Source organism: Pimephales promelas, chromosome 15, assembly GCF_988280905.1.
Source record: "Pimephales promelas chromosome 15, fPimPro1.hap1.1, whole genome shotgun sequence".
Lineage (NCBI taxonomy): Eukaryota > Metazoa > Chordata > Actinopteri > Cypriniformes > Leuciscidae > Pimephales > Pimephales promelas.
In genome coordinates, this window is record NC_142783.1 from 20,019,900 (window position 1) to 20,156,154 (window position 136,255).

Genomic DNA, 136,255 nt, shown 5'->3' on the forward strand with positions numbered 1-136,255 from the left:
TAGAATTAAAACATCTTTTGTGTAGCTTTTATTGCATGCATTATTATTATCAAAATCTATAGGTTAGGTTCAAATAAGTCGTTCCCTAGCGCCATCAGGTGTTAGTCAACGATGTTACTCAGGCAATTCCTCTCTTCAAAATACATATTTCAGCAAACAGTTTTAGTTTTAAAAACAAGGCTTATTTATAATACCTTAGATGAATATAATATTCTATATATGTTTTATATGAAAAACTAATGAGATTTAGGCTCAAATACAGGCCTAATTAATTAATTCAGTGTAACCAACAGCAGTTTTTCCCACGAATGATGGACGCTACACTCGAACTATTAGAATCAGTGTTCGGTCGGTGCGTGCCTTTATTGAGGCTTGTGCCATGTAGGCTATGTGTAGATATTTCATATTAGTCTTCATCTCGGCTCGTTGTGTCTCTCTGCCTGGTGGGAAGAAATAATGTTCCCTGACTTTTAGATTATTTATTTCAGAGCGTGGAGTTATTGATTATTTCACCGGTAAAATGACGAATGGCAGGACGGAATGACACGGTCAGCAGGTTCTATTAAAGAAATGATAGTATTGCTCATGGTTTGTTAAAAGGTCCAGTTTAGATACTTTATAGGTTTACATCCATCATCGTCTAACGACCCCGGGAGATGAGAAAAGCGCGCCGCGCTGTGACAATGACCAGACGCCGCTAACTTCGCGCTGTAATTGCCCACGTATTATATATAGATTTTTGTTTTGATATCTTGTGAGTTTCTCTCGTCTGGTCGAAATTGTGATAAAAGACATGAGTATAATATCGAAAAGCACCACACAGTGAAAAATGGGCGAGGAGGTATTCTAAACCTTTAAATCTTGGATTGTACGCCTGGTACGGCAATGGCACTTGGTCGCTAAATCACTAAAAACTATTAAAAGAACAATCACGGGAATTATGATTATTTTTAAGGTACATTTTGTTATTTTATTTGTGTGTAAAATTAGGGAATAAACTCAAAATGTATCATAGATAGATACAGATTTATATATTAGGTAGCCTGAAAAATGATTTCAATCCATTAAGGTGTTGATCCATATGAATAGGCTTCAATAATGCCAGCCTAATAAAGACTAGGCCTTGAATGCACTACAAGTTGCTTTGAATAAAATATATGCCAAATGGACAAATATAAATAGACTAAGCTAAAAAAAAAAAATCTAAGCCCCATGATTAGCACACATATAGTTTAAACCTTCACTTTAAATTATCCTGATCTGTTTAACCGACTTGTACAAAATGACCACTGCATGCTCTTTCTCAGTGCATTAATGTCCGGCACTATTGAAACGAGGCATTAAAAGCTTGAAGGTCAGGCAGCTCGTCCCACTGTAATACACACAATGGATTTAAACATGGCATTTAAGTTGTAAAGGACTGACTGTGGCCTGGCCCTGACCTGGCCCACCTTAATTGGGATGGTGAAGCTATTGATTGGTAGAGAGATAGTTAGAGGCTCTGAGTTACAGCGTGATTAGCCAAGTATCAGTGAGCTGCTTTTATATGCTTATGGAGGAGCAGAGAAAAGAGCAGAATTCAATGTCACTTTGAGGGTGGGAAGAGGCTCTCGCCAAGTGGGTTCAGTCCATGTCCGAATACTGGATTAACATAAAGGCCATCAGGACCAAGGTTGTCCATCTTGGCACATAATACACTCTCTGCAGAAGTTGTTGGAAAGTGGAATGAATTGAGTATAAAGAAACAGTGCTTTTTAAGTCATAAAAATGCAAATGTCATAATTTACTCACGCTTATCTCACTTCAAATCGGTTTGACTTTCTTTCTTCAGTAAGGGCAATAAATGTCCCGGTTTCTTTTTTTTTTTTTTCTCTTTTTCGTCCATACATTGAAAGCTGTTTTGGTCCCGTCTGACTTTCATTGACAAACTTTCTTTAATTAAAGTTTTTGTGAACTAGCCTTTAAAAAAATATATAAAGAATTAATGCATGAATACAGGCATTTAAATAGGGTTAAATATATGCTCAATGATGAAATATTGTCTGTAATCATTCTCATTGTGCTAAAGCTTCAAGAATGTTTTGTATTATGTACCACCTTGGGAACCGTAAATGTTGCTTACAGGTATAGAGATGTTCAACAGGTTCCCTGACCCTCAGTGTCCTACATTGATGCAATGATCTGTGTCTTCCTTGTGCCAACCAAGAACTAAAAGACCCCATTCATTCTTTCTGACATGGCTGAATCTGTGGAATGGCTTTGCAGCACCTGTCCAGGTACACACACACACACACACACACACACACACACATAGGTGATGCCTTCCGTAGAATATAGCCAGGTGTGAGCGTTCTTGGGCCAAGTGTTCTGACCGTGTGTCATTACAGCGCTGTAATCGGGTAGAGGCAGCAGTGGCTTCCTATCAGTGTCCGAAGGGAGATAGAGATATGGAGCCCGTTACAAATGGCCCAAATGCTCAGGCTCTGAGGAAGCCCATCAATAAAGCAATTTCTGGTGTCATAACAGCAGCGCTTTTGCTAAAGCTAACCTTTCAAAAAAACTTTTCCCTCTGCAAAGCACTGCAGCCCCACCATTAGAGTCCTGCCTTGTGAATTTAATGGATTCCGTACAAATAATATTCCACCATAATGGAAAAGGTTGAGGTGGCTGAAGACGGATGAAGTCATAAACACCTATAATTGAGAATCAAAGACCGATAAATTTTAAACTGCTATCCATTTTCCTATTTTTTTTTTTTTACTCCAGATGATGATCTATGTCATTCTGGCTGCAGGAAAATGGAGGAGATTATGGGTGGAAATTATAACAATAAATTTTCTAAACATACACCTTGATTATGCTTCGATTTTTTGGGAAGGAGAGCAGAGAGGGAGAGAGAAAGAGAAGGGAGGGGGGCCTGGTTGGCTGAAAGCTTGCTGGCTAAATGGCGCCATAAAATAGCTTCTGTGTGCTGTTTCGCCCGGAGAGGCCAGGCATGCCTGGAGGTGTCATTTTCTTCCCCTAAATGGGGGGAAATGAATTGTGTAATTTATTGCAAACTGAAGCACAGTGAGATTAGATCAGCATATCCCATCAAAGGCTCAACAATCAATCTGCTCTGCTTTAACAGCTTGAGACGCATAAACCAGGGCACCTAATGGCTTTCCAATCTAACAGATTGATAGACTTATCTGCTCCCAGGGGATGTATTAAGAAAATCGGCTACTTTCACACTCTTCCCCACCACTTCTGACAGAACCCACTTTTTCTCTCCTTTTCTTTCCCCACTCACAAGCCTCGATTGTAGATATAGAGATATAAATACATTTCTATGAGATGCGGTTCAAAGGAGGGAGGGGGGGGGGGCAGAATGGAGAGAGAGCCTGTTATTTGTTATTTAGATGAGCGTGGGGCATGAGGGGAGGAGGGAAGCTCTTTAATGAGCTGATTATTGCTCGTTGTTTGGAGCCGAGATGGTGAGCAGTCACTCAGGGCCACTTATGTACACATATAAATGTGGCCATAGCAACCGACTTTTCCTGACTAAAGGAAACAGAGAGACGAGCTGTAATGGGGTGGATTAATCAAACAAACTGAGTACAGTAATTAATACAGGTCATTTATAGAAGCTTTAATTTCATTGTCATGTCCTCAGATATAAGCTTAAATACTTCAACATTATTCATTTTATACCATTATATAATTTGTATCATTAGCAATTAAATATGCATTTTAATTAAAATGAGAACAAATGCAAATAGCAGATGTCATGATCAGGAAAAGGATGGTACCTGTCAAAAGTTTGGAAACATTTTTTACTGTTTTTTTTTTTTTTTTTTAAGAAGTCTCTTAAATACAGTATGATAATTGTAATACATTTAAAAATCTAATTTATTCCTTTGATGACAAAGCTGAATTTTCAGCATCATTGCTCCAGTTTTCAGTGTCACATGATCCTAATGAGTCTCATTTTTGGTGCTCAAAAAACCTTTATTATTAATGCTGAAAACTTTTTGCTGCTTAAGCTTTTTGAGGAAACAACTAAACCAACAGACAATTGTGGACAGATTAAAAAAAGAGAAAAATCACTATGTATATTCAATATATGAATATGTTATACATATTTTCAAAACAGTTATTTTGTTTTGTAATAATACTTTTTTATAATGTGATAATTTGCATGTATTAATTTAAATATATTAAATATATTATAATTATAATAATTAAATATTTATATACATACATTAATATTTTTATAATTTCTCATTTAAATCTATACATTTATTTTAAATGTACAATAAATGTATACCAGTACAGGTTCCCAGTGCAGGTGTAGGATGACTCCTATTTGTCAGCCAGCCTGTCAAGATAAAAATCTAAACCTCAAACACTGAGAGTGAATGAGATGCTATCAGCATGGACACAGAGAATAAAGATCTCCTACCTCCCTACATAATTAAGCAGCTACTGCCACCGCTCAAAGAGAGCAATGAGAGGGGACTGGCTTAAAGCAGAAAAAAGAGAGAAAGAAAAGACTGAGATAGACTTCTATGAAAAAGTACTCATGACTGACATTCACAGGGATCTTATTCTAAAAATTAAACTGCCTAAATAAAGCCTACCACACTTGTACTCCTTAATAGAAAAATCGAATAGAGAATAGATAATCCAGGAGAGAATAGAATTCATCTTGAATGAAAGATTAAAAGCCCTTGTTAGTGTCACCACACAAATCCATTTGAGATAAGACTCTTTTTATTCGCCTCACATCATCCGTTCTTCATTACGGCCATATTGGATCTCACATCTGATTTGTACCAGAGTCCTGGGGGCAGAGGGGCATTTTCTCCCCATAAATATCAGTAGCCCCACATGGACCACAAATCAATGGCAAACAAATTTAGATGCTGTTCTCTCCCCCTACTACACCTCTCTCTCTCTCTCTCTCTCTCTCTCTCACACACACACACACACACACACACACACACAAGGGTTAACATTTTTACGAAAGACATGACATGGTTATGCAAAGTATGCTAGCTTAAAATTAGCAAAGACTGAGCACAGTGAGTGATTCTGATGCTACAGCCATAGGTGTATTAATCAGACACAGACACTTATTTTAATTATCTTAAAGGGTTAGTTCACCCAAAAATGAAAATTCTGTCAGTATTTACTCACCCTCATGTTGTTCCAACCCCGTAAGACCTTCGTTGATCTTCGGAACACAAATTAAGATATTTAAGATATTAAGATCGCTCCTGCATACAGTCCATAGGCTTCTTGAGGGACTGGCTCTTGCTGTCCTCGAAAAGTCATTAAAGACATCGTTAAAATAGTCCAAGTGACTACAGGGGCTCAATCTTAAATTTATCAAACGACGAGAACACTTTTGTGCGCAAAAAAACAACAAAAATAACGACTTTATTTCAACTGACGATGATAGCCCTGATGGAGGTGTTGATAAAGATGACTCGCTGGATGATGATGATGATGATGATGATGACAATAAAAGCATAGATGACTATGACGATAATGAATCTTTGTAATTGTGTATTTTCTTACAGTAAATTATTTCTGAAACAAAAACAACTCTATAGAAAGCAACATGAATAAAACAAATAAAGTTAATATGGCATATTTTCTCATATTTATCTGTTTGTATGTCAATTTCAAGCTGTTGGTGTCTCTCCAAATGAAAGTGTACTATACGAGGCACGATCTGTTGCAGTCAAAATGAAGCATTGATTATTTGTAAAAACATAAGTGCAAATCAAATCGGTGCTCCTAGGAAGAGATAGATGGCCACACACCTGCACACACATGAACTGAGACAATTATCGACCAATTGATTTTATGCACAGCGCATATTTCCTCCTGGTTTAATTCTTTTTGTTCAATGTTAAGACCCTTTTTTCTTTTCTATTTTCAACAGTGACTGTATCCTATGCTGCCATGAAGCCCTTATTCCCTGGTTACAAATGAAACCTTTTCCTCGACCTCTTATATATTTTGTTCTCTATTTCACTTTAATAGCACTAAAATTGGTTACATATTCTTTTACAGTCCCCAGATGCCATTGCACCCATGTTGTCATTCGATTATTTATAGAAAACTATTACATACATTAGCGGCTTACTTCCCCCATGTGGCCTACAACATTTTTTTTTTTTAGAAGAACACAAAGACGATTCTAAGGTCTACAGGCCTGCTATTGTAATCTTTACTGGACCAAAGATCAAGGTGAATAAAAGTGCATGTCTGTCTAATAGCAGAAAGAAAAGTTGTGAAAGTTTAAGAAGTGATAGGATCTAGAAAGAAAAAAACAGTGTGATAGACTCATGCAAAGAAAAGAAAAGAAGCCTCACAAGATACCAGAATAAAAACAATAAGAGTAAAAAGGAGAAACAGAGAAGAATAGAGAAACAGAAAAAAGATAGATGCTTATAAATTGCCAAAATATCTGTAAAAAATTAAATGACACATATCACACACAGAAGTTTGAAGTCAGTAAGTGTAATTTTTTAAAGAATTTAATATTATTATTCAGCAAGGATGTATTGGATTGATCAAAAGTGACATTAAAGACATTAAAAATATGTTTTCTATTTCAAATAAATGCAGTTATTTTGAACTTTTTATACAGCAAAGAGTCCTGAAACAGAAAATACTGAAAATCCAGAAGAGTATTAAGAAGCACAACTGTTTTCTACATTGATACGAAGAATGTTTCTTGAGCACTACATAAACATTAGACTGATTTCTGAAGGATCATGTGACACTGAAGACTGGAGTAATGATGCTGAAAACCATTCAGCTTTACCATTCAGAACCGCATACTTGCATACCAGTACTCCTCTTACTATAAGAAAATGATGTGGAAAATAGTTAGAGTATTATGCTAGTATGTGGTTCCGAATTCAGCACTGTTCTGTCATGAAACTCTAGGTGGCACAGACTAATGGATCCTTAATGCAATCTGATTTACATCGTTTATGGTTCCTGTCATATCTGTGTTGGGAAAAGTTCACTTTCTACATGAACTATAGTTCAAAGTTCAGTTCATAGTTCATACTCATACAAGTTCATGAAGTTCATAGTTATTTTTTCCATATGTTGCTGCGAGGCCATACATATTTTGCTGCATTGCTTTTTTTTATATATATTTTCCATATGTAGCTGTGCTGCTTTTTTATTATTATTGCCACAAACCATATACAGTCAATCACTATCAATATCAATCACCTACAATTATTTTATCGGCAGGCAAAGATGAGATTGAAATGTACGATTTTTCCCATCCCCACCATCCTTGTCTTAAAACCGATCATACGATGCGTCGCCTCCTTGCTGCTTTGTTGACCTCATGCTGCTTCTTGTCTTGATGTTGCCAGATTGGGTGGTTTTTTTTTTGTTTTTTTTTTCGCTACATTCCTGTTTTCATGAATTTTGGCCGGGTTTTCACCTGGAAGGCTCTATAGAAATCTAGCACCCGAATGAACGAAGTTAAACTGAGAGCGTGCATTTGTTAGAATGTACGTGTTCACTCTAACGTTCATCAGGCAGTAATACAGTAAGTTCAGTTCATGTTCGCCCAAAATATGAACAAGTATGAATATACTACTAAATATGAACTAAACATTTAAATAGATGGTTAGACCCCCCCCCCACCTCCCCCCTCTCCACCTGTATTATAGGTCTGCTAGAGGAAATATCATATATATATATATATATATATACACTCACCTAAAGGATTATTAGGAACACCTGTTCAATTTCTCATTAAAACCAATCACATGTGACATGGCAGTTTCTTCAATGCATTTAGGGGTGTGGTCCTGGTAAAAAAAGGAAAAAGAGTCTACAAAAAAAAATTCGGATCTGATTTGTCTGCTCGATTTCTCTTGAGTCATTCAGATGTTAGAGTCAGAATTTAGCATAAACCGAATGAGAACATGGATGCCTTGTTACCACTGTGCAGGCTGGTGGTGGTGGTGTAATGGTGTGGGGGATGTTTTCTTGGCACACTTTAGGCCCCTTAGTGCCAATTGGGCATCGTTTAAATGCCACGGCCTGATCATTGTTTCTGACCATGTCCATCCCTTAATGGCTACCATGTACCCATCCACTGATGGCTACTTCCAGCAGGATAATGCACCATGTCACAAAGCTCCATCAAATGCAAGATGCTGCATGGCCAACATTTCTAAAGAATGCTTTCAGCACCTTGTTGAATCAGTGCCACGTAGAATTAAGGCAGTTCTGAAGGCGAAAGGGGGTCAAACACAGTGTTAGTATGGTGTTCCTAATAATCCTTTAGGTGAGTGTATATATATAAAATGTTAATATAAGAGGATGGTCAAATATTTGAGCATTTACTCACTCAAAATTAAAGACACAAATAAACCAAACTGCTCCTCTGATTAAGATAAGTTGAGGTTATTCAGTACAATTCATTATCTATTTTTCACTTCATCAGCCCCCCAAAATTTCAAATCCCTGAGAATTCAGACAGACAGAAAACATTGATTTATATGGTTTTGCAGCTCTTTATCCATTCTCTTTCAATTCTTATTTATGTGAGCCCCAAGTTTGTGTTCATAAACTCCCTGCTTCTCTGTGCTCTGGTTGGTTTGTCACTGATGTACAGGTAAAATGCATGTTATTAATGATCTCCCCAATGGCACGCTGGCATGGTACAGTGCGTGTCATGTTTAAATTCCTCCCCCTATATGCATTGGCACATAGACTCACAGAGGCCCAGCTGCACTAGGCCCTGGGATCGATAAGAGGTCAAGGAGGTCAAGGGTCATTCCTCCCTCCCATTATGACCTGCCCACTCACCTCATATGGTGACTAACGAGGCCTACTGGGTACGGAGAAAAATAAAAGCAGTGTTCAGGGAAAGTGAATAATACTTGAGGGCCTGTTCATTTAGAAACAGAATACAGAGGTAATGGAGTACTTCCTTGTTACAGCGTCAACTGTGGAGAATAAAATAAAACATACTAAGCACTGTGAAAGCAAACTGGAACTTTGTTTAAAAATGATAGTAAGGACTGGGCTACAGAAAACACTGGGCGGAGGGTCATTGCTCAATGGCAAAATATCATGTGGTGCTATAGAAAACAGTTTCTAGAAGAGTTACTGAAACCAAGAAGAATGGAAATTAACAGGTTTGGAGGTGCAGAACATCTGCTCTGCAATGAATAGTTATGGTCTGAAAAAGAGATAAGGAGTCAATTAGACATGATTATACCAATGATCAGCTGTTATCAATAATCAATACTATATTGGATCTCTTTAACCTGAGATGTCCTCTGTGTCTGGATATGCCTACAGACAGTCAACCAAACAAACAGCATGTGCAATAATACATTAAGAGAGCATCATTTTAGTTTTACTTCTGTTAAATCTTTTAGAAACTGTTTTTTTTTCTATATGTGATATTCATGACCTTCATGACTGATCCCCATACTCTACCTAATTTTTGAGAATTCAAAAGCCATTTCTAATGAATTTCCCTGGTTCAGTGCCCCAAAGTGGCAGGGAGGCGCATGGGTGGTGCAGTTGGATGCACTCCACTGTATCCGCTGGCTTGTGTAGAGCCATGTGTTTTAAAGATTTGACAGAAGATGCTCTAAATTATCTGCCTTCAGACAGTGCTATCCATTAGTTTCCCTCTCAGCACCGAGCATGAAATGCGAGTATTGGGGCAACTGTGCGTTGGGAGATATCATTCAGGACTATGAGCTATTGCCAAGCGCTGACAGTCAGGATAAATGCCCCCACTTTTCAAGCTGTACAAATGGCATTTGGCCACAATAATTCAGCAAAGGACAGTTCATTCCCCATCCAGAGCGACTGGACCCAGTCAAAAGCTATTACAGCATCTTCTTTATTAGTGCCTATGGTTTTGGTGTAGAGATCCTCAGATAAATACAGCTAAAATGCCACTTCACTCAGAAATATTGGCCCATTCCTCTGTTGCCTGACTGGGCCCGAATGGCAGCCTGTTTCAGACATTATAAACCTTTCTAAAGTCACACATTGCTCCTGCCAGCCATCTGTCATGATGTAAGTACCATCATTTGCAGACCAATAGAAGTGATCAGTAGTTTTTCCCCCAGGCTCCAAGCGAGGCATCATAGTCAAAGGAATTGATTATCACTTTATCATTTAAGTATAGCTTGCTTTAAAGAATAATAACTCACATTTAAGGTGCCAAATGGCTTTGCATATAGCTCAAAACGCCAGCCATTTAAGAATAATTGTGTAATTCATCATTTGTGACGTTGCTTTATAGTTCTTTGCATCTCGGCAGGGCTAAAGAGCTCGACGGAATAGAAGCGTGCTGTCACCTGTGACGTTTGAAAATCTCTCCAGCGAAGCTTTGCCAGAGGGACGCGCGCGCGTTCAGACTTCATGACAGCGGTTTTATCGTGCGTCGCCTCGTAAAGGCACGTCATCTGTAGGACGCGCCCGACACTTTTATTAAACAGCTATTCACCGCGTGCGCGCCGAGAGATGTGCAAAGATAAATCCTCATGAATAACTGAACTGTCTGTTTGAGGTTCGGTGTGTCATACAAAACTTAGAACGTGATCCAAGCAGCACATACAATGAGGTACAATAATAGCTTTTTAGGATATGAATTTGTATTGTGTTATTTAAATGAATACAATGCTATTAATAATAGCCTACCCATATAGATAGATAGATAGATAGATAGATAGATAGATAGATAGATAGATAGATAGATAGATAGATAGATAGATAGATAGATAGATAGATAGATAGATAGATAGATAGATAGATAGATAGATAGATAGATAGATAGACAGATAGATAGATTTCCCTCAGCTTGCATAGGCTATGGCCTAGCTATATAAATTAAGCTATAATAAGCATAATATGAACAGTCTTCTACTAGCACTTTTCTTAAGGGAATAAATAAACTATACTCATTGCTTTTGTATTGGCATTCCTTTTTATTCCCTTTAGGCCCTATTGCTTTGATTTTCAATGCAATATTCCAATCAGCCAGATTGGCCCGGACTTTTAGAAAATGAGATCTGGCATTCGACTAAATGAGAATTTCCTGTACAAAGACATTCATTGGTTCACGCAGGAAATTAATGATAAAAAAACGCCCATCTTTGTGTGTGGCGTGCGTATCGCTGCTAATCTGCGCCTTTGTGCAAATGTAACCAAGGCTGCTCTTTGGCAATCGAGCGCAACGCCACGGCTTTGAGAAAGACCACTTGTTCTGTCACATAATTAGAGATCTTATACCCGCTTTGTGAGGGGGGAGAGAGAGAGGATGGAGGGGGCCTTGTTTGCCCATTTAAAGTGTGATTCAGATAATAGTGTTCTCATCAAAGGTAGCAATTACATTCATTACACAGGCGGCCGCGAGGAAATTAAGTGGCAGGAAAATGAAAAGCTTAATATGTACTTCCTTTATCCTATTTCTTTCCCTTTCTCTGCTTCTACACACGCCCCGTGTCGCACAAGGGTGGGTGGTGTAAGATAGGGTCTCTCCAGAAATAAATAGTCTTGGGGGCGTGAAGAATAAATCCAGCAGTGATCCTCCTTCACCCTTTAGCAGTAATGATTTGGCGTTGGGGCAGCCGTTTCTATAGCTGCGCTCTTCAGGCAGGATTAAAAGCCTTTCTTCGGGGGCTAATGTCCACGGCAGCCTTTAAATGACTCCAGCATATGATTGGAGTCTTAAAAAAGTGCTCAGGGGCCTTCTCCAAATTAATACCCAATTCCTTTTCAGGAGAAAATGAATTGTTTCGCGTTCTATAAAACCACAAACAGCACATAAATCAAGCGCTTTGGAGGGGAGAAGGGGGCCCGCTCATTCAAAGGCTTTTAAATGTGAATTAGGGTGCAACGGGGGAACTTGGTCTGACTTACCCCCGAGCAGGTGTCGATGGAGCGGCTTCAGACACTCTGCAGATGCTAAATTCAAATGGAGAGTGAGAAGAAGGGAGGAAACTAAGTCGGCCCAAAAAATAAAAAAATAAATAATAACTGATTTGTGAACCGAGTAGCCTATCGGTATTTGTGATTTAAGTCATTAAGTCTGTGCGCAGTTCGAATTATAAAGGTGTAATATATGAAGGTGTAGCCTATAGTAGGCTATTTTGGACATGGTTGTCAAAACCAAAAAGAATGTATGGCTACTTGGCATTTATACAACATTGCAACATCGCTATACTGAAACAATATTTTTCTAGATTTTCAGAATCTCTTAATCTGATGACCAATGACAGCTAAGAAACAAATTAACTGTTATCATCACAGCAAAGTTCTATCGCTATAGCCTGTTGCTCCCCGGCTTTGAAAACAATAACGCTTCATGAAAAGAAGCCCACTTGAAACCCCAATTCATCTTTTTCAACTGACAAATTACTGTCACCCTGCTTGAATTATTTAAAGGGAAATGGCTTCACGGGAAACCTGAGCATAATTAAATTGCTATAAAATAACATTAGTGTGGACAGGCCATTAGGAAGTGTTGTAATTGACTGCTTCGGGGGTCGTAGTTCAACCCCACAAGGTCAGGCTGTCTTGCCTACCTTTGGATAAGTTTACGGCGCTTTTCACTGAAACCCACAGACTGTACTGCACCTCAACTGCATAGTCTGCAATTTTCACTCAATAATGCTAAAATAACAGTGCACTTTGAATCAAGACTTCTCAGTTTATTCATATGCAACAATCAAAATACTGACAACTTCCATTATGCTTAAAAAAATGCATATGAAACAAACATGCAGGCCTTCCTTATTTCAATACATGGTCGTCACAACTTGACATCCTGCGCCATCTAGTGTCCTAACTGTGAAAAAAAGAAGAATTAGACATACAACAGCAAATCAGCAATTATGTTTTTGGTAAGAAGAATTGTCTGTTTGAGATGCCGTGTCTGTCGAAAAGTCTAAAGAAAAACAGTGTAGAAAATAAATATTAAAAACTATATATATATATATATATATATATATATATATATATATATTATTCACATACTAAGGCTAAATGACTATAGAGTTTGTTAACTTTTTAGCCTATGGGAGCAAGGTAAGTTGTTCTCTGGTCATCTGAACCATGATCACAGGGAATGAATTGCCCCATGTTACAGAACCCTCTCATTACAACTCTGAAGAGTGTCATAAGAATCCAAAGCTCTCGCTCTAACTGGTAATTTGTCACAGCCTCTTCAATGGTTTTCCTACAACCCTGACACAAATGGGGCAATGCGATCTTCAGCTAACTTCCCCTCTTGTTAAATATTAAACGCTATGAAACATAAATGAGCCAATCCTGCTATTTAAAGTAATGCAATTGGCTCAAGTACTCATCAAATTGCCCATGACATTTGAATATGGAAATTATCCATGTAGCTAATCTGGTAAAAGGTGATGAATCATCAATGCACTTGATGCAGAGCTCTAAATGTTTTTTTTTTTAATTATTATTATTATTATTATTATTATTAAACGGATCAATGCTGTTTTGCAATAGGCTCCCTTTTGGATATGAATATCATTGAATATATTAAGATATAGCCTAATTTAAGAAAGTATTAAAAAGCAAAAATGATACAACACTTTCAGAAATATGCTTTTAAAACATAAAAGATTAAATCAACAGGGTCCCTAACAGGATGGAAATAAAGAGCTAGTCATTGCTCAGTATGTATAGCTAATTAAATATGTATAATATCAAACAGATTTATGTTGCGAATGACAGCATGTTTAACGTGACTGCAAGTTAAACTCCATTGTAAATACTTACACATGCTGTTGTTTTCCACTAAAACAATGTCCTTTCGATGGCACCAGGAACATGGCTATATGTAAAATAAATGAATTTTAGAGCATCGGGAAGCTTGAGTATCAATTAAAACAATATTCAGACGATAACATGATTTGATTAGAGGAAGGGAAAAGCTGAATAACGTTACTTATAATTGTTTTACAGTTTGTTATTTAGGCTACATAAGCTAACAACTAAAAACATGGCAAAATAGCAATAACTCAAATGATGAAATGGAAATGTAATTAAATACTGTATTCGCACATTTTAGGATACTGTGTAAGGATACATTAATTTTGAAAAGTCTGGTTTGCTCTGCAAAAGTCCTGTACTCACAGTGACACACAGGAACTAACGTTAAATGTTAATTTATCGGAGCGAAGTCGGAATCATTTCAGCAGCGCACCTCCTGTTTGAACTTTCACCCCTTCGTTTTCTTTTGTTTTGATGTCGCAGAGCATCATTTAGGCCACCAAACACCGTATTTTACTGTCCGTTTAGTAATGGCACAGTCCTAGTGGATACACTGAGTATGTTTTAAATACGTCGATCTAACTTCTGCTCAAATGTAAAGCTCGTTTAAAATCTGGTTTCAACTGAATCAGTCGTGCTAACTCGCTGGCGTTAGCTGTCCAGCTTCAACATGAAGCTTTATTTACTCCCATTTGTCTAATATCCCCTTAAAGAACGGGTCGACTGTCAAGACATTAAACAACTGAGTGTGGTTTTAATTCCTCTGACGTCTTTGAGAAGGTAACTGTTGTTAATTGTTGTTTTAATGATACCGTAAATGTTGGGAATGCTTAGCAACGTCAACGTTCACTCGCTATCATAGCAACGCATGTTACCCTGTCAACTGGGTAACAGCCAGACTAATATGAATGATTAGTAAAACTGTCACAAGTTCCGCTATAACTTATGAGCTTAAGAAATCTCATATGTTCGCCGCACCCGTTGGCCTGTGGTTGCATGTTATTGTAGAAGAATCGACTGGAACTCACACTTTACATACTGCTTGTAAACTATTGTTTTGTGTCTGTTTAAAGTGGGTATCATGTTAGGTATTTAATACGTTTTTATTAAATAAACATCTGCAAGATCTTCTGGTTGTATTTTATTCACAGCCTGTTGGATCTAGTTTATAACAACAGAGGACGGCAGTGTAGATCTTTCAATGGGCGAGGAGAAGCCAGAACCACTGGATTTTGTGAAGGACTTTCAGGAGTACCTGAGTCAACAGACCCAACATGTCAACATGATATCTGGCTCTGTCATCGGAGGGAAAGACAGTGAGGATCTCCAAGGAGGTAATGCTTAGAGGGCCTTCCAGTGTGTTGTTTTAGACTTGACTAAATATTCTGTCATTTCCCACCCATGTGAATTTTCAAAACTGTAAGACTTTTTTTTCATCTTCAGAATACAAATGAAAATGTTTTTGATGAAATCTGATAGATTTCTGTCCTTCCATTGACAGCTATGCATTTGAAACTTGGCCACTTCATAAAGTTCAAAAGAAATTGTAAAACTAATATGAATTGAACGGGTTATTCCAAATTTCCCAAAAGAGACTCGATCGCTTCATATTCTTCTTCACAGAAAAAACATTTACTAGCTAACATAAACAGAAGCTCAAATGTGCATGAGAAAAAACACGAGAATGAACCTCATTGGTTCTCGCATGTCAAGCAAACAGGTTTTAGCTTCCATTTACCACAACAGTTGATGAATGTTTATGTTTATGTGAAAAAAAAGCCTAAATTTAATCTGTTCATCATATAAGAGCCTCGTCTCTTTTTGGACTAAACTGCTCAATTCATATGGATTAGTTTTATGAACTTTTTGAATCATCAAAGTGTTGCGAGGCTGTCATGGATGGACAGAGAGCTCTCAGATTTTATTAAAAATATCTTCATTTGTGCTCTGAAGATGAACGAAAGTCTTACAAGTTTGGAACGACATGAAGGTGAGTAAATAATGACAGAAATATCGGGTGAACTAACCCTTTAAACTGTCATTAGGTAGGTGCTAGTTTGAGACCAAATGTTGGTTTGAAATTTATGTATAAACTTTATTTATTTTAAGTATTTAAATACTTATTTATTATGTTTATTTAATTATTTATGTCTTATAGTTTTAGCCACGCTGTAGGGATCCCAATGTTGTAACTTTTTTGTTATTTTGGAATGATAAATTAAAGGTACAGAATGATCTTTTTTTTTCAAAATGAACAAAAATGTAATTTTTCTACATAGTCAGTCTTTCCAAACGTGTTTTTGTTAAGCTGATTCACTATTGTAAGCGCAGGATGGTTTTCACGGGAAATTGCATACATCCGTCACTGGCCGTGAGTGTCTAGTCATATCTGTAGACAGAGAAAAGTTTCTTCAGCTACTTTGACGCATGCATGTGTGGGAGAGGCATAAGTTAGTTTTCACAGCGAGCAAAAAAGGATGACATGGTGCAGGCTAAATCTCCCCGTTAAGTCACAGAGCTTTTATTAAAACGAGAATCAACATTGGCTTGGCTTTTTGGAGATGGTGAGAACTGAGGGATTTGAAATGTTGTAAAACTGAAGCGGGGATAGTGGGTTTTTTTTACTCAACAAGTAAGGCATTTTATTGAACAGATAAATTGCCACATGTAGCTCTTTAACAGAGTTCATTGTAAAGCATTATCTATTGTGAGCAATTTATTAAAATAAAAATAAATAATATAGTTACATGGTTTACCTTTAAGTTATTTTATCATAGATTAACACATCCAACAGTTGTCTCAACATTTGGATTTATGCCTCTAATTCTTAAAATAAAGTGTACCTTATTTGTGGAAAGTGTCTGCTGTTTCTAGTGTGCTAAACACAAAACTCTAATATAACTTAATATATCTTGATGTGTCCCATTCCTTGATCATATTATCTTATTTTCTGTTCTTGTTTTCTTACCTTAAAGAACTTGGCCAGAATGGCCTGGAGCACCCAGCAGTGGACATATCCTTAGAGGATAGTTCAGGGATGTTAGTGGATGGCTTTGAGAGAACATATGATGGCAAACTCAAGTGCCGCTATTGCAACTACGCCACTAGAGGCACTGCAAGGTTAATCGAACACATTCGCATCCACACAGGTAAGACTGAAGTCTGATCTTTAACTTTAGTTGCACTCTGACTACTTATATAGATGCTCTTTGGTCTTTTCATCAGCTTACCAAGTAAATAAGATGTTCTCTATCTCTTCCTTCAGGTGAAAAACCCCATAGATGCCACTTGTGTCCTTTCGCCTCAGCCTATGAGCGCCACCTGGAGGCACACATGCGCTCTCACACGGGTGAGAAGCCCTACAAATGTGAGCTGTGCTCTTTCCGCTGCAGCGATCGAAGTAACCTTTCCCATCACCGGCGCCGAAGACACAAACTCCTTCCCATGAAAGGCGCACGCTCTGCTATATCACACCGGAAAATGCTCAGTGTCCTCCAGAAGAGAGGAAACTCTCTGGGTTATGGCCGCCGGCTGCTCATCAACCTCAGCCCGCCATCCATGGTTTTGCAAAAGCCCAACTCAGAGCAGCATCACTTGGGTGACTTCGGCCATGATCTGCCTCCTCACGCCCACCTCCATCAGGAGGCCTTTAACAGTCTAGGAAAGGATGCGCAAGTTGGTGGAGCAATTGGAAGTGGCTCTAGGGAGGACCCGGACATGGTCCTGGACAACCCGCTGAACCAGCTTTCGACTCTCGCCGGTCAGCTTGCCAGCATCCCGTCTGAAGCTCAAGGTGCACCGGTATCTCCTGGAGCAGAATCTCTACCCGACGAAAAGCCCACATTCCTCGTTCAGCAGCCTGTGATGGCACCCGCTGCCGTCTCTGTCAGCGCGGCTCAAGCTTCTTCTCCCATCACCCCCGAGCCCAGACCGGCAGCCCACAGTGGCTGCAGCCCAGGGGTGGGACCCTGCAGCGAGAGAACCAGCACTCCCAGCGGTACCAACAGCCAGCCAGGGACGCCCACACCAGTACAGGACCCGCAGATGCTCCACCACTGCCCACACTGTCACATATATTACCCCGACAACATCCTCTACACCATCCACATGGGTTGCCATGGTTATGAGAACCCTTTTCAGTGTAATATATGTGGACACAGATGCAGGAACAGTTATGACTTTGCCTGTCACTTTGCAAGAGGCCAGCACAAATAAGGACACATGGGTGTTACTTTGCCCCGTTTTACGTAACAATAATACAACTATAGTATCTGGAACATTCCAAAGACAAAATTGGTGGACTATTTTATCGGAACTGTTATTGGTATGTTATGAAGAAGTCAGGAAGCTACATTGAGAGTGTACATTTGTTGGTCTTTGAAAAGGCAAGAAATGTGAATGCTAATGATGTTCTCACATCAAAAACTACCATCCCGTTTTCCCAACTTTACAATAATTCAGAACACAGATTTTGCCTCAACTCTCTTTTATAAGTGCCAGAGTTCAGTAATCAGTGCCTACAGTTATTTTCTGAAAGTTAACACTTTGCATTTTTTTGTATTATTATTATTATTAATATTTTTACATTTAGAATTCACTGACATGAACGACAGTACATGTCACGGCTATTCTTACGCTTTAGTTGAAGTGTTGTAACATGACATTGCCACTTTTAATATTTCTTTCCTCTAATTTATGATAATTTATCACAAATTATTACTTGCTTATTGGTTGAGAGAGCTACATTATTTAGACTTAACTTAAATCAACAAGGTTGAGATTGAAAAGAAAATATATAGCACAGAAAAGTAACCTGGCTGTTTAGCAGTGAGAAATAGTGTCCTGTAGGATTGTTGTTCAAATAGATAATTTTAGTGACCTGAGGTCTTCTTAGCACCATAGCACATGGCTGTATACACTGGTTTTGTAAAGCAGTGTTAATGATTGTGTTTGAGCAGTGTGGGCACACTGTTCTCTCTTTCATTCCCTCATCGCTACCACCTGTGCCATTCTGTAGATGTTATTTGTAATGTTTTTGGAAATGTCTGTGGTGCTACTATTTAAACATTTCATGTTTCTGTCTGCATAATGAACTAAATTATCAGAAAAGTATTGAATAACATGTTTTGGTGGATTTGATGTTGAATGTTAATAAACCTGACTTATGCGAAGAGTACTTCAGTGATTGTTCGTTCTGTCATTTCATTCTCAAAACCAAAACAGTAGGCCTAGCATTTCTGACTGGTCCACATCTGGCATGTTGCCTAAATATCTTCCAGCTAATAAACCTTGAAAAGCCTCTTGACTATCTTAGGTCCACCAGAAAATGTAAAGAAATAGAAATTCTTTAATCATAGATTAAATCTCTCATTTAAAACTGTTTGTGTATAGAGAAACACTGTAAAATTGATGTAAAAGAGTGAAAAACTACGGTGGCCGAGAGAGCTCAGCGCGCTGCAACCTGATGAAGACGAATGCAAATACAAAAAAAAACGTGTGCAACTATAAAAACGCGTGCAAATACAAAAAAAAACATCCGCAAATTAAGAAAAACATCTTCATCAGTTCCACAACACACGTGTGCTCCAAGTACTCACAACACAACCAAATACAGAAACGCGCTGCAAACGTTCACAACCAAATACAGAAACGCGCTGCAAATAACACGGTCCACAACGGAAATGTTTCCGGGGAACCAAATAAGTGACGGACCCAACTGGGACTTGCTTGTTGCTCGTGAGCTTCCCTATGCCCTACTCCCTTCAAAGGGCAGACGGCAAAGCTCTTCAAGTGGGAATTTGGTGTGAGCATGACACCTAGTGTGTCATTTATGTAGCCGCTTGGAACTTGATGAAGGGAGCAACAACAGACAGACAAGGTAATGTAATTATTTTTACCTTGGATGTTCCTATGACAACACAGCACTTTGTCCATCAGCTGTATAGCTGTTCTGACGACAGAAATATAATGATTAACATAACGGTTGCAAATAAATTATTTATTATTTATTTTTACTTTCTAAAAATCTGTTAAAATATCCGTTTTATATCTGTATGTGCCACATTACCTAACATTTTTAGGAAACTTTTCTTATGAAAATTTAAACATAAAATGAAACTATTTGTATAGTGTAACTGATGTATAGATTAATATCTTGCCTTCATGTTGTTCTAGATCTTTTTTTATTTATTTAGTTTAGTTTTCAGATCATTGTTCTTTTCTCATTTGTATTGTGATGACATTGAACATATTGAACATACGAACTATAAAAAAATATAATAGTATAATATTATTTATATATTCAATATTATTTTAATAGTATAGTTTATTTATGAAAAAAAATATAGGCTTTGACTTCTTGTCAATAAAGGTTTTTTGCTGTAAGCACGTCCTGTGGTTCCAGTCGGGTCCGTCACTTATTTGGTTCCCCGGAAACATTTCCGTTGTGGACCGTGTTATTTGCAGCGCGTTTCTGTATTTGGTGGTGTTGTGAACGTTTGCAGCGCGTTTCTGTATTTGGTTGTGTTGTGAGTACTTGGAGCACACGTGTGTTGTGGAACTGATGAAGATGTTTTTCTTAATTTGCGGATGTTTTTTTGTATTTGTACGCGTTTTTATAGTTGCACACGTTTTTTGTATTTGCATTCGTCTTCATCAGGTTGCAGCGCGGTGAGCTCTCTCGGCCACCGTAAAAAAACTGTTAATTGTTTAACAGAACCTTTCCGTACTATATATGGTAAATAACTGTGATGGATCTAATGGTAAATTTCATGTAATTTTACTGTAAAATACATTTTAAGTTAAGTCTGTAAAACCTTGTTACCGTAAAGTCTTGCTACCGTATTTTATATGGTAAATTTCTGGCAACCACAGCTGCCGGTATTTTACCGTAAATTGAACACATTTTTTTTTACAGTGAAGACTTCAATTATAAAAACCTACATGTCTACAGTAAGGATGAAACAAGTTTCTCGTTCACATCCCAGTTCTGTGAATTATGACTGATTAGCTGAACGGTCCATTACATTGTCATCAGCCACCTGTATAATTTGAGTTAATGCCTGTAAAATTAGAACGCCCATGTCATCATTGTTTTCAATTTCCCCGTGGTAGTTTTTCATTGGAAAGATGTGACACATTGGAACACCCACTTTAATAGTGCACCATTTCATCTAAGAACAAATGATTTAGAAGGTCAAACTCAAATTTAAACTCAATGTGCAAGTCAGCAGCAGGATATGGAGCCTGGGGCTTATTTAAATATCATAATTTACCTTTCCACTGATATTATTGCTGTAGAAGATTCTCTGTAAATTTGTTTTCACCAATGAACTTGCTTGATCCGCATTTTTCATGACAATGCAGGGGCAATACTGCAAAATGCAGAAAAGCAGGTTTGTATGTTCTGATTTATTCTATGTATTTGTATTATGCCTTAGTTCAATTAGGACATTTAAATATCTTTTTTATAAACATGATTAAGTCATTTTCCTCATTCATCAAACAGCATGCACATTTCGTTTTGCTTTGTAAAATGTTTAACTGTAATTTCTTTATCCTTGATTTAGAGCAGTGGTTCTCAAACTTTTTGGTTAGCTTGGGATATGTATATGAGGATCTATGTCGGGCTTGTTCATAATACAGTATATCAAGTCAACAGTCTGAAGAAGAAATTCAGAGGAATTGGCAGTAAATTAAATTCAAATTCAATAACCGAACGAAAGAAGAAATGATCTTGTTGCTATTTTGCAATGTGTTGTGTCCTATTGGAAATTCCAGTTCTTGTTATCCACAAATCCTTTAGGTCTGAGTTAAATAATTTGACTGATTCCTTGTCTAAATTACAAGAAAACTATTACATTTAGTTAGTACATGGCGCCCTGCTTTGTTTGTGTTCTTGTTATTGCATTGTAAATAAAAGTTATATAAAATGTATAGACTCATATATATATATATATATATATATATATATATATATATATATATATATATATATGAGTCTGCTTTGCCCACCTTCTTCATCTCTGGGATAAAACATGACACAAACTAAAAAAATAAATAAATAAATAAAATGAATCCATTAAATTTGAGATACGATTATGCTGTTCATTATGAATATAGTCCAGTGTTTTGGTTTAGTTTCTCTCTCTCTCTCTCTCTCTCTCTCTCTCTCTCTCTCTCTCTCTCTCTGTACCTTCATGTCATCCCTGCATCAATTTCACCATATTATTTTCCATATTATTTTTTAATGCAATGCAAAATGTTTTGTGTTGATTAATAGTTATATACTGTATATCAATGCATTATCTTGACAAGTGACTTGCTTGGTTAAATGACAGCAAAAAAAATCTGTATATTATATTCCACTGATATAGACAAAGACGTGCATCTGAAGAAGGATTGCTTTAATGAATAAAAGAAAATTTCATTCAAATCAATTTGCTTAGGAAGGATAATATGATTTGATTAATGATACAGATGAGAAATAGAAATGCTGATGATGATCAAATCACTCTTCTGCCTCAATCTTCTCACGTTGTCCGAAAAGATGTCTCCGCCCTGCACAGTAAAGTCAGTCATAAGTAGAATACTGATAATTCAAACTTCGACAGCTAGAGATGTACAGGATATTATCCAAATGTACAAGCTCAACATATTAATCGCATTTCAAATACTAAATGGAAACTGTAAATATTAATTTAAACCTATTTTTAAGAAGTTTCTTAAATAGTCAAATGGATAGCTGACAATTCTGACTTTATTCTCCCTTATCCTCATGTTGTAGATTCTTCCGAATTTTCCTTTTGTGCTCCACGGAGAAAGTAACAGAATATGGGTTCAGAACAACATGAGGGTGAGTAAATAATTACAGAATTGTCACTTTTGGGTGAGTTATTGCTTTAAATCTGTGAGACTCAGAGAGAACTCTGACCTTTGAGTTTGATTGGCCCCAGCGTCACAGTGTTGGTGTGGTAGGTGCTGTCAATCTGCAGTGATCTCTTGCGACGGAAGTGGCAACCTTGGCGACAGCGAGAGTTGTAATCGTTACCGGGGCAGATGGTCACTTTACACTGCAGGTACACAGAGGAATGAGTCCGGAGGAACTTGAAAGCCTGGAAACGGAACTGAGCATAATAGTGCTGACCGCTGGTGTAGGAATAATATGTGTTATCTCTGGGACATCTACAACCAAGGAAGGAAAATTGAGATAAAGAATTTGAATTCGGAAAATAAGTACAGTCACACACTGAGTTGGTAGTTCAAATAAAAGGGTGTCACATTTAAGAATTTAAAGGTCTCACCCATTACGCAGCAGGTCATATGAACGATCTTTGAAGTCATTGGGATTTGGAGATGCTACACAAGTGTCCAGGAATAGATCCAGGCTGTTGTCAGGCTTGTTTAGCTTGACTTGAACATATAGAAGCTGGTTCAGGTTCACTTCATATGGAGAGTCATAAATTTGTTGGTAGAAACCGCTGGAGGTGTAGAAGGCTATGCTGGCATTGAAGTGCCCCGTTCCTGTGATGTTGGCATTGATGTTCTCCCTGGCCCTGTACAATATCTGGACCATAGTGTCCGGCTCCATTCGGCAGCCCACATGTAGTAGGAACTGTGACTGACGAGTGATCTCACCCGACTGAGACTGAGATGCCCGCACATTATTGGTGTAGGACACATAACTGTTCATCATCTAGGAGAGAGAAACAGAGAGCAGGTGATCTTGGGTGGTAAACATGCCCCATCAATGATGCTTAGATTTATGGTATCTAACTAATCCGACACAGCATATTCAAGTATTAAAAGCTGACAGCTAAAGGCACAATTATTCAATTTTGAAAACATAAGTAACGGCTTTTATATCAGCAATGAAGCCATGCTGGATCTGACACACATGTAGATCACACCTGTTTGGCGGTTCCACATGTGTCGAGAGAGAAGCTGAACACAACCTCAGTACTGGTAATACTGGGTCTGCAAAGATGATCATCCACATAAAGGTCATTTCCACTGAATCCAAGTGAGTTCAGGTAAGACCGTTGAATGACAATGACCATGTTGTCTGAGGAGCAATCCACACGACCTGCAAAGCAATGTAATTTTGCACTTTTAAAGTATTTTATTTCAATACTTTTTAGAAATTATTCCATTAAGCAAAAATGAAAACCAAATATGGCAACAGAAGGGATCAAATACAAGTTACAGTAGCTGTGTTACAGAATTATTTCAAAAAGAGACTTTGAAATACCTTCATCTGCAGTCAGAGAGCTTGTGAAAAAGGCCTTAAAACCATGGCTGACTCCAGAGTAGTCACTCCTGAAGACAACAGTCAGGTATCGTGAAGAAGAGTGAAACACCTGGTGGGTGGTGTCGTTGAAGCAGACCTTTCCCAGCTGTGAATGACCAGTGGAAGAGCCGTCATGTACAGAGATGTAGTCACAGTTACAGCAGCGCTCCAATCTGAAAGAAACAGAAACAGAAAAACTGTTACCCCAAACAGAAAAGAGGAACCCTATTGAACAATGTCGTTCATCATCTGTACTTCGGAGGACAACACCACCCCTACTCCAGACGCAGAGGCCATTCGCGGACAGTGAGCCATACTCCACCCCGGAGCCAAGCGACACATCTGACCAGGTGCTCGAGTCGCCAACATTGCCTGTCCCAGAGGGAGTACTCGTAGAGTACGAGGGCATGGAATGGAGCCCCTCCACTGATGTGAGCTTCTACTAGCATCTGACTGTGAATTTAAGGTATTTGAGAAGGAGATACCCCTTTTTCTCCTGCCCCCACTGGTCCCTCCCAGCTTAGAACTTCCTGTGTCCCTAGAGTTCCCTTCCAACCTCCCCTTCCTAAGCCAGCCAGTTCCCCAGCCCTGCCACCGCAGGTTCCTGTCAGTCCCTCGGTGCATCCCAAGTTGATTCCATTCAGTGGTGTGAATCTGCCTCAAACCAGCTCTGCCTCGGTGTGAGGACCCCCTGTCTCCGCCTCTTGCCACCAACCCCAAACTCCACCACGACACTTCGACCCATCGGTTGTGCCTCAATGCTCCCTCGTCTCACCATGGCCCATCATACAACCAGCTCTGCCGCTGTTCCCTCCTGCGAATTTGGAGGGAACCCAAGCCCCCCCCCCCCCCCTCCCTTTTTGAGATGTACTTTGGAATCAGTGATCGACTGCAATTTGTAAGTAATTTACCCAGCATAGAGAGAGATAAATAGATAGATATTCCTCACTTACTGCACATCAGCAAATGACAGGAAGATTCTCTGTCCTTGCTGAGCAGAGAGATACCACACACAGTAGGCATTGTCATGATAATAGTTTGGGTAGTTTGGACTGGAAAACAGCCCAGATCCATACAGGTGTCCTCCACAATGTTGAGAAACTGGTAATCATAAAGAAACAAAATTAGTAAAATTTTACAGTTTAGAAACAAGTTTTATAAGAATCAGAAAATAATGTGATCTGAATTTAGCCTCAGGCATTACACAAACTAAAGACAGTAGTACCTGTTGTTAAGTCTCTCTGTGTTGTATACGATGGGCAATACCCTGATTAAAGGAAGGAAGATAAAACTGGGTTAGCACCATAAGTGTAATGTTTGAGTCTTCAAGAAGTGGTTTGGACTAAAATGAAGCCCATGGCCACATAATGCTTTAACTAAAATGCAGTATGTACATTCTTCAAAACATCATTTGTATAACAAGTTATGAATAAGAGCTTCCTTAAAGGGATACTCCACTTTTTTTGGAAATAGGCTCATTTTACAACTCCCCAGTTAAACAGTTGGGTTTTACCGTTTTCGAATCCATTTAGCCGGAATCAGTATCAGTATCAGTAACCAGACAGTTTCTGGTCTCATTGACTTCCATAGTTTCTGGTCTCATTTACTTCCATAAAAAATATACTATGGAAGTCAATGAGACCAGAAACTGTCTGGTTATTGATATTCTTCTAAATATCAGAAAATCGGCTGAATGGATTCGAAAACGGTAAAACTCAACTGTTTAACTCTGGGGGAGTGTTGAAATGAAAAAAAGGGGAGTGTATTTCCAAAAAAGTGCAGTATCCCTTTAAGTATTTCTGTGGTATATGTTATGTGGTGATGATAGAATCATTTAATACCACATTTCTATAAACTTTTTTTATTTTATTTAACTACAACTTTAGACATAAACGTGGTTATTTTTCCTTTCATTTATCTTATTGGAATAAATGCCATTCTGACACATTTGTTTTATTCAGCAATAAATGCTTCAACTCCATGGCAAGTTTTAACAGATTTTTCATCTGTTTTTGAGGAACTTACAGTGAAAGTCAGGGCAACAGTTGCCATCGTACTGACAGTTGTGGGTGCATGAGCAGCTGCTGAAGTTGTGTCCACAGTTATACATGCAGGAGGGAGATTCTGTGTCAGAGGGAGGAACAGATTTTACTCACTGTCATCAATATGTGTGTGATGTACAACTTATTGGGTCACAATCACATGGTGTGTATATTTAGTTAGAAAAGCAAAACTCATTACTGCATTTAAGTAAACTGTTGTTCATTCAACTGATCCATTTCATGTCATTAATCTCATTACTGTTTCCCTTAAATTCAGCTAAATGGCAGCAGCACCTGTTGTATCTTGCCAGTAAGCTGTTGCCGGTCCTGTTGTTGAGCACAAGCCTGTTTAAAGAGAATAGATAAAACTGAAAAGGTAAGAAACAACTTTAGCAAAATCACATTTTTGTCACAGAAAATACACTGACCCATGTGCTCACTACAGGAAAGATTACATTTTTGTTTACAGAATTTTATCTTAAAGTGTCTGTCAGATCAAGGGGAACTCACTGTTGTAGTCAGGGCAACAGTTGCCATAGTACTGACAGTTGTAGGTGCATGAACAGCTGCCAAGGTTGTATCCACAGTTGTACATGCAGGAGGGAGCTATAGAGAGGAACAGAGTTTACTCATGATGTCATCAATGTATGGTTAATCTAACTGAATGGCAGCAGCAGGACCTGTTGTATCAATCCATGTTGTTTCTGTTGTTTCTGCTGTTGTAGTTGAGCAGTATCCTGTGAAAAGAGAAGCGATAAAACTGAATTTCAAATTAAATGAATTTGAATTTCAAACCATTTTTCAAATGAAATGAATTTAAAATAATTTGGTTTACTAAAGTCCATTTCATTATAGCTATTTCAAATGAATTTGTCCTGATCGAGAGGAACTCACTGTTGTAGTCAGGGCAACAGGAGCCATATAGTTGACAGTGGTCGTCACATCCACAGAGAGGAAGACTTTGCCCACAGATATTCTCACAGGAGTATTCATCTGTTATTGAATGTATAGATATGTTTTTGAGAAAGTATTACACTTTTCAGATGATCATATATTGGCAAAATAATGTCTTATAAACTAAAGTAGTTACAGGTAGGCCTTGACTGCATTACAGTTCCATATTACGTCTCCAAACGATATCAGTTATTTCAAAGGTCCTTACAGCCAACAACAGCAAAAGAACCAAAACCCACTACGACACTGACTGACCAAGCAAATAAATATAGTATACAAAAGGATAAAAATTACAAATTATTTCCTTGCTTTTCGCCACAAAATTATGTTTTATTATGTACGGAATGCATATAGCCCACTGTCTTTCTCCCAATCTCTCCCATTCAAACGCACACTTACAGTAGTCACACTCGCACAGAAACGTGTAGTCAACTCCTGCTCTCAGTTGCTCAAGTCTCAATATATGCTCTAAAATTACGTTTTGGAATTAGCAATGGAGGCTTGGGTTTAGATGCATAAGAAAAGTTCAAACCGGAGTCAGACAATTGTGGAGAGACTCAAGAAGAAGTGACATGTAGAATGCAACAGGATATTTCTGAATGGTTAGTTGATGAATTTATGTAGATGATGTGGAGTCAACTATTCTAGTCATTGATTAGCATATTCTGACATGACAATCTATAAATCACGTTCCCGGAGGAGCGGCATTATTTTTCTAATAATTCAACGACTCGTCGTCATTTATTCCTTAGCTACATAATTAGAATTGAGCAAGTAGAGCAGGGTTCCTCAAACTCGGTCCTGGAGGGCCACTGTCCTGCAGAGTTTAGATCAAGGTTGGAGCTAAACACTGCAGGGACAGTGGCCCTCAAGGACTGAGTTTGAGGAACCCTGAAGTAGAGAAAGGAATTATCAAATAAGAGTCATTGGTGTACCTTCTGTAGGTGGCCATTCAGTTGTCGATGTAGTTGACCATGTAGTTGTCAATGTATTTGACCATTCAGTTGTCGCAGAGCAGTAGTCTGTATAAAGGGAAAATATGTAAAAATCAATTTAATATCTGGAAATATACTGCATTAAACCATACACTCAATGCAAGAGATATTTCTGTATAGTACTGTACTGTCTGATCAAGAGGAACTCACTGTCGTAGTCAGGGCAACAGTTGCCATAGTACTGACAGTTGTAGGTGCATGAACAGCTGCCAAGGTTGTATCCACAGTTGTACATGCAGGAGGGAGCTATAGAGAGGAACAGAGTTTACTCATGATGTCATCAATGTATGGTTAATCTAACTGAATGGCAGCAGCAGGACCTGTTGTATCAATCCATGTTGTTTCTGTTGTTTCTGCTGTTGTAGTTGAGCAGTATCCTGTGAAAAGAGAAGCGATAAAACTGAATTTCAAATTAAATGAATTTGAATTTCAAACCATTTTTCAAATGAAATGAATTTAAAATAATTTGGTTTACTAAAGTCCATTTCATTATAGCTATTTCAAATGAATTTGTCCTGATCGAGAGGAACTCACTGTTGTAGTCAGGGCAACAGGAGCCATATAGTTGACAGTGGTCGTCACATCCACAGAGAGGAAGACTTTGCCCACAGATATTCTCACAGGAGTATTCATCTGTTATTGAATGTATAGATATGTTTTTGAGAAAGTATTACACTTTTCAGATGATCATATATTGGCAAAATAATGTCTTATAAACTAAAGTAGTTACAGGTAGGCCTTGACTGCATTACAGTTCCATATTACGTCTCCAAACGATATCAGTTATTTCAAAGGTCCTTACAGCCAACAACAGCAAAAGAACCAAAACCCACTACGACACTGACTGACCAAGCAAATAAATATAGTATACAAAAGGATAAAAATTACAAATTATTTCCTTGCTTTTCGCCACAAAATTATGTTTTATTATGTACGGAATGCATATAGCCCACTGTCTTTCTCCCAATCTCTCCCATTCAAACGCACACTTACAGTAGTCACACTCGCACAGAAACGTGTAGTCAACTCCTGCTCTCAGTTGCTCAAGTCTCAATATATGCTCTAAAATTACGTTTTGGAATTAGCAATGGAGGCTTGGGTTTAGATGCATAAGAAAAGTTCAAACCGGAGTCAGACAATTGTGGAGAGACTCAAGAAGAAGTGACATGTAGAATGCAACAGGATATTTCTGAATGGTTAGTTGATGAATTTATGTAGATGATGTGGAGTCAACTATTCTAGTCATTGATTAGCATATTCTGACATGACAATCTATAAATCACGTTCCCGGAGGAGCGGCATTATTTTTCTAATAATTCAACGACTCGTCGTCATTTATTCCTTAGCTACATAATTAGAATTGAGCAAGTAGAGCAGGGTTCCTCAAACTCGGTCCTGGAGGGCCACTGTCCTGCAGAGTTTAGATCAAGGTTGGAGCTAAACACTGCAGGGACAGTGGCCCTCAAGGACTGAGTTTGAGGAACCCTGAAGTAGAGAAAGGAATTATCAAATAAGAGTCATTGGTGTACCTTCTGTAGGTGGCCATTCAGTTGTCGATGTAGTTGACCATGTAGTTGTCAATGTATTTGACCATTCAGTTGTCGCAGAGCAGTAGTCTGTATAAAGGGAAAATATGTAAAAATCAATTTAATATCTGGAAATATACTGCATTAAACCATACACTCAATGCAAGAGATATTTCTGTATAGTACTGTACTGTCTGATCAAGAGGAACTCACTGTCGTAGTCAGGGCAACAGTTGCCATAGTACTGACAGTTGTAGGTGCATGAACAGCTGCCAAGGTTGTATCCACAGTTGTACATGCAGGAGGGGAAATCTAGCAGAAACAGATATTATCCATGAAGCCCTTAATACATGTATGACTACAATAGCCATTAACATGTGTGTGACGTTTCACTATAGGGAAATCAGTCTATCTAAACCCAGGAAACCCGTAAAAGTTTTGAATCTGATTAGAATAGATGTAGGTTCACCTGTTGTAGTTGCCCAAGTCGCTGTCTGTGAGCAGTAGCCTGTATAAAAGTATAGTAATAGAGTTTTGTTGTACATTATGTATTAAAAATTTAAAGTTACATATATGAATAAGAGAGATTTGTGAATTCTGATTGATCTGATCAGGAACTCACTGTCGTAGTCATAACAACAGTTTCTATTGTACTGACAGGAATCATCACATGAACAACTGCCAAAGGAGTATCCACAGTTGTGCCTGCATGAATTGGAATCTAACAAACAGAGAAGTAGATTTTAGCCATTATATTATGAGTAGGAATGGTAATCATTAATGATTCAAACAATTCTGCTTTCTTAACTGTTACAGTAATGATTCTTTAGTATAAGGAATTTGGAAAGTTGCAAAAGGTGTTTACACAGGCTTTTAATGACTTGAATGATAAAATACTACTGACAAAATTCATATTGAGCCTATACTGTCATATGAAACAGTAAGCACATTGATTTAAGCTTTCAATAAATCTGATTCAATAAACAGAAGCGGTTCATAAAAGTAATTCGTTCCGGAATTCGTCTACACTATTGCGCTGTTTATTTCTGAATCATTGCTCTAAATATTTTTGATTCAGTCTGGCATTGTGTTAAATATGAAATTCGTTCTATTCATTTTATTTAATTGCTTACCTACAAAGACCCAGCTTGCATGAAATCCTCTTCTTGATATACTGTGGTCACTGTAGAAAAGCACAGTCAGGTCATTATTGCTGGAGTTGTAGCTTTTGTTCTTGTACTCTCGTATTTCATCCAGTAAAGGGCTGAGGGTGGAAGGACCATCAAATACTCTGATGTAATCACAGCATGTTTCCAAACTAGCAAACAGAGGAGAGAGAAAACAAATGCAAATTAATAGAATAATTCTCCGAATATTTGAAAACATACATTTTGTGTTCACAAAATACTTCACAAAATCTTTATTTTGCTTGAGAAGATGAAGTTACACACTTCAGGTGTTCTGTTTAATCTCATAAATTCAGAAATTAAATCAAGTGACAAAACGGATAGAGATAGTGGTAGATAACGAATGATTCCTACAAAATATCGGTAAAGGTCAATTGCACAGTTGTCGCCCCTGCGCCATGAATGGTCCATGTGCATCGTGCGTTATCAGGGTAGTTACTAGGGTAACTGGGGCTGAAAAAATCACCCATCCAATCAGTCATAGAGCCACCACACGGTCCTGAATACAGAGGGGGAAACAGAAAATAACAAATTTTACACAATCACAACAACTTAATGAAGTGACTCACTCCTGACAAAAACTATAGACAGACAGACAGATACCTGGAGACCCTTCAGTGGAATACAGCCTGTCATCTATAAAACAAAATAAATGTATCATGCAAATTGAAGTTTCAACATTGTATAAAAAACAGCCATGTCATGCACTAAATTAAGTTAATTGATTTACCTGTTGTCCTGTCATCTATAAAAACAAAATAAATGTATCATGCAAATTGAAGTTTCAACATTGTATAAAAAACAGCCATGTTATGCACTAAATTATGTTAATTGATTTACCTGCTGTCCTGTCATCTATAAAAACAAAATAAATGTATCATGAAAATTGAAGTTTCAACACTGTATAAAAACAGCCTTAAAAAACACATGTTATACACTAAATTATGTTCATTGATTTACCTGTTGTCCATGACCCAATGGGATTTGCTGTAATATGACATATAGACATAATATTTAATGTAATGCTTGTCTTTATAATGTATCAATACATACATGTTTTTATCGATGATTACTGTCAGCATATGAACTAAGAAATTATATATAATTTAAGCAAAACTTATGATGTCAAGCCGATGATTGTCATATATTGTACAATTTTTTCCTGTGAATAATAATCTTACCTTGATAGGCAGTTAGAAGCAGACAGAGAAGGAGAGTCAGGGCTTCCATCTTTCTCTTCTGAACAAGTTTGTCTTCAAACTTTCAATCATGACTTTTATAGTCAAAACCATCCTGAGACGGATTTCCTTATGACACATCAATATCCTGGAGCCTGTGCTGATTAAAAATTATAGAGGCATAATCGTGGAAAAGACACAGCTGAATATTATGCAACTTTCATCTTTACTTTTGACTGTATGATTTTTTTATAGATATTTCTGTTGACACAAAGTTAAGCATTATGGAGTGATCATATTAATGATGTTACTTTGTTCTTAGCCAAAGCTGTCTAAATTACATTACATAAATATGTACAATTTTACAAAAATGTGAAATTAAGAAGCAAAAAAGATGAAGTGGTGTGAGACGAGACGAGAGACATGAAAGTAAAGACTCTCTAAAAAAAAAAACTAAAAAAAAAAACAATGTAGTATAATAATGGGTTCACACTCATCCTGTCTGTTCTCTGATGCAAATGCCAAAGAAAGAAGAACATTATTTCAGAATAAGTAGAGGAAATAAGTAAAGAAGTAGATTTCAAAATATATTTCTTGATTTAAAACAAAAATGTCTTTTGAAGCAAAGTCGCATTGACACAGCACTATTTGAACAAAATAATTAATGTCTTTTTTTTTAACAATAGAGTCATGGTGTGCATTACAGAGGTCATAGCATATAACATATGAATAAAATATCTTTCTTTTTTTCATTTGTTTCTTATGCCTCTTGGGCCTCATGAGGATATTAAGATAGGATAGGCTACAAGTCTGTCTTCTGAGTGACGGTCCACCATCAGGCTAAATGCTACACAAAATTATTGAAATAAACACACAGCCCACTTCCCTATTGTGTGGATTTTGGAAGATAAAAAATTTAAATTGTTGTCGAAATGGCAAGAGCAACACACCGCTAATCCAAATGTAAGATTTTTTTTCTTTAAATGTCTCTTTCTCTCTCACACATATGTAGGCAAGTTATAAACTCTTTAGACTTTTAATGATTAGTGCTTTTTTTAATTTTGAGGGGTGTAAAAACATCCCTTATTTTGGGGATGGATTCCGGGAAATCTCCCTTATTTTCAATGTTCAATGTTGACAGCTATGGTGGACGCATATCAATCGTTATCTTTATAGTTAAGGAACTACTGTATCTTTATCGTTATAGTTGTGGTGTGAACTCTCTTATTCTTTAATATGGTGAACGATTACCAAGGACGTTAACTATAAAGATAACTATAAAGATAATTCCAAAATTTTTTTGGGATTATATCTTTATAGTTATAGTTATCGTGCTTGGTGTGAACGGACCTTAGAAACAGACAGAGAATGAAATTCAGAGCGTCCATCTTTTTCTTCTGAACGAGTTTGTCTTTAAACTTTAAGACGGTACTTATAGTCAAAACCATCCTAAGGAGGATTTCCTTGACACATCAATATCCTGGAGCCTGTGCTGGGAAAAAGCTTTAAAGCGGCTTAATTGTGGAAAAGACACAGCTGGATGTGTTTTATAACACTTTGTGTAAATGTGTGGACTTATTTGTTGACACAGTTGTTTGAGATGATCATAAATTGCAATAGAGCCTAAACATTTCCACATACTTACTCTCATTACCACTCCTCGCTTGCTATGGTATTTAGATTAGGGAATGGAAATATGAAAACTTACTTATTGTATAAGAGATTTTCTTCAACAAACCTGAGACCAGTCCACCTTATTAGGTACTTTGATAGTACTGGGTTGGACCCCCTTTTTGCCTTCAAAACTGCCTTAATTCTTCATATCATATTCAAATGGTGCTGGAAAGATTTTGGTCCATCACTGAAAAATGGCCATCTTTTACCATCTTTTATTAAATTATGAGCGAGAATTAATCCATGGCCCCATACCCAAAGCCAGTCAGGTAGAACAACATTTCAAAATTCTGAAGGACACATAAACGTTTATGCATCTATGCAAAAGACAAGAACATAAATGTAAAAGCGTGGAAAAGACACAGCTGACTGTGTTGTAAAATAAAGGCTCCTGTTAATTGACACATGCAAATTTGCAAATGATGAGGCCAAAATGACACAGCTGCCCTTCCCAGTGTGCACAACAGCATGTTTTCTACATTTTTTTTGTGTTTCATTCAAAATATTCATGTATAGAGTGCAAGAATGTCCAAACAGATTACAAATATTTTAATTTATTAATCATATATATACAGTTTTCAGTTGTAAATGACAAATGACAAATTCTATAAATTAACGTTCAGAATACTTATGCTTATAGTGTTCATAATCTGTCTCCAGCGAATTAATGTTTACCAGTAATTCCTGTTTTTACCTTTAATGCCAAGGCCCTGTTAGCTTGCAAGCACCTGCAAAAATGTATCCAAAATTTTTTTTATACATATAACCTTTTTTCAGGTTTAAAGCCTGTTTTGTCCCATGTTCCATGCAGCACTCACATAACTAGATTAAGCTACATAATTTCAATGCTGAGGACATTTAAAGCCATAATTAAACATCAAAATAAATAGTGTTTTATTCCGGTTTTTCTTACAGTCATTTTGTACCAATGAAATTATTTCAAAGTCAGGAACTTGACAAAAAAGAGAGAGAGAGAGAGAGAGAGAGAGAGAGAGAGAGAGAGAGAGAGAGAGAGAGGGAGAGAGAGAGAGAGCAGACACGTGGTTTTAACCTGACGCAGTGACGTATACAGCCACTTCCGCTCCTGCAGGAAAAACACTCGTGAAGTTTGTGAAGGGGGACACGAGCTGGAGATGGGCTGAACCGAATCACTTCAGCGATAATAAACCGAGTGAGTAGTTTGAGAAATCAGCCTTTTTTGCAAATCTGTCTCTATATGGGTGTGTTTATGGATATGGGTTGTGTTAAAATGTAAACACGGATCCTGCTGTTGGTTAATGGCAGGATTAAATGGAGACAGGGCGAGGTTGGGCTTTTCCGCGCTGTTGCTAACTGACAAACGTGGATTTTACCCTTGTAATAGAATTACAATGTTTATCTAAATAAAGTTAATATACCAAGAGCATCATATAGAGTTCATAACTGTGTGCACGCTTCCATCGCCACAATAACGATATGAGATCATAAACGTAAATCAAGGACACATTTGGTCTCGTAATGTTGTGTGTGAGTTGCGTTCTGTCTTATCTGTCTGATTGTGCTTTTTGTGACTTATCTCATTTAAAATGTATGTTTACGTTCATTTTAACATTTTAATGATGGCAGTTTATGTAAGTATTTGTAAAAATTAAGATATTTTTGTTATGCTTGTGTTGTCTATTTTGTAATATTGGGATACATTATAGGCTAATGTATATTTCATTGTTTGTGTCTATAGTTTCGTTTCTGTTGAATATTTAACAAAAATCCTTATCCAGTAATCACAAACAACTGAAAATATGGTATATATGAACTCAACCACTGTTGCAACTTTGATGTTGTACCGAGTTATGGTTTTGTGGTATTGTAAGCATTCTGTTTTTGACTTTCCCTTACCGCAGACCAGCCAATGGACACCTGACTTAAAATGTGTTGAAATGTTGTGTAACAGCAGGTTATTGTGTTTGAGGACATCACTTTTTGTTGGTGTTTGTAAACAGACATGATGTGTGCATCGGTCAGCAAACATTATATTGACTTTGGTTTACATATGGTGAAGAGTGAAGACATCCAACATTACTTTCCATGATCGTGCCATTTGATAGTTACAGATTATTAAACATGACTTGCAGGCAGATGTATTTGTTTGATGCACATTCATACTGTATCATGTGAGAAGCATTCTTTGATTTCAGTGTATTTTTACCACTTTACTGTAGTCTTCATTTGTTTCCATTCATTAATGTTTGGTTAGTTAACCAAATAAATAAGGGAAAGAAAGAGAGATTGTTTTTCTTGTGCATTTCCTTGAGATATGTTTACTGTACAGATGAAATATGCAGTTTGTATGTTTATGCTTAATATGGTATATAGCCTACTATATTTAAAAAATGTATATTCATAACCTGAAATAAAATTATGAATGGAAGCAAATAGAAAACTAAAATTGAACAAAACTACAAAGAAAATAAAAACTCTCCTTACAAAAAAAAAAAAAAAAATCAATTATACTTTTGCTATTTTTAGCAACTAACTAACCAAGAAACTAACCAGAATTAAATAAAGTCAGTTTCAAAACAGGATTAAAAGGATCGTTGACACATAAATTAAAATTCGGACATCAATTACTCGCCCTCATATCATTCCAATCCAAACCCATAAGATGTCTGTTCATCTTTGAAACACAAATGAAGAAATATTTACTGAAATCTTCCTTCCATCCACTTAAAGCCACACTGTGGAACTTTTGGCCACTAGTGGTGCTCGACCTGTAACTTTCACGTCTAGCGTCCCTAGAGGCCACATGCTCTGCAGCACTGTCGCAAATTAAAGTCAACAAACAGTCAACCGGTCAGCCTCCCGTGTCTTTAGATTGTGTGTGCTTGCAGTGTTTGAGGCGGGCCAGGCAGCCTTGCAGCGCTCGATTCCCTTATAGCAGTCTGCTGAGAGAGAGAGAGTAGGGTGAGTGGGGCTTATCACGTCTGTGAGTGAATGTGGGCACGGGACAGCGGGCACATTCACTGCACTGAAAACACCGTCGGCCTGAGCTGACTGTAATGTTATGTGTGTTGGTTTATTTTTACAGAAACCGTGGGACATGTGGTGTGTTTGTGGGTACTACTGAGTCGTGGGCACGTTCACTACATTTAATGTAACGTTACATTTGACATGAGTCGATTTTATTTGTGTGAGTCCTGCACTGAGACGGGCTGTGTTTTTTTGTCGAATTGAACACTGGGCTGTGGGCATTTTGTTACACTCATAACGCCATCGGCTGTGGCCGGAATACCAGAAAATACTACACTGCTTATATGAATTTATCTGGGTTACCTTGGAAATGGCATTTGTGTTCAGGCAAGCATCAGCATCGGTCGAGCACCCTTCCTCTTTTAGCTCACGTCAGCGAGCGAAGCGAACGCTGGACCAATGTTAATCCTCGTCCTGGCTTTTAATTTGAAACTCTCCCCTTTTCTTTTTTTAGTTTCCTCTGATAAAACCGTTGCCGACCTCCTTTTAGCTGTTGTTCGGCCATCACGAAAACATACAGACAGCAATCAAACGCGAGTTGAGCACTAACGTCAGAATCTGAGGAAGTTATGGGTGTGACGAATGCGGAAGTGATGTATGCCGTAAAGCTGTCGAATTTTGTAGTTCTTTTTGTGCTCGGGTTCCTACCCGAAACCCGAAGTTACAAAGTGCTAGTAAAAGCAATACAGACACCTTCAGGCTACGGCAGACGTGTCTTTCAACCTATTGTAAGTCGATGTACCATCTCAATGGGTTTTGGTAATATATTATAAACTTTGAAGTTCCAAAGTGTGGCTTTAGTTTAATGTCCATTCCATTAAAACTTTGACACTCCAAAAAGTACTAAGTAATTTGAGCGATTTAATCCAAATCATTTCTTTATGTACTTTTTGAAGTGTCAAAGTTTTGCTGGGAAAGGACTTTAAATTGAGGTACAAAGTCTTTCAGGTTTCATTAAAATCTCTTAATTTGTTGTGTTTCAAATGTAAACAAAAGTCTTTACTAAAGGTTTATTACACAAGGGTGAGTAATTCATTTTTGCATGAACTATCTCTTTAAAACAATCCAATTTGAAAATGTAAAACTCTAATAACCTTAGTGTGTATGTGCATGTCTGCATTTGCTGAAACTAGCTCGAGGGCAAGAGCTCGGTACAACCTCTCTGTCAACTTTATCTGCTTCACAACAAATATTAGCTGTGTGTGCTTGTCTTTTTTGCCTGAAGCGCTGCACAAATATACCAACATATAGTTTCTAATAATACGAGACTGAATTGCACGCAAGCACACAGTCCGGGTTAATGTTGAGTTTCGTCTACCTTATGACGTTCGTCTTTGACAGTGAAACAGCAGATTTGTTTTCTAATCAGAGATTCAAAGAAGGATATGTGCATGCAAACCAACCTAAACTTAGTGCAGTAAGTTTGATCCTGTGTGTGTGTGTGTGTCTGCTTGTGTTAAATTGCATAAACAAAATAAGATGGTAATTCTAACCATGTTAGAATTACACGTCTTAAGATCCAGAGATAAGGATTTCTGTGTCATTTTGTGTGTGTGTGTGTTAATGTGGTTGGCCTAGTCTAGAACAAAACGAATCCTGTCTAGAACGTGACCAGACCTGTCTTGAAGATTATCTGCCCAATCTAAAATCAGGAGGAAGAGAGCAAGAATGAAGGATCTGAAGCTGTGTTTGCAGACTCTGCTGCAGATAGAAGCTCAGAATATGATAACTGTGCTTTTGTTCAATCCTAAATGCTGTATAGGTCATGTTTTGCTTCATGACAGTACAGTCCTGCATACTCTAAGACTTGGAAGAACAGGGCTCCTCTAAAACCTATGAGCATTGCAGAACAGAAGGCTGATTCTGTGCTCTGGAACTCAAGGCGGGGCTGAACAGCACTTCATGCTAATTGGTCAAGTGACTCATGGTCATTGTTGCCTCTGCTGGCCGATGACACAGCAGGCCTTGTCTTCCTTCACAGCCTTTGTCTGTTTATGATTTACAATCACGCCGTTAATGCCCCTGTCCTCAGAGTAGAAGAGGAGAATTGTGGATTTATTCTTGGTTGTGCCACTCCGACACATTATGTCCCATATTCACGTGTTGACTCCGAATATTTCTGAATGTTATATAATACTGCTGCTTGCACGTTTCAAAAAAAAATTAAAAACGCTATATGTAGTAGTTATCTACTATCATTCAAAAGTCACTCTCTTATGTTCACTAAGGCTGTATTTATTTGACCAAACACAGTAATATTGTGAATTATTATTATTAATAAAAAAAATCTATTTTCAATTTTTTTTAAATGTATTTTTTTTCCTGTGATGGCAAATCAGAATTTTCAGCATTATTACTCCAGTCTTCAGTGTCACACAATCCTTCAGACATGATTTTAATGATGATTTGCTCAAGTTGGGATGCACCGATATAAAAATGTTGTCCGATACGATAATTCTTTATATTTGAAAGCCGATAACCGATATATTGGCCGATTAATCTATATCCTAATTTTTATATAATTTTTGAGAGCCTGATTACAAAAGCAAGTCTCACTCTTAAATACCATGTCCTAAGTAGACAGTTATTATGTCTCATTATAATTTTATGTAGCTTATATGACAGACTTGTGTTGCACTTAACTGTATTTTCCTTTTTTGAAGTGATTCCAATCATATTTCAAGTAATTCAAACCCATTATGGTGAACAATGTGCATCCGAAGTGTCTCAGCTGAAGGAAATAATCATTATTTATCGGTTGTAATATATTGACTAAATTTTCATATCTGGCTTATAACGGTTACATTAAAAATTAACATATCGACCGATACCAATATGGTGGTCGATATAGGCCTATCCTGCATCCCTATGCTCAAGAAACATTTCTTATTATCATCAATGTTGAAAACAGTTGTGCTGCATAATATTTTTGTGAAAAAAATATGATGCATTTTTTTCTCAGGATTCTTTGATGAACAGACAGTTTATTTGATTGAAATAGTTTTTTTTTTTTTTTTTTTTTTTTTAGAATATAAAGTTTTTTTGATCAGTTTAATGCATCATTGGTGAATAAAATGTCATACCGACCCAGAATGTGTAAAGTGAAGTTGAATAATTAACTAAGGACAAAACTAATTGTTTTAAATATATAATAATTATAATAACAATAAATAACAATTATATATATATTGATTATATTATTATTGAATGTTGCTTGGATTGCTTAGATTTTTTTTTTCATTACAATTTTCCTTTTCTTATTTGTTTAGGAGAATTTACCATAGATAGTTTTGTTTTCTTTGTTTGTTCTTCTTCCTAATAAAAAACGGTAACACTTCGATAATCCACTTTAGACATTCTAATACATAAATATAAGTAACTTTGCAAGTACATGCATTTTAGCATTTTATTTTGATGCCCCACCAGACATTCTGTTGACTATAAGTGCCTTTGCAACTACAGGTCAACTTAGTCTACTAACCCTTGCAATCCCTAACCATCTGTGGGCTGTGGCCCGATTCGAGGCTTTTCGTCCCAAAACTTTTTGTCCCAAAAAAATCCTCAATTGTGTGGTGTCATTATTATTATTTTACTACTCCTGATCGTGTCAGAGCCCACATTATCCCAAATCTTGACTGTGCTGCCTCTGTTGGCATACCCGCGATAGCCAATGAGAGCGAGCAAGCTTCACTAGCCACAAACATACCATGTGCAGTATTGAGAAAGATCATCCCTATTATTATTTTCTCCTATTTTTATACCTCTAAAACAATGCTCATGCCAGGAGACCCAGCTGACAATGTCAATTGTCATCCATTTGTTTTTCTTCTCAAGTCCCGTTTGATACTGTGAGTCTCCGTAAGATCTCTTCTCTCTCTGTAAATGATACTATGGACAGGTGTGTGGTCTTGCGATCCAGACGAATCTTCAAGTGTGTGCATTCGGAGGATTATAATGCTAAAAATCAGTTGAAACTGCCCTTTTGTCTGTGGTCTCCCAGTTTTAAAACTGTTTAAGATTTGAAAATCATCTAGTGTGTCCCAGGCCTTAGTTGACATACAGACCCCGTTTACACCTGGTATTAAAATGCGATCTGTATCCAGATAAGTTATCCGGATAATAAGTACTGATTCCATTTACACCTGGCCACATAAATGTGTTTTTGCAAAACGAATATAAATCCGATCTTCACCTCCTGCGTTATATGCAGATTTATTGGATTGCACGCCACCAAAAGCAACAGATCTGAGCGGCATTTTATTGATCATCAGCTAATTTCCAAATCAGAGACATCAATAAGAGAGAGTGGCAACAGGCCTGGTAAGATAATTTCGTTTCTTTACTTGAAGATGTGTTAACTGCGTCTGTGACTTACTTTCACTTTTATTTGCGATGTTTGCACGTTGAATAGACGCTCAGCTGCTCATCTGCGGTGATGCGTGTCACGTGTCGCATCTGACTAGGCTATAACATGACATAGCCTATATAACACGCTCTCACTCGTTTATTTTTTTAGCATTTTTGGGAGGAGTAAAATATACATATGTGGTTTCAACAACCAGATTGCGTTTACACCTAGTAAAGATCCGGACACAATGCGAGCCAGACTACCTCCAGATGTGGTCAGGCAGATCCGATCACGATCCGATCACAACGCGTTTACACCTTGCATTAACATGCGTTTTTTATTATCCGGATAACTTATCTGGATACAGATCGCATTTTAATACCAGGTGTAAACGGGGTGACAGTTGCAAATTAATGAGAGTTAGTCGACATGTACTGGTAGTTGCAGAGTAAAAAAAAAAGAAAGTCTTGTCAGTTACTATGCAGGGCAGCGCGGTGATTCAGATCCTGTGGAGAAAACTGAGACATCCGAGAAAGAAAAATAGTTTTCAGCTGAAAGAGCACAAGAAAAGAAAAATTGAGGGATCATCAAGGATAGAGGGGGGATTTTTACAACCACAAAACAGCATCAGCTCATTTACTGTTAGTCTGACTAACCCCCCCCCCCCCCCTCTCTCTCTCTCTCTCTCTCTCTCTCTCTTTCTTAAATCTTTGTATCCTATCCCATGCTCCTCCCTTTCTATCTCTGGCTCTGTCTATAGAAGTTTCTGATATCAGAGAGAAGGGGAATGAGTAGTGTGAAGAGAGGGGGACATGCCTTACGTGGACCGGCAGAACCGCATATGCGGTTTCCTGGATATCGAAGATGTGGAGAACAGTGGCAAGTTCCTGCGACGGTATTTCATCCTGGACACGCAACAGGGGAGTCTGGTCTGGTACATGGACAACCCGCAGGTAGAATCTAACTAAAGTGCAAATGCTTTCTGGTTAATGTAGTTCTGATTAGCTATCTGAGTTGATATTGTTTCTTGGTCTCATAGAACCTGCCTGTAGGTGCCAAACATGTGGGCTCCCTCAGTCTCACCTACATATCCAAAGTAAGCTCCCACCTTTTCACGTGTTCTGCTGTTTCTGCATCATTGCCTTTTGAGAAGTTACTACAAAGCCACCACTCTTGTTTTAGGTCAGTGATGCCACCAAACAGAGACCAAAGGCTGAATACTGCTTTGGTAAGACTTTTTCACGTCTACACACACTATCAGTTCACAATCATTTTGATACAAAGTTATCAGATTTCTGATTATAGTATAAATAACTGTCTTTTGGAATGTCATGATGAGTTAGCTGGGGTTTTGCTCCTTTTTTTGTTTATACATAACTAAATGTTTTTCATTTTTTGTAATTTTTTATTTGTTTTCAAATTGCTTAGAATTTGTGAAAAGCTTTCTGAGATGGAAAATAATGAAAATTTTAAAAATGGATAAATGGTTTAATATGTTTTATTTATATAACACTCACTTCATGTTATTTCGTACATATCACATAGTGTAAACAGTACTTAAAGGGATAGTAACCCCAAAGATGAAATTTATGTCATTTACTCACTCCCAAGTTGCTCCAAACCTGTATGAATTTCTTCTGCTGAGCACAAAGATATTTTTAAGAAAAGGAGTAAATTATGACAGAATTCAAGCCTCAATTGTTGACTAAAAGGTTTGTGGTTTGAATCCTGGCTGGGTGCTATATAGAAAGCTTGTAAGTTTGGTTTTAGGTCATGTTTTTGCTTTAAGCACTGCTTTTGTACTTCTGTGAATGGATTGTAATGGTATGTTGATGCAGTGAAAAGCAAAAACGTTTTTGCATTACTTCAAGTACATTTTGAGATTTTTTTTACTCTGTTCTTACAGCTTACACACACACACACACTTCTATGTTGCTTTGCATGTACAGTTACTGCACTGCACATGGTAACCTTCTGCACAACATGAGTGGAAACAGGAAATGGTGGTCTGGTCACTTGATAGATGAGTGTTAGTGAGTTGGTGTGCGTGCTTTTTGCAGGATGCTTCTGTAGAAATCTGAACTTCATTTTGATGTGTTTTTGAAATCCTGTTCATTGTTTTTTCTTCTTCAAAAATAACCACCAGTGCTTCTTGGCAAACGTTTGTTTCATTGCTTTTCATGGTTTTACCCAGATATAGGTTAAATAATAGTTCACACATTATTTACTATTTAGGAGTTATTTATTTACCCTCTTGTTAAAACCCATATAGCTTTATTTCTTCAGTGGCATGAAAAATGAGATAAAGAAAACAAAAGTAAAAACTTCACCTCTGCTCCAAAATGACAAAAATGCCTCATCAGTGAACATAACTTATTTTGGGTCAGGTGAATCAGTTCGTCCTGAACACAAAACCAGTCTGATCTGGTTTTCAGGTTCAACTCAGTTATCCATTGGAAACATTTAACAACTGGAGGTAAAGATTATTAGGGAACAATGACACTCAAACACTAGGGGTGGGCGATATGACCAAAATTGTGTTTCACGATATGACTAATTTTATTTCACGGTAACGATATAGTTATTTATATAGTTATCCTCAAAAAAAAAAAAAAAAAAAAAAAAGACAAAAAGGGCTTTGTATAATAATAAATAAACCCAAATACTTTAGAAATGAAAAGTATGTCACCACCTTGTTTTATTTTATTTTATTTGGTAACTTATTTATTTGGTAAACTATTTTTATATAAAAATATAGTAAACAAAAAACACTCATAAACTTTTAGATGAACTTCCCACAACAGATTGATATTAAATACAACTCATAGGTGCATTTCAACTTTAAATCATTTTTCAATCTCATGCATTGCTTTAGCCTACTTCATCAATCAGTTTATAATATAATTATAATATATATAATATAATTATAATATTTTTTTTTACCACATGTGCTTATTATACTGTGTTTTTTAACGGAGAAGGGTATTCCTGCACAAACGGAGACTGCACACACTTGTTTTAACGGGCTTGTTTTGCTCTTTTTGTTATATCTGGCAACCCGTCAGTTCGGAAGTGACAAGAAGAAGATCAGCAATATGAAAACCAAACCGCGGCGCAGCTACTGTTAGTGTTGACTAAGTAGTTTAAATTATACACACCTTATAACAGTGCGTCGAACACCGCACGCTCCCTCTCAGTGCATGTGCACGCGCGCGTCTTTTACATCAACAAAATGCGATCGATTAATTTGAGAGTGAAGTTGTAATCACGGATCGAATCAAAGGAAGATTTTATCAACTGGTTCAGTAGGCAATTGTTTGGAGTTAAAAAATATATAACTCGCGCTGCATATTTAGTAATTTTGCCTCAGAAACAGGATTATACATTCGTTTTAACAAGCAGGATGTTCATTCATGCTGAATGCGATTTTCATGTTTAATAAGTAACTATACATAAGAGAAGGAAAGATGCGGATAACTATACATTATTTAAGGTTATTTCTCGTAATGATATTGATATTGCCTATGAAATGTTGTTAGTAACTTCATGCTTTCCCCGTTGCTAACGTGCACTCCTCTAAACTGTAGCCTGGGTGCTGCCGCTCTGCTCAAGTTGACGACTGCTTTCCCCCCCGAACATATCACGTTAACAACAATCCTTTAGAAAATGTAATTCCTTTGTGGATCCTCTTGATCTGCTTTCTCCATGTTTCTTTGACAAATCTCAGCATCAGTCTCACGCGCGCTGCACGGGAGTTAACCACGCCCCCTTATTTGCATTTCGCGGTATACACGGAATAAAAAAATCTGTTACGCCTGACGTTTTCTATCGCGGTAACGATATATATCGTCATATCGCCCAGCCCTATCAAACACGCACATAGTAGCCTAATAATTTTCAAATTCTTATCGAAAAAATGAAAAAAATACATAAATGCCCAGAAATATTTGAAATACAGTTTTAGAAATTTAAACCAGAGGAGTTCGGAAACCGGAGTCCGGTTCTGTCCTGCGGAGTTCAGCTCCTATCCCAATTAAACACTACTAGGCATACTAGAAACTTCCAGGCAGGTTTGTTAAGGCAAGTTTAGGCTAAACTCTGTAGGACAGTGGCCCTCCAGGACCCAGACCTCTTGGACACCCCTGTTTTAACCATACGAGGATACAATGCAACTTACTTGAGTGAGAACTATTGGTGGAAGGCAGACCATTTCTGTACATCTACACATAATGAACATTGCACAATGGAGTTGTGATGCAGTGATTTCTAGCATTCAACTGACATTGCAGGAAAAAATGAGTCAAGATCTATGACATGTTGCTGTAGCTTTTTAATCTGAAATTGATTTTGCACTGCCTTATTGACTTCATGAGCTCAGTATGGTAATTCATAAAGTCTACTAGGCTCAAATAAAGGCTCTCTGTTTGCTTTTGGGATTAATGGGTATTTTAAAATACACCGACACGTTCCTTCTGATACACTGATAGTTCTCAGAATTACTCAGCAAAATTGCAATTGAATTATGGGAAATGGGGTTAAGCTGGTTCTCTGTCTGTGTGCAGTCATCAATGCAGGAATGAGAAAATACTTTCTGCAGGCTAATGATCAGCAGGATCTTGTGGAATGGGTCAACGCACTCAACAATGCAACCAAAATCACAGTGAGTATGCACATTCAAAATGCAAGTGTGAATGTACTGTATGCACGCATGTAATATCCATTGAACCCCCATACAAAAATTGACCAATGTAACTCTTTAACGACCATTTGCATTGTAACGACCATTTACAAAATTTTTCAAAAGGTTTTTGAGCTATATATATATATATATATATATATATATATATATATATTTATACACACATATATATTACATTCAAAATATTATTTATCATCATGATTAGAGTATCAAAATGAATAATCAAATTAGGCTTTTTGATATAATTTGCTGCTCTAATTGTAATGAATTTAACTTTTTATATGGTATTGCAGTGTAAATGTAGTGTAAAATAATATTTTAATTATATCAGAATAAATGAGCAGTACAAAAAAATCCTACCATGATGTTTGAATACTAATTCATACTACAGTTTAAGTTCAATATTAGGCTTTATTATTTTTTATGCAACATTTAATTTTCTCCTGTTAATTTTGGGGTGAAAAAGTTTGGTAAGGTTGTTTTTTTTATATATATATATTTTTGAAAGAATTTTCTCATGCTCACCAAGACATCCTTTTTTTTTAGGATCCTGGATTGTTTGCATTTGTTATCTAGCTATTAAACAAGCTCACATGCTAATCTGATATCCCAGACAACTGCATACAGGAACAGTTAAAGAAACAATGAAAGCATTCAATGAGTTCATTTAGTCAGTGTCAGTGGTCAACACTGCAGATTTGTTCACTGGAAGATAAATTATTGTTAGGGTTCTCTGCGAGTTTAAATATTGAAAGTAACCCAAATTACAAGTACAAGCAAATTACCATAAGCAAATACACCCGCACAAAAAAAGCAAGGTTTTTTTTTTTATTGGAGTGGCAGTCTTTTTCCCCTCTCTGAGTACATGTGCAGGCAAACTCATACAAACATACGCACAGGAAGTTGAAAGTTTCTCAAAAAAATCCCTGTCCTGTTTAAGCCGTGTGTTCCTCTTCCTGATGGCTTTTTCCTTGTGCGAGTCACTTGGCTGACTAATGGGAAGTTGTATTGTTTGAACGACCTTCACCTCGGAGTCATCGGCGATTCAGAATGCCCTCACACACATTACATGCACAAGTACACGCACGCACACACACACACACATACCCTACAATGTCTCTGTCTCTCTTCTACTCTTTTTCACTCTCCCTGTATCACTAATATATCACACTTCCACATGCAATGGCAGGAAGTGCTCTGTCTGTAGGCCAGACACTCTTGGAGCGTGGGCTGATGGATTGAAGGGCTACACAATAAGCCGTTGTTGAGTTATACTGTGAGTCTCACAATCGATGGTTAATTCATCTGTGCCTTGTTCACTTTTTTTTTTTTTTAAAGTTGCATTATGTTGCATTTTCAATCTTTTGCTGCTGCACCAATTTTTTTCTCTTAAAACCTCCTCTCAGTCTTTCCTGGTCATTACTTTCTCTCTCTTTTTGTGTCTCTCCCTTTCTCTCTCACAGGTTCCTAAGTCCTCTGATACCGTTCACTCTGAGAGTCAGAGGTTAGCTTCAAATGGCAACAAGAAACAGGTCCCATACAAGACCGAAATCATTGCAGGAGTGGCTGTCGTCACACAGACACAGGTATTAGGTGCTACTTCATGCACCTTCATGCTGCGCATCAACAGATAACCACACACTAAAAGATTTTTGATGCAAGAAACCATATCGTTAACTGATAAAATCGAATAATGAATATTGTAAATCCAGAGCTAGTATCCACACAGCTGACACGTTTAACTGTTGTAGCTTATCCACATTGTGTGCATAAACTAGACTCGGAACATATATATATATATATTAATAAAATGTATTAATTGTTAATATAATAACAACAATAATCGATCTATGTAATGTAATTTTATATAATATATATATATATATATATATATATATGTGTGTGTGTGTGTGTGTGTATATATGTATATGAAGAGTTCAGATGCAAAAGCCTCTAAGTGCCATTTGAAATTTTCTTCTAGAATGATCATTTTTATCAAGCTTGTATATTTAAGTTCAGTGATTTCACTTAAATGGCAATGGTAATTACCTATAATTGTTATTTAAGTGAAATTACTGAACTTAAATATACAAGTTTGATAAAAAATCATCATTAAAGAAGAAAATTTCAAATGGCATTTAGAGGCTTTTGCATCTGAACTCTTCATATATATATAAATAAAATATATATTAATAAAATGTATTAATTGTTAATATAATAACAACAATAATCATAATAGATCTATATAATATAATTTATATATATATATATATATATATTAATAAAGGTTAATCCATATTAACAAATTAAATGAAAACAATGACGTAGTCTCCCAGTATTTCTCAATTAAGAGAAATTTAACTTTGTCTAGTTTTTAATTTGCAGAGCTCATATATTTCTGAATGTTCATGTATGTGTTCATGTACCCCCCTTCTCCTTCATTTAGCAGGATGGAGAGCTGGCACACAGTGTTGGAGGAGAGAAGGTGGCCTTGAGGAAGGCTCAGAACAATCCGCCATATTTGCACACTAGAGCGGGGCTAGATCAGACCCTTATTAAAGCAGGATACTGTGTCAAACAAGGGGCGCTGGTAAGTCTGAGTGGCTGTTTTTAGCGTGGGTCTTTTGTAACCCTGGTGTGTGTTCGAAAATGCCCCAAAAAATATTACATTTAAAATCTCAATTGTAAAAATGTATGAAGCTTTGTGTGACTACTGGAGAGAATTAATAACATGTTAACGTTTTCATCTTATATCAGATGAAGAACTGGAAACGGAGATATTTTGTTCTGGAGCAGAACTCGATGAGTTACTTCAAGTCTGATCTGGTATGTTGTATGTTATTTTGCCACTTATGCAGTAGTGATTTGTATTGAATGCGCACCATTATCCCTCGTCAATGGAGAATTCTGACACAAAGATTCAGGTGCCCAATAACTCAGGTTGAATGGTTGCATTCACTAAATTGTCTAGATTGTACAAGCAGATTTATTTATGGAGGAAAATATGGCTTTTGTAATGCCAGATGACCTTAGACTGATATTTTATAGAAGAAACTACAGTATATGAAATGAAAGGTTAATCTCTTTTGCATTTAATTTTTTCTTTTTTTTTAAATCCGAACAAAACATAAAGCAAATACCAGCGGTCTGTCTCAACATGAACGGCTCTATACCTGTGAAATTCCCGGTGTCTGCTTGTTAGAGAGTGAGGCATTATGTAAATCATTGCTCTTGCAGTGAGAAAAAAAAGCATTTAAGATTCCTGTCCAGTCTAGGCCTGAATAAGATCCAAAGTGGACCGCACTCCATCCCAAAAGATCTGGCTCTGTGAGAATACCAACAGATCTCTCTCTCTCTCTCTCTCTCCTTTCACTTCTCTTTCAGGAGAAGGAGCCTTTAAAGATTATTCTTCTGAAGGAGGTCCATAAGGTGCAGGAGTGCAAACACGGGTACAACAAACAGAATGTCTACCAATCATATGCTTTGAATTCTTGACTGAAAATTCCTATAAATACAAATCATTCTGAACTTTTTTTTTTCAATAAGAAATTATTACATTGTGCATTCACAAATACGTTTTAAAATAAATTTCTTATGCTCACCAAGGCTGGCTTATTTGTTAAAAAATACAGTGAAATATTGCAATTCATATATATTTTCAAATGTAATTTATTCATGTGATTGCAAAGTCTCATGACCCTTCGCTGCTCAAGAAAACATTTTGTTGGTAGAATCGATGTTGAAAACTTTTGTTACTAATTTTTGGTTTTTGATGGAAACTGTAATGCATTTTTCTCAGGATTCTGTAATTAATGAAAAATTTAAACGAACAACATTTATAGCCAACAGCCATAACACCCTGTATCCCAAGACTGGTTGCCCACTGAAGCTAAGCAGGGCTGAGCCTGGTTAGTACCTGGATGGGACACCTCCTGGGAAAACTAGCTTGCTGCTGGAAAAGGCGTTAGTGAGGCCAGCAGGGGGTGCTCACCCTGTTGTCTGTGTGTGTTCTCTTCTTTCAGTGAAATAATGATGCGAGACAACCTCTTTGAAGTCGTCACAACCTCCAGGACATTCTATATCCAGGTGAGAGGTCATGTCATGCATCGACATGTGCTTCTAATGTGGCCCTGCTCCATTATTCACACTAAATCAAACTATTGAAAATAGTGGTTGAAGATATTAGTGTATTATATGTGAGTTCTTAGGCTACAATGTATCTCAGAACCATTTAGACGTCAGTTCGTGTGTATTCATTACCTTTGTAGAATTATCTCTTCTTTAGAATATGTAAAAACTTTCCATTTCTTTTAACCATTCTGCTCCAGGCTGATAGTCCAGAAGAGATGCACAGCTGGATCAAGGCTATTTCAGGAGCCATTGTGGCTCAGAGGGGCCCAGGCCGGTCCGCAGCTTCTGTATGTACACGCATGCACACACACATGCATTCAAAAGCAGGTAGTCACTCCACCTCTGTGCAAAACAGTGGAGCATGAATTCTCAGCCTCAGGAGTTTATCTGCTCACATATATCCAATCATGTGTTTTTCTTTCTCTCACATGTACACAAACAAACAAAAAGAGAAGTGAACAATAATATGACTGCAGTGGTTTGGGTTTAAGATTGGTAATAGTTCAGAAGTGTTAGCACTCTGGAATCAAGTGTGCACTCATTTAAATGTGGGCAGCAGTCTGTTTGTTTCATACGCTTTCTCCCACTCTCAATGAACCTAGTGACTCCAAAAAGTATTTGGACACTTTAGTTGCACTTAATGTATGGATGTCATTGCATTTGATGACAAATATCAAGTTAAGTAGCATTTATTTAAGATGGAAGAAGTCTATATGTAAGGGAAAACAGATTATCGAAGAAGAAGAAAATAGTTCTTGATTAGTGGTTTTTGATTAGATGTGAATGATCTGATTAGATCTGAATTCGAGTTTGCGGTCGACTGTAAGATAGAAGCTGGGTTTAAGTGGACTGAATGATTGAAGAAGTCTATACACATCAACATTTCACTAAAGATGGAGTTATGACAGTGTGATTATCATATACATGAATTAATGATTTACAATAAGATTAATTATATGGATATTTCATGCCTACTTTAAAATAATAAAAAATATATATATTGTGAGATAATTTATGTTGGTGGATTATTTTTATTTATTTATTTTTTTTTACTTCAGCTGTTTGGTTTGATATTTTGTTATATATATATATATATATATATATATATATATATATATATATATGTAAATGAAATGACATTCATATATTAAGTGTCCAAATACTTTTCGGGGCTCCTGTATCCCTCTCTCCCTTTCTTCCTCTAATGTAGCTCTGCACTGTTGTTTCAGATGCGTCAGGCCAGAAGGCATTCAAGCCCCTGTATTCAGAGATATACACCACGTGTCACTCAAGGCAGCACGTATGTGATCTCCGCCCCCTTTGACCCGCCCATTGTTTCCTCTTCCTCGCTTCGCAAACGAGTCGCTATCGCAAATACGCACAAACGTACTTACCTTTTCCATTTCGCTTTTCCAGAATAACTTCACACACAAATGCACACCTAACAGTTCAGATTCAAATAATAAACGGGTTCAACAGCTCATTAACGAGATGCATTCAGTTTTCCGCTGACCTGGTGTTTTCCCGCTAATTCTCTCATGTTTCTTCTCAACACTGTGGCTCCCTCATTTAAACTAACGGTTAATATCGATGCACTTCTCCATTTCTAATGCTTCTGCCTCTCTGCCAGCCCACTGCAGTCTTCTGCTACACACCCAAAAACGCATGTTTCACATGTTTTGATTGCTCATCTGTATATAATTATTCTTTATTGTTGTGTGTAGCATGGTTCATAAAGTTTTTGGACAAAGGTATTTTTGTTTTACCATCCTAAATGACACAAACTAGTTATTTCTGATTTAAAATAAACACAAAACTTTGCCCGTAGTCAGCCCATTTTGCTTGTGTTTAAAAAGGAATTATTGATAAAGAAGTTTAGAATAGAACTTTATCTTACCCTTTGGAGATTGATTGTACATTTAAAAAAAAGATTTTGATTATGTAATAAAGCAATGTTATTTTTCCAGCATGTTAATTGCTTTGTTGTTTACAAATTTTGCGTGCGTGCGTGCATAGTTGTCTTTGCATGGACCAGTTTGAGTTTTAGACCATTGAAGTGAGGACACTTCTTTAACAGACTTGTAGAGGGTTAAGACTTGGTAGCCATACAAACATGTTTGTGTCAGTTCTTTTGATGAGCTTACACATGATTTACTGTTTGAGAGTTGTATTTTTGTGTCTGTGTTTTAAACGTTATCCACATTTCCCAGTACTGACTTGCAGTAAGGTTTTTGTCTTGTGAGGTGAACCCTCGAGTCTCCGACATTAGTTCCTCAATCTCTGCTGTTATTAGATTAGACATGTCTGTGCTTTCTCTTATGATTGTTAGTTAAAATGTTATGGACTTTCTGGAGCAGTGATTAAGATGCTTTTTTTCCCCTTCTGTTTTCTTGCAGTTCTCAAACTAACGATACTATATTTTTTATATTTGTGTAAACAGAATGCCGTTCTAACGGTCACAATATTTGTCGTCTTTCTCTTACATTCATTCTGTCATTCAATATTCTCTCTCCACTCTTTTCTTTCATTATATTGGTGTTTGATTCTGTCTTCCATCTTCTACCTAGGGCTGGGCGATGTAGCTTAAAGGGTTAGTTCACCCAAAAATTTAAATGATATCGTTAATGACATCATTTTCATTTTTGGGTGAACTAACCCTTTAATAATAATGCTTCAGTGTTTTTTCAGGCTTAACTTGGTAATAATATCCATCTTTATTTTTGTATTTCCTCTTAAATAGTTTTTTTTAAATGATTGTTTATTTAAAATCAGAGCAATGATATTCCTGTGATGGCAAAGCTCAATTGTCAATCTTACAGCTTACTTAGAATCTTCCTGACACTAGATTTGTAGTTAAGACCGCCTAAACCGAGACCAAGACACTACCAAGACCAGAGGGTTTCGAGACTGAGACAGAGACCAACACCGAGACCAGAAGAGAAATTAAATATAATGCGGTTTTCATTACAATAACAATTATGTAATAAGTTTTGTCCCCCCTCACTATTTCCCAATGTAAGATTTTGTTTTGAATTGCCTGCCTATTTCTGCCGATAAGTTTTCAAAAGAATCCATTCTGCAACTTTTAAATACATAATTATATTTTTTAAAACAAAATTATAGGCTTAAAGAGCCCCTATCATAGCATTTGAAATGTTCCCCCTTTTTTTGTTTTAGGAGTTCCCAAAAACAGTTTAACATGCATGTAAGGATAAAAAAACACTTTATTTGTCTTATAATATGCATTTATTTTTAACTGATTTGCTCAACGACTCCCAAATGATTCGTTCGACGATTTATTTTCCCAACCACCTCCTTTGAGTGACGTGAATCTGCGGCGATTGGTCAAATGACCCAGTCAGTTGTTATTGATAAACCGTACCCAGAGACTGTCGGCAACGGAACGCCCATAACCAGGATTATAGCTCGTCAAGTGTTGAAAATTGTAAATAGTGTTTGAACAAACGTGTCAGAAAAAGTGCACTTTCCACACGGTCCCTTACTCGCGTCTCAAGAGCGAGCTTTCCTGGCGAAACTCACATTGCGGGGGCTTTTGAGGGGCAGTGCTTATTATATAGAGCGAAGTCATATTTGGCTAAGTCGTTTAGGTAATTGCAATTTTTCAATGAATTTCTGGTGAATATCAAAAACAAAACTAACTTTATCCCGCTTGGAAGCTGCGCGGAGTGTACACAACACAATATAACTATATTGTGCATGCCACAGAAAACATAACAGCAAACATTATTAATATTACTTACAGATTGTGATTCGGAGGAGGACAAACCTGATCCATATACACTGGATACTGAGCCCTCCTTCAGGAACAATCGGCTTGCGAATCCACATTAGAATTCATTTAGGTTTTTGAATTTTGAATGATTCGTCATTAAAATGATGAGAACACAAGGTTCGGGCGTTGCAAATATGAACTCTGACCACTGGTTCTTCACATGCTCGTCCCTGGACAATGGAAACAAGTGGCTGAACTGTCTTTGCAATGTAGAACACCGCGTCTTCTCGACATGATGCGATTCAGCTGAAGTATTTGACGTTCTAGAGGTCACTTTAAGTCTGCGCGCGCAGTTGTTGGGAGCGGCTAATGACCTATCTACGTCACGATGTAACAGCTAATGACTCGTTTCAAAAACAATTCATTTCATAGACTCAGAGTCGACTCTCACTTTTGAAAGACAATAACTTTATATACGGTGCACTTTCAGATATAAATCTTTGTAGGATGTTTTCATTCCCTTAGAGCTATATTCCACACTACATGAACAGTCATTTTCAAAAATCCATGATAGGTGCTCTTTAAGTGTAGGATCTGAAAGTTGGACGTTTTGTTGCTATGGTTACACACACACACACTCTGTTGGCGGTGTGCTCAAAGTCATCTGTCAGTTGTGCAGTTACCCAAAATCTCCTGAATGAAGATAAAACCCATCGTATCACTGATTTTTTTTTTCTAAATATTAATACATCAAAAGCTGCACATGATATGTTTTTTTTATTTTTTATAAGTGATCAAAGTGCTCATTGCCGCTGCGATCAGTGTTGTGGATTCGGTGTTTTCTTGTGTGGCTCGCGTATGGTTGCGGATACTCTATTCGTGTACATAATGCATACAAAAGTGTCCCTGCTTGATATACAACCTCCGATTAACATAATCAGTTGCATTATTAAACATTGTGTCGTCGTGAATTGTATTGCTAAATCGCCTGACCAATGTCGGTCTGAGACAGCGAGACCAAAGACCGTCAAGGCCGTGACAAGACCGAGACCATGTAAATGTGCTACCACCACTATTTTCAATAGTTCGATTTTTGGACTGTGGAGCACGGCCTCATTAGAAGCACCGGTCTCGAGACATACATCACTAACTGACACCAAACCTTACTTTTGACCAGAAGTACAAGTTTACTACAAAATTATATGTAAAATACTGTATTCTTGAATTTATTTTATGATAAATCTTTGATTCATGTTTTTTGAATTGGTTGAACTGATTCATGGAAATTAACAAGTCAAGCAATTCAAATGTTTTTGTTACTGAAGATTCAATTTAAAGATGCTATTAATGAATCTTTAATCATGTTCACATACATGTGGCATGTCTCTTTCAGAAACTTATCAGACAAATGAAAAGCACTTCCTCTGGGATTCTTTTTTTTATTATTATTGTCAGCTAAATATGAAATGATTATTTGATGTATCGTCCTGGCCTGCTTCTACCTCTCTCTCCTTCTCACGTTCTCTCTTATGTTGTGTTTTCCAGTGAGGGGGATATCTGGGCTCTCTGAGTACTAACACTTCTGATCTGGTGCTCTGCTGGCTCTGGTTTCTGGTACTTCTCATCTTCTACTGCTAAGCTCATCCTAAAAAACTGTTTCTCGGATGTTCTTACTCACAGCTGACACTGCTCTCAATCTTTACCGCACTGCATCAGTCTTAACGCTTTTCTGAAAAACAAAAAACAAAAACGCTTCATTCAGACCAGAACTTTAAGCATCTTTAAACATTCTCTCTCTTCCACCCCCCCCCCCCCCCATTTAGGAGCACATTGTTGGCAGCTCCTGTTTCTACCGCCAGCTCACGAGTCACGCCATCCCCTGGACGCCCAGCCCTGCCGTGTCAGCCCACCCAGAATGCCGTGGTCCCACGAGGTCTGGCTTGGGACAGCGAGCACTTCATGAGCCTGCTGCCCCTGCCCCGCCCACATGCCCGCCTGTCACTGCAAGAGACCCGCCTCTCCAAGTGACTCACGAATCGCCTTGGCGGCGACGCAGCAGCTTTGGAATGTGCGACGCTCCTTTGCCCCAACTTGATCTGGATGGTGCAGATATTCCTGTTAGTGAAGTCTGACTGTTTTACATTAAACTTTTACCTCTGACCCAGAAATATTAAGATGGGTTTGCAGAGTTTAGAGGATGGAAGGATCTTTGGATGAAAGATAACCTCGTCGTTTGGATCCAAACTAATTTGACCCGACATGTCAAATAAATTTTGAACTTTAAAAGAGCTTCAGTCATGTTCATCTTGATCAGAAACTCTACTATGATTCCAAAGAATCTCCTTACCTCCTAACCTTTGAGCTTTTACTGAAAACTGCAGAAAGAAACTCATGGAATATGGATTCAGGATACGGACTGTGTTGGAGGATGCAAAGTTTCGCACTAACTCACGGACTGGAGTTGGAAAGGCTGTTTGAGTGCTTGTGAGAAGTGATTCCTTTTTTAATATCCAAAGATCCCCCTACACTGATCATTATAGAACATACTTCATTTGTGTTTCTTTCTGTACAGTTTCCTATTTTTAAAAGATTTCTATGTGCTGTTAATGTGACTAACTGATCCTGTGGACTAAGCTGGGGTTATTTTGACTGACAGTTCATCTTTTATCCGCATATCCGTATACATATGGGTGAATTATTGTTGCTGTAACATTGTTTTTTGTCTGTTGCTCCACTAAATGACTGATCAAATCCACAGCTTAACTGAAAGCTTTGGATACAGTAAAACTGAGCAGAGTGTTGCCGTATAATCTGCCTACATCCCTGTAAGTTTCTGGCATTCTGGGTATTACTGTATATGTTTGACCAGATAAGTGAGAGTTTGTTGTTGAATCGTTCCTTTTTTTCTTTTCTTTTTTTTTTTTTTTAGCTGTTGAGATTTGTGAATGACTACTATGCGACGCTTTTCAGTGTGTTTGTTTTTACATGGATTCATTTTTGCTCTCTAAAAAAGTGCCTGCATCTTTTTCTTTTAAAGGTCCGGCGGTTTTAACCCTCAGTTGTTGTTTTTTTTTTTTTTTTTTTTGGTGTCATTTTGTGCTGTAACCATTTTAATCTTGTTTGTTTATATTATTTATTATAAGAAAAAGCAATAAACCAAGTCTAAATTTATGCTGTTGATTGAACATCAAATTTTGGCTTTCTCATACTAGAAAAATTAGAAAATTATTTGGTATATATGAAATGTTTTTGTATTGTTTTTTTTTTTTGTTTTGTTTTTTTTGCTAGACCATCAGTTACCATCAGAAATCAGAGGCTTTATTGCCCTCTGTTGGACATTTAAAGCTACTGGCGAACTGCCCAATATTTGTTTTGCTCATTGTGACTTTGAAAACACCAGCTAAATATAAATATCTTAACACATGACTTGCAAATTGTAACACTGCTTGAACACATAGGTAATTCTCCCAATATATAAAAACAGTTAGTCTTGGCTCTATAATTGGCTCTATAGTTTTTGGCTCATGGTTTTGCATGTTCTGTGTTTTACCTCACTGAGACTGTCTTAAGGATGTGATGTTACCAACTATTAGATCATGACATCAGCGGAGATAATACCTGTGAACATTTTGTCTCAATTTCACAAGGCCTTTGGGAAAGGGAGTTTTTAAAGAGCAGCAGTCCAAATAGCGGGATAAAAGGACTGTTCACCCAAAAATGTAAATTATGTCATTATTTGCTCCAATAATTAGTTCCATACAGACTCTTGTAATCTTCTCTGAAACTTTCTTCAGTGAAATATCCCTAAGTCATAATGTAAATTGACAAATGAGAAAGTGTATTGAGTTATGGAAAGTTTTTTATGACATCATGCTTTATGGTCTTTAACTCTTTGTATATGATTTTTACAGGAAAAAAAACTGTCAGAAAAACAGAAACCAAGCTACAGTTATTGACAGTGAAATTTCAGAAAAGTGTACAGATTTGATGCTGTTGTTTGTTAATGGCAGGTTGTTTAAATTAATTTGCATGAGGTACAGCTTTTTAAAACATCCCAAAAATACCAAAAGCTCTTTTGGTAGTTCCAGTGTTGTTGTTATCTAAAACTATAATATTTTTAAATAGTTCGGTTAAAAAATGAAATATAAGTATTAGATAAACTTACAATAAATCTAAGATTAGAACAATCGCCTGAAGTTTAAGTTGAAATTACTAAAACTGAAAAGAAGCGGAATAGAAGTATATAAAAAAAAGCTGTGATAAAAATAACAAAAGCACCAAATTCGGAAAATTCAAAATATTAATAAAGAGCATAAAAGAATAACACTGGGTGATTTCAGCACTTTATGTTGTAATTATTTTAGAGGCTTGTGCATCACAGTTACTATAAAACCCCTGTTAAGTGAATCAATAGATTCACACACAAAAAAAAAAGTTATCGGGATTTATAGGTAAAAATTTCACTTAAAGAATTACATTTAAAGGCAATATTTCTCTTCTTTACTGATCATCTGCAGACAAGTCTTTTCAAACTAGCACTGACCTAACATTTTTTTTTTTTTTTTTTTTTGTCATTGAAAGGATAACTAAACCATTAGTCAGACCTGTCCAACTTAAAAGGCTTGTTTGTAAAACCATAAAATCACCCACTTTGGGTTCCATTTAACCACAATAACAACCCAGCCCTAGTCCTCAGGCCTCACCCCTCACAAAAACGCTAGCACTAAAAGAGCCCAACGGTCTGGTCAGTCCCATAATTTAGAGTCGGTATTTAGTTTAATTATTATTATTATTTTTTTTTATATATATATTTTTAATGCAGCATCATACATAGACCTATCACTAACATCCGAGACATGTAGTTTGTGTGCGAACAAACTCTATGAGACGCATTATAGGCCTGTTAAATTCCTGGGCTCACTCTCATCCGTGAACGCTGTAGTCCATGTGTTACCACAAAAATGTTTATCAGGCTTAATTCAAGCGCAAGTAAATTATGGCGGGAAGCTGAATCTCAGCACGGCCACAAGTAAGTGACTCTGTTGGCTGCATGGTTTAATTATGGGTTCAATTAATTTGCTATTTGGGTCGTGGGATCTGTTTATCATCAGATACATAAATGTGACAGTTTTCCATAACGATGGAAATGAAAGTGGTCCAATCTTACCGTGTAGGCCTATGTGCTGGACAGTGTGTGGTACTTTGTCTACTCAAATCCAGTGGTATGTTTTTAATATCTCTTCCCCAGCCACCGAGTGGGAGAGAAGGGAGTTTTTTAAGGGGACCCGGTTGGTCAAGTTTCGCGGAACCCGTGAAGGTCACAGTGGAGGATGTAGTTGGGAGATGATCCCAGTTCCGATGGTCCCTGTTCCGGTGGTCCCTGTTCTGGTGGTCCCGGTTCCGGTGGTCCCGAGTCCGGTGGTCCGGAGAAGGAGAAGAAACAGACAAGTCCCGTCTGCCCAGTCAGAGACTGTTCACATTCCCTCTGCCCAGCCAGAGACTGTTCACGTCCCGTCTGCCCAGCCAGAGACCGTTCACGTCCCGTCTGCCCAGCCAGAGACTGTTCACATTCCCTCTGCCCAGCCAGAGATTGTTCACGTCCCGTCTGCCCAGCCAGAGACTGTTCACGTCCCGTCTGCCCAGCCAGAGATTGTTCACGTCCCGTCTGCCCAGCCAGAGATTGTTCACATTCCCTCTGCCCAGCCAGAGACTGTTCACGTTCCCTCTGCCCTGTCAGAGACTGTTCACGTTCCCGCTGCCCAGTCAGAAACTGTTCACATTCCCTCTGCCCAGTCAGAGACTGTTCACATTCCCTCTGCCCTGTCAGAAACTGTTCACATTCCCTCTGCCCAGTCAGAGACTGTTCACATTCCCTCTGCCCTGTCAGAGACTGTTCACGTCCCGTCTGCCCAGTCAGAGAATGGTCACGTTACGTCTGCCCAGTCAGAGATTGTTCACGTTCCCTCTGCCCAGTCTGAGACAGATCAAGAGATGCCCATTCGTGTGGCCGCCAAGGGTATACTGGACTATCTGGAGCGTCTGGCTCAGATCCTGGACATGCCTGTGTCTGCTGCTCCAGAGCTGGAGCCAGTTTCTGCTGTTCCAGAGCCAGTGTCTTCTGTTCCAGAGCCCGAGGCAGAGCCAGTGCCTGTTCCAGAGCTGGAGCCAGTGCCTGTTCCAGCGCCAGAGTTTGTTTCTGTGTTTTTGTCTGTCCTTGTGACCCTTATTGTTCTAGTGGCTGTTCCTGAGCGGGTGTCTGCTGTTCATGAGATGGTACCTGCTGTTCCAGAGCCGGGGGCAGAGCCAGTGCCTGTTGTTCTCGAGCCGGAGGCAGAGCCAGTGTCCGTTCCAGTGCCAGTGTTTGTTTCTGTGTTTGTGGCTGTTACAGTTTTGGTGTCTGTTCCTGAGCATGTATATATATATATATATATATATATATATATATATATATATATATACATATATGCATCTCATATTGATGCTCATATATATATATATATATATATATATATATATATATATATATATATATATACATATACAGGGTATGCGTCTCATATTGACGCTCATATATATATATATATATATATATATATATATATATGCATCTCATATTGACGCTAAGGTGCCATGTGCGTTGGATGTCTACGCTTTGGCAAAAGCACTGTATATGACGCCTTGGGATGAGAACGGGCTGCTATGCCCTATATTCTAGCCTTATTAGCTAAACAGTTTTTACAGATAAAACTCTTGTATTGGATTATCATGAAAACAAATCTCAGAGAGCAGTTCACTATGTACCAATATGTTATTAGACCAGAGGCTCATTTTGCTCCGGAGTTGTCCTTTACTTACTTAGCTTTTAGAGTGTTATAAAAACCTATAGAAATTAAACAACTGAAAAACAGCAAGAAACATTTTTTTAACACTCCTACCACCCCAACAAAAGAAGTAGCTGCACATATGTAGTGGAGTATACGATATTTGTCTTTCAAATGTAAAAAAGTTAAAGTAAAAAGTTTCCAGAAAAATAAAACTCAAGTACAGATAATCAAAAAAAGTGTATTTAAGTACAGTATCGTAAATGTGTTATTGTCCACCTCTGAATTGACAGGGTTCAGCGTTGTAACATTCTACAAGGTAAAAGGATGACATCTTGAAGAATAATATTAACTTTAATCAGTTGGTTTTGTCAGAAATCGGCCTATACCTTCATATCAATATCAAATTTATTTCTAGAACACAGTTCCAGTAGTTGAAACTGTTAGGCTACAGCATTCCCTGCCTCCCGAGTAGGCCTAACCTATATTAAAACGTCTCATTTGTTTAAAACATTTAGCATGGTAATCATACTTTCCCATGTTGTTAAAACTGTGGTTAATTAGTATCTTAGACATCACAGTTGTCAAAATGACAATACAATTACAGAAATATAGCCTACTAAAATATCCCATTATAATTTAAGTTTTTCATCGGAAATGTTAGTACGTTTTTGTAAGAGGTAGCATAGTCTCACTACAATTTCAAGATCTGAATCTGAGATCAGTCTGTCTGAGAGATTGTTCCCACATCCAGACCAATCCCAGCGCTTGTTGTCATTGTGGTGAAGTGCGCGCGTGGAATCCAGAGCTTTTATAAACGCTGCGCCAGCAGAAACTCAAGAGACGCGCGTTGTGCTCGCTCCTGCGGCGCTCCGAATTTACACAGCTCGGTTCAAAGATTATTCCCGGCTGGAGACAGCTCGGTTGGTTTTATAAGAAGACATTTAAATACGCATAATTCTCCATTTACATTCCTTATTTATTTAAAGTTGACAAAAATGATTTGGGTAACTTCTTTCTGCTTCTGCGTCTTGGTTGCATCGTTGCAAGCCGATGTGCGCGTCAGTAAACGGTATGTGGTCGGCGGATGTCCGAGTAACTGTGATAAGTCCATGTGTCCGACAATGACGAAGGACTGTTCAACAGGGCAGGTGATGGATCACTGTAACTGCTGCCTAGTGTGCGCATTCGGAGAGGGAGATGCGTGCGGCGGGGTGGGTAAGCTGGGGGACCCGGTGTGTGGAGAGAGTTTGGAGTGCTCCGTTACCGGAGGAGTGGGCTACTCCGCTACCGTCAGGAGGAGAGGGAAACACGGCATTTGCGTGTGTAAAAGTAGCGACCCGGTGTGTGGCAGTGATGGAGTCTCCTATCAGAACATCTGCGAACTGAAGCGGCTCAGTAACCGAGCGCAGAGCCTGCAGCAGCCTCCGGTGCTCTTCATACAGCGGGGAGGGTGTGGAGAGGGTGAGTACATCACCAAAACTTTCTCTTTACATGCTCGTTTAAACTCTTTAGGTATGTCATTTAAATGATTAATGTCCACCTTAATATGTAGTTAATTTAACTTAGACAAAGATAGATAGAAAGAAAGAAAGAAAGACTGTTTGCATGAAAGAGAGTGTCCAGATGCTGGGAGCAGATGCAGATCTTTGCTGGATGGTATATTCATCATCGTCTGCAAAACTATGCACCCCATTTTTATGATCTTGTTCCCATGGAAACCCTCTTGGTTGAGCATATTGCTTTCTTTTCATGCAATTTTATGGCAGACAAACTCATTTTAATGTTATGTTTCTGTTGATGAACAAACAAGTTACTGTGTTTGAGTCATGAGTTTATTGGGCTATCTAGTATCTACATTATTAAACTGAGTGCAAAGTGATCAATGCTAGAACAGCCCAAGCCATGCATCTTATGTGTTGCTTAAGTCTCTGCACTCAGTCGCAATTAGTCATTTTAATGCATTTTGAATATCATGTGCAATTTGGTCCAAGCACTTGCTCATACACAAACACGGTCTGACTCATTAAGACCATTGTGAATGGAGAAAAACCAGAGCAGCTTGGGTGCTCTTTTTTGTATACAGTATGTGTGTGTGTGCTTTTAGAATACAGTTACACCTCTTAATCTTATTTTGTGTTTGTGCATGTTTGCGTTAGATAGGTTTTTAGAGTTGAATTTGAGTAGGTTGTAAGGCGTCTACTTTTATGAGATAGCTCTTTTATGAAAAAGTTCCTATTTTCTTAAGTTGAAATGTGGTCTCTCTTTATCTTTTTCCTTGCTTCTTCATTATTCCTACTGAAAGAGCCTCAATGTATTAATTTTGGCACACACTGAAACTGAAATTGTGGCTGAAAGTGGATAGTTGCCTTGGTCCAGATTGTGGATTTGTGATAGTGAATCCTCATACACTTTTTGGCTCACAAACACTCTTACGTCAGCTGTTGAGTATCAGCACTCCAAAGCCTTCTTTATAAGCTAAAATATTAAGAATATGTTTGGCGTAACCATTGACATGTGTCTTGTCTTTGCATATTGGACTAATAAAGGCTCTAAGCAAAGTGCCAAGTTGTGAGAGGTCTGTGGCTTCCAAGTCCTGGCCTCACCTAAAGAAAACACACAGTGCTGCAGAGCTCATGATGTCATTTGCATCTGGATCTGAAGGCCTTTTCCTTCGCTGGCTGCAGATTTAGGTCATATTGTGAGTCTTATGCATTCAGCAGGAAACATATTTTTACTGAAGCAGAAAGAAAGTAATCTAGACCCTACTGCAAGATGTTTTTTAGCCTGTTTTGGGTTTTTAATAATTGTGATTGAAGGAAATGTCCTGCATACGGTTAACCCAAGGAGGGGAATGGGGGCTATGACACCAAATGCTTTCTAGACTCACATTGCACCTTGAGCTATTATATTAGCACTGTTCTAAAAGTCTGTTCTGACATGTTTTGAAACCCTCTGCAGAGGCAGCTACTTGACTCATGAACACTGCAGTACTTTAATAATCATTCAAATACATAGCACACAATGAAATGGGTAAAATAGTACATTTTAATTACACAGTTTTTAAAAAAAAAACTGTTTAATTGACATTTCTCATGCTTTTTCTTCTTAGTCTGCAATCTTGGGTTAATTTGTTTGCCCCAGGTTGCCCCATTACTAGGTTTTTGAACATTTTATATAAGAAGAGAGAAAAAAGAGTAGAGTGAGAGGAAACGTGTTTGTAATATGTATTTTTTGTGAGTATTGATACTGGATCTTTGGGATCAGCTATAATAGTGAAATCTCTATACGGGCCCTACATGAGCTGGAAAGAGTGGGTTGTGTGTGTGTGTTTAAGTTTAAGTCGGTGTTCTCTGTTCTTCTTTTGCATGGTTTTCATTAAGGATTTAAGTACTTCAGGCTTGTTTCCCAGAGTGTTTTGTATGTTGTGTCTTTTGCGTTTGTTTGTTTTCTGCTGGCAATTTTACACGTGTGTTTTGTCTTTGTTTTTGCTCACGCCAGTTTATTTGTGTGTATAAAGATTCAAGAATCACTGTTCTTTATATATACCAGAGCATTACAATTCTCTCAGGATACACACACTCAGCATATCAGGCTTTTAATTGTTCTCTGTAGTATGTCTGAGCTGATTAAAGTGCTTTTATCTTTTTTGTTATGTTGTGTGTGTAGTTGGTTCAGTGGTTATATAGGCACTCAGAAGTTTGTCCTGTCCAGACTTCAGTCTTCAGTAGCCTTAAAAATGCTGATGAGGCACATATTTCTCCAGTCTCACTTCTATTTCTTTCTCTTTCTCAAATCACATTTCACTTTAAAAAAAAAAAAAAAAAAAATCATTAAGAAAATAATGCTTATAATTGGATTTTGACTTTTACATCAAGTTAATACACATTTTTTCCTATTGTTCACTGACTGATTTTTTCACTGACGTTTTTCACTCACAGCTTTATGTCTTGATATTCCACTGTCACCAGTATAGTTTATTTTCACCCATTCCTATGTATATTTTTGAACTCTTTGCTAACTGCAAAATAATAAATCACAGTTCTCAAATCCTTTACTCACATGATGACCTTTCTCCAAAACTCCAAACAGCAGTGACGGTATGCATGTTGAGGTAAAAGATCTCATGCTTTTTTTGCCTCATTGTTCCACTAATGTGTATTGTTTAAATTCTGAGTAAGGTTTTGTTCTTTGTATTTGTATGTGCGCTCTGTTTGTGCAGAAGAGGTCTTTGTTTAACTCACTTCAATTAGCATGTTATAAAAGGCATGTTTGTTTATGAGTGCGTTCAAGTGCTTGAACTTTTTTTTACTGATACTTACACAAAAACGCTTACGTGTGGATGTTCAGTCTAGGAATTAGCATATCCGAGAACAAGAACAGACAGGCACGTACAGTAAGTGTGAATGAATTATGAACAAGAAGGGACTCATTATTAATGTTTCATGATTCATTATATTAAGTGATGTCTTTCTCAATGCCCTGGAGCGTAGAGCTTCTCCTTTTCCTTAAAATCTTGCAAATACATTTTCTCCAGCCATCTTTCTCCAGCAGCCACCTCTCCTAAGTGTAATAGTGTAAGTATTGTAATCAGTGTTGTGCAAGTTACTTCCAAACTGTAATACATTAGGTATTACTTGTTGCTGTTATTTAAAAGTAATTCATTACCTTACAATATTACTGTCTCAGAATTGTAATGCGTTACATTACTCATGTATTACTTCTGAGTTACTTTCACCAAAATAACTAAGTAGAACTTAACTTTTGGGCTGTAACGATATGCAATATGAAACCGAAATCGCGATTCGCCACACAACTACAGGATCCTACAGAACCTACAGAATCGCGACACACCTCTTCCAACTCCCAGCGTTATTCTCCTTACCGTCCATATCCAATGCTGCCTTATCTTTAAATTAGGCTATTAGTATTATTTGAAGTTAACATTATAAAATACGTAGACCTACACCACAAAACTAGTTGAGGATAAATCATTTAAAATTGGGGAAGTCCAGCATTATGGACATGACATTTGCAGTCAAAACTTGAAATAAAAATTCTCAGAAAATACATGTATTGAAACGTATATAGGCTACTTCCTTAAAGGACTCCAGACATTAGACAAATATCAGTCTATGTTTTATTTTTAATATTAGGGAAAAGACACACTTTCATGCAAAATCAGGCAAAATCGATTTTTTGTAATTCTGTTAATTACACTGCGCAAATCGGATGAGGAAGGGTTGGCTCTCCAGTCTCCATAGAACTTAAAATATTCATTTTATTTTAGTTTTCGTGTTCGCATTTATGAGGAAAAAACAATGTTATAGACACGACCGCTCTGAACTGGCACTAAAAGACTGCTTTAAAACCTTCACATAGTCCGTTGCCTTTAAGAAGTAAAAGCAGACAACACACTGTAATACAACTGTAATACAAGCCTCACTGAACATGTAACGAGTAAAATATTACTGAAAATTGATTAGTAATGCCTTACACTACGTTACAGCAAAAAGTAATATGTTACTGTAATGTATTACTTTTGTAATGCGTTACTCCCAACACTGATTGTAATATAGGCCAGTAGGACTTTCCCACAATAAGGACTCGTTTCCTTCTCTCTGCTCAACTATATAGGCCTCGACTGAACTCAAATAAACACACTTCTCGAGTCTGAAGCCTTCACAAACCCCGCAGAGAGGCCTCAGACAGAGCTTACACAACTGTAACTGGACACCATAACTAAGAGCCACAAGCATGACCTATTCATGTTTACAAGGTTTCAATCCCTAACCACTTCTATTGAGTTTTGTTACCATTGTGCTAGCCATGAGTGAGCTCTCCCTGAACAGAGCAGAAGCTGTTTCAGAGAATAGAATAGAATAGAATAGAATAGAATAGAATAGAATAGAATAGAATAGAATAGAATCAGGGCCAGTGTTGACATTTCATCCTACCAGGGCTTACTGCTCATGCACACATCAATATTTAATATGTATTTAAAAAGTATGTGAGAAAAAGGCTTTTCATTGGCATATCAGGCTTTTAATTGCTGTCTGTGAAATTATTTTTTAAATAATTAAACACAAATTATTTTTGGACATACATGTTTTATCCGTCATTGAGAAATGGACGCACCGAGGCAGTAAGTACATCGCATTACGTTTTCATCAACTTAGAGTTTATTTATTGTAGCTATGTGGCCGCTCAGTTTTTTTTTATTTTTTTAAATTGCCTAAAATCTTATGTTATAAAAGATAAACGCTATGATAAACAGAGGGAGTGGCTGAGAATGATGGCGTTGATGTTGTGCGCTAGTTTGAGTCGTCATACGTCACAACCAAACGTTAGCGATTGGGTGTGGCAGATCCAGAGTGACTCTGGGCAGATGACTTCAACAGAGTAGGCCCTACCCGCCTACAAGGAAGTTAACGCTTGTCAATGCAGCGATGCCAGACTCTATGTACAAATTAAATGTACGAGAGTCTGGTGGGACCAGGCTAGTGCTATCGATGGTGTAACCTGCTTTCTTGAGTTTGTATGTCTCCACCCCACAGGAGAGACAACCAGGAACTTTGGGACAAATGTAATTTCATTCACTAAGACCATATGCTGTAATCTGGCAGTGGTTCAGTAAAAACACAAAGGCTTCATATTTCTGCAGTCTAAACGTAGACTTTGATGTATTTAGGTCAGAGCTTAGCACATTGGCAGGTTTGGTAGGATACCAGACCATATAGTTTGTAAAATGGTAACTTTACTGATATTTTAATAAAGAAATGAGCCAGGTTGTGCATTACAATGCATTTACCACTGATGGCTTTTTAAAAATAAATGTTAAATAAGTATAAACATAAATATTTAAACCGAATACATTTATTATTGACAAAAATTCTTGACCAAAGACCACCCTAGAGGACGTTTGAATGACAATGGGAGCAACCAATCACAGTTTGTTTTGTTCCGCGTCATGTTTAGGGGTGTGATAATATAATATTGATGTCCCTACAGGGAGCCGCAAACTTCACAAACTTATGAAAATCCAGCGTTTAGTTGAGCCCGATAAGCGCTCATTGTTCTACCAGGAGGGGTTTTGGTGTCACGGCCTTTGTTTCCAGGAGGACCGTTAAAGCACTCGACATACACGTCTCCTTGTATAGAATTCAACCAATCAGATCGCAACTTCGAAACTCCTAAAATGTTTTCAGAAAAGTGAGCCGTATGCGTCAGACGTTCAGCCAACGGTCTGTGGGCGTGACGTCTGAGGCTGAGACTAAGTTGCCATAGTCTGTTCTGTGACGCATATGTGAAACTGCTTCACGAACAAGAAAAAAATTAGGATGGGACTTGACTCTGTCAAACGGGATTGATCATTGATTGGATCGTTGAATTATTGTGGTTTGTGATTGCCTGGTTTGCAATAGTTATTTTGTTTATGAGGGCAAATAAATTGAAATGAAAAAAATTGATGTGCACTGATAAATCATTTATCATAAATAACTGCTTGAGAATTGAAAAATGAGAATTGCCCATTTTGAATTCATTGTGACTTTAAACAAATAGTTTGTTCAAGCAGAAATTTAGAGTCAGAACTCTCCATTTTATAATAAGGTGTTTTGCATTATTGGATTACTGATTCATCTTTTTATATTGGCAACGTGAAAGCATCTTCATGTGAAAGGTATACTTTGTCCATCTTAACCATGAGTTTCTTTTTAATTTTGTTTTATTTAGTTTTGAGCTTTTCTCAAAATATGTGATTATATGTGAATGCTGTCCCTTGTTTAATGCTGGTTTGGAGCTGGTCAGTCTCACCACACTTTTGTATCCTTTTCCTCTTGGTCTGAAGAGGATGGCTAGTTGTGATGGTTTGAATTTTGTGCTCAGTACTGTGTGTTCAAGCGTATCATTAGATGAAAAGTCAGCAAATGCATGATAAAACCATGCAGGTGGTAGTGTGTTTAACTGTCAGATGTTTCAGTCTTACTACATTCTGAGCAAAGGTTATGGAGGCTCAAACCATAAATGCATCAACAGTAGAACTGGTTAAATCATTTTGAAGGTTATTGTAGAATTGTGGCCAGAATACACACTAATAATTCATAAAATGTCCAGAAAGGTTTTGTTCTGTCAAAGATAAGAAGTTATGGATTTATTTAAATCTTTGTGATCCTCTTGGGTTTCTGGACCTGAGCTTGAGCCAAGATGAGACAAGCATGTCTGATTCTATTGTCTCTGCCAGTGTTTTTAACCTAATCATAGGTCCGTCTTTCAAAGAGGAAAAAAGGGAGGATTTGTTTAGAATTCTTTGGCCTTTAACTTCCCAGAGTAAATTTCCAGTCCAGTCAGACTGATATTCGGTAAATGTAAGATCAGGGACGTGCACAGGAATTTTGAGGGGCAGTTGCTCTGACCTGAAAAAAGGGCACCCCCCCCCCCCTCCTCCCCCCTCACGGGCTATATGAAGGAATATATTCAGTTGAATTTGTCCCCTTCCAAATTGCCTTATCTGGCCGTGTTTATGTCCAAACGCAATGCCTCATCTTATGGTCTTATAATTATTTATAAAGATTGCAAAATGTCAGAGAGAGACAAATGAGCAAAAGAGTTCCTCATATTGTTGTTTATTGTTTTTTAAATTATTATTTATTTATTTGAAAAGAAATAATCTGGATTGAATGGAAAAAAAAATAAAAAACGCTTAGATTTCGGGAAAAAATACAATTCTTTTTTTGCCAATCCTGACCTCCCCCTGGGGCCCTAAGCAAAATTCTGCTAAGGGGACCTCTACCTGATCTGTGATGCTGTGAACCATGTAAACCATTTGCCATTGCCACTCAACACCGCCCAATACAATCCTCCCTCCTTTAAACAAAACAGTCAAAGAATAAGTACAACAGTATAGAATAGAATGAGGTTCAAACAAACAATATTTACTGAATAAAGCATTTTTATAGAATGTTAAGATAACAAGTGAATATTAACGTAAACATAAACAAGAAGAAAATAATAAAGTACAACCCTGAACTTTGGCTTTTGGGATTAACTTTGGTTCTCTCTACAGCCTGGGTATTTTCGGAATCAGTAGCCTAAGATTTTTATTTACTTTTTTTTTTATGCATGTTGAAGCAAATCTTGATTTATGGTTATTTACTGAGGGATTTGCATTCATATTGACCAGAATGTCCATCTAATCATCATTTTAAATTCAATATAGCCTATAAATCAATAGTCAATCAATGTCAAATTGCCAATACATTGGTTATCTTGCATAATTAGTGCAGTTGTTTAGTTTTTAACTACACTGAGACTATAATCAGTGTCTTCATAATGTGTAGTTTGATTGGGAGTGCCATCATTCACGTATTGTACAGTATTTCTCTGGTCTCCACATTTCTGCTTGAAAAATGCGAGTTTCATTTCGTGCACGCGCATATGAACGCAACACACGCGACGCGGTTATGTTTTCCGAGCTGCAGTAAACAAACACTGTTGTTGCACTTTGTCGTTTATCAAAAACAAAACGTAATAAATAATGGTATTTTTCTCTCACTTTTGTCAGGCAAAAAGTGATTCAAGAGATGCACTGCCTGCCCAAACAAACCATCAAACTTTGCCGACACTATAGAGAGGAGAGAACACAAGTTTAGCTACCTGACTGCTGTTCCCGCAATTCACTCTCGTGTTTTTCTTCTTCCTCTTTTCGTGACGAGAAGGGTAGAATTCGCTTCATTTTGTCATGGACTTCGTAGGCTACACACATTAATTAGCGCGCGACACGAGATGGAGGCGCGGCCTGAGTAATTTGCGGTGCCTTACCATACGCACCGGTCGCGTGCAGTCTATGGTCTCGTGGAAACAGTTTGACTTTCACTTTTTTTTTTGGAAGTGAATGAGGCTTTGCGATTTTTTTTTGTCTAGACCTAGCCTACGTGAAATTCTACATCCATTGTACGATTTTTTTTTTTCCTCGGAAGGGCAACCTGAGTCGAGAAGGGCATATGGGCAGTTGCCCGGGCAACCTGAGCAACCCCCCTGTGCACGTCCCTGTGTAAGATGAATTTAGACAATGACAGAATAGTTTATTTGCCAACCATTACTTGGCCTTCCATAGCACAATTTAGTGTCCTAAATTATTTTTGGCAGAATAAGGTGATATTTCATGATGTACATTTACAGCAAAAGTTTGAGGTCAAAAGTTTTGTTTTTTAAAAAGAATTCAAAACATTTATTCAGCAAGCAGACAGTAAAGATGTTTTTAATGTTAAAACAAAGGTATTAAAGCGATATTTCACCCTAACTTGAACTATCCCTTTAAGCGGTGCAACAGTTTTCAACATTCATAATAATAATAAATGTTTCAGTACGTTAGGATGATTTCTGAAGGATCATATAACACTGAAGAGTGGAGTAAAGACTGCTAAAAATAAGCTTTGCTATCATAGGAATAAATTACATTTCAAATGGAAATATTATTAGGAAATAATAATGTAACAATTTGGTTGAAAATGAATTCTAAAAGGATGAAAATAAAACAAGGTCTATTAAATAATTCAATAACGAGGAACTGAAGGAACAGAGAGCATTTAGATTGGATTGGAGTAGCGTTCATTGTCTCCTGACAGAGAAATTCATCTTTGGCATTCGAGACACAGAACACATTATACATAACATATACATAACACATAACAGACAAAACATATAATACATTTATACTCAAGATAATGAGTAACGCTAAATGTCAAGCAGATGTGATTGTAAAATGAGTGTCCACTGGGAAACTATGACTAAGGAAACAGGAAAGTCCATGAACAAATACAAATTCCATAATGAAACAAAATTCATAAATATTTGTCCCTGACAAATATAATGTAATAAAAAATAATCAAATAAACTGGATTGTTGAGCATAACAAACTTCTTTCAAAATCATTAAAAAGCTTACAGACTCTCTTTTGAATGGTGGTGTTTTTATACATATATATTTATTTCAGGAAAGTGTTCCGGAACATTGTCATCCCGCAAAACTGCGAAGACTTAGTGTTAAAACTATAATTAGGTTGAATTTCTCAGGTTAGAATGCACGCAAGCGCCATGGTGGATGTGACTTTAATTACACTTGAGCTAACAGCATAACTGTTCATAAACCACTCCACTCTTTCATTTTAATGTCCTCGTACTTAGCATAAACTCATCTGGCCTCAGACACATTTATCTTTTGATCTTACATGCTTTCCAACAGCCAGGTCTTCTTGGGGTCCCTGTGATCCCGTATAATTAAAAGGTCTAGTCCATCATTGCAGCGACTGTCTTACTGATTGGATCAAATGACAGTTGTCTGTGCCTTTGTGTCTGTGATGCTAAACAGACTGACCCTGAGGGCGATGGAACGAAAGAATGTAGAAAATTAAATACATACACTTTTTGTGCGTGTTTATTATGAGCTTTTTGAGTGCTGATAATAAACTATTTTGGTTGAAATGGAAAAGAATATCTCTCACTTCTTTTCCCTTCATGTTGAAATTACAGAGGACAAGAGTCAACATTTCCAGACATGTCCTCCAAGAGACTCCTCAGATCTTTCTCCTCACATGTGTGTGTGTGTGTGTGTGTGATGCTGACTTACGTACGCAACAGCAGTCCCATGTATATATTTACACAGAAAAATCCCACCACTTGTCTTTTTTTAGTTAACGACTAGTCTCATATTCCTTTCCGTGTCCTGTTTAAGTGATGTCATTTGATATTTTCAGATGTTTGTCCTCTACTGTCCATTTCTTCCATTATACATTCTCATTACATCTCATTTAATGTTTTTTTTTCTGTTTTTTTTTTTTCTCCAGCTGCCCATGACAACCCCAACAGCCTGAGATACAAGTACAATTTCATTGCAGATGTTGTAGAGAAGATCGCCCCTGCCGTGGTTCATATTGAACTCTACCGCAAGTAAGGTTCTCACATAAGCTTTTATCAGTCTATAAGATTGGCAGAGGAACATTTGACCAATTGTATTTTTCTTTACCTCGATTTCCATCTCTCTTTCTCTTCCATGCCCTTTGCCACTTTTTTTAGGATGGTGTACTCAAAGCGTGAGATGGCAGTGGCGAGCGGGTCAGGGTTTGTGGTGTCTGACGATGGCCTCATTGTGACAAACGCCCACGTGGTTGCCAATAAAAACCGTGTGAAGGTGGAGCTTAAAAACGGAGCCTCTTATGATGCTAAGATCAAAGATGTCGATGAAAAAGCAGACATCGCCCTTATAAAGATCGATCCACCGGTAAGAGGAATCAACACAACACTGGTTTTAAAGGAGTAGTTCACTTTAAAAAAAAAAAACTTTTGCTGATAATTTAATCACCCCCATGTCATCCAAAATGTCCACGTCTTTCTTTCTTCTGTCGAAAAGAAATTAAGGTTTTTGATGAAAACATTCCAGGATTTTCTCCATTTAATGGACATAATTGGGAACCAAACGGTTAAAGGTCCAAATGAGAGTTTCAGTGCAGCTTCAAAGGGCTTTAAATGACATCAGACGATGAATAAGGGTCTTATCTACGACCCTTCGAATCATGACTTGAAAAAAGATTTGTTCATTTTGATGAACGAGTTTGAACAGGAGAGTCACGAACGCTCATCACAGAACAGAGCAAGGCGAGCATTTGTGCTTATAAAACTTAAACTTTTTTATTTATTTTTGAAATGACCGATCATTTCGCTAGATAAGACCGTTATTCAACATCTGGTGTCGTTTAAAGCCATTTGAAGCTGCACTGTTTTGTTCCCAATGAAGTCCATTATATGGAGAAAATCTGGGAATGTTTTCATCAAAAACCTTAATTTCTTTTCGACTGAAGAAAGACATGGACATCTCGGACCATAATTTTGACTAGTAAGACATGTTCTGGATCAACATATTTTGTTGTTCCTGGATAGCCTTCCTGTCCAAAAATGTAGTACTAACCCTATCCCTACCCATGACAATCAGAAGGAAATGATTGATGAATTAGAATGGTGCAGAAGCCTGAACTCTTGCTGTAAGCCTCAACTTTACATAAACTGTAAACTTGTCTCTCAGATCTGATTGATTAATTGATTGGAATGTTATTCAACACTTTGACCAGAGGAAAGGGCAAATGAGATTGAGGAAGATTGACTTACTGAGAGAGGGAATGTTTACTAGGCCGGAACAGATGTTGTACTCTCTTCATTTGACCTAAAAGTGTTTACATACACATTCACACAGAGACTTGAATGCTAAAGTAATGCTCCAGTAAGCAATTGGCTGTTTTAATGACCATTATTCGCTCAGCAGGCACTTAGCTTGTTTAGCCTACCACAGACCAAACATCGGTGTGGTTTGTGTGCTGAGGTGGACAGATTGAAAACATTTTTAATGTCTCTTTTACACAGGAAGCCACCTCACCGTGGTTTATAAATGGAAGCAAATGTTTTATATTTAATCCTGATTGTTTATACTGAAAAATTTTCAAGAATGAATACGTACTGTGCTGCAGCAAATACGCCAGGCTCTGTTTTAGAATATAGTTAGTATTAGTGCAACATCAAAAACCAAGTCCAAATAAACTAGGAGTGTTTCTTTAATAGAAGAAAAAAACAGATAAGCAAGCTAAAGATTGCAGGAATTCAAACTTGACTCAGCGATTACCGCATTCGCATAGCCTAATATTTGGAAAGGAGACTTTTCATGGAACCAAAATAGGAACATTACTGACCCCATAAATATAGAATGACCAACGCAATCCTTATAAGGCGTCTTAGGCGAAATGTTCTATTACCCACAACCCCCTGCTCACTCAGGTCAGTGCAGTGCACTGTGCAGACTCTTGTAATATATGTCAATGCGAGCTGATAGACACCAGGCAGCATGTTTGGCTGACAATCCTAACCTCATAATCACTCAGGCTTTTAAACATATGTTCTCCAGAGAAATAAATCACAACTCAAGCCCAGACTGCAAGTTTAATCTGATCCGGTGTTCCCAAATAATGCGTACTGCTCCAAGATCAGATTTCTCGACTGCTTCTTATCCCAATCCCTATAGTCAAAACTTATCCCAGGGCAGTGCCTAGAGTCTGAAATGTTTTATGTAGCTCTCTCTCTTTCTCTCAGCTGGTGTTTTGGATGCTGCTGGATTGAATCAGTGACTCTTTAACGGCCAGCTGCTAAACAGTTTGCCCCAGTTTGATCTTGAATGACATCATGGCCATGTGTGTATGTGTGAGAAAGAGTTTAATAGAGACAGTTCAGTCCTTGTCTCTGATATAAGACTTGCCTCTAACTAACAGGACATTGGGGAAAACAAAAAGAGGATCAAAAAATGGCATTGGCTTGAATGGCACAACAAGTAAGTTAGAGTTCATGCTCTGGAAAAGGATCAGGCACCGCAAAGACCCTGGGGAGACTGAGATTGTGTGCCTGCATCCCTGTAAGCAATTACTGCAATTTCTTCCCCTTTTCTGATACACGTAGTGAGGTTTTAAGTAGGTCAGTACTTTCAGTAAGTACGCTTACATATGCTGTTATAATCGAGTTTTTGAGTTGTCCAGCTACAGACTGAGCCGCCTGCTGCATCTGATTAACATGTATACATGTTGGATAAAGCTGAGCTAGATCTATAGGTCTGGTAGTCTGTGTTGGGAAAAAAAATGATGAGGATGAACATCCAAATCTTAAACCTTTTACCCTGTGAAAGTTTACCTCTCTTAAAATAATGCTGCTCCTTTTGTAACAGCTGTGTCATATTTTTAAGCAAAATATAAATTACTGCTTTAATCCAAATGAAATCAAACTGTTAAAATGCATGTAAAGTATTTTACATTGTTTTTCAGATCATGAATTTTCTGGGAATTGAACTACATGAGTGAAGAAAAAGAGAGTGTTGATTATTCCTCAGCAAGCTTGGCTATAGCTAGGCAAAAAACAACAACAAAAAAAAAAACAGTGATGTAACATCCTGTCATTATAATCCAATATTTGTTGTAGTTAAAATGTTAGTTCTATCACAAAATTTTGTTAGTTACTACCCAACCTCAAAGTTACTTCCCCATTGGCTTGTTGAGAAAAAAAAATAGCTTATATATCACACAACACAGTTTCACTTATGCAGAAAATGGGCAGCACATGTTGGATGAACTGAGAGGGGAGTCATAGAGCAGATTCTTTATTTTCTTCCCAATCTTTTGTCCCCCATTTAGTCTTTCTTCCTCCTTCTCTCTCCCTTTATTGGTGGCTGTCTGTCTCTTGGGAAATCATTACTCTGACTGCAGAAGCCAGACTTCAGAAACACAAAAGAGGGGAAAGTTTGTTTCTGAAAATGTGGTTAGGGACTGAAAATGTGTGTGTGTGTGTGTGTGTGTGTGTGTGGACACACAAATTTAACCCACATTCAAGGCTATGCTGTACGGACGAGGAGCTCTGAAGGGTCCAACCTCCACACTCAGTTGAACTTCCCATCAATCCTGTTCAGACCCTCCAGGAAAATGAATCATTTTCATGTCTCAGCCCATCACACATTTAATCAACTCATTTGTAAATCTCCCATTTGTCTTCCTTTCCATTCCTCTGCTCTGGTCGTGAGCCAAAGCAAAGGGAAAGGTTTCCGTTTAGCATTAGAACATTAAGGCTAAGACATGGTGTGCTTGCTCTCTCTCTCTCTCTCTCTCTCTCTCTCACACACACACACACACAGTTTTCTTTGGATTATCGATGTTCCAGTGGCCTAAAATGCAGTCCAGACTACCACAGTATAATGTGGCTGACTGCTGGTTGGGCCAATTGAGTCATTTAATATTACAGGGTTAGATGTGAATCACACGTGGGAAAAGAGCAGTAGTTTTGGTCTTGGAGTGGAAGTATGGAAAGGCATGGAGGATATACATGGTTTAATCTACCATGTGTGACATTAACGTGGAAATAGAATGCCCAGGCTAATATTTCCAGCTGCTCTGTGATTGAATACACAACGCATTCTCACCCTAAGGCGTCACCTTTGACCATGCTTCAATATTTGACGTTTTAGGCACCCTTTAGCGTCACTTACATGACCCGATCCTACGGCGTCATCTAACTGACGCTAAAGGAAAGCGTCTGTTAGAGGACGCGGTTAGGTTTAGGTGTGGGCTGGGGGTAGGGTACACGCGATCCTATAGGGCGTCATCTAACTGACGCTAAAGGGCGCCTAAAGCGTCAGATATTGAAGCATGTCCAAATGCTTCCCAAGGCGTCAGTTAGGTGACGCCTTGGGAGTGAGAATTGAATACACCAAAAACACATTGTAAGGAAGGAAAATCATATCCTTTAAATATTGCAATTGTTAAATGCAACGAGAGCAGCAAATGAGGCAAATACGTCTTCCAACTTGTAAAACTCCAACTTGTACTCCAAGTGGTAAAATTTGAAGCATTAAATACATGATGCATAGTTGTCTTATCTGTGCCTATATTTTTATTACTCATAGGGGCTTTTTGGAGAAATCTTAAAGACAAAGAGTGTGCTATACTTACATGAAACATAATTGAGAACTCTATTAAGTCTCATGAGCTTTGATGGAGAAACCTCTGAGGTTTCCTTCAGGGAAAAACCTTCAATAGCTCACTCACTGAAAATATATTGCAGCCACATCCAACACAAACCCACCAAGTGGAGAATCCGGTGCTTGCAATTAAACTGGCGCTTATCTTCTAAAGTCACTCACAACGCAGTAATTAGAGGCACAATGTGGGACAGGGTGCCTACTGAAGGGCACAATGATGACAGAGCGGGACGTGATCTCAGTAACTCAAAGTCTAATGGTGTCTTTTGAATGCTTCTTTTGCTGTATTTGTTCAGAATGTGACTAACTGAAAACTGGTGTTTAAAAGCAGACACACATTTTAACAGTGCATGGGAATGTCAACCTGTGGCAACTGTCACTTTTAATAATGAACTAAACCTTCGTCAGACTGTTACCCATTTTGCACCTGCATAAGTGCTTGTTAAAGTGTTGCTACTGAAATGTTTTTTACAGATGCAGGCAGTGGAAATGAGGTTTGATTCAAATAAACTCAAAAGGAAATTAAAATCACCCCAAGAAATAATATCACTACCAATTGTAGGTGAGGAAATGTGGTGACTATCATTCAGTGTTTTTTGTTCACAACCTCCATTGAGAGATGTCCTTATCCTTTACAGAAATTCAAGTGGTATTTGGTTTCATTGTTGTTTTGTGTTGTTCTCTGTCTGACATGAGTCTGGTTGGTGTGTGTAAATATATCTCTACTGAAAGTAGTTCATTCTTGTTTAGCTTTTTTTCTTTGCCTTTCTTGTGACACATGTCTTCTATCTCTGTTTGGAGATCCCTATCTCCTTACGTTGGAGGTCTAATGGGGACAACAAAGTCTTCTTTTTCAAAGTTCTACTAGTGTTTCATTGGCATCGGGTGAGGGTGAGACTGTTTTTACATGTCCCAGATTGATTGGTATTTTCAGAGTGCGGTATCATTAACAAAGACACCTGGGTGCTTTTATAGGCCAGATGGGTGCAGGTGTTTCTGCTGGTAAATGTTTATAAGGAACTGCTGACCTGTAGTCTCACATAGCAGAGCTTTATAAGAGTTCATGGCCTGTATGGTAATCTCACAACCTGCTGAAATGACCAACGTAACTGGTCACCATGTTGTATGTCAGAGTAGCTTGTCATTTACAGTACAAATTGTATAGGCTACTTGTGTTATATACACTTTTCCTCTATGGAATCAGCAGAGCGTTAGTGACTTTTAAACACCATGCGTCTCAGCACTTGGTAATCCCGCTCGGTTCCAAGTTCCTGATGTTCCTAAAGGCTCCCACTTTCCAATAATAGCACTTACAGAAGACCACGGAATATCTAGTAGGGATGAAACTTATTACAAAGGTGCCATCCTATGACAGCTTGAATTCACTTAGATCTCCAGAAGAACCCTAGCCTGGTTAAAACCAGACCATTCTCAGTTGTAACTGAGTTATGGTCTGGCAAAGCGTCATAGACTAATCATTTACAGAGGGGCGTCACCAACAGACGTTGTGGATAGACCTAAAACCAATCAGAGCGGTGAAGGAGATGATGTATGCAGAGCAGTGGAGAAACATCTCCGTGTGTTGTTCTTTACTCGGTTTTTAATAAAAAGGATACGTTCAAATCGCTTAAAACAGACGTGAGTGATGTTCGACGGTGGCATCCATCTTTGTAATGTAGGCTACAAAATCTGCTTCAATCCTAGCGCTGTCGTCATCGTGTAAAGCCGCCCCAAGTTTCTGATTGGTGCCTCGATTTCGACGAATTAGAAATGGGCTTGAATGAGCTCGTTGCCAGACTAACTTTCAGAGCAAATCTAAATTTGCCGGAAGTTGTCTGGGTTTTCCCAGACTAGAAGAACTATTTCACAAATGATCATTTTACATTTTAAAATGTATTCAATTATAAAAAAAATGTTATTTTAAATTATAAAAATATTTAACAATATTTCTGTTTTGTTGTTGTTGTTGTTGTTGTTGTTGTTTTAATTAAATAAATGCAGCCTTGGTGAGCAAAAGAGACTTCTTTTAAAAACATTTAAAAATCTTAACGATCCCAAACGTTTTAATGACAGTGTATGAATCTAATTTGTGTTATTTTTTTTATGTTTGTTTATTTGTTTGTTTGCAGCTGTGCCTATACAAATGTGTCTGTCGAATATATAGATACACAAACACATTAATTACAAAGCTTTTTTTAGCTCTCGCACCATTTTTGACATCCTGCCAATGTATAATCACTGCTCTATACTGATAATAGCCTAGTTTGAGTTTGGAGAGTTCGGAGTCATCTTTGTGGTGAGAAGAAATAGTAAAAATATAGAGGGAGGCTTTCATTGTGGTTTTTTTTCTGTAGAATAGATTTTAAATGGAAACTACAATTCACACACACAAAATGGTTGACCAAAATGCCACATTGACACAAAATGGCCGACTTATAGCTTCATTGTGGCTAATAAGTGGTATGAGAATGATCTCATCTTTTTGCAATGGTAACCCAATAGAGCTCTGATGGGCAGTGTTTGGCTGATCTTTGATTCCGACACACAAACATATTTGTACAGATATATATTGTACCCTTCTTCATTAGGGCGGTATTCACACAATGTTGATTAGGATAGCTTTGTAATATAAACTGTAATAAACAATTATATACTACATTTAAGTGTTCTATATATCTTGTTTATACTTAAGTTTGTTTGAAAAGTAAATTAAGAGTAGAAGGTTATGAATTCAAATTCCCATTGCTGTGCATCATTTTGTGCCTCTAGGGAGGAGGGAGTAGCCTAATACATTTCTTTGTCTAGTTTGCCAGTCATCATCATCATCTTTATGATCTTCTATTTTTAAAACACTGGTAGCGCAGGTCGAGTTCGCTGAGAGTTCACCTTGTGATAAATGCTCAGGATCAGCTTACTCTGGACTTACAGTTTCCTTTCTCTCCATCAGGTAGATACAGCCTGAGTAGAAACTGTGCTGTATCAAGGCAGCCATTTTGTGTCTTGTTTAATCCCTTAACAGTCACCGTCCCGGTACCGGGATGCCTAAATTTACTTCACTATATTCCTATTAAATCCTAATCTAATTAAGACAAATTATTTATTGTTGGAAAGGTCTAAGACTTCTAAATAAATATTCTACCCCTGTTTTGTGTTACAAATTATGTAGGAAGAGTAATCTGCATCATGAGAACTCAAACAGACAGGCAAACGGAAAAAATAATCAACAGTTAAACTTAAAGCCAAGGTCAGCCGTGTATCAAAGCCTACACGGCTTTAATACATAGCAGACCTTGCTATTAACTGTTGATTATTTTTTTTCCGTTTGCTTGTTCGTTTGAGTTCTCATTACATGAACAGCAAAAACATGTTCAATGGCATGTTGTACATATACTTTTAAACTGCAGTGCTCAAGCTTGGAATAAACTGACTGTCATCGTTTGTTGGTGTGAACACAAATATAGTTATCATTATAGTTATCTTTACAGTTATCATTCTTGGTGCGAACAGGCCTTTAGGGAGCTTAGACAGACATTATAGACGACTAAATAATCCAATATTGAAAATTTCCATCACTAACCCATTGAATCCACTGCGAGACACCAATGTGTCCCTGAGCAAGACACTTAACCCCTAGTTGCTCCAGAGGCTTGCGACCTCCGACATAGCAATTGTAAGTCGCTTTGGATAATAATGAATAATGAATACATGTAAATGTCAGTGATGTTTTCTCGGTAAAGACATCTCACATCGCTCAAAATAGCTGCAATTCATAAAAAGCCCATATTTGCGAGGCAAAATGAGAATGTGTGTGCATATCAAGCTCAGCGTCTCTGTTATCCACTCTCTGACTCTATTTTTACTGTCAGTAAACAAACTAGACACCAGTGCAGGAGCTAAACATGCATATTCTGTTGTCACGTTGATCGTAGTCAAGCCCCTGTGATGAGAGGGGAGATTCCTTAAATGATTCCCCACAGGAAGGGCAAAACAGCATTCTGATTTGTCCCGTCCTGTCCTAAGTGCCTATTTTTCCATGATGTCATAAAGGTTGCCCGGCGATAAGGTTTCAGAGGTCTGAATTTAAAATCCAAACTCCTGTTTAGCAGACACTTGATAGCAGACGCATGGAGGTGTTAGAATAGGACTGTTTGTATGCCAGTTCTGGGCAGTTCAGGAAACTGAAGGCTAGAATTATGGAACGCCTGCATAAGCATTTATCACATGACTGACTTTGCAATGTCATAAAGTTGCTAGAATGTCAAAAACAGCTGGGTTGGGTGGCCACTATTGGATATCAATTAAAGTTCTTTTATAAACTTTTGCTGGCTTTAAGATTTTGAAAGTTTGGATTATTCTTGTCATATGGGCAGATAGTGAAATAAAGGCAGCATTTCAAATGTAATTGTTAATTTTTCCCCTTCTCTTTCTGGCCAAACAGAGTAAGCTTCCTGTGCTTCTGCTCGGCCGATCGGCTGACCTCAGACCAGGAGAATTCGTGGTTGCCATCGGCAGCCCATTTTCCCTCCAGAATACGGTTACCACAGGGATAGTAAGCACCACACAGAGAGGCGGGAAAGAGTTGGGTCTACGAAACTCAGATATGGATTACATTCAGACTGATGCCATCATTAACGTGAGTGCAAATTTTATTTGTTGCTTTATTTTTAATTAACATAATTTATTACTTGTTTTATTATTTTTTGGACGGTCATACCATCATATGCACACACAAATCAAGACACATCACCCAAGCATGTCCTAACACATGAAATGTCTCTTTTACAGTATGGCAACTCAGGAGGACCATTAGTCAATCTGGTGAGCATTTTTTTCCCATTCTAAAACTTTTCAATAAAATCCTATATATGAATATACACTATGTATTTGCACAGAGCATGGCTGTGTGGTAATAATCAGGACCCATTTTCATGAATGTATCTGGTGTTACAGTAATGTTACCCAGTGAGACCCAGTGTAATTTGACATAGTGCAACTCTAACTCTCAGCCAAATATGTAAAAGGGCATGTTTTTTTTTTTTAAGTTTGTGTCCCAAGGATTACAGTAAAGAGTGAATATGTAAGGGATAATACACATTATCGAAAGATAAACCCTGATAAGGTGATCAGGACCTGCATTGAAGGGGTCTTGTATCATCCCAAAGATGTTTTTTGTGATAATGACCATTTGAATACATATTCCTACTTACTAAATTTCTTACAAAATAAATAAATAATTATACATGGAATACTTATTTGAGTCATTGTTACTTAAGTATTATTTATGTACTGTTATATTAGTACTTTATTTTGGTTTAGTATAATTGGAGTAATTATGTTATATGTGCTTTTTGATTATAAAGCATCATATTACGGATCTACTGCATGAGGGTGGACTCAAGCATAGAATGAGTGTTAAAGGCTTTTATTGAAAGACGAGAGATGGTGGGTTAGGAGGTGATAACAGTCCAAACAGTAGGCAGGGAACAAAGTATAATGGCAGGCAAGCTGAGAGGGTGACAGACAGAGGAGCCAGACAGGATAATATAGCACACATAGATGGATTCATAGGGCACGATCAGTAACTGGTTGGTAGAGAGGAAGCAGCCAGCTTGCAGGCTGGAACAAACAGGAAACACAACAAACACAAGACAGAGTATCCAGGCACTATCCAAGCACAACTGGAACCATGAGCAATAAGTAACAGCTAGCCCAACACATTCAATGACAACAAACTGGCAAGAGAACACATATAAAGGGAGCTGAGATCAAGAGGAACAGGTGAGCACATTCAGACAAGGAACAGGTGAACACACTCAAAAAAACAAAGACTCAACAAGTGAGCAGAGAACATGAGGAACACTCAACAAATGTGGACTCAACTAGATAAGAGGGCGTGGTACTGGGAAACAAGGAGGCAGGAACAGAGGAGCACATGGCCAACACAAACAGAGACAGAGCCATATGTTTAAGCACAACACAAATATAGAGACACGAAACAAAGATAACACAGACAAAGCTGCCAGGGCAGAATCCTGATTTTATTTTTCATTCGTTTCAGGTAGTTTCAACAATTTTTGCTTTCAGCTAAATTTAAATTACAGAAAATCATTTTTAATAGTTTTGGATTAAAATAACAAGACTGTTTTGGGTTAAAATGATCACAAATAATTATATAATCCTATATAATATGGGAGTCGTGTTCTTGGTTGTTTTCCAGGGGCAACTTGACTTGAATGAAACAAGTTTATTTTGATGTTACTTAGTACATAATGTACATTTCCTCTGTTTTTGGACATGAAAAGTCATTTTTAAAGTATGTCAACAGCAGGATAATCATACCTGATCATTCTTTTTCCTGTAGGATGGTGAAGTGATAGGGATCAACACATTGAAGGTCACAGCCGGAATCTCCTTTGCGATTCCTTCAGACAAGATACGCCAGTTTCTTGCGGAGTCGTATGACAGACTGGCTAGAGGTACGACGCAGCACATGCATATCCAGAACTGATATATTACATAGAGTAGCACACTCTTAGAAAAAAAGGTTCAGTGGGGTTCTATATATGAAGCATAGGGTTCTTTACTCAACTCCAAAGAACCTTTTATGCTAAAAAAAAGGTTCTATAATGACAATGTGTGATATGTGTGATATTGATTAACTACATAAAATGATATAAATGATTTCTAACCCCCATATCTTGAAATTTGTGATCATTCACATGCATTCATAAATATATTTTAGGGTCTTGATGTTTGTCAGTAATATGAAATATTTAATCCGGAAAGGACAAAACAAATGATAATGAATGAACCCAAAAGGTTTTTCCTGGTTACAAAGAACTCTAAAGGGTTCTTATTATTTAACCTTTTAGGGGTTCCAAATACCTTTTAGGGTTCTATATACAACCTTTTCTTCTAAGAGTGCAGTGTGTTACTTTATTCTTTATACTAGCTTAACTTTTGTTCATCTGGCTGTTTTACAGGACGAGGAGCGACCAAGAAAAGATACATCGGTGTTCGTATGATGACCCTCACCCCTGCGTGAGTACATAACAACTTCCATGCATCAAACCGAATACCTAATGAATATCTGGACAATGTCATGACCTTATGAAAGATTTTACAAGATTATGTAATCCTATGAGATCTCTGTTTTTATACTCTGCATGATTAATTCCATATTACACAGAGTGTTAGTTTTAATATTTTCTTTGATGGCAACAGATCTGATGTAATTTTATTAATTCCCGCTCGCAGACTGTCCAAAGAGCTGAAAGGTCGACTGCGAGACTTCCCTGACATCACGTCAGGAGCCTATGTGATTGAGGTCATCTCCAAAACTCCAGCTGCAGCGTGAGTCATCAAAACTCAAAGTCCCATAATGCCAAGCATGTCAAGAGTGCAGGTCAACTTGTTTGGCAGCACTCGCATGCTGTTTTTACTGGCCACATGCTCTCTGCCATCATACTTGGAGGGATATTGTCTTTGGCTCCTTCTGTCTCCACATGTTTTAAATTTATGTTAGAGCCCCATCAAAACACACTCGCGCAAAATCCTGCTGATGTTCATCATTTCAGCCCGACATGTTTATTGACTCTCACAAAAAACCTCTTCTTCTGTTTTGAAAAGCATTATGTGCGTAAGAGCGAGAGAGGCATCTAAAATGCTGAAAATGGATACTAATTGAAGGGATAGTTCACCTAAAAATGAAAAGTTGTTCCAAACTTGTACGACTTTCTTTTTTATTCGGTGAAATTTTCATTGGACAGAAAAAAAGCTAAAGCTAAAATATTCCTACATAATCAAAAAAATGTCATGGAACAACAACATGAACAACATGAGGGTGAGTAAATGATGACAGATTTTTTTTTTTTTTTCCTGGGAACAATCCCTTTAAATTCAACTAACAACTTCCAGTTAGTCACCCAAATCATGTGACTCAGGTCCTGTCACTGCCACATCACATCCGTTAGCATTTTTAGTGCATCTTGTCTTCAATACATGTCTGTTAAAAACAAAAGCAAACACATACTCAAAAGCAAATTTATGGTTTGCAGGTTCATGTGATGAAATTCTTTGTGCATGAAACACTGGTTTGTTATATTTTCACAACCGCAGTCCAATCCACTGCCCACCACATCCTGATCCAGGACATTTTTAGTTTTCCTGAAACCTTGGACATGTTAAGAACAAGCTCAGATGGCACCCAGACACACAAACAACTGCTTCTTTCCTCTCTGTGCGACATCATTACAGTTATGAGTCACAATTGAATAACAGATGATCACCAAATGTCACACTTGCAGTCCAACAAAAAGGAAGTACTTGTGAAGTCTAGTATATATCTGAGTGTGTTTTGTTTGACCTAATATAGATGTAGGAGTATAAATCTAAAATAAGGCTTAAAAAGCATTTGAAGTGATAAGGTCTGAATTATAGAGCCATTACGCTTTTGAATGTTGATGTTTTGATGAAGCGTACAGTTCTACAACAACTGTAAAAATACATTACGTACAGCCTTCAGCGTTGGTTTTGGAAGCAATTTCGGAGTAAATCTGGGAAATACAGCAATATTAGATTTGTACTGGAAAGGTTTTAGTCTTTGTGATGTAAATTCTCTTAAGATGAAGAAACCTTCATCAAAATGATTATTTTTTTAGTCCTCCTCAAATGCTTTTCCCCTCTTCTCTTGTCTCTTCTTCAGAGGTGGACTTAAGGAACACGACGTTATTATTTCCATCAATGGTCAGCGCATCTCTACAGCAACGGATGTGAGCGCGGCCATCAAAAAGGACTCTAGTTTACGTGTGGTGGTTCGACGTGGCAACGAGGATGTCATCCTCACTATCATTCCCATGGAGATTGACCCTTGAGCTGGTGCTCATCGACCCCAACAATGAACTTACTGGGTGTGTCCTCTGCCCCGCCCCTAAGGGGGACGTCTGGCCAATTGTCTGTGCTCTTGAAATGACAGGCTGGATTTTAGACTGTACAGAGCACATTGATGTAGACTCACATTTATTAATGTTTTTATTTTAATCATAATGAATTGATTTAGGATGCTACTACTGTTTATTGTTCAACATAAGCCCATTGGATAGGATTAGATTTTCCAGAATGCACATTTTTTCTTCCATTACCCAACAATTTGGTGCACAGCAGCTTTTTTTTTTGGACTTGTCTGGAATTTTTGTCATATAAATAGATTTTTTTATTGTTTAAAAGATTAAAAACTTTTTGATATTGCGCTTTTCCAGAGCAAAAATGTTTCAAATGGTTTTTTTTAAATAAAAGTTTTCCTGGATTTAATTGAAGACCACAATTGCATCTGAAACAATTTAAAATAAATAAAAGTTTTACATGACATGGTGGTGTATTAACAAGACATGAATCGTTACTGGTGGTACTTTTGACCTCTACATCTCAATATTAGATTCTGTTATACTACAGTTAAACAGTTTGGGGCCAATAATTCCAGATTGTTCAGTCTACAGCATGATAAAACAATTGAGAGGTTTGATTAAGCTACAGTTTGTTTTATAACAATCACTCATAAAGTTTTTTATGGCAGTGTTGTGAAAACTGATGTAGAAATCACTGATTTTATATACACAAAATGTAATATATATATACAGTGATTGGAAATTTACCATGACATTAAAAAGAGGTGAGAACCACTGGCACTGGCATTTTTTTTTCATAAATGAACTAAATGAACCAGTGACCTTTTGACCTTAGTGTCCTGTGTTCAGTAAACTCCAGTGAACACACGCCATCTAGTGGTATTAGTGTGTAACAACACTCACTTAAGCAACAGGCATAAACGACAACATATTAAAAGTCAACTCTATGTGAATTTAATAATGATGTTGATGAGAGATTTTGTGTGATAATGAGACAAATTAGTTTGCTCTTTATTATTCCAACCACAAAAACTAAGACAAGGTAAAAGGTTAAAAAAAGTAGAGGGCGCTATAGTGAGATCGGACAACAAACACAGGCATTCCCAGCATCCTCCTCTCACGGCCTACTGCAGATGAATCCATTCAGATATGTCATAATCGAGTGATATTATACTAAAGAAGATTGATGTTTCATGAGTGAATGTAAGTAGAAAAGACAGTATTTTCAGTCTCCGTTATATGTTTGGTACTATTTTAACCAAGACGTCCTGTTCTTAAGGGTTTTATTTTAAACATTCTATTGATCAAAGAATCCTGAAAAAAAGACCAACGCTTTCGCAAGAACATTAATGATAATAATAATTGGCCTACATGTTTCTTGAGCAGCAAATAAGAAAAAAATGTTTACAATATTACTGTTTTACTGTATTTTTGATCAAATAAATGCAGCCATGGTGACCATTTGAGCAGTGTGTAGATACAACAAACGACAAAGTGTAGCCTATCCATGTTTCACTATTACGTAATCCTTTTTTTTACTGAAAATAAGGGATGGGGGAACAGAAATGAATACACAGATGAAATGCAAAGCAAGCAAAAATAGAGGGAGACAAAATATACAATATAATTTGTAGATAAACTGGAGCTATTTAATATATCCATTTTGTCCAATATTCATCAGGTTTTGTTATTATTTGGATTGTTTAATTTTCTAAACAACAATTTCCATAAATATAGGCTAATGTAGACATTCTTGTGTAGGTTTTTTGGGCTGTGTGTGTTTGTTGTTTTTTGTTTGTTTTTTGTAGTAAACATGATTCAGAGTAGATCATTTAATACATACTTGAGGGTATAAGGCCAATGGCCAGTGAGACACAGTTATATAATGGACCATGTGAGATTTAGTTGTATCATAGTTGGTAGAACTTGGTACCATGGATAGCTGTCTCTCATGTGGTGACCTATGACCCCATCTAAGGACTTGTGTGTGTGAGATCATCTATTATCTCAGTGGTGATGCCAGTGGCTGCAAGTGCTTTTACTGAGGCCTCCATCATTCACAACCATCTGTTTAGACGGTAGTAATTACAATATCTTTACTGTAAACAGTCAGAAGAATGAACGAGAGCACTGGAAAGGCTTTCTTCTCCAGTAAACACTAGCATAACAAAAGTTTGGATTCAACAGAGTCCATCCATAAATTAAAATTCTGTCATTATTTATTTATCCTTGTGATGTTCCAAACACATATGTCTTTCTTTGTTCGTGGAACACAAAAGGAGATGTTGAATGACAGCCTTTCACAGAATGGCACCATTCATTGTATGAAAAATAAAAAGATGCAATGAAAGTGAATGTTGCCCGAGGTTGTCGGCCCATATTTTGCCTAATATCTCATTTTGTATTCCATAGAAGAAATAAATACACACATATTTGAAACAACATGTGTTTTAATGTGGTTCATTTTAAAAAGAACCTCATAATGTATTCAAGACAGCACAGGTGAATTGGGTAAAGTAAAGATAGTAATATTACCATACTTCCCTAGCCTGGCTGCGCCCTCCTACGCACTTCCGCTCAATTTCATTTTACTTCAGTACAATGAACTAGAGTCTGGTTGAACCAGGCTAATACTTCCCCAGTTGGTTAATCACATTTCATTAAAACAAATGCTTTATTTTACAAGTTTTATGAAATTGTATGTTTAAATATGCAAATTATGCACTATCTAATTAAATATGCACTGTTCGTCGCACATTTTCATAACAGAAATCTAACCAGTAGAAAAAGATAGGTTTAAAATTAAGTTAAAATCTCTCTGCCAGTTCTATCAGTGCTGTTTTGATTTAAAACACCAGGAGGCAGTACTGAAACATTATCGAGATGATGAAAATAAAATTAAAAAAAAAAAAAAAAAAACACATTCCCATAAACTCCTAAACGTATTTTCCCAAGAATATATTTTGTTTTTCACTTTCTGAAACATAAAAACTCTTAAATACTGTTTTAATGATACTTATCAGCAATTCGTACGAAAACAACAACAACAACATTCGTGTAACACCTTTTGAATTTTTGACAATAAACTAGTTGGAGGGAAAAGGTGAAGGTTTGAAGATGGGTAGCTTTGTACGTTTTTGTTTTGATTGACGAGTAAGAAACGTTCCTCATTGGTCACGCCAAAGGCGTGGCGTAACGGTGCCACGCAGCCGGATTCTACTATGGCGAAGGCTATGCATATTAATGAGGTCAAGCTAACGTTGCTTGGTAACCTTGGAGCGTTCAGTCACGTTTCCTAATTAATATTTACAATTCTTCCTTCTCCATAGTAGGATTGGATAACTTTCAGTCAATCAGTTTACTGGTCGTCTGAACGTCACGCAACGTATTCATTATTCATGAGACAAGTACGGAGGCTCTTTAAAGTTAAATAAACGCCGCGGCGCGACTTGTGTTGCAGTAGCACACAGTGTGCAGAGGCGCTGAGAGACAAACAGGCAACGAACCGTGACGAACAGACCCGAACCTGCGTGGCAAAAAGACTCTTCTAGAGAATGACGTCCATTTGTCCAAGATGCGACAAGACTGTGTTTTTCGGTGAGAGTTTTCCACTAGAATTATCACTTAGCAGAAGTCAAAGCCAAGTTCATTTCATTGTTATCATATCACTGGTTTGGACTAATTGACTCAAATTGCAGGGCATTTAAATTATGTTCTGAAAGGTCAAAGGTAGCCTATTTTTTAAAGGAATAAACTTCTGCAAATCTTGTCAGAGTTACATAACAATGTTTGGAAAGTGTATTTATTTTTATTTTTTTTTAGTTTTGGAGTCATTGGGTTATAAGCAGTGGGAATTGAACTCTTATGTTTTCTTTTTGTGATATTTAAGACCTCATTTCCACTTTAATAGTTCCAAATATTTCATGGAGTAGTATCGGATATACTTTATGATGTGTGTGTATAATGAATTAAGTTTTATTAGTAGCCTGCTTCATTGTTGTTCTTCATCTGTTTGGTATTTATGTGAATAAATGCAATGTATTTCCATAAACTAATATTCTATCCTTTGCAAATCAGTACTTCCGCCCCAAACCAAAGTGGTGTTCCTGTCCTTGAGAAACATTCTGAAAAGTATGTGTTTGCTTTTTAAACGGTTAAATTTATCTGTCTTGTAGTTTTAACTGGGTCTAAGAAAAAGATGTAGGGTAAAATAATGAATCAAAAAAAAAATTTATTATGAATTTTCCTACTTACAGTGTAGGGATATATGGCACCCCAAAATGCCTGTCTCAAGAAGAAGTAATCTTGCAGCCTGTGCACTGTGTGCAGAACTAAGTATTGTTATTAATAGGTCAAGCATAAGTGACCCAGGCGCTCCCACAACCGCATCGGACGATGTTCTCTAGTCTGTCCAGTTTTTGTCACGTTATATGCTCCTGATTAGTATTCTGTCCCAGAATCCAGTAGCCACAGGGTTAGTAAATGCTTTAGCCCATGAAAAGAGAATTGGGTGACACTGTTACGTAAGAATTTGGCAAGGGACTCTTGAACAAAGTGAGAGGATCTGTTCTGTTGTGCTACTGTTGCAGGTTAGTGGATGGAGTAACTGTCTTTCTGGCTGCACTGAAGAGGAGATATCAGCTTGATGATTTGATATCCCCATTGACCCTAGACTTCTGAAAATGTCTGACTCGGTGTCCTCTCGGTTTGACCTGACTAGATTTGTGTGATGGAATGTGAATGTGTGAGAAAGACAGACCCTTAGGAATGTTGGCTGGTTATGTGTAAAGTTCTGGGATGGTGGGTTTAGTCCCCCATATGCACAATTCACAATGTCAACCTGGAATTTTAATTTTTTTGGTATCATATAATAGCTCTTTCGATTGGTATTTTATCACTACTAAACTAAACAATTAAATTACACTTCAAATATCGTTTTTCCAAATATGGTTTCTGCAATTTACTGTAGTTTGTATCACGCTGATGTAATTTCAAGTGTTTGTTTTTAAAATAACTTTGTTTTTAGTTAGTTATTTGATCATGCAGTGGTGTTGACATCATGATTAATGATTGACAGCTTTGATTGACAGGTTACATTTACATTTTACATTTACTCATTTAGCTGAGACTTTTATCCAAAGCGAATTTCAATTGCTATATATGTCAGAGGTCGCACGCCTCTGGAGCAACTAAGGGTTAAGTGTCTTGCTCAGGGACACATTGGTGTCTCACAGTGGATTTGAACCTGACTCTCTCACACCAAAGGCATGTGTCTTATCCACTGCGCCATCACCACCCCTGGTTCTCTGAGTGAAGTAGTTATGCAGTCAAAGCTAGCTTGCTATTGCTAGCCTCTCTGAAATTGCCTACCCTTCCTCAAATGACCTTTTTCCACTGTAAAGAAACTTTTTTGAGATTGAAAGGTTCAATGGATGTTAAAAGTTCAACATTGAGCCATCAATGCCAATATAGAATCTATTTTTAAGAGTGCTAAAATATAAGAGTACTTTTATTTATTTCTTTTTTTTTTTTTGTGGAATGTTGACCTGTGTCTTTCTCTAAATCACTTTTATTTCTCATTCCTGTGCTCCAAAGTCCAAGGCTGTTTACTGTGTATTTGTTCATAGCAAACTATTGATTTTTTTATTTTCTTTTTTGTAGTTATGTTGAATTCAGGAGCTGATAGACGAATGAGAGAACATTAACAAGGGTTAGTTCACCCAAAAATGAAAATTCTGTCAGTAATTGCACCTTCATTTTGTTCCAACCCCGTAAGACTTCTGTTCATCTTCAGAACACAAATGAAATATATTTTTGATTAAATCTGAGAGCTGTCTCACTCCTCTATAGGCTTCTATTGTAATTAAAACCTGCCAGCCCACAAAGTTAGTAAAAAAACATAATTAAAATCGCTATCGATACGTCATAACATAGGCTCACTATTTGCTGACACTGTCGCTGTTATGAGTGTGATGCTGGCCAATAGTGAGCCTGCGTTCTACGTACATTCTGACGAACATTTTGGATTTAATAAAAAATATGTTAATTTGTGTTCCGAAGATGAACTAAAGTCTTATAGGGTTGGAACAACATGTGGGTGTGTAATTACTGACAGAATTTTAATTTTTGAGTGAAATAATCCATTTATGTAATAAATTCAGTAAAAACAGTAATATTGTGAAATAATATTACAAATTTAAAATAACTTTTTTTCAATTGGAATCATTTCTAAAGTATTATTTTTTCCGATGGCAATGCTGAATTTTCATCAGCCATTTCTCCAGTCATATGATCCTTCAGAAAACATTCTGATATGTTGATTTTGCTGCTCAAGAAACATATTATTACTATGAATGTTGAAAATAACTGTGGTGCTTAATATTTTTGTGAAACCATTTTTTGAAGACTAGTTAATAAATAGATAGCTTAAAAGAACATTTAAAATATTAACTAAAAAAATCTTTCTGACCCCAAACTTTTAAAGTGTTTCTATACTTTTTCATGGCTTAGTTTCTTTTGAAATATCAGTGAAATCCTTGTTTATTTTACTATGCACAATAACTGCTTGTGAAGATCAGAAGGTCAGAGATAAGATGCACATTTCAACATCCTCTTGATAGAAGCAGATCTGACTTCAGCAGGGTTTGCATTGTAACAGGATCTCCCTTTGGAGCTTTTCTTCAGATGGTCCAGTTTGTTCTTCCCCTCCTTTGATGCTGCATTGTTCAGCTGCAAACACACACACACACACACATAGAGACCCCACCCATTCAAATTAGTATTTTGTGTGGAAAGTCTTTCTCAGAGCTCTTGTAAGTACTGTTTATATCTCGTCAGATTTAAATGCACAAACACGCACACACAATTGTAGTTGCTACTGTATTTCAGCATTTGCCGAGCTGGGCACACCTGAAAAGAATACTGTTTTTTTATATACTGTAAATTTACAGTAACAGTAATTATTAAAGTTATATAAATAAAGATTTTATACTCCCGCTGGGAGTCAATAATTTGATCCTTTAAAACTCACCTTTGATCACCAAAATAAAAATAATCTGTCATGCCTTAAATGTAACTCTACACACTTTAATGTAAAAATTAGCCCCGACTCTCATCAGCTCAGAGATCCACTTGTTGACATGATTAGTTACAGTTTGTGAGATCAGACACCAGCGATTTCAAAGGGCGTTTTTGAGACTGTCTTTGTTTCACTGCAGTTTAAAGGAGAAAATACTCAGCAATGGTGATGACTTATGAATTTGCACATGGTTTGTCTTGAAGCATATTAAAAACACCATTAAAACAACATGAAAAGCTTGATTTTTACTTCAGGGGAACTTTAAGTAATTAAGTATTAGTATTTTATAGTTTTTTTTTTTGTTTGTTTTTGTAAGATTTATCTTAACTTGGATGCTTTTATTTGATCAAAAAATAGAGTAAAATAGTTTTATTGTGAAATAATTAATTAAAATTTAAAGTTATTTTTTAAATTGTACAACTATTTAATTAACCCCTTAATATGCTGAGTTGGTGCTCAAAATTTCTTATCAATGTTGTTAAAAATTTCCCCTTAATATATTTGCGGAAACCGTGATCAATTTCTTTTTTCTTTTTCTTTTTTTTTTTTTTTGTTAAATAAAAGTTTGAATTGAAATAAACTTTTCTGTCTTTACGGTCACTTTTGAGTGTAATTTTGCTAAATTAACTCTTTTGTTTTTTTCATTAAATAGTCCTTCCCTGACCCTAATCTTTTGAATGGTAGTGTATGCTTGATATTTCCCTTTTTTTATGTTTTTTTTTTTTTAGGCTTTTGACTATTGACATATAGTCAGGTCCACGTAATTTGGCTGAAATTTAATGTGGCCAAACATAGAAATGTATCTCTACAGTACAATTGTGAGCTTATTAATTGTGTGTAATTTAGATATCACTGCAGTTAAAGCTGTCACCCTCAGTTACGGCATCACACACTAATAAGATAACACATTACACTCTCTCCCTGTTCTAGCTGAGAAAGTGAGCTCTCTGGGGAAAAACTGGCACCGCTTCTGTCTGAAATGTGAACGATGTAGTAAGATTCTGTCTCCTGGGAGCCATGCGGAGGTAAGCATAACTAAAGCTAATACTGCAGGCTAAGATGCCATTAAAGGGTTAGTTCACCCAAAAATGAAAATTCTGTCAGTACATGAATTACTCACCTTCATGTTGTTCCAAACCCGTAAGACTTTCGTGCATTTTCGGACCACAAATTAAAATATTTTTGCCCACACAAAAGAAAATGAATTGAGTAAAGCTTGTCGCTTGATAAACTTAATGTTGAGCCTCTGATGTTTTTACTAATTTTTCTGGGCCGACAGATTGAAATTACAATAGAAGCCTATGGAGGAGTGAGACAGCTCTTAGATTTAATCAAAAATATCTTAATTTGTGTTCCAAAAATGAACGAAAGTCTTACAGGGTTGGAACAACATGAAGGTGAGTAATTACGGACAGAATTTTCATTTTTGGGTGAACTAACCCTTTAATGAAATATCTCTTTCTGATCATTGGGTATTTTTTTCCTTTTTTTCTTTCTTTCTTGCTTTCTTCCTCTTTCTTAATTTCCTTCCTTCCTTTCTTTTCATTTGATCAGACAGCACAGTCATGATTCCTAATGACAGATAAATGAGATTCTGGATGTCCGACCTACTTCTTGGTCTGTACTGTATGTTAGTCTGTAGAGTTTCAGGCTTGCACATCCTCAATGTCATTTAGCAGGAGATCACACAACTGATTCTAAAAGCTCAAGCCATTGGGCTGACACTGATTCTAGGTCATCCATGTGCTTACCTATTTCAGTGCCCCTCACTGTACTTTCTTCTTCCTTTTTTCTTTTCTCTCTCCTTATTGTCCTGACATGTTCGATGGTCTAGTCTGACACATTTTCTAGTTCAGTGATCCGAGTTGTCTTTTGTCCCTGTTTGGGTTAAATGATTGTTCATGCATGCATATAAGTCTATACTCCACCCGTAGACATTTCACTCACCAGGAGTAGAAGTTTATGGAGGAATTGAAAGTCCTTCAATGACTGTAAGCACAGATAATACGTATTTATAGTAACCTCATTGGATCTGTCTGGAATGCTCTCTTGACTGTCAGGGAGAGATTACATTTACTATATATCTATTTAAATTTTTAGCTTGTTTGTTTTCTTGAAACGGTTACATAAAGCCATTCCCATTTTCTTAATTCTCTTGGGGTCCATACTTCAACCCTAAACATCAAAATATCTAAGAATAAAAGGATAAGGAATAAATATTCTTGGTACTCCTTACAAAAAGCATTTGATTTTGCATTATTTTGTCTTTTTTTACAGTATGAACAGAAAAGAGATTGACAGACACACAGCAGGGTGAAGAATGACTGACTGTGTTAACAGGAAGCGAAACAAATTCTTTTAGTCTTGGGCTTTAATACTAGCCTCTAAAAGGAAATGTAAATCATAATATTCTTAACCGCAATGAAATTCATGGTGAAATGGCTGTAATCTGTCATTTTCAAATGCATGTTCAGTCCGGTGTAGCTGCTTCATTTCAAATAACTTTACTCTAAGCCTATGCACTTTCTCTCACACACAGTGTTACTGAACTATTACAAGGACAATGTATGGACAAAGATAGTGTACATTCAAACCAGAAAACAATTGTCTGCTTTTCTGCTTCTCTTCCTTTCTTCCTTCTCCCTCCTTCTCTCTCTCATCACGCTCACACTTGCTCACACACATACACAAGTCACAGACAGCTTGAGTTTAATTATAAGGTGAGTTTGGACTGAAAGTTTTTATTTTCTTTTTTTTTCTATTGCTTTTTCATTTGTGTTGATAATAATGAATGGACAAACAGTTTTTCATTGTCTCACTGAAAGATATATTTAGTCTTGTTACTCTTCTGTTAAAGTTACTGTTTCCCCTTCTTTTGAGAACTGTGTCTGGTCTTATTCCTCTTATTGTGTTCAAAACAGCAGGAGGTTGTGTTGTTGGTGTTCACACTCTGCAGGTGTCTACTGCCTTTTTTTCCCTAAGTCTATTCTTTGGGAAATGGCTCTCAGTGGGAACGCAAACTGTGTTTTTAGCTTGTCACAATAGAGACACTGAGATAGATGTTGCTTTTAATATAATATATAAAATATATATAAAAATGCCTGATTAAGATGGTAATACAAATAAATAAGTAAATATCTGTTTGCTCAGTTTAGGATGTTATTTTGGATTTAATGTTTTGAGCACACATGCACTAAACGCATGCCCACTAAAATAGAAATGTGCGTGCGTGCGTGTGTGTGTGTGTGTGTGTGTGTGTGTGTGTGCGTGTGTGTGTGTGTGTGTGTGTGTGTGTAAGGAGGCTTGAATTTCATCCTGATTTGAGCCTGACTGGGTCTTTTTATGCAGTCTGGGAGGAGCAGGAAGGAACAGAAGGATAAACAATGACCTCTAATGAATCCAGCACAACACAAGCCTCTTTCTCTCTTTCATTCTGTCTCCCACAAACACTTCTGAAAATATTACCTTGCTTGAAAATTTAGGTTTTAGTAGAAGAGTGTCTGGCACAAATTTTTATTTAATTTACAAATACACTTTTTTTTAAAAAAAATATTATTATTGGTCGTTAACTGTAAATATCTGTACGCACTCTGCAATTATAATATTTTTCCCGTTTTAGTTTAGTATGGTTTATTTATGTGATTAAAAAAAATTATACATTTGTATAGTGAGAAATTCAGCAGATGTAAAATAAAGTTAAAATGGACTAATAAAGATATTCTCTCTTTCACACTATCAGCATGATGGATTGCCTTACTGTCATAAACCCTGTTACGGAACTCTCTTTGGACCAAAAGGTATGTGCAATAAATTGTATTTGGAGTTTGTAAGGTGTTTTGTGCGTGCATGTGTGTAAAAATGTGAGACATTAAATTGGAAATATAGTGTATTTTCATCTTCATGTACAGGGAATAAAGGTTTGAATCAGGGCTCATTTAGAGACATCTGACTCTCAGTGACTTTTAGAATAACCTTCCAACCAAAGACCGTTCACTCACCACTAGAAACCTTATCGTTCATGTGCGTGTCAGAGAGAGGGAGAGAGGGAGAGGGGGAAAGAGAGAGAGAGGTTTTTTTACCCTCGTGTTTTTTTTTTTTTTTATACAAAGTGAGTGTGTAATTCAGAAGAGATGCATTTTATCAGGATCTGAACAGGTTATTTTGGGCTTTTGTGTAATGCTATCTGCATTAGGAGAGTCTGAACACTTAGATATGAGCTTTATCAACCACAAACACTCACTCACACACTAATGCTCTGTCCTCTCTTTGGAAGGTGTAAATATCGGAGGGGCGGGGTCTTATATATATGACACGCCTCCTCAAACACCAGTTGACAAATCATTTAACAGCCCTTCAGACGGAGCACCCACCACACCTTGGACCAACTCACAGATCAACTATAATCAACCCAAAGGTAATTTGTTCAAAAGTTTTAAGTCAGTGATATATTATTATTATTATTATATATTTTTTTTTAATTAATACTTTTATTCTGAAAGGATGAATTCAATTATCGAGCCTTGACTTATTCATGATCTAGAAAAACAGCAAAGAACAAGACAAAATAAACAAAATAAATCCAAATGCTAAAATTGAGACAGGATATTTAATAACTCCTTTAACTTGATCACTTTATGAGCCAAGCTTAAACAGTAAGCCCAAAAACAATTCAATAAGTGGAAATAAGTGGAAATGGCCGCCTTAAGTTTCCAAGCATAGGCCTATATGCTTGGAAAGAGTTGGAGGAGTAAAAACATGACTCCTCCATCAACTGTGCTTTAGTTAAAGTTGTTGAACATAATGATTCTTTAAGTATGGCTGCTGCAAATTCAGGTCTTTTTAAAAGCTGCAAAAAAGTGTATTGACGCCTTGATTACAAAGTAATTATGAAATGGTTTAAAAGAAGAAATCACTTTGTGGGATCAATTGCGAAAAACAAAGTCGCTCTTTTCCATTTAAATCTCAATATGATTATTATATATAACAAATTTTGTTTTATTAAAGGTATAGCGGAGGATCTTTCCGAATTTTAGAGAAGACCCGCCCTCTCCAATTTTAAAAAAAATGCACATGCACAAACAACACTCTTGCTCCCGAGAGGGAACGTCTATACGCCTCGCACAATTATGTTGCAAATTCTAAACTAACTAAAAAGCATTCATAAAAAAGACAACATGTCAAATGCCCTTCCGTGTTTTATTTACTTATTTATTTACTGATCGATTGAGTGACCGAGGACTCAAGACATGATATGTGCAACCCTGTATCACACGAAATACGTTCTGAGGAAACTATTCTGCAAATCGCAATTACGTTACATAGCAACATAAGCAGTGCTATTACGTTGGTCCTTAACCTAATATCTCTCATTGTTAATACGTTATTTTTATACATAGTTGCATATGGAGAAGTAGCTTGTTGCATTTGTGTAATAATAAACACACAAGATTTTAGAATATTTCAGCGTGATACCATTTACCATTTTGGACAAAAGGCTACTTTAGACAAATTGAGATGTTTACCGTGTCTATGCGGTGCATGACTCGTGCCAGGGCTAGCATTGTAGCTTGCATTAACTTTTACTAGTGATTTTAAATGGATTTCTCCAAATAGCGTGACAAACTTTACCTGTCTGGTAGAATCTTCGCGACTGCGGCATCAGTGAGAAGCCCAACCTGTGCTTTTAGCGCACGCCAGCGTGTGATATTCACCCAAAATCTCTCTGGTCTTGTTTCTATATTCTGCGGCCTTTCTCTTCTTATCATACACTTAGTAAACATTTTTTCTCTTTCGACCCTCAGCCATTTTCAAAGGAATGGCTGAAACCGTAACTCCAACAAAATACACCTGAAAGTGAAAACTACATAGGGATGAGCACGTAGCCTACGACGGCCTTACGTAAACATATCACCAGAATGATTGACACTTAGGTGGACCAATAGTATAGACTACCCACCCGGAAAAAGAAAATCCTCCGCTATACCTTTAAGTGTAGTGTAATGAAATGACATTCAGACATGGTTACGTGTGAGTTAAGTGTCCAAATGTGTCCATATGCTATTTTTAGCCACTGTATATATAGACACACTCTTCCAAGCTGCATTGTTCCACACATTCCTTTATATATTAACACTTCCTCAGCACTTTTTAACACACACACAGATTCCCACACGGAGTGGGAGATAGAAATACTTAAATGTGTGTGTTGTAATAGAGGGGTGGGAGGATTGTTTTCTGAAGTGACCCCCTTGGGATTTTATGCCATGGAATTTTAATGGCTTTAGTTGATTGGCTCCTTTACTGAAATATTTCCCCTTAATAGGTGTTTTCCGACAGGCGGGATGTTGCAGGAATGTAAGGGGAGGGTTTTAAGGACTGCTGTGGAAATGTCTACTCTAGAGAAATGTCTCAGAATGTAATGTGTTTCCTCTGAGCCAAGCACCATGGGTTCCCTTTGTTAAATATACTGTAACACAGGCAAAGACATTAGGATCTGTAACAGGTAACAGTCTGTCATCTTATGTGAGACAGAAGTGTTGATTTAAAGATCCTTATCAAAGCTGGATCACACAGAACAGATAAACCAGTCCTCCAGAACAACAAACCAGTCCTCCGACTATATTAAAGTTAGTTCAGATTTTTTTTTAACATACACAGATACGAAAATAAAAGTTTAAACAAGTATATATACAGAACCATGAAGTGTTTGCTTTTCCTTTGTAGCTTCCAATGCTCCTACACGCATGTTTGCTGGAGAAACTTATTCGTGTCCCGGCTGTGGAAAGGCAGTTTATTTCGGTGAGTTCAGTGAATCAAAACTATGACTTTTCAGACATTTGAGAACTTTCAGGAATGTCTGTGGTGTGTGTGAGTGTTTGCGAGTGAGTGAATGTGTAAGTGCATGCGCACATGCTTGCGTTTTTCGCGTGCGTGCGCCTGCTTGGTATTCCCTACGTTACGGGGACCAAATGTCCTCACAAGAACAGTGATACCAGTTCTTGTTGGTCCAAGAACTGAGGAAAACAGCTTATAAATCATACGAAATTATACATTCTAAAAATGTAAAAATGCAGAAAGTTTTCTGTGATGGGTAGGTTTAGGTTTAACGTTAGGATATAGAATATACAGTTTTGTACAGTATGAAAATCATTATCTAGGGAAAGTCCCTATAAAAGATGAAATGTGTATGTGTGTGTTCCTGAGTGTGTGCGTGCATTGTGCCTGTGTGTGTGTGTGTGTGTGTGTGTGTGTGGTTTTGTGCTTCTGTGGTAAATACTGCTTGTGTGCAAGCATTCTGTCTAACCATTCTGAGATTTTAAGGCTATTTAAAAGGGAACAGCAAGAATTTTTGATTTATGGTGGTTACTTGTGCAACATTAAACTTTGTTGTTCTTTTTGTATATTATATATTATTTTGTTTTTAATGTATAATCATTTAAATAGATTGATATGATGTCATTTGTGTTGTAATGTGGTGATGTCATGGTCTAATGCTACAGCCGAGAAAGTGATGTCACTGGGTCGCAACTGGCACAGGCCTTGTCTTCGCTGTGTGAGGTGCAAGAAAACACTGACCCCTGGTGGTCATGCAGAGGTACTTATAAAAGCATTGTTCAGCCTACTGCTAGGGTTTAATTTTTTAAAGTTTATATTATTTCATAATAATGTATTAATAAATTAAAGGAATGTAACACAAAGATATGTGATCAATAGTAGAGTTCTTCTTATATATAATGTATATAAGTGATGTATTGTGTAATATTTGTAGAATATTTACCATAATGATTACTTCATTATTAATTTCGGACTCCTTAATAATACGCTATTATTTTCTCTATTTTCTGCAGCATGAGGGCAGCCCATACTGCCATGTGCCCTGCTATGGGTACCTTTTTGGACCAAAAGGTGTGAACATTGGAAAAGTGGGCTGTTACATATACGAGAAAGAAAATGCAGAGAATGAAATCCCAAGTGAGCATTAAGTCATAACGAAAAAGCTCTTTTTTAAAATTTGGTACTGAAGTGTTGTTTTTTTTTATATATATATTAATAAAATTGTAAGGTGTAAAGGTTAATTTGATATATGCAAATGTCTCATGTGTTGTAATTGATAATCAGAAATGGCCACTGGCATCTTAAAAATGAATACTAAACAGTCCATACTCAAACACACACACAGGCTCTCTCTCTCTCTCATTTTTCTGTTCCACAATTTCACAGATCAAAACATTGATCCACAATTTCAGTGTATTCATTCACAACTCCATTTTAGAAAATCTCTAATTATTACATGGCACTGGATACATTTTTAAATCTTATAAAAAAAAATATTTGTAACTAATAAAAAAATATTTTAAAAGAACTTTAGAATTATTCTTTCATTTTTGTGCACATTTACTGTCTTGGAATCTGAACATGACACTAAGCAGTGGTGGAATGTAACGAAGTACAAATACTTTGTTACTTTACTTAAGTACATTTTTCACGTATCTTTACTTTACTTAAGTAGAATAAATAGCGCGTACTTTTTACTTTTACTTCGTTACATTTTGCAGCAATTATTATACTTTCTACTCCACTACATTTCTACAACTTCAGTTACATTTTCATTACATTTTCTGATCAGTTTTTCCCCTGCCAAAACGTAATCTGACCGTCCGTCCGTTGCACGTTTGTCTCACCAGTGACGTTTGGTCGCCATAGAGCCTCCATTTTTGCACTCAGGTCTAAGTCCCATGGCCCTCTATCAGAATCCAGAGTTTCAAGAAGATTGGAGAAACTTATTTTTTTTTTTGGGTCGAAATTTTGAGTTTCTCCAATCTTCTTGAAACTCTGGATTCTGATAGAGGGGCATGGGACTTAGACCTGAGTGCAAAAATGGAGACTCTAGACCCTTCCAGAGATATTGAGATACCACGTAGCATTTATGCCATTATAAATATCTCTATATCTCAGCTCTGGAAGGGTCTAGAGCCTCCATTTTTGCACTCAGGTCTAAGTCTCATGGCCCTCTATCAGAATCCAGAAGATTGGAGAAACTTATTTTTTCGCACAAAAAAAAAAAAACCGACAGGGGTAACACTGTCGTTTTTTTTTTTGGGGGGGGGGGGGGTCGAAATTTTGAGTTTCTCTGATCTTCTTGAAACTCTGGATTCTGATCTTACGTGCAAACTCTGCCCGTCGACAAAATAATTTTTATCTGTGGTTGTATATGGGCTGTGGCAATAATTATAGCCTACTAATAAAAAAGAAGCTGCAGGCAACATATGGAAAAAAATAAATATGAACTAGTTAATTTTTTGAAGTATGAAATATGAACTGAACTAGTTCATTTTAAAATTTGTGAACTGAACTTTGATCCAACAGGTTGATAAGAAGGTTTGCTTTGATATGTGCAAAGTCAGTAAATTGCCTGAGACACTATGTGTAGAAAGAATTATTTGTATTAAAAAGCAATAATTGTTTTTCTAAGTATAATAAATAAAAAAAATGCCTTCCGAAAAAAGAAAAAAAAACATTCAATATAATAGTGTTGTTTAAAGAAAATAAAAAGCAAATATGACTATCACAAAGATAGTCATAAGAAAAAGACAAAGAAAGTTTGTAAAATTAACTTCAACTGTCAGAAGGACAGATCATGAAGAACCAATCATGTACAGAAAGGAATGTTCAAATTCAGAGGAACAGTTCAGAAGAAACGTTAATAATAAAGATTGAGAAGAATGGAACAGTTGTGCTCCATTTTTGGAATACTTAAATACATTTTTTTTTTTAATACTTGATGCGGCCCGGCCTGACCCAGACTCTATCTGCAGCGGCCCCCAGTTAATTTGAGTTTGAGATCCCTGATTTAAAAGGTTATGGTTAACACGGTTAACGTGGTTTAACGTCGATGTAATACGTTGTTTTTAGCGTACCTTTTGCTTAAACGAGGAGCTGGGGGGACGCCGGAAAAATAGACATTTTACTCATTAGGCTGCTTCATTAAAAACGTGACATTTAGATTTTCTTCGGCGTGGATCCATGCAAATGAATCATTTTCACCTTGAAAATAATAATTTTTTGTTTTTTTTTGTTTTTGCATTTTAAATAATAGAACATTTCTCAGTGATCGTCAATAAAAGAAAATTCAATTTTTCTCGGTTTAATGAAAACCAATAGGTCGTGATGGTAAGTTTTAAGTGTAAGTTTCACGTTTGAGGGGATTTAAACCGTGATATCTACACGTTTTCAAAAGTGGACCAACGTGATTATTTCACATCTTGTCACGAGACCAGGTTGAAGAAATATTGTTTAGGCCACTTTGTTTGATATAATCACAACAATTTAACGCAAGTATGGGAATTGAACTCGGGTCTTCTTGATTAAAGCCCAACGCTTTATCAACTGAGCCACTGCCTCTGTTGAGTTCAAAAGTGTATTGGAAGGGGTTTTATTGCAGGTTTGGCTTTATTTGTTGGAAAAATAAATATAGAAATATAATTTGACACAAGAGGGCAGTATAGCCCTATTTATGGTTTTGAGTTTAAACTAAACCGTGACATCTACACGTTTTCCAAAGTGGACCAACGTGATTATTTCACGTCTTGTCGTGATACGGGTTAGGCACTGAAGTTACAGGAGTTTCTTCCCGTTGCTAAGCAATGGAACTAGGTCGAGTATTTAAAAGGTTATGGTTAACACGGTTAACGTGGTTTAACGTCGATGTAATACGTTGTTTTTAGCGTACCTTTTGCTTAAACGAGGAGCTGGGGGGACGCCGGAAAAATAGACATTTTACTCATTAGGCTGCTTCCTTAAAAACGTGACATTTAGACGTTTTCTTCGGCGTGGATCCATGCAAATGAATCATTTTCACCTTGAAAATAATAAATGTTTTTTTTGTTTTTGCATTTTAAATAATAGACCATTTCTCAGTAATCGTCAATAAAAGAAAATTCCATTTTTCTCGGTTTAATGAAAACCAATAGGTCGTGATGGTAAGTTTTAAGTGTAAGTTTCACGTTTGAGGGGGTTTAAACCGTGACATCTACACGTTTTCAAAAGTGGACCAACGTGATTATTTCACGTCTTGTCAGGATACCGGGTTGAAGAAATATTGTTTAGGCCTCTTTGTTTGATATAATCACAACAATTTAACGCAAGTATGGGAACTGAACTCAGGTCTTCTTGATTAAAGCCCAACGCTTTATCAACTGAGCCACTGCATCTGTTGAGTACAAGTGTGTATTGGAAAGGGTTTTATTGCAGGTTTGGCTTTAGTTGTTGGAAAAATAAATATAGAAATATAATTTGACACAAGAGGGCAGTATAGCCCTGTTTATGGTTTTGAGTTTAAACTAAACCGTGACATCTACACGTTTTCCAAAGTGGACCAACGTGATTATTTCACGTCTTGTCGTGATAGGGGTTGGGCACTGAAGTTACAGGAGTTTCTTCCCGTTGCTAAGCAATGGAACTAGGTCGAGTATTTAAGTCTAGACCCTCCCAGAGCTAAGATCTAGAAACTAAAAATTTCGACCCGAAAAAAAAAACGACAGTGGTACCCCTTTTGTTTTTATTTTTTTATTTTGGGCGAAAAATTAAGTTTCTCCAATCTTCTCAAAACTCTGGATTCTGATAGAGGGCCATGAGACTTAAACCTGAGTGCAAAAATGGAGGCTCTAGACCCTTCCAGAGCTGAGATATCGAAACTCAAAATTTCGACCCGAAAAAAAAAACGACAGTGGTACCCCTTTCGTTTTTTTTTTTGTTCGGGCGAAAAATGAAGTTTCTCCAATCTTCTCGAAACTCTGGTTTCTGATAGAGGGCCATGAGATTTAAACTTGAGTGCAAAAATGGAGGCTCTAGACCCTTCCAGAGCTGAGATATCGAAACCCAAAAATTCGACCCAAAAAAAAAACGACAGTGGTACCCCTTTCGTTTTTGTTTTTTTTTCGGGCGAAAAATTACGTTTCTCCAATCTTCTCAAAACTCTGGATTCTTATAGAGGGCCATGAGACTTAGACCTGCGTGCAAAAAAGGAGGCTCTAGACCCTTCCAGAGCTGAGATATCGAAAATCAAAATTTCGACCAGAAAAAAAAACGACATTACCCCTTACATTTTTTTTGGGCGAAAAATTACGTTTCTCCAATCTTCTCAAAATTCTGGATTCTTATAGAGGGCCATGAGACTTTGACATGAGTGCAGAAATGGAGGCTCTAGACCCTTTCAGAGCTGAGATATCGAAACTCAAAATTTCGACCAGAAAAAAAAACGACAGTGTTACCCCTTACGTTTTTTTTTTTTTTTGGGCGAAAAATTAAGTTTCCCCAATCTTCTCAAAACTCTAGATTCTGATAGAGGGCCATGAGACTTAGACCTGCGTGCAAAAATGGAGGCTCTAGACCCTTCCAGAGCTGAGATATCGAAAATCAAAATTTCGATCAGAAAAAAAAACGACAGTGTTACCCCTTACGTTTTTTTTTTTTGGGCGAAAAATTAAGTTTCCCCAATCTTCTCAAAATTCTGGATTCTAATGGAGGGCCATGAGACTTTGACATGAGTGCAAAAATGGAGGCTCTAGACCAGAGCTGAGATATCGAAACTCAAAATTTCGACCACAAAAAAAAACAACAGTGTTACCCCTTACATTTTTTTTTGGGCGAAAAATTAAGTTTCCCCAATCTTCTCAAAGCTCTGGATTCTGATAGAGGGTCATGAGACTTAGACCTGAGTGCAAAAATGGAGGCTTTAGACCCTTCCAGAGCTGAGATATCGAAACTCAAAATTTCGACCACAAAAAAAAAACGTCAGTGTTACCCCTTACGTTTTTTTTTTTTTTGGGCGAAAAATTAAGTTTCCCCAATGTTCTCAAAACTCTGGATTCTGATAGAGGGCCATGAGACTTAGACCTGAGTGCAAAAATGAAGGCTTTAGACCCTTCCAGAGCTGAGATATCGAAACTCAAAATTTCGACCAGAAAAAAAAACGACAGTGTTACCCCTTACGTTTTTTTTTTTTTGGGCGAAAAATTAAGTTTCCCTAATCTTCTCAAAACTCTGGATTCTGATAGCGGGCCATGAGACTTAGACCTGAGTGCAAAAATTGAGGATTTAGACCCTTCCAGAGCTGAGATATCAAAACTCAAAATTTCGACCAGAAAAAAAAAAACGACAGTGTTACCCCTTACGTTTTTTTTTTTTGGGCGAAAAATTAAGTTTCCCTAATCTTCTCAAAACTCTGGATTCTGATAGAGGGCCATGAGACTTAGACCTGAGTGCAGAAATTGAGGATTTAGACCCTTCCAGAGCTGAGATATCGAAACTAAAAATTTCGACCCGAAAAAAAAAAACGACAGTGGTACCCCTTTTGTTTTTATTTTTTTATTTTGGGCGAAAAATTAAGTTTCTCCAATCTTCTCAAAACTCTGGATTCTGATAGAGGGCCATGAGACTTAAACCTGAGTGCAAAAATGGAGGCTCTAGACCCTTCCAGAGCTGAGATATCGAAACTCAAAATTTCGACCCGAAAAAAAAACGAGTGGTACCCCTTTCGTTTTTTTTTTTTGTTCGGGCGAAAAATGAAGTTTCTCCAATCTTCTCAAAACTCTGGATTCTGATAGAGGGCCATGAGATTTAAACTTGAGTGCAAAAATGGAGGCTCTAGACCCTTCCAGAGCTGAGATATCGAAACCCAAAAATTCGACCCCCAAAAAAAAACGACAGTGGTACCCCTTTCGTTTTTGTTTTTTTTTTGGGCGAAAAATTAACTTTCCCCAATTTTCTCAAAACTCTAGATTCTGATAGAGGGCCATGAGACTTAGACCTGCGTGCAAAAATGGAGGCTCTAGACCCTTCCAGAGCTGAGATATCGAAAATCAAAATTTCGACCAGAAAAAAAAAAACGACAGTGTTACCCCTTACGTTTTTTTTTTTGGGCGAAAAATTAAGTTTCCCCAATCTTCTCAAAACTCTGGATTCTGATAGAGGGCCATGAGACTTAGACCTGAGTGCAGAAATTGAGGATTTAGACCCTTCCAGAGCTGAGATATCGAAACTAAAAATTTCGACCCAAAAAAAAAAAAACGACAGTGGTACCCCTTTTGTTTTTATTTTTTTATTTTGGGCGAAAAATTAAGTTTCTCCAATCTTCTCAAAACTCTGGATTCTGATAGAGGGCCATGAGACTTAAACCTGAGTGCAAAAATGGAGGCTCTAGACCCTTCCAGAGCTGAGATATCGAAACTCAAAATTTCGACCCGAAAAAAAAACGACAGTGGTACCCCTTTCGTTTTTTTTTTTTTGTTCGGGCGAAAAATGAAGTTTCTCCAATCTTCTCAAAACTCTGGATTCTGATAGAGGGCCATGAGATTTAAACTTGAGTGCAAAAATGGAGGCTCTAGACCCTTCCAGAGCTGAGATATCGAAACCCAAAAATTCGACCCCAAAAAAAAAACGACAGTGGTACCCCTTTCGTTTTTGTTTTTTTTTTGGGCGAAAAATTAACTTTCCCCAATTTTCTCAAAACTCTAGATTCTGATAGAGGGCCATGAGACTTAGACCTGCGTGCAAAAATGGAGGCTCTAGACCCTTCCAGAGCTGAGATATCGAAAATCAAAATTTCGACCAGAAAAAAAAAACGACAGTGTTACCCCTTACGTTTTTTTTTTGGGCGAAAAATTAAGTTTCCCCAATCTTCTCAAAACTCTGGATTCTGATAGAGGGCCATGAGACTTAGACCTGCGTGCAAAAATGGAGGCTCTAGACCCTTCCAGAGCTGAGATATCGAAACTCAAAATTTCGACCAGAAAAAAAAAAACGACAGTGTTACCCCTTACGTTTTTTTTTTTTGGGTGAAAAATTAAGTTTCCTCAATCTTCTCAAAACTCTGGATTCTGATAGAGGGCCATGAGACTTAGACCTGAGTGCAAAAATGAAGGCTTTAGACCCTTCCAGAGCTGAGATATCGAAACTCAAAATTTCGACCAGAAAAAAAAACGACAGTGTTAACCCTTTCGTTTTTTTTCGTTTTTGGGCGAAAAATTAAGTTTCTCCAATCTTCTCAAAACTCTGGATTATGATAGAGGGCTGTGAGACTTTGACTTGAGTGCAAAAATGGAGGCTCTAGACCCTTCCAGAGCTGAGATATCGAAATTCAAAATTTCGACCCAAAAAAAAAACGACAGTGTTACCCCTTTCGGTTTTTTTCGTTTTAGGGCAAAAAATTAAGTTTCTCCAATCTTCTCAAAACTCTGGATTATGATAGAGGGCTGTGAGACTTTGACCTGAGTGCAAAAATGGAGGCTCTAGACCCTTCCAGAGCTGAGATATCGAAATTCAAAATTTCGACCCGAAAAAAAAACGACAGTGTTACCCCTTTAGTTTTTTTTCGTTTTTGGGCGAAAAATTAAGTTTCTCCAACCTTCTCAAAACTCTGGATTATGATAGAGGGCTGTGAGACTTTGACCTGAGTGCAAAAATGGAGGCTCTAGACCCTTCCAGAGCTGAGATATCGAAATTCAAAATTTCGACCCGAAAAAAAAAACGACAGTGTTACCCCTTTCGTTTTTTTCCGTTTTTGGGCGAAAAATTAAGTTTCTCCAATCTTCTCAAAACTCTGGATTATGATAGAGGGCTGTGAGACTTTGACTTGAGTGCAAAAATGGATGCTCTAGACCCTTCCAGAGCTGAGATATCGAAACTCAAAATTTCGACCAGAAAAAAAAACAACAACAGTGTTACCCCTTTCGTTTTTTTTCATTTTCGGGCAAAAAATTAAGTTTCTCCAATCTTCTCAAAACTCTGGATTCTGATAGAGGGCCACGAGACTTTGACCTGAGTGCAAAAATGGAGGCTCTAGACCCTTCCAGAGCTGAGATATCGAAACTCAAAATTTCGACCAGAAAAAAAAAAAACGACAGTGTTACCCCTTACGTTTTTTTTTGGGGGGGGGGGGGGGCGAAAAATTAAGTTTCCCCAATCTTCTCAAAATTCTGGATTCTGATAGAGGGCCATGAGACTTAGACCTGAGTGCAAAAATGAAGGCTTTAGACTCTTCCACAGCTGAGATATCGAAACTCAAAATTTCGACCAGAAAAAAAAAAACGACAGTGTTACACCTTGCGTTTTTTTTTTTTGTGCGAAAAATTAGGTTTCCCTAATCTTCTCAAAACTCTGGATTCTGATAGAGGGCCATGAGACTTAGACCTGAGTGCAAAAATGGAGGCTTTAGACCCTTCCAGAGCTGAGATATCGAAACTCAAAATTTCGACCCGAAAAAAAACGACAGTGTTACCCCTTTCGTTTTTGGGCGAAAAATAAGTTTCTCCAATCTTCTCAAAACTCTGGATTATGATCGAGGGCTGTGAGACTTTGACCTGAGTGCAAAAAAGGAGGCTCTAGACCCTTCCAGAGCTGAGATATCGAAATTCAAAATTTCGCCCCGAAAAAAAAACGACAGTGTTACCCCTTTCGTTTTTTTTCGTTTTTGGGCGAAAAATTAAGTTTCTCCAATCTTCTCAAAACTCTGGATTATGATAGAGGGCTGTGAGACTTTGACCTGAGTGCAAAAATGGAGGCTCTAGACCCTTCCAGAGCTGAGATATCGAAATTCAAAATTTCGACCCGAAAAAAAAACGACAGTATTACCCCTTTCGTTTTTTTCCGTTTTTGGGCGAAAAATTAAGTTTCTCCAATCTTCTCAAAACTCTGGATTATGATAGAGGGCTGTGAGACTTTGACCTGAGTGCAAAAATGGAGGCTCTAGACCCTTCCAAAGCTGAGATATCGAAATTCAAAATTTCGACCCGAAAAAAAACCGACAGTGTTACCCCTTTCGTTTTTTTCCGTTTTTGGGCGAAAAATTAAGTTTCTCCAATCTTCTCAAAACTCTGGATTATGATAGAGGGCTGTGAGACTTTGACTTGAGTGCAAAAATGGAGGCTCTAGACCCTTCCAGAGCTGAGATATCGAAATTCAAAATTTCGACCAGAAAAAAAACCAGACTTCGACCAGACTTTGACCTGAGTGCAAAAATGGAGGCTCTAGACCCTTCCAGAGCTGAGATATCGAAATTCAAAATTTCGACCCGAAAAAAAAAACGACAGTGTTACCCCTTTCGTTTTTTTCCGTTTTTGGGCGAAAAATTAAGTTTCTCCAATCTTCTCAAAACTCTGGATTATGATAGAGGGCTGTGAGACTTTGACTTGAGTGCAAAAATGGATGCTCTAGACCCTTCCAGAGCTGAGATATCGAAACTCAAAATTTCGACCAGAAAAAAAAACAACAACAGTGTTACCCCTTTCGTTTTTTTTCATTTTCGGGCAAAAAATTAAGTTTCTCCAATCTTCTCAAAACTCTGGATTCTGATAGAGGGCCACGAGACTTTGACCTGAGTGCAAAAATGGAGGCTCTAGACCCTTCCAGAGCTGAGATATCGAAACTCAAAATTTCGACCAGAAAAAAAAAAACGACAGTGTTACCCCTTACGTTTTTTTTTGGGGGGGGGGGGGCGAAAAATTAAGTTTCCCCAATCTTCTCAAAATTCTGGATTCTGATAGAGGGCCATGAGACTTAGACCTGAGTGCAAAAATGAAGGCTTTAGACTCTTCCACAGCTGAGATATCGAAACTCAAAATTTCGACCAGAAAAAAAAAAACGACAGTGTTAACCCTTGCGTTTTTTTTTTTTTTGTGCGAAAAATTAGGTTTCACTAATCTTCTCAAAACTCTGGATTCTGATAGAGGGCCATGAGACTTAGACCTGAGTGCAAAAATGGAGGCTTTAGACCCTTCCAGAGCTGAGATATCGAAACTCAAAATTTCGACCCGAAAAAAAACGACAGTGTTACCCCTTTCGTTTTTGGGCGAAAAATAAGTTTCTCCAATCTTCTCAAAACTCTGGATTATGATCGAGGGCTGTGAGACTTTGACCTGAGTGCAAAAAAGGAGGCTCTAGACCCTTCCAGAGCTGAGATATCGAAATTCAAAATTTCGCCCCGAAAAAAAAACGACAGTGTTACCCCTTTCGTTTTTTTTCGTTTTTGGGCGAAAAATTAAGTTTCTCCAATCTTCTCAAAACTCTGGATTATGATAGAGGGCTGTGAGACTTTGACCTGAGTGCAAAAATGGAGGCTCTAGACCCTTCCAGAGCTGAGATATCGAAATTCAAAATTTCGACCCGAAAAAAAAACGACAGTATTACCCCTTTCGTTTTTTTCCGTTTTTGGGCGAAAAATTAAGTTTCTCCAATCTTCTCAAAACTCTGGATTATGATAGAGGGCTGTGAGACTTTGACCTGAGTGCAAAAATGGAGGCTCTAGACCCTTCCAAAGCTGAGATATCGAAATTCAAAATTTCGACCCGAAAAAAAACCGACAGTGTTACCCCTTTCGTTTTTTTCCGTTTTTGGGCGAAAAATTAAGTTTCTCCAATCTTCTCAAAACTCTGGATTATGATAGAGGGCTGTGAGACTTTGACTTGAGTGCAAAAATGGAGGCTCTAGACCCTTCCAGAGCTGAGATATCGAAATTCAAAATTTCGACCAGAAAAAAAACCAGACTTCGACCAGACTTTGACCTGAGTGCAAAAATGGAGGCTCTAGACCCTTCCAGAGCTGAGATATCGAAATTCAAAATTTCGACCCGAAAAAAAACCGACAGTGTTACCCCTTTAGTTTTTTTCCGTTTTTGGGCGAAAAATTAAGTTTCTCCAACCTTCTCAAAACTCTGGATTATGATAGAGGGCTGTGAGACTTTGACCTGAGTGCAAAAATGGAGGCTCTAGACCCTTCCAGAGCTGAGATATCGAAATTCAAAATTTCGACCCGAAAAAAAAACGACAGTGTTACCCCTTTCGTTTTTTTCCGTTTTTGGGCGAAAAATTAAGTTTCTCCAATCTTCTCAAAACTCTGGATTATGATAGAGGGCTGTGAGACTTTGACTTGAGTGCAAAAATGGATGCTCTAGACCCTTCCAGAGCTGAGATATCGAAACTCAAAATTTCGACCAGAAAAAAAAAAAACAGTGTTACCCCTTTCGTTTTTTTTCATTTTCGGGCAAAAAATTAAGTTTCTCCAATCTTCTCAAAACTCTGGATTCTGATAGAGGGCCACGAGACTTTGACCTGAGTGCAAAAATGGAGGCTCTAGACCCTTCCAGAGCTGAGATATCGAAACTCAAAATTTCGACCAGAAAAAAAAAAACGACAGTGTTACCCCTTACGTTTTTTTTTGGGGGGGGGGGCGAAAAATTAAGTTTCCCCAATCTTCTCAAAATTCTGGATTCTGATAGAGGGCCATGAGACTTAGACCTGAGTGCAAAAATGAAGGCTTTAGACTCTTCCACAGCTGAGATATCGAAACTCAAAATTTCGACCAGAAAAAAAAACGACAGTGTTACCCCATGCGTTTTTTTTTTTTGTGCGAAAAATTAGGTTTCCCTAATCTTCTCAAAACTCTGGATTCTGATAGAGGGCCATGAGACTTAGACCTGAGTGCAAAAATGGAGGCTTTAGACCCTTCCAGAGCTGAGATATCGAAACTCAAAATTTCGACCCGAAAAAAAACGACAGTGTTACCCCTTTCGTTTTTGGGCGAAAAATAAGTTTCTCCAATCTTCTCAAAACTCTGGATTATGATAGAGGGCTGTGAGACTTTGACCTGAGTGCAAAAAAGGAGGCTCTAGACCCTTCCAGAGCTGAGATATCGAATTTCAAAATTTCGCCCCGAAAAAAAAACGACAGTGTTACCCCTTTCGTTTTTTTCGTTTTTGGGCGAAAAATTAAGTTTCTCCAATCTTCTCAAAACTCTGGATTATGATAGAGGGCTGTGAGACTTTGACCTGAGTGCAAAAATGGAGGCTCTAGACCCTTCCAAAGCTGAGATATCGAAATTCAAAATTTCGACCCGAAAAAAACCCGACAGTGTTACCCCTTTCGTTTTTTTCCGTTTTTGGGCGAAAAATTAAGTTTCTCCAATCTTCTCAAAACTCTGGATTATGATAGAGGGCTGTGAGACTTTGACCTGATTGCAAAAATGGAGGCTCTAGACCCTTCCAGAGCTGAGATATCGAAATTCTAAATTTCGACCCGAAAAAAAAACGACAGTGTTACCCCTTTCGTTTTTTTCGTTTTTGGGCGAAAAATTACGTTTCTCCAATCTTCTCAAAACTCTGGATTATGATAGAGGGCTGTGAGACTTTGACCTGAGTGCAAAAATGGAGGCTCTAGACCCTTCCAGAGCTGAGATATCGAAATTCAAAATTTCGACCCGAAAAAAAAACGACAGTGTTACCCCTTTCGTTTTTTTCGTTTTTGGGCGAAAAATTAAGTTTCTCCAATCTTCTCAAAACTCTGGATTATGATAGAGGGCTGTGAGACTTTGACCTGAGTGCAAAAATGGAGGCTCTAGACCCTTCCAGAGCTGAGATATCGAAATTCAAAATTTCGACCCGAAAAAAAACCGACAGTGTTACCCCTTTCGTTTTTTTCCGTTTTTGGGCGAAAAATTAAGTTTCTCCAATCTTCTCAAAACTCTGGATTATGATAGAGGGCTGTGAGACTTTGACCTGAGTGCAAAAATGGAGGCTCTAGACCCTTCCAGAGCTGAGATATCGAAATTCAAAATTTCGACCCGAAAAAAAACCGACAGTGTTACCCCTTTAGTTTTTTTCCGTTTTTGGGCGAAAAATTAAGTTTCTCCAACCTTCTCAAAACTCTGGATTATGATAGAGGGCTGTGAGACTTTGACTTGAGTGCAAAAATGGATGCTCTAGACCCTTCCAGAGCTGAGATATCGAAACTCAAAATTTCGACCAGAAAAAAAAAAACAACAGTGTTACCCCTTTCGTTTTTTTTCATTTTCGGGCAAAAAATTAAGTTTCTCCAATCTTCTCAAAACTCTGGATTCTGATAGAGGGCCACGAGACTTTGACCTGAGTGCAAAAATGGAGGCTCTAGACCCTTCCAGAGCTGAGATATCGAAACTCAAAATTTCGACCAGAAAAAAAAAAACGACAGTGTTACCCCTTACGTTTTTTTGGGGGGGGGGGGGGGGGCGAAAAATTAAGTTTCCCCAATCTTCTCAAAATTCTGGATTCTGATAGAGGGCCATGAGACTTAGACCTGAGTGCAAAAATGAAGGCTTTAGACTCTTCCACAGCTGAGATATCGAAACTCAAAATTTCGACCAGAAAAAAAAACGACAGTGTTACCCCTTGCGTTTTTTTTTTTGTGCGAAAAATTAGGTTTCCCTAATCTTCTCAAAACTCTGGATTCTGATAGAGGGCCATGAGACTTAGACCTGAGTGCAAAAATGGAGGCTTTAGACCCTTCCAGAGCTGAGATATCGAAACTCAAAATTTCGACCCGAAAAAAAACGACAGTGTTACCCCTTTCGTTTTTGGGCGAAAAATAAGTTTCTCCAATCTTCTCAAAACTCTGGATTATGATAGAGGGCTGTGAGACTTTGACCTGAGTGCAAAAATGGAGGCTCTAGACCCTTCCAGAGCTGAGATATCGAAATTCAAAATTTCGACCCGAAAAAAAAACGACAGTGTTACCCCTTTCGTTTTTTTTTCGTTTTTGGGCGAAAAATTAAGTTTCTTCGGGTTTTTTCTTTTAAGTTTTTTCGGGTCGAAATTTTGAATTTTGATATCTCAGCTCTGGAAGGGTCTAGAGCCTCCATTTTTGCACTCAGGTCAAAGTCTCACAGCCCTCTATCATAATCCAGAGTTTTGAGAAGATTGGAGAAACTTAATTTTTCGCCCAAAAACGGAAAAAAACGAAAGGGGTAACACTGTCGTTTTTTTTTCGGGTCGAAATTTTGAATTTCGATATCTCAGCTCTGGAAGGGTCTAGAGCCTCCATTTTTGCACTCAGGTCAAAGTCTCACAGCCCTCTATCATAATCCAGAGTTTTGAGAAGATTGGAGAAACTTAATTTTCGCCCAAAAACGAAAAAAAACGAAAGGGGTAACACTGTCGTTTTTTTTCGGGTCGAAATTTTGAGTTTCGATATCTCAGCTCTGGAAGGGTCTAAAGCCTCCATTTTTGCACTCAGGTCTAAGTCTCATGGCCCTCTATCAGAATCCAGAGTTTTGAGAAGATTAGGGAAATCTAATTTTTCGCAAAAAAAAAAAAAAACGCAAGGGGTAACACTGTCGTTTTTTTTTTCTGGTCGAAATTTAGAGTTTCGATATCTCAGCTCTGGAAGAGTCTAAAGCCTTCATTTTTGCACTCAGGTCTAAGTCTCATGGCCCTCTATCAGAATCCAGAATTTTGAGAAGATTGGGGAAACTTAATTTTTCGCCCCCCCCCCCGCCAAAAAAAAACGTAAGGGGTAACACTGTCGTTTTTTTTTTTTCTGGTCGAAATTTTGAGTGTCGATATCTCAGCTCTGGAAGGGTCTAGAGCCTCCATTTTTGCACTCAGGTCAAAGTCTCGTGGCCCTCTATCAGAATCCAGAGTTTTGAGAAGATTGGAGAAACTTAATTTTTTGCCCGATAATGAAAAAAAAAAACGAAAGGGGTAACACTGTTGGTTTTTTTTTTCTGGTCGAAATTTTGAGTTTCGATATCTCAGCTCTGGAAGGGTCTAGAGCATCCATTTTTGCACTCAAGTCAAAGTCTCACAGCCCTCTATCATAATCCAGAGTTTTGAGAAGATTGGAGAAACTTAATTTTTCGCCCAAAAACGGAAAAAAACGAAAGGGGTAACACTGTCGTTTTTTTTCGGGTCGAAATTTTGAATTTCGATATCTCAGCTCTGGAAGGGTCTAGAGCCTCCATTTTTGCACTCAAGTCAAAGTCTCACAGCCCTCTATCATAATCCAGAGTTTTGAGAAGATTGAAGAAACTTAATTTTTCGCCCAAAAACGAAAAAAAACGAAAGGGGTAACACTGTCGTTTTTTTTTCGTGTCGAAATTTTGAATTTCGATATCTCAGCTCTGGAAGGGTCTAGAGCCTCCATTTTTGCACTCAGGTCAAAGTCTCACAGCCCTCTATCATAATCCAGAGTTTTGAGAAGATTGGAGAAACTTAATTTTTCGCCCAAAAACGGAAAAAAACGAAAGGGGTAACACTGTCGGGTTTTTTTTTCGGGTCGAAATTTTGAATTTCGATATCTCAGCTCTGGAAGGGTCTAGAGCCTCCATTTTTGCACTCAGGTCAAAGTCTCACAGCCCTCTATCATAATCCAGAGTTTTGAGAAGATTGGAGAAACTTAATTTTTCGCCCAAAAACGAAAAAAACGAAAGGGGTAAAACTGTCGTTTTTTTTTCGGGTCGAAATTTAGAATTTCGATATCTCAGCTCTGGAAGGGTCTAGAGCCTCCATTTTTGCACTCAGGTCAAAGTCTCACAGCCCTCTATCATAATCCAGAGTTTTGAGAAGATTGGAGAAACTTAATTTTTTGCCCAAAAACGAAAAAAAACGAAAGGGGTAACACTGTCGTTTTTTTTTCGGGTCGAAATTTTGAATTTCGATATCTCAGCTCTGGAAGGGTCTAGAGCCTCCATTTTTGCACTCAGGTCAAAGTCTCACAGCCCTCTATCATAATCCAGAGTTTTGAGAAGATTGGAGAAACGTAATTTTTCGCCCAAAAACGGAAAAAAACGAAAGGGGTAACACTGTCGGTTTTTTTTCGGGTCGAAATTTTGAATTTCGATATCTCAGCTCTGGAAGGGTCTAGAGCCTCAATTTTTGCACTCAGGTCAAAGTCTCACAGCCCTCTATCATAATCCAGAGTTTTGAGAAGATTGGAGAAACTTAATTTTTCGCCCAAAAACGAAAAAAACGAAAGGGGTAACACTGTCGTTTTTTTTCGGGTCGAAATTTTGAATTTCGATATCTCAGCTCTGGAAGGGTCTAGAGCCTCCATTTTTGCACTCAGGTCAAAGTCTCACAGCCCTCTATCATAATCCAGAGTTTTGAGAAGATTGGAGAAACTTAATTTTTCGCCCAAAAACGAAAAAAACGAAAGGGGTAACACTGTCGTTTTTTTTTCGGGTCGAAATTTTGAATTTCGATATCTCAGCTCTGGAAGGGTCTAGAGCCTCCATTTTTGCACTCAGGTCAAAGTCTCACAGCCCTCTATCATAATCCAGAGTTTTGAGAAGATTGGAGAAACTTAATTTTTCGCCCAAAAACGAAAAAAAACGAAAGGGGTAACACTGTCGTTTTTTTTTTTCGGGTCGAAATTTTGAATTTCGATATCTCAGCTCTGGAAGGGTCTAGAGCCTCCATTTTTGCACTCAGGTCAAAGTCTCACAGCCCTCTATCATAATCCAGAGTTTTGAGAAGATTGGAGAAACTTAATTTTTCGCCCAAAAACGGAAAAAAACGAAAGGGGTAACACTGTCGGTTTTTTTTCCGGTCGAAATTTTGAATTTCGATATCTCAGCTCTGGAAGGGTCTAGAGCCTCCATTTTTGCACTCAGGTCAAAGTCTCACAGCCCTCTATCATAATCCAGAGTTTTGAGAAGATTGGAGAAACTTAATTTTTCGCCCAAAAACGGAAAAAAACGAAAGGGGTAACACTGTCGGTTTTTTTTCGGGTCGAAATTTTGAATTTCGATATCTCAGCTCTGGAAGGGTCTAGAGCCTCCATTTTTGCACTCAGGTCAAAGTCTCACAGCCCTCTATCATAATCCAGAGTTTTGAGAAGATTGGAGAAACTTAATTTTTCACCCAAAAACGAAAAAAAACGAAAGGGGTAACACTGTCGTTTTTTTTTCGGGTCGAAATTTTGAATTTCGATATCTCAGCTCTGGAAGGGTCTAGAGCCTCCATTTTTGCACTCAGGTCAAAGTCTCACAGCCCTCTATCATAATCCAGAGTTTTGAGAAGATTGGAGAAACTTAATTTTTCGCCCAAAAACGAAAAAAAACGAAAGGGGTAACACTGTCGTTTTTTTTTCGGGTCGAAATTTTGAATTTCGATATCTCAGCTCTGGAAGGGTCTAGAGCCTCCATTTTTGCACTCAGGTCAAAGTCTCACAGCCCTCTATCATAATCCAGAGTTTTGAGAAGATTGGAGAAACTTAATTTTTCGCCCAAAAACGGAAAAAAACGAAAGGGGTAACACTGTCGGTTTTTTTTCGGGTCGAAATTTTGAATTTCGATATCTCAGCTCTGGAAGGGTCTAGAGCCTCCATTTTTGCACTCAGGTCAAAGTCTCACAGCCCTCTATCATAATCCAGAGTTTTGAGAAGATTGGAGAAACTTAATTTTTCGCCCAAAAACGGAAAAAAACGAAAGGGGTAACACTGTCGGTTTTTTTTTTCGGGTCGAAATTTTGAATTTCGATATCTCAGCTCTGGAAGGGTCTAGAGCCTCCATTTTTGCACTCAGGTCAAAGTCTCACAGCCCTCTATCATAATCCAGAGTTTTGAGAAGATTGGAGAAACTTAATTTTTCGCCCAAAAACGAAAAAAACGAAAGGGGTAACACTGTCGTTTTTTTTTTCGGGTCGAAATTTTGAATTTCGATATCTCAGCTCTGGAAGGGTCTAGAGCCTCCATTTTTGCACTCAGGTCAAAGTCTCACAGCCCTCTATCATAATCCAGAGTTTTGAGAAGATTGGAGAAACTTAATTTTTCGCCCAAAAACGGAAAAAAACGAAAGGGGTAACACTGTCGGTTTTTTTTTTCGGGTCGAAATTTTGAATTTCGATATCTCAGCTCTGGAAGGGTCTAGAGCCTCCATTTTTGCACTCAGGTCAAAGTCTCACAGCCCTCTATCATAATCCAGAGTTTTGAGAAGATTGGAGAAACTTAATTTTTCGCCCAAAAACGAAAAAAACGAAAGGGGTAACACTGTCGTTTTTTTTTTCGGGTCGAAATTTTGAATTTCGATATCTCAGCTCTGGAAGGGTCTAGAGCCTCCATTTTTGCACTCAGGTCAAAGTCTCACAGCCCTCTATCATAATCCAGAGTTTTGAGAAGATTGGAGAAACTTAATTTTTCGCCAAAAAACGGAAAAAAACGAAAGGGGTAACACTGTCGGTTTTTTTTCGGGTCGAAATTTTGAATTTCGATATCTCAGCTCTGGAAGGGTCTAGAGCCTCCATTTTTGCACTCAGGTCAAAGTCTCACAGCCCTCTATCATAATCCAGAGTTTTGAGAAGATTGGAGAAACTTAATTTTTCGCCCAAAAACGGAAAAAACGAAAGGGGTAACACTGTCGGGTTTTTTTCGGGTCGAAATTTTGAATTTCGATATCTCAGCTCTGGAAGGGTCTAGAGCCTCCATTTTTGCACTCAGGTCAAAGTCTCACAGCCCTCTATCATAATCCAGAGTTTTGAGAAGATTGGAGAAACTTAATTTTTCGCCCAAAAACGGAAAAAAACGAAAGGGGTAACACTGTCGGTTTTTTTTCGGGTCGAAATTTTGAATTTCGATATCTCAGCTCTGGAAGGGTCTAGAGCCTCCATTTTTGCACTCAGGTCAAAGTCTCACAGCCCTTTATCATAATCCAGAGTTTTGAGAAGCTTGGAGAAACTTAATTTTCCGCCCAAAAACGAAAAAAAAACGAAAGGGGTAACACTGTCGTTTTTTTTTTCGGGTCGAAATTTTGAATTTCGATATCTCAGCTCTGGAAGGGTCTAGAGCCTCCATTTTTGCAATCAGGTCAAAGTCTCACAGCCCTCTATCATAATCCAGAGTTTTGAGAAGATTGGAGAAACGTAATTTTTCGCCCAAAAACGGAAAAAAACGAAAGGGGTAACACTGTCGTTTTTTTTTCGTGTCGAAATTTTGAATTTCGATATCTCAGCTCTGGAAGGGTCTAAAGCCTCCATTTTTGCACTCAGGTCAAAGTCTCACAGCCCTCTATCATAATCCAGAGTTTTGAGAAGATTGGAGAAACTTATTTTTTCGCCCAAAAACGGAAAAAAACGAAAGGGGTAACACTGTCGGTTTTTTTTCGGGTCGAAATTTTGAATTTCGATATCTCAGCTCTGGAAGGGTCTAGAGCCTCCATTTTTGCACTCAGGTCAAAGTCTCACAGCCCTCTATCATAATCCAGAGTTTTGAGAAGATTGGAGAAACTTATTTTTCGCCCAAAAACGAAAAAAAAACGAAAGGGGTAACACTGTCGTTTTTTTTCGGGTCGAAATTTTGAGTTTCGATATCTCAGCTCTGGAAGGGTCTAAAGCCTCCATTTTTGCACTCAGGTCTAAGTCTCATGGCCCTCTATCAGAATCCAGAGTTTTGAGAAGATTAGGGAAACCTAATTTTTCGCACAAAAAAAAAACGCAAGGGGTAACACTGTCGTTTTTTTTTCTGGTCGAAATTTTGAGTTTCGATATCTCAGCTGTGGAAGAGTCTAAAGCCTTCATTTTTGCACTCAGGTCTAAGTCTCATGGCCCTCTATCAGAATCCAGAATTTTGAGAAGATTGGGGAAACTTAATTTTTCACCCCCCCCCCAAAAAAAACGTAAGGGGTAACACTGTCGTTTTTTTTTTTCTGGTCGAAATTTTGAGTTTCGATATCTCAGCTCTGGAAGGGTCTAGAGCCTCCATTTTTGCACTCAGGTCAAAGTCTCGTGGCCCTCTATCAGAATCCAGAGTTTTGAGAAGATTGGAGAAACTTAATTTTTTGCCCGAAAATGAAAAAAAAACGAAAGGGGTAACACTGTTGTTTTTTTTTTTCTGGTCGAAATTTTGAGTTTCGATATCTCAGCTCTGGAAGGGTCTAGAGCATCCATTTTTGCACTCAAGTCAAAGTCTCACAGCCCTCTATCATAATCCAGAGTTTTGAGAAGATTGGAGAAACTTAATTTTTCGCCCAAAAACGGAAAAAAACGAAAGGGGTAACACTGTCGTTTTTTTTTTCGGGTCGAAATTTTGAATTTCGATATCTCAGCTCTGGAAGGGTCTAGAGCCTCCATTTTTGCACTCAGGTCAAAGTCTCACAGCCCTCTATCATAATCCAGAGTTTTGAGAAGATTGGAGAAACTTATTTTTCGCCCAAAAACGGAAAAAAACGAAAGGGGTAACACTGTCGGTTTTTTTTCGGGTCGAAATTTTGAATTTCGATATCTCAGCTCTGGAAGGGTCTAAAGCCTCCATTTTTGCACTCAGGACTAAGTCTCATGGCCCTCTATCAGAATCCAGAGTTTTGAGAAGATTAGTGAAACCTAATTTTTCGCACAAAAAAAAACGCAAGGGGTAACACTGTCGTTTTTTTTTCTGGTCGAAATTTTGAGTTTCGATATCTCAGCTGTGGAAGAGTCTAAAGCCTTCATTTTTGCACTCAGGTCTAAGTCTCATGGCCCTCTATCAGAATCCAGAATTTTGAGAAGATTGGGGAAACTTAATTTTTCGCCCCCCCCCAAAAAAACGTAAGGGGTAACACTGTCGTTTTTTTTTTTCTGGTCGAAATTTTGAGTTTCGATATCTCAGCTCTGGAAGGGTCTAGAGCCTCCATTTTTGCACTCAGGTCAAAGTCTCGTGGCCCTCTATCAGAATCCAGAGTTTTGAGAAGATTGGAGAAACTTAATTTTTTGCCCGAAAATGAAAAAAAAAACGAAAGGGGTAACACTGTTGTTGTTTTTTTTTTCTGGTCGAAATTTTGAGTTTCGATATCTCAGCTCTGGAAGGGTCTAGAGCATCCATTTTTGCACTCAAGTCAAAGTCTCACAGCCCTCTATCATAATCCAGAGTTTTGAGAAGATTGGAGAAACTTAATTTTTCGCCCAAAAACGAAAAAAAAACGAAAGGGGTAACATTGTCGTTTTTTTTCGGGTCGAAATTTTGAGTTTCGATATCTCAGCTCTGGAAGGGTCTAAAGCCTCCATTTTTGCACTCAGGTCAAAGTCTCATGGCCCTCTATCAGAATCCAGAGTTTTGAGAAGATTGGAGAAACGTAATTTTTCGCCCAAAAACGGAAAAAAACGAAAGGGGTAACACTGTTGTTGTTTTTTTTTTCTGGTCGAAATTTTGAGTTTCGATATCTCAGCTCTGGAAGGGTCTAGAGCATCCATTTTTGCACTCAGGTCAAAGTCTCACAGCCCTCTATCATAATCCAGAGTTTTGAGAAGATTGGAGAAACTTAATTTTTCGCCCAAAAACGGAAAAAAACGAAAGGGGTAACACTGTCGTTTTTTTTTCGGGTCGAAATTTTGAATTTCGATATCTCAGCTCTGGAAGGGTCTAGAGCCTCCATTTTTGCACTCAGGTCAAAGTCTCACAGCCCTCTATCATAATCCAGAGTTTTGAGAAGATTGGAGAAACTTAATTTTTTGCCCGAAAATGAAAAAAAACCGAAAGGGGTAACACTGTTGTTGTTTTTTTTTTCTGGTCGAAATTTTGAGTTTCGATATCTCAGCTCTGGAAGGGTCTAGAGCATCCATTTTTGCACTCAGGTCAAAGTCTCACAGCCCTCTATCATAATCCAAAGTTTTGAGAAGATTGGAGAAACTTAATTTTTCGCCCAAAAACTAAAAAAACGAAAGGGGTAACACTGTCGGTTTTTTTTCGGGTCGAAATTTTGAATTTCGATATCTCAGCTCTGGAAGGGTCTAGAGCCTCCATTTTTGCACTCAGGTCAAAGTCTCACAGCCCTCTATCATAATCCAGAGTTTTGAGAAGATTGGAGAAACTTAATTTTTCGCCCAAAAACGAAAAAAACGAAAGGGGTAACACTGTCGTTTTTTTTTTCGGGTCGAAATTTTGAATTTCGTTATCTCAGCTCTGGAAGGGTCTAGAGCCTCCATTTTTGCACTCAGGTCAAAGTCTCACAGCCCTCTATCATAATCCAGAGTTTTGAGAAGATTGGAGAAACTTAATTTTTCGCCCAAAAACGAAAAAAAACGAAAGGGGTAACACTGTCGTTTTTTTTTCGGGTCGAAATTTTGAATTTCGATATCTCAGCTCTGGAAGGGTCTAGAGCCTCCATTTTTGCACTCAGGTCAAAGTCTCACAGCCCTCTATCATAATCCAGAGTTTTGAGAAGATTGGAGAAACTTAATTTTTCGCCCAAAAACGGAAAAAAACGAAAGGGGTAAGACTGTCGGTTTTTTTTCGGGTCGAAATTTTGAATTTCGATATCTCAGCTCTGGAAGGGTCTAGAGCCTCCATTTTTGCACTCAGGTCAAAGTCTCACAGCCCTCTATCATAATCCAGAGTTTTGAGAAGATTGGAGAAACTTAATTTTTCGCCCAAAAACGGAAAAAAACGAAAGGGGTAACACTGTCGTTTTTTTTTTCGGGTCGAAATTTTGAATTTCGATATCTCAGCTCTGGAAGGGTCTAGAGCCTCCATTTTTGCACTCAGGTCAAAGTCTCACAGCCCTCTATCATAATCCAAAGTTTTGAGAAGATTGGAGAAACTTAATTTTTCGCCCAAAAACTAAAAAAACGAAAGGGGTAACACTGTCGTTTTTTTCCGGTGCGAAATTTTGAATTTCGATATCTCAGCTGTGGAAGGGTCTACAGCCTCCATTTTTGCACTCAGGTCAAAGTCTCACAGCCCTCTATCATAATCCAGAGTTTTGAGAAGATTGGAGAAACTTAATTTTTCGCCCAAAAACGAAAAAAAACGAAAGGGGTAACACTGTCGTTTTTTTTTCGGGTCGAAATTTTGAATTTCGATATCTCAGCTCTGGAAGGGTCTAGAGCCTCCATTTTTGCACTCAGGTCAAAGTCTCACAGCCCTCTATCATAATCCAGAGTTTTGAGAAGATTGGAGAAACTTAATTTTTCGCCCAAAAACGGAAAAAAACGAAAGGGGTAAGACTGTCGGTTTTTTTTCGGGTCGAAATTTTGAATTTCGATATCTCAGCTCTGGAAGGGTCTAGAGCCTCCATTTTTGCACTCAGGTCAAAGTCTCACAGCCCTCTATCATAATCCAGAGTTTTGAGAAGATTGGAGAAACTTAATTTTTCGCCCAAAAACGGAAAAAAACGAAAGGGGTAACACTGTCGGTTTTTTTTTCGGGTCGAAATTTTGAATTTCGATATCTCAGCTCTGGAAGGGTCTAGAGCCTCCATTTTTGCACTCAGGTCAAAGTCTCACAGCCCTCTATCATAATCCAGAGTTTTGAGAAGATTGGAGAAACTTAATTTTTCGCCCAAAAACGAAAAAAACGAAAGGGGTAACACTGTCGTTTTTTTCCGGTGCGAAATTTTGAATTTCGATATCTCAGCTGTGGAAGGGTCTACAGCCTCCATTTTTGCACTCAGGTCAAAGTCTCACAGCCCTCTATCATAATCCAGAGTTTTGAGAAGATTGGAGAAACTTAATTTTTCGCCCAAAAACGAAAAAAAACGAAAGGGGTAACACTGTCGGTTTTTTTTCGGGTCGAAATTTTGAATTTCGATATCTCAGCTCTGGAAGGGTCTAGAGCCTCCATTTTTGCACTCAGGTCAAAGTCTCACAGCCCTCTATCATAATCCAGAGTTTTGAGAAGATTGGAGAAACTTAATTTTTCGCCCAAAAACGGAAAAAAACGAAAGGGGTAACACTGTCGGTTTTTTTTCGGGTCGAAATTTTGAATTTCGATATCTCAGCTCTGGAAGGGTCTAGAGCCTCCATTTTTGCACTCAGGTCAAAGTCTCACAGCCCTCTATCATAATCCAGAGTTTTGAGAAGATTAGAGAAACTTAATTTTTCGCCCAAAAACGAAAAAAACGAAAGGGGTAACACTGTCGTTTTTTTTTCGGGTCGAAATTTTGAATTTCGATATCTCAGCTCTGGAAGGGTCTAGAGCCTCCATTTTTGCACTCAGGTCAAAGTCTCACAGCCCTCTATCATAATCCAGAGTTTTGAGAAGATTGAAGAAACTTAATTTTTCGCCCAAAAACGAAAAAAAACGAAAGGGGTAACACTGTCGTTTTTTTTTCGGGTCGAAATTTTGAATTTCGATATCTCAGCTCTGGAAGGGTCTAGAGCCTCCATTTTTGAACTCAGGTCAAAGTCTCACAGCCCTCTATCATAATCCAGAGTTTTGAGAAGATTGGAGAAACGTAATTTTTCGCCAAAAAACGGAAAAAAACGAAAGGGGTAACACTGTCGTTTTTTTTTTCGGGTCGAAATTTTGAATTTCGATATCTCAGCTCTGGAAGGGTCTAGAGCCTCCATTTTTGCAATCAGGTCAAAGTCTCACAGCCCTCTATCATAATCCAGAGTTTTGATAAGATTGGAGAAACTTAATTTTTCGCCCAAAAACGGAAAAAAACGAAAGGGGTAACACTGTCGGTTTTTTTTCGGGTCGAAATTTTGAGTTTCGATATCTCAGCTCTGGAAGGGTCTAAAGCCTCCATTTTTGCACTCAGGTCAAAGTCTCACAGCCCTCTATCATAATCCAGAGTTTTGAGAAGATTGGAGAAACTTAATTTTTCGCCCAAAAACGGAAAAAAACGAAAGGGGTAACACTGTCGGGTTTTTTTCGGGTCGAAATTTTGAATTTCGATATATCAGCTCTGGAAGGGTCTAGAGCCTCCATTTTTGCACTCAGGTCAAAGTCTCACAGCCCTCTATCATAATCCAGAGTTTTGAGAAGATTGGAGAAACTTAATTTTTCGCCCAAAAACGGAAAAAAACGAAAGGGGTAACACTGTCGGGTTTTTTTCGGGTCGAAATTTTGAATTTCGATATATCAGCTCTGGAAGGGTCTAGAGCCTCCATTTTTGCACTCAGGTCAAAGTCTCACAGCCCTCTATCATAATCCAGAGTTTTGAGAAGATTGGAGAAACTTATTTTTCGCCCAAAAACGAAAAAAAAACGAAAGGGGTAACACTGTCGTTTTTTTTCGGGTCGAAATTTTGAGTTTCGATATCTCAGCTCTGGAAGGGTCTAAAGCCTCCATTTTTGCACTCAGGTCTAAGTCTCATGGCCCTCTATCAGAATCCAGAGTTTTGAGAAGATTAGGGAAACCTAATTTTTCGCACAAAAAAAAAACGCAAGGGGTAACACTGTCGTTTTTTTTTCTGGTCGAAATTTTGAGTTTCGATATCTCAGCTGTGGAAGAGTCTAAAGCCTTCATTTTTGCACTCAGGTCTAAGTCTCATGGCCCTCTATCAGAATCCAGAATTTTGAGAAGATTGGAGAAACTTAATTTTTTGCCCGAAAATGAAAAAAAACGAAAGGGGTAACACTGTTGTTTTTTTTTTTCTGGTCGAAATTTTGAGTTTCGATATCTCAGCTCTGGAAGGGTCTAGAGCATCCATTTTTGCACTCAAGTCAAAGTCTCACAGCCCTCTATCATAATCCAGAGTTTTGAGAAGATTGGAGAAACTTAATTTTTCGCCCAAAAACGGAAAAAAACGAAAGGGGTAACACTGTCGTTTTTTTTTTCGGGTCGAAATTTTGAATTTCGATATCTCAGCTCTGGAAGGGTCTAGAGCCTCCATTTTTGCACTCAGGTCAAAGTCTCACAGCCCTCTATCATAATCCAGAGTTTTGAGAAGATTGGAGAAACGTAATTTTTCGCCCAAAAACGGAAAAAAACGAAAGGGGTAACACTGTCGGTTTTTTTTCGGGTCGAAATTTTGAATTTCGATATCTCAGCTCTGGAAGGGTCTAGAGCCTCCATTTTTGCACTCAGGTCAAAGTCTCACAGCCCTCTATCATAATGCAGAGTTTTGAGAAGATTGGAGAAACTTAATTTTTCGCCCAAAAACGGAAAAAAATGAAAGGGGTAACACTGTCGGGTTTTTTTCGGGTCGAAATTTTGAATTTCGATATCTCAGCTCTGGAAGGGTCTAGAGCCTCCATTTTTGCACTCAGGTCAAAGTCTCACAGCCCTCTATCATAATCCAGAGTTTTGAGAAGATTGGAGAAACTTAATTTTTCGCCCAAAAACGGAAAAAAATGAAAGGGGTAACACTGTCGGGTTTTTTTCGGGTCGAAATTTTGAATTTCGATATCTCAGCTCTGGAAGGGTCTAGAGCCTCCATTTTTGCACTCAGGTCAAAGTCTCACAGCCCTCTATCATAATCCAGAGTTTTGAGAAGATTGGAGAAACTTAATTTTTTGCCCAAAAACGGAAAAAAAACGAAAGGGGTAACACTGTCGGTTTTTTTTTTCGGGTCGAAATTTTGAATTTCGATATCTCAGCTCTGGAAGGGTCTAGAGCCTCCGTTTTTGCACTCAAGTCAAAGTCTCACAGCCCTCTATCATAATCCAGAGTTTTGAGAAGATTGGAGAAACTTAATTTTTCGCCCAAAAACGAAAAAAAACGAAAGGGGTAACACTGTCGTTTTTTTTTCGGGTCGAAATTTTGAATTTCGATATCTCAGCTCTGGAAGGGTCTAGAGCCTCCATTTTTGCACTCAGGTCAAAGTCTCACAGCCCTCTATCATAATCCAGAGTTTTGAGAAGATTGGAGAAACTTAATTTTTCGCCCAAAAACGGAAAAAAACGAAAGGGGTAACACTGTCGGTTTTTTTTCGGGTCGAAATTTTGAATTTCGATATCTCAGCTCTGGAAGGGTCTAGAGCCTCCATTTTTGCACTCAGGTCAAAGTCTCACAGCCCTCTATCATAATCCAGAGTTTTGAGAAGATTGGAGAAACTTAATTTTTCGCCTAAAAACGAAAAAAAAATGAAAGGGGTAACACTGTCGTTTTTTTTTCGGGTCGAAATTTTGAATTTCGATATCTCAGCTCTGGAAGGGTCTAGAGCCTCCATTTTTGCACTCAGGTCAAAGTCTCACAGCCCTCTATCATAATCCAGAGTTTTGAGAAGATTGGAGAAACTTAATTTTCGCCCAAAAACGAAAAAAAAACGAAAGGGGTAACACTGTCGTTTTTTTTCGGGTCGAAATTTTGAGTTTCGATATCTCAGCTCTGGAAGGGTCTAAAGCCTCCATTTTTGCACTCAGGTCTAAGTCTCATGGCCCTCTATCAGAATCCAGAGTTTTGAGAAGATTAGGGAAACCTAATTTTTCGCACAAAAAAAAAAACGCAAGGGGTAACACTGTCGTTTTTTTTTTCTGGTCGAAATTTAGAGTTTCGATATCTCAGCTCTGGAAGAGTCTAAAGCCTTCATTTTTGCACTCAGGTCTAAGTCTCATGGCCCTCTATCAGAATCCAGAATTTTGAGAAGATTGGGGAAACTTAATTTTTCGCCCCCCCCCCCCCCCAAAAAAAAAAACGTAAGGGGTAACACTGTCGTTTTTTTTTTTCTGGTCGAAATTTTGAGTTTCGATATCTCAGCTCTGGAAGGGTCTAGAGCCTCCATTTTTGCACTCAGGTCAAAGTCTCGTGGCCCTCTATCAGAATCCAGAGTTTTGAGAAGATTGGAGAAACTTAATTTTTTGCCCGAAAATGAAAAAAAAAAACGAAAGGGGTAACACTGTTGTTTTTTTTTTTCTGGTCGAAATTTTGAGTTTCGATATCTCAGCTCTGGAAGGGTCTAGAGCATCCATTTTTGCACTCAAGTCAAAGTCTCACAGCCCTCTATCATAATCCAGAGTTTTGAGAAGATTGGAGAAACTTAATTTTTCACCCAAAAACGGAAAAAAACGAAAGGGGTAACACTGTCGTTTTTTTTCGGGTCGAAATTTTGAATTTCGATATCTCAGCTCTGGAAGGGTCTAGAGCCTCCATTTTTGCACTCAAGTCAAAGTCTCACAGCCCTCTATCATAATCCAGAGTTTTGAGAAGATTGGAGAAACTTAATTTTTCGCCCAAAAACGAAAAAAAACGAAAGGGGTAACACTGTCGGTTTTTTTTTTCGGGTCGAAATTTTGAATTTCGATATCTCAGCTCTGGAAGGGTCTAGAGCCTCCATTTTTGCACTCAGGTCAAAGTCTCACAGCCCTCTATCATAATCCAGAGTTTTGAGAAGATTGGAGAAACGTAATTTTTCGCCCAAAAACGGAAAAAAACGAAAGGGGTAACACTGTCGGGTTTTTTTTTCGGGTCGAAATTTTGAATTTCGATATCTCAGCTCTGGAAGGGTCTAGAGCCTCCATTTTTGCACTCAGGTCAAAGTCTCACAGCCCTCTATCATAATCCAGAGTTTTGAGAAGATTTTCCAGAGCTGAGATATCGAAATTCAAAATTTCGACCCGAAAAAAAAACGACAGTGTTACCCCTTTCGGTTTTTTTCCGTTTTTGGGCGAAAAATTAAGTTTCTCCAATCTTCTCAAAACTCTGGATTATGATAGAGGGCTGTGAGACTTTGACTTGAGTGCGAAAATGGAGGCTCTAGACCCTTCCAGAGCTGAGATATCGAAATTCAAAATTTCGACCCGAAAAAAAAAACGACAGTGTTACCCCTTTCGTTTTTTTCGTTTTTGGGCGAAAAATTAAGTTTCTCCAATCTTCTCAAAACTCTGGATTATGATAGAGGGTTGTGAGACGTTGACTTGAGTGCAAAAATGGAGGCTCTAAACCCTTCCAGAGCTGAGATATCGAAACTCAAAATTTCGACCAGAAAAAAAAGGACAGTGTTACCCCTTTCATTTTTTTTCATTTTCGGGCGAAAAATTAAGTTTCTCCAATCTTCTCAAAACTCTGGATTCTGATAGAGGGCCACAAGACTTTGACCTGAGTGCAAAAATGGAGGCTCTAGACCCTTCCAGAGCTGAGATATCGAAATTTAAAATTTCGACCCGAAAAAAAAAACCGACAGTGTTACCCCTTTCGTTTTTTTTCTTTTTCGGGCGAAAAATTAAGTTTCTCCAATCTTCTCAAAACTCTGGATTATGATAGAGGGCCGTGAGACTTTGACCTGAGTGCAAAAATGGAGGCTCTAGACCCTTCCAGAGCTGAGATATCGAAATTCAAAATTTTGACCCGAAAAAAAAAACGACAGTGTTACCCCTTTCGTTTTTTTCCGTTTTTGGGCGAAAAATTAAGTTTCTCCAATCTTCTCAAAACTCTGGATTATGATAGAGGGCTGTGAGACTTTGACTTGAGTGCAAAAATGGAGGCTCTAGACCCTTCCAGAGCTGAGATATCGAAATTCAAAATTCGACCCGAAAAAAAAAACGACAGTGTTACCCCTTTCGTTTTTTTCCGTTTTTGGGCCAAAAATTAAGTTTCTCCAATCTTCTCAAAACTCTGGATTATGATAGAGGGCTGTGAGACTTTGACCTGAGTGCAAAAATGGAGGCTCTAGACCCTTCCAGAGCTGAGATATCGAAATTCAAAATTTCGACCAGAAAAAAAAAGGACAGTGTTACCCCTTTCGTTTTTTTTTTCATTTTCGGGCAAAAAATTAAGTTTCTCCAATCTTCTCAAAACTCTGGATTCTGATAGAGGGCCACGAGACTTTGACCTGAGTGCAAAAATGGAGGCTCTAGACCCTTCCAGAGCTGAGATATCGAAACTCAAAATTTCAAACAGAAAAAAAAACGACAGTGTTACCCCTTTCGTTTTTTTCCGTTTTTGGGCGAAAAATTAAGTTTCTCCAATCTTCTCAAAACTCTGGATTATGATAGAGGGCTGTGAGACTTTGACCTGAGTGCAAAAATGGAGGCTCTAGACCCTTCCAGAGCTGAGATATCGAAATTCAAAATTTCGACCCGAAAAAAAACGACAGTGTTACCCCTTTCGTTTTTTTCCGTTTTTGGGCGAAAAATTAAGTTTCTCCAATCTTCTCAAAACTCTGGATTATGATAGAGGGCTGTGAGACTTTGACCTGAGTGCAAAAATGGAGGCTCTAGACCCTTCCAGAGCTGAGATATCGAAATTCAAAATTTCGACCCGAAAAAAAAAACGACAGTGTTACCCCTTTCGTTTTTTTCCCTTTTTGGGCGAAAAATTAAGTTTCTCCAATCTTCTCAAAACTCTGGATTATGATAGAGGGCTGTGAGACTTTGACTTGAGTGCAAAAATGGAGGCTCTAGACCCTTCCAGAGCTGAGATATCGAAATTCAAAATTCGACCCGAAAAAAACAAACGACAGTGTTACCCCTTTCGTTTTTTTCCGTTTTTGGGCGAAAAATTAAGTTTCTCCAATCTTCTCAAAACTCTGGATTATGATAGAGGGCTGTGAGACTTTGACCTGAGTGCAAAAATTGAGGCTCTAGACCCTTCCAGAGCTGAGATATCGAAATTCAAAATTTCGACCAGAAAAAAAAAAGGACAGTGTTACCCCTTTCGTTTTTTTTTTCATTTTCGGGCAAAAAATTAAGTTTCTCCAATCTTCTCAAAACTCTGGATTCTGATAGCGGGCCACGAGACTTTGACCTGAGTGCAAAAATGGAGGCTCTAGACCCTTCCAGAGCTGAGATATCGAAACTCAAAATTTCGACCAGAAAAAAAAAAACGACAGTGTTACCCCTTACGGTTTTTTGGGGGGGAAAATTAAGTTTCCCCAATCTTCTCAAAATTCTGGATTCTGATAGAGGGCCATGAGACTTAGACCTGAGTGCAAAAATGAAGGCTTTAGACCCTTCCAGAGCTGAGATATCGAAACTCAATTTCAAACAGAAAAAAAAAACGACAGTGTTACCCCTTACGTTTTTTTTTGGGCGAAAATTAAGTTTCCCTAATCTTCTCAAAACTCTGGATTCTGATAGAGGGCCATGAGACTTTGACCTGAGTGCAAAAATGGAGGCTCTAGACCCTTCCAGAGCTGAGATATCGAAATTCAAAATTTCGACCAGAAAAAAAAAGGACAGTGTTACCCCTTTCGTTTTTTTTTTCATTTTCGGGCAAAAAATTAAGTTTCTCCAATCTTCTCAAAACTCTGGATTCTGATAGAGGGCCACGAGACTTTGACCTGAGTGCAAAAATGGAGGCTCTAGACCCTTCCAGAGCTGAGATATCGAAATTCAAAATTCGACCCGAAAAAAAAAACGACAGTGTTACCCCTTTCGTTTTTTTCCGTTTTTGGGCGAAAAATTAAGTTTCTCCAATCTTCTCAAAACTCTGGATTATGATAGAGGGCTGTGAGACTTTGACCTGAGTGCAAAAATGGAGGCTCTAGACCCTTCCAGAGCTGAGATATCGAAATTCAAAATTTCGACCAGAAAAAAAAAGGACAGTGTTACCCCTTTCGTTTTTTTTTTCATTTTCGGGCAAAAAATTAAGTTTCTCCAATCTTCTCAAAACTCTGGATTCTGATAGAGGGCCACGAGACTTTGACCTGAGTGCAAAAATGGAGGCTCTAGACCCTTCCAGAGCTGAGATATCGAAACTCAAAATTTCAAACAGAAAAAAAAACGACAGTGTTACCCCTTTCGTTTTTTTCCGTTTTTGGGCGAAAAATTAAGTTTCTCCAATCTTCTCAAAACTCTGGATTATGATAGAGGGCTGTGAGACTTTGACCTGAGTGCAAAAATGGAGGCTCTAGACCCTTCCAGAGCTGAGATATCGAAATTCAAAATTTCGACCCGAAAAAAAACGACAGTGTTACCCCTTTCGTTTTTTTCCGTTTTTGGGCGAAAAATTAAGTTTCTCCAATCTTCTCAAAACTCTGGATTATGATAGAGGGCTGTGAGACTTTGACCTGAGTGCAAAAATGGAGGCTCTAGACCCTTCCAGAGCTGAGATATCGAAATTCAAAATTTCGACCCGAAAAAAAAAACGACAGTGTTACCCCTTTCGTTTTTTTCCCTTTTTGGGCGAAAAATTAAGTTTCTCCAATCTTCTCAAAACTCTGGATTATGATAGAGGGCTGTGAGACTTTGACTTGAGTGCAAAAATGGAGGCTCTAGACCCTTCCAGAGCTGAGATATCGAAATTCAAAATTCGACCCGAAAAAAAAAAACGACAGTGTTACCCCTTTCGTTTTTTTCCGTTTTTGGGCGAAAAATTAAGTTTCTCCAATCTTCTCAAAACTCTGGATTATGATAGAGGGCTGTGAGACTTTGACCTGAGTGCAAAAATTGAGGCTCTAGACCCTTCCAGAGCTGAGATATCGAAATTCAAAATTTCGACCAGAAAAAAAAAAGGACAGTGTTACCCCTTTCGTTTTTTTTTTCATTTTCGGGCAAAAAATTAAGTTTCTCCAATCTTCTCAAAACTCTGGATTCTGATAGCGGGCCACGAGACTTTGACCTGAGTGCAAAAATGGAGGCTCTAGACCCTTCCAGAGCTGAGATATCGAAACTCAAAATTTCGACCAGAAAAAAAAAAACGACAGTGTTACCCCTTACGGTTTTTTGGGGGGGGAAAAATTAAGTTTCCCCAATCTTCTCAAAATTCTGGATTCTGATAGAGGGCCATGAGACTTAGACCTGAGTGCAAAAATGAAGGCTTTAGACCCTTCCAGAGCTGAGATATCGAAACTCAATTTCAAACAGAAAAAAAAAACGACAGTGTTACCCCTTACGTTTTTTTTTTGGGCGAAAATTAAGTTTCCCTAATCTTCTCAAAACTCTGGATTCTGATAGAGGGCCATGAGACTTAGACCTGAGTGCAAAAATGGAGGCTTTAGACCCTTCCAGAGCTGAGATATCGAAACTCAAAATTTCGACCAGAAAAAAAAACGACAGTGTTACCCCTTTCGTTTTTTTCCGTTTTTGGGCGAAAAATTAAGTTTCTCCAATCTTCTCAAAACTCTGGATTATGATAGAGGGCTGTGAGACTTTGACTTGAGTGCAAAAATGGAGGCTCTAGACCCTTCCAGAGCTGAGATATCGAAATTCAAAATTTCGACCCAAAAAAAAAAAAACGACAGTGTTACCCCTTTCGTTTTTTTTTTCGTTTTTGGGCGAAAAATTAAGTTTCTCCAATCTTCTCAAAACTCTGGATTATGATAGAGGGCTGTGAGACTTTGACCTGAGTGCAAAAATGGAGGCTCTAGACCCTTCCAGAGCTGAGATATCGAAATTCAAAATTTCGACCCGAAAAAAAAACGACAGTGTTACCCCTTTCGTTTTTTTCCGTTTTTGGGCGAAAAATTAAGTTTCTCCAATCTTCTCAAAACTCTGGATTATGATAGAGGGCTGTGAGACTTTGACCTGAGTGCAAAAATGGAGGCTCTAGACCCTTCCAGAGCTGAGATATCGATATTCAAAATTTCGACCCGAAAAAAAAAACGACAGTGTTACCCCTTTCGTTTTTTTCCGTTTTTGGGCGAAAAATTAAGTTTCTCCAATCTTCTCAAAACTCTGGATTATGATAGAGGGCTGTGAGACTTTGACTTGAGTGCAAAAATGGAGGCTCTAGACCCTTCCAGAGCTGAGATATCGAAATTCAAAATTTCGACCCGAAAAAAAAACGACAGTGTTACCCCTTTCGTTTTTTTCCGTTTTGGGGCGAAAAATTAAGTTTCTCCAATCTTCTCAAAACTCTGGATTATGATAGAGGGCTGTGAGACTTTGACCTGAGTGCAAAAATGGAGGCTCTAGACCCTTCCAGAGCTGAGATATCGAAATTCAAAATTTCGACCCGAAAAAAAAAACGACAGTGTTACCCCTTTCGTTTTTTTCCGTTTTTGGGCAAAAAATTAAGTTTCTCCAATCTTCTCAAAACTCTGGATTATGATAGAGGGCTGTGAGACTTTGACTTGAGTGCAAAAATGGAGGCTCTAGACCCTTCCAGAGCTGAGATATCGAAATTCAAAATTTCGACCCGAAAAAAAAACGACAGTGTTACCCCTTTCGTTTTTTTCCGTTTTTGGGCGAAAAATTAAGTTTCTCCAATCTTCTCAAAACTCTGGATTATGATAGAGGGCTGTGAGACTTTGACTTGAGTGCAAAAATGGAGGCTCTAGACCCTTCCAGAGCTGAGATATCGAACCTCAAAATTTCGACCAGAAAAAAAAAAACGACAGTGTTACCCCTTTCGTTTTTTTTCATTTTCGGGCGAAAAATTAAGTTTCTCCAATCTTCTCAAAACTCTGGATTCTGATAGAGGGCCACGAGACTTTGACCTGAGTGCAAAAATGGAGGCTCTAGACCCTTCCAGAGCTGAGATATCAAAATTCAAAATTTCGACCCGAAAAAAAACCAACAGTGTTACCCCTTTCGTTTTTTTTCGTTTTCGGGCGAAAAATTAAGTTTCTCCAATCTTCTCAAAACTCTGGATTATGATAGAGGGCCATGAGACTTAGACCTGAGTGCAAAAATGGAGGCTCTAGCCCCTTCCAGAGCTGAGATATCAAAACTCAAAAATTCGCCCCGAAAAAAAAAAACGACAGTGTTACCCCTTACGTTGTTTTTTTTTCGGGCGAAAAAGTAAGTTTCTTCAATCTTCCCAAAACTCTGGATTCTGATAGAGGGCCATGAGACTTAGACCTGAGTGCAAAATGGAGGCTCTAGCCCCTTCCAGAGCTGAGATATCGAAACTCAAAAATTCGGCCCGAAAAAAAAAACGACAGTGGTACCCCTTACGTTTTTTTTTTCGGGCGAAAAAATTAAGTTTCTCCAATCTTCCCAAAAGTCTGGATTCTGATAGAGGGCCATGAGACTTAGACCTGAGTGCAAAAATGGAGGCTCTAGCCCCTTCCAGAGCTGAGATATCGAAACTCAAAAATTCGGCCCGAAAAAAAAATGACAGTGGTACCCCTTACGTTTTTTTTTTTCGGCGAAAAATTACGTTTCTCCAATCTTCCGAAAACTCTGGATTCTGAGAGAAGGCCATGAGACTTAGACCTGAGTGCAAAATGGAGGCTCTAGCCCCTTCCAGAGGTGAGATATCGAAACTCAAAAAATTCGGCCCGAAAAAAAAACGACTTTGACCTGAGTGCAAAAACGGAGGCTCTAGCCCCTTCCAGAGCTGAGATATCGAAACTCAAAAATTCGGCCCGAAAAAAAAAACGACAGTGGTACCCCTTACGGTTTTTTTTTTTTTGGGTGAAAAATTAAGTTTCTCCAATCTTCTCAAAACTCTGGATTCTGATAGAGGGCCATGAGACTTAGACCTGAGTGCAAAAATGGAGGCTCTAGCCCCTTCCAGAGCTGAGATATCGAAACTCAAAAATTCGCCCCGAAAAAAAAACGACAGTGGTACCCCTTACGTTTTTTTTTTCGGGCGAAAAATTAAGTTTCTCCAATCTTCCGAAAACTCTGGATTCTGAGAGAAGGCCATGAGACTTAGACCTGAGTGCAAAATGGAGGCTCTAGCCCCTTCCAGAGGTGAGATATCGAAACTCAAAAAATTCGGCCCGAAAAAAAAAACGACTTAGACCTGAGTGCAAAAATGGAGGCTCTAGCCCCTTCCAGAGCTGATATATCGAAACTCAAAATTTCGGCCCGAAAAAAAAAACGACAGTGGTACCCCTTACGGTTTTTTTTTTCCGGCGAAAAATTAAGTTTATTCAATCTTCCCAAAACTCTGGATTCTGATAGAGGGCCATGAGATTTAAACTTGAGTGCAAAAATGGAGGCTCTAGCCCCTTCCAGAGCTGAGATATCGAAACTCAAAAATTCGGCCCGAAAAAAAAAACTACAGTGGTATCCCTTAGGTTTTTTTTTTTTTTTTTCGGGCGAAAAATTACGTTTCTTCAATCTTCCCAAAA

The 136,255-nt window shown here is 37.8% G+C and overlaps 6 protein-coding genes across 14 annotated transcripts; 4 read left to right on the top strand and 2 right to left on the bottom strand.

The window, feature by feature from the left end:
- Positions 1–14,234: 14,234 nt before the first annotated feature.
- On the top strand, positions 14,235–18,214 carry ikzf5 (IKAROS family zinc finger 5). The gene is made up of 4 exons (XM_039669917.2): positions 14,235–14,583; positions 14,955–15,137; positions 16,779–16,952; positions 17,069–18,214. Exons 2-4 carry the CDS (start codon positions 15,005–15,007, stop codon positions 18,016–18,018), a joined length of 1,257 nt encoding a protein of 418 aa, XP_039525851.1. The 5' UTR covers positions 14,235–14,583; positions 14,955–15,004; the 3' UTR covers positions 18,019–18,214.
- A 2,584-nt stretch (positions 18,215–20,798) lies between these two features.
- ifi44e (interferon induced protein 44e) lies at positions 20,799–21,158 on the bottom strand. The gene is made up of 2 exons (XM_089119961.1): positions 21,078–21,158; positions 20,799–20,975 (listed from the first exon to the last, which is right to left on the bottom strand). The coding sequence occupies exons 1-2, from the start codon at positions 21,156–21,158 to the stop codon at positions 20,799–20,801; spliced, it is 258 nt and encodes an 85-aa protein (XP_088976087.1).
- A 1,035-nt stretch (positions 21,159–22,193) lies between these two features.
- On the bottom strand, positions 22,194–32,108 carry cuzd1.1 (CUB and zona pellucida like domains 1, tandem duplicate 1). 4 transcript variants are annotated; one of them, XM_089120317.1, is made up of 27 exons: positions 31,977–32,108; positions 31,756–31,782; positions 31,636–31,650; positions 31,526–31,540; positions 31,399–31,431; positions 31,150–31,294; positions 30,742–30,926; positions 30,231–30,329; positions 30,078–30,116; positions 29,822–29,920; positions 29,612–29,698; positions 28,617–28,715; positions 28,419–28,459; positions 28,233–28,329; positions 28,023–28,109; positions 27,028–27,126; positions 26,814–26,870; positions 26,644–26,739; positions 26,428–26,478; positions 26,117–26,215; positions 25,317–25,358; positions 25,045–25,192; positions 24,053–24,264; positions 23,712–23,887; positions 23,106–23,497; positions 22,736–22,986; positions 22,194–22,362 (listed from the first exon to the last, which is right to left on the bottom strand). In XM_089120317.1, the coding sequence occupies exons 1-27, from the start codon at positions 32,023–32,025 to the stop codon at positions 22,313–22,315; spliced, it is 2,790 nt and encodes a 929-aa protein (XP_088976443.1). In that variant the 5' UTR covers positions 32,026–32,108; the 3' UTR covers positions 22,194–22,312. The 4 variants fall into 4 exon arrangements, with proteins under 4 accessions (XP_088976443.1, XP_088976440.1, XP_088976442.1 ...); XM_089120314.1 differs by having other exon boundaries at positions 28,233–28,328; positions 28,403–28,459; XM_089120316.1 differs by lacking the exon at positions 31,636–31,650 and having other exon boundaries at positions 28,233–28,328; positions 28,403–28,459.
- Positions 32,109–34,673: 2,565 nt separating this feature from the next.
- Positions 34,674–56,735, top strand: plekha1a (pleckstrin homology domain containing, family A (phosphoinositide binding specific) member 1a). Of its 5 annotated transcripts, none has more exons than XM_089120319.1 (13): positions 34,674–34,818; positions 41,762–41,954; positions 42,041–42,097; positions 42,184–42,229; positions 45,564–45,661; positions 47,164–47,286; positions 48,147–48,290; positions 48,458–48,526; positions 49,085–49,149; positions 49,723–49,786; positions 50,029–50,118; positions 51,061–51,135; positions 55,388–56,735. In XM_089120319.1, the coding sequence occupies exons 2-13, from the start codon at positions 41,814–41,816 to the stop codon at positions 55,694–55,696; spliced, it is 1,281 nt and encodes a 426-aa protein (XP_088976445.1). In that variant the 5' UTR covers positions 34,674–34,818; positions 41,762–41,813; the 3' UTR covers positions 55,697–56,735. The 5 variants fall into 5 exon arrangements, with proteins under 5 accessions (XP_088976445.1, XP_039525832.2, XP_039525810.2 ...); XM_039669898.2 differs by having other exon boundaries at positions 51,061–51,131; XM_039669876.2 differs by lacking the exon at positions 51,061–51,135.
- A 4,471-nt stretch (positions 56,736–61,206) lies between these two features.
- On the top strand, positions 61,207–86,101 carry htra1a (HtrA serine peptidase 1a). Its single transcript, XM_039669846.2, has 9 exons — positions 61,207–61,849; positions 72,228–72,330; positions 72,457–72,661; positions 81,375–81,569; positions 81,722–81,754; positions 83,298–83,412; positions 83,920–83,977; positions 84,194–84,289; positions 85,641–86,101. Exons 1-9 carry the CDS (start codon positions 61,384–61,386, stop codon positions 85,807–85,809), a joined length of 1,440 nt encoding a protein of 479 aa, XP_039525780.2. The 5' UTR covers positions 61,207–61,383; the 3' UTR covers positions 85,810–86,101.
- An 805-nt stretch (positions 86,102–86,906) lies between these two features.
- Positions 86,907–100,992, top strand: crip3 (cysteine rich protein 3). 2 transcript variants are annotated; one of them, XM_039669866.2, is made up of 7 exons: positions 86,907–87,042; positions 93,848–93,942; positions 96,657–96,714; positions 97,191–97,331; positions 99,641–99,715; positions 100,417–100,511; positions 100,765–100,992. In XM_039669866.2, the coding sequence occupies exons 1-7, from the start codon at positions 87,033–87,035 to the stop codon at positions 100,897–100,899; spliced, it is 609 nt and encodes a 202-aa protein (XP_039525800.1). In that variant the 5' UTR covers positions 86,907–87,032; the 3' UTR covers positions 100,900–100,992. The 2 variants fall into 2 exon arrangements, with proteins under 2 accessions (XP_039525800.1, XP_039525790.1); XM_039669856.2 differs by lacking the exon at positions 86,907–87,042 and adding an exon at positions 89,251–89,436.
- The last annotated feature ends 35,263 nt before the right edge of the window (positions 100,993–136,255 follow it).

Bases quoted from the DNA above. Each gene is read 5' to 3' on its own strand.
- ikzf5 (XM_039669917.2), top strand. From the start codon at position 15,005: ATGGGCGAGGAGAAGCCAGAACCACTGGATTTTGTGAAGGACTTTCAG. The intron at 15,138-16,778 runs GTAATGCTTAGA...CTTACCTTAAAG, and splicing joins CAGTGAGGATCTCCAAGGAG to AACTTGGCCAGAATGGCCTG. The intron at 16,953-17,068 runs GTAAGACTGAAG...CTCTTCCTTCAG, and splicing joins ACACATTCGCATCCACACAG to GTGAAAAACCCCATAGATGC.
- ifi44e (XM_089119961.1), bottom strand. From the start codon at position 21,158: ATGAAAAATGCGGATCAAGCAAGTTCATTGGTGAAAACAAATTTACAG. The intron at 20,976-21,077 runs GTAAATTATGAT...ATTTGTTCTTAG, and splicing joins GCAATAATATCAGTGGAAAG to ATGAAATGGTGCACTATTAA.
- cuzd1.1 (XM_089120314.1), bottom strand. From the start codon at position 32,025: ATGGAAGCCCTGACTCTCCTTCTCTGTCTGCTTCTAACTGCCTATCAA. The intron at 22,987-23,105 runs GTGAGACCTTTA...CCTTGGTTGTAG, and splicing joins TATGACCTGCTGCGTAATGG to ATGTCCCAGAGATAACACAT. The intron at 22,363-22,735 runs GTCAGAGTTCTC...TTTACTGTGCAG, and splicing joins GGGGCCAATCAAACTCAAAG to GGCGGAGACATCTTTTCGGA.
- plekha1a (XM_089120319.1), top strand. From the start codon at position 41,814: ATGCCTTACGTGGACCGGCAGAACCGCATATGCGGTTTCCTGGATATC. The intron at 41,955-42,040 runs GTAGAATCTAAC...TTGGTCTCATAG, and splicing joins GGTACATGGACAACCCGCAG to AACCTGCCTGTAGGTGCCAA. The intron at 42,230-45,563 runs GTAAGACTTTTT...GTCTGTGTGCAG, and splicing joins AAAGGCTGAATACTGCTTTG to TCATCAATGCAGGAATGAGA.
- htra1a (XM_039669846.2), top strand. From the start codon at position 61,384: ATGATTTGGGTAACTTCTTTCTGCTTCTGCGTCTTGGTTGCATCGTTG. The intron at 61,850-72,227 runs GTGAGTACATCA...TTTTTTCTCCAG, and splicing joins GCGGGGAGGGTGTGGAGAGG to CTGCCCATGACAACCCCAAC. The intron at 72,662-81,374 runs GTAAGAGGAATC...CTGGCCAAACAG, and splicing joins TTATAAAGATCGATCCACCG to AGTAAGCTTCCTGTGCTTCT.
- crip3 (XM_039669856.2), top strand. From the start codon at position 89,394: ATGACGTCCATTTGTCCAAGATGCGACAAGACTGTGTTTTTCG. The intron at 89,437-93,847 runs GTGAGAGTTTTC...TCCCTGTTCTAG, and splicing joins CGACAAGACTGTGTTTTTCG to CTGAGAAAGTGAGCTCTCTG. The intron at 96,715-97,190 runs GTATGTGCAATA...TCTCTTTGGAAG, and splicing joins AACTCTCTTTGGACCAAAAG to GTGTAAATATCGGAGGGGCG.